We start from the raw sequence: 119,487 nt of genomic DNA, 5'->3' as shown, positions 1-119,487 counted from the left end.
GTTTCAAAAAGTTTGACAAAAGGTTTTTGCTGCATGCCCTACTGAACACGACCCAGCTTCCCTTTGCCCTTGTTGACCCAAAACTGTGGGTGTGGAACTTCCCTGGGAAATTTTGAAGATCTGAGAGAACTGGATAGATGTGAGGAACTATGACAAAATTCTAACTAATTTGGGGGAAAGATGGAGCTAGTACTAAATTGCAATTGCCTATCTATACCTATCAAATTCTTTCAGTTGAACACAATTGCCTAGGGGGAAGTGGTGAGCCTAAGGGTTCTTGACAGGGCTGTACATCAGTGGTTTCAAACCTGTTGTTACTTCAGAATTTTCTGGTGACCTACAGCAGTGTCACAAACTCGGCATTGGGGCCCCCGCTGGGTGCACGTTTATTTTTTTGCCCTAGCACTACACAGATGATTCAAATAATCAACTCATCATCAAGCTTTCATTATGGGGCGGCAGGTATCCTAATGGTTAGAGCATTGGGCCAGTAACCGAAAGGATTGAATCCCCGAGCTGACAAGGTAAAAATCTTTTGTTCTGCCCCTGAACAAGGCAGTTAATCCACTGTTCCCCGGTAGGCTGTCATTGTAAATAAGAACTTAACTGACTTGCCTAGTTAAATAAAAGGTTAATGTTTAAAACATTCACATTTTAATCAGCTGTGGATCGAGTTTGGGAAACCCTGAGCTACAGTATCAGATAAACAAAACCACGTCTCTAGCATTATAGGGAAGAAGAAAAGTTTCTGATGACATCATCTGGTGTGCATCATGTGATTTGTTTAAAATGAGCTTTTTTGTTTAAAATCACATGATGCACACGAGATGTCATCAGTGGTTGTGTTCCCCTGCGTTGCATCATCAACCAATGCCATGTCATTGACAGTGTCATCGGGCACCAGATTCATACCCTTAAACTTATTCCACATTTTGTTTTGCTACGGCCCAAATTCAAAATGGATTTTAAAAAAAATCTCTCTCACCCATCTACACACAATACCCTATAATGAAAAAGTGAAAACATGTTTTTAGACAGTTTTGAAATGCAGATATTTAATTTACATAAGTATTAACACCCCTGAGTCAATACATATTAGAATCACCTATGGCAGATATTACAGCTGTGAGTGTTTCTGGGTAAGCCTCTAAGAGCTTTGCACATCTGGATTGTACAATATTTGCCCATTATTCTTCTCAAAATGATTCAAGCTCTGTCAAAGTTGGTTGTTGATAATTGCTAGACAACCATTTAAATCTTGCCATATATTTTCAAGCAGATTTAAGTAAAAAAAAAAAAAAAATCTGCCATTCATTGTCTTCTTGGTAGGAAACTCCAATGTAGATTTGGCCTTGGGTTTTAGGTTATTGTCCTGCTGAAAGGTGAATTCAGATCCTAGTGTCTGGTGGAAAGCAAACTGAACCAAGTGTTCCTTGAGGATTTTGCTTGTGCTTAGCTCCCTTCAGTTATGTTTTTATCCTGAAAAAAAAACCTGTCCTTAACAATTACAAGCATATCCATAACATGATGCAGCCACCATATGCTTGAAAATATAGACAGTAGTACTCAGTAATGTATTGGATTTGCCCCAAACATAACACTTTGTATTCAGGACAAAAAGTGAATTACTTTGGAGTATTACTTTTGTGCCTTATTGCAAACAGGATGCATGTTTTGGAATCATTTTAAATTTTTACTGTACAGGCTCCCTTCTTTTCACTCTGCCAATTGGGTTAGTATTGTGGGGTGACTACAATGTTATTGATCAAACCTCAGTATTCTCCTATCACAGCTATTAAACTCTAACTGTTTTAAAGTCACCATTGGCCTCATGGTGAAATCCCTGAGTGGTTTCTCAGTTGCCTCTCCGGCAACTGAGTTAGGAAAGACAACTTTATCTTTGTAGTGACTGGGTGTATTGATACACATTCCAAAGTGTAATTAATAACTTCACCATGCTCAAAGGGATATTCAATGTCTGTTTTATTAAATTTTACCCATCTACCAATAGGTGCCCTTCTTTGCGAGGCATTGGGTAACCTCCCTGGTCTTTGTGGTTGAATCTGTTTTTGAAATTCACTTCTCGACTGAGGGATCTTACAGATAATTGTACAGTTGAAGTCGGAAGTTTACATACACTTAGGTTGGAGTCAATAAAAATATTTTTTCAACCACACCACAAATTTATTGTTAACAAAGTTGTGTTTTGGCAAGTCAGTTAGGACATCTACTTTGTGCATGACACAAGTCATTTTCTCCAACAATTGTTTAGACAGATAATTGCACTTATAATTCACTGTATCACAATTCCAGTGGGTCAGAAGTTTACATACACTGAGTTGACTGTGCCTTTAAACAGCCTGGAAATTCCAGAAAATTATGTCATGGATTTAGAGGCTTCTGATAGGCTAATTTGAGTCAATTGGAAGTGTACATGTGAATGTATTTAAAGGCCTACCTTCAAACTCAATGCCTCTTTGCTTGACATCATGGGAAAATCAAAAGGATTCAGCCAAGACCTCAGAAAAAAATGGTAGACCTCCACAATTCAGGAGGAAACAGGTACAAAAGTATCTATATCCACAGTAAAAACAAGTCTTATATCGACATAACCTGAAAGGCCGTTCAGCAAGGAAGAAGCCACTGCTCCAAAACCACAATAAAAAAGCCAGACTACGGTTTGCAACTGTACATGGGGACAAAGACTTTCTGGAGAAATGTCCTCTGAGCTGATGAAACAAAAATAGAACTGTTTGGCCATAATGACAATTGTTATGTTTGGAGGAAAAAGGCGGAGGCTTGCAAGGAAAATAACACCATCCCAACCGTGAAGCACGGGGGTGGCAGCATCATGTTGTGGGGGTGCGTTGCTGCAGGAGGGACTGGTGCACTTCACAAAATAGATGGCATCATGTGGAAGGAAATTTATGTGGATTTATTGACGCAACATCTCAAGACATCAGTCAAGAAGTTAACGCTTGGTCGCAAATGGGTCTTCCAAATGGACAATGTCCCCAAGCATACTTCCAAAGTTGTGGCAAAATGGTTTAAGGACAACAAAGTGAAGTTATTGGAATGGCCATCACAAAGCCCTGACCTCAATCCTATAGAACATTTGTGGGCAGAACTGAAAATGCGTGTGCGAGCGGAGGCCTTACAAACCTGACTCAGATACACCAGCTCTGTCAGGAGGAATGGGCCAAAATTCACCCAACTTATTGTGGGAAGCTTGTGGAAGGCTACCCAAAACTTTTGACCCAAGTTAAACAATTTAACAGCAATGCTACCAAATACTAATTGAGTGTATATAAACTTCTGACCCACTGGGAATGTGATGAAAGAACTAAAAGCTGTAATGAATCATTCTCTCTACTATTATTCTGACATTTCACATTCTTAAAATAAAGTGGTGATCCTAACTGACCTAAGACAGGGAATTTTTAAATGTATTTGGTTAAGGTGTATGAAAACTTCCAACTTCAGCTGTATGTGTGGGGTAAAAAAAAAAGGCTCCACCCCCATACTCATAGAATTGACTCAAAATGAATGTTTACAACCACAAATAACAATAACTGTAGCGACACTGTGTTTATAAACGTAGAATTCGATTTTGCCACTTCAGCATGCTTTTGTGGCACAGTCGATGCCAAGCAGGGCTACAGGCCAGAAGGTTGAGGGTTCGCCGACCACCATGGACAGGATAACGCTCCCTGCCTGCTTCATTAGGCTACATTACAATCAGAGCCGGCTGCAGACAATGCTCAGCTAGGTAGAAATCAGATTCTCATAATTTTTATGCATTATTTATAATTCAATAAAATATATGCTAGAAAGTGTGTGCCCCCAGGCCTGGCGGGAAGCAAAAGTTATTCCGTTATCTAAGAACAGTAAAGCCCCCTTTACTGGCTCAAATAGGCGACCAATCAGCCTGTTACCAACCCTGTTACTAACTTTTTGAAAAAATTGTGTTTGACCAGATACAATGCTTTTTTACAGTAAACAAATTGACAACAGACTTTCAGCACGCTTATAGGGAAGGACATTCAACAAGCACAGCACTTACACAAATGACTAATGATTGGCTGAGAGAAATTGATGATAAAAAGATTGTGGGTGCTGTTTTGTTAGACTCCAGTGTGGCGTTTGACATTATTACCAGTTGTCTGTTGCTGGAAAAACATACACTACCGTTCAAAAGTTTGGGGTCAGAAATGACCTTGTTTTTGAAAAAAATCAAATAAAATGTATCCATTAAAATAACATTAAACTGATCAGAAATACAGTGTAGAGATTGTTGATGTTGTAAATGACTATCGTAGCTGGAAACAGCTGATTTTTTTAAATGGAATATCTACATAGGCGTACAGAGGCCCATTATCAGCAACAATCACTCCTGTGTTTCAATGGCACGTTGTGTTAGCTAATCTAAGTTTATAATTTTAAAAAGGCTAATTGATCATTAGAAAACCCTTTTGCAATTATGTTAGCACAGCTGCAACCTGTTGTCCTGATTAAAGAAGCAATAAAACTGGCCTTCTTTAGACTAGTTGAGTATCTGGAGCATCAGCATTTGTGGGTTCGATTACAAGCTCAAAATGGCCAGAAACGAATGACTTTCTTCTGAAATTCGTCACTCTATTCTTGTTCTGAGAAATTGATGTTTTTCCATGCGAGAAGTTACCAAGAAACTGAAGATCTTGTACAACGCTGTGTACTACTCCCTTCACAGTACAGAGCAAACTGGCTCTAACCAGAATAGAAAGAGGAGTGGGAGGCCGCGGTGCACAACTGAGCAAGAGGACAAGTATATTAGTGTCTAGTTTGAGAAACAGCCTTCTTCATGACTGTGGGCGTGAGTGGGCCATTTTAAGTCCTTAGTGATTTGGACACCAAGGAAGCTCTCGACCCGCTCCACTGTAGCCCCGTTGAGGCCTATCACCGTCGCGTCGTCAATTAATTATTGATTGCATGCTGGTGTTGTAGGCCTAGGTAGGATAATTGTATTGTCCCTGAACAAGATCAATAGGGGAGCTTTTGAGCTGTGTGTTTCATGTCTTCACTGTTCTTTCATGCACAATGATGCACCTGGCCTCTTCGCTTATATAGAAAATATGTGCAGCTTTGAATGATTTTATGTGCGGTATGATTGCTAGTTAGCCTATTGCAGATGTGGACAAATGATCCACCTATCACTATTGTCGCTATGAATGGTGGATAGAGGTCAGGATAGACAGACAGGTAGACTATATTGACCTGTGGTATAGTTACACGGAACCCTAACCGGCTGCGCGCGTGCCCCATCGTGCATACGTTTATTTTGTACCCCCACACCAAACGCGATCACGACACGCAGGTTAAAATATCAAAACAAACTCTGAACCAATTACATTAATTTGGGGACAAGTCGAAAAGCATTAAACATGTATGACAATTTAGCTAGCTAGCTTGCACATGCTAGCTAATTTGTCCTATTTAGCTAGCTTGCTGTTGCTAGCTAATTTGTCCTGATATATATAAACATTGAGTTGTTATTTTACCTGAAATGCACAAAGTCCTCTACTCCGACAATTAATCCACACATGAAAAGGTCAACCGAATCGTTTCTAGTCATCTCTCCTCCTTCCAGGCTTTTTCATCTTTGAACGGCATCTAAAATTTCATAGTAGTACCACGACGACCGGCAAAACAGTTCGTCTTTCAATCACCCACGTGGATATAACCAATGAGGAGATGGGAGAGGCAGGAGTTGCAGCACGATCTGCGTCAGAAATAGGAATGACTATTTAGCCTTTGGCAACGCAGACGCTCGTTGGCGCGCGAGCAGTGTGAGTGCAATAATTGAATAACATGCGTTTCTAATTTTATTTTGCAACGCTCGCGCACTGGTCTGGTCAGCATGTTAGCGCGCGGCAAAGCGTAGTGCATAAGGGAAGTACCAAAACACCTTGATATAGGGGTGCACATGCAAGCAGCTGAGGAAATGCGGCTAGGATGGAATAAATGATATAGTAAAACCCGCAAAAGGCTGAAAAGTAAAGCAGTAAAAAAATAAACACTACCCTCTCTCAATTTTTTGGGGGGACAACCCCCCCACCCCAGTACATTTCCAACTGTCCCTTATCTTCTAGCTTTTTTACTACAATATTAGAAACTTGTCATTTTCACATATGTTGACATACTGTAGCAGTCGAGCTGGAGATGATGAATTTGATGTTGACTGCAACAATCTGACTGCAACTCACCATTTTGTAAATAATTTGGTAACCATCTGTTGAAATATCTAATTTTGAAGAAAAATAACAAATTAGATAAAAAATTAATTTAAAAAAAATGGTACACCAAAAAGGTAAATGAGCTCTAAATTGTAGGTACCACCACAGTTGCAAGTCAAGAACGTGTTTCAGCCGTTCTTATTAAAGTTTTATTTTCATGTTTATAAAAACATAAATTAGATCAGGGGGGTCAGAGGAATACATGTCTATATACTGTTGTTCAGACTTTTACTACCGCTGTTGCACCTTCTGCTTCGGCTTGTGTAAAGAGCACAGCTAACAGGGTTGGTGAAAAGATGGATACGCACGTCGAGCAAGCATTACACAAGACTGCAAACCAACAACAAAAAAAGTCATGAAAATTGAAGGTTTTGGCTCATTCATTCATATGGCCACTTGCTCTCTCCTCTGCTGTCACACTTAAAGTTCGCTCTGTTCCAGGGCATTAGTGTGTGTTCCTCTACTAACGGTTAGTGGAGGAATGCAAACTAATGCCATGGACCAGAGCTAACATAGTATGGAAGGTGAACTTCGTCTTGCAGTCAAACCGTCAACTGCATCTTCGCTCCAGCAGCCGTTACTTTAAAATAATTTGTCCCACACATCATGTCTCATCTGAAACAAATGTCCATTTGAAGCAGTGTTGTCATAGTCTTCTAGAAATGGATGTCAGTTTTTCCATCGGAGTTGCTGCAAGAAAAGAGCCAAAGTCCTGTTAGTGATGATTCAACTCTGACTTTAACCATGTTGAATTATGATTTGATATAAAACAACTATCAAATTGTTCCACAGATTCTGATTGAATAAATCCAGAGGCAGATCTAATTATTTAATGGAGAACTAAAAATGTGATTTCCTCAAAGGTGATTACCCTTGGATGAATTGTTCTGGACTAGAGCTGGGACTAAATACCGTGACTCGAACTTCTTTTGTCTTCGAAGTTTGCCTGCCACGCTCAGACCAGTTTGCTCAGACCAAGGGTTTAGTTCACTTTTCGAAGTGGGTTAACACAGTTTTAGAGGATAATTTGACAAATGAATGCAAAAAGTTCACACAGAGTGCATCTGAGCGACAAACTAGTCCTCCATTGCATCGCCGGGAGTCACTCTGTGACTCAAACTTATTTTTGAAATATATACACTCCCCTACGTATTTATTTGGACAGTGAAGCTTAAACTTTTAAATTTGGCTCTATACTCCAACATTTTGGATTTGAGATCAACATGTTTATATGAGGCGACAGAATGTCACCTTTCATTTGAAGGTAATTTCATACATATCGGTTTTATCATTTAGAAATGAAAACACTTTGAATATAGTTACTTTATTACTACGTAATACATACATCTCTGCAAAATAGCTGATGTGAAAAGATCTGATATGATTGGTCAAAAAACCAATTAGTGGAAACAGATCAGAATTGGGCTGCCTGTCTGAAGTTTGGTCTTGACTATAATGCAGTTTAGAATAGGCTGGAGAATATGGGTGTGTGAAAATGTCCCTTCAACTTGACTAATCTGATTACGTAACTCTGATTTTACAATGCACACGTGTAGTTCTGTTGAGATGTACAAAAGAGAAGTGGAAGTGTTTTTGAAGGTTAAATACAATTGTCTGGTCATGAGTATCAACACAGAAAGGAACCAAGGTTGAAGAGGAACTACTGTCTTTCCATAAAAACACAACCAGACTGAGAAAACAGATTGTGTTAACACAACAGTGAATGCCCCATAAGGAAATAGGGCTGTCAATTTTAGCCTTCCACTTAAAACTGACAATGACCAGCCACTTCAGTTGAAGTAGAGACATCATCACAATATCTTATTATGAGCCATCCTCTTATGATTGTCATATTTATCATTACAAGAGGAACAGGCGAGAGACTAAATGTTCACCTTATCTGATCCTCACCACTTCCTTACACAAGCAAGACTTCCCGTCTTGCTAGAGGAAACGTGACACTTTCAGACAGGTTTGTTTTCATTAGGCACCAAATTGAAGAAAAACAGACTGAAACAGGGAGGGGCTACCTGGACATTTTTGTATTGCAAAACGTTTAAAAAACGTTTCCGTTGTGCGCCACAATGAAAATGACCCAGTTCACATGGGAAACGCAGTCTGTTGCACATACTTAGGCAATCTACTGCACAATATTGTTCTCAAGAAACCCTTTGATACAAAGGAGTCTTGTACTGTTGGGTGTTGAAAGGCGTCATTTTGCTTAATGTCCTCGCGCTTTACAATCAAAGCAACTTTAATTGTTGATTTTCTGTCTCCTTAGGGCCAAATTGTGTTGTATTTGTTTCGTAAAAACGCCTGTAAGTGTTATTCACTTCTGGACCTGGGAGGGTCACTATACGTAAAGGCTGTACTTTCCAGCTTCGCCCTATACCACCTGATACGAACTGCTAATCAAGACTTTAATTAGCCGAATCGGGGGTGTTAGTGCAGGGCTGGAACAAAAGCCGGCACACGTCTGTCCTCCAGTGTACAGGTTAACTCATTGGTCATTGACCCCTGGAGACCTAAAGGGTGTATGGCTTTTTCTTTCAACTCGGATACTTATACCACCGATTGAGTTTTTTTGAGTAACCTATTTGTAAACTCAAGTGTGTTAGTGATGGGCTGGAGCAAAAGCCTACACACACTGAAGCCGACTTGTGGTGACACTATCTTACAGTGTAGGGTGCATTTCCCACACTAGTGGTTAAGGTTAAGATTGGAGGAGGGGAAGCAGATCCTAGATCTGTACCTAGGGGAAACTTTGCCTTACCGAGTTGTTGAGGATTTCCTCGATCTTCCTGTACTCGGATGAGCCTTTCTCCACCTTCCCCCGGTACACAATCAACTGCTGCCGGTCCTTCAGGTCCCTGTACGTCTGATTGGGCAAAAGAACCGCCAATCAATCGTCATGCCACATAATGATAAATCGCATGTGATGCCAGGATAAGAGATTAAATGTTATCTGTACTGTCAATGATATCATTTGCCACAATTGTTCGAGTTCTTGCGCACTAGGCATTGTAGGCATAGTATTAAACTGCAGTACTGTTACCAATGTAAGTTATGTAAAAATACTGTAACAGTAGTGCTAGAGACATAAGATGTAGTTCTACATAAGAATTTGACTTGCCTGGTTAAAAAAATGGTTGAAATAAAAATTAAATAGATAATCAATACTCATTATAGTGCTTTAAAACATGGAAGTTGGTAGAAGTTACCTCTAACCACTGATCCAGGGTCAGACCATTTTTCTATGCCTCTAAGGGTTAAGGTTAGGATTTGGGATTGCATAATCTAATCCAAGATCTGTGGTTAGGGGTGACTCCTACATTGAGCTATAACATGTGTGTCTGTCAGATGTCTCACATTGATGATGACGTCGTGACACTTATACTTCTGCGCCAAACTGATCTTCTGCTCCACGTCTTCAACCAGGTTGACGTAATCCTGCAACACCTAGGAGTAGAAAGGAGAAGAGGGACAGAAAGAGAGGGATGAGCGACTAAAATAAATGTGGCAACATCTGCATGATGTGGCATAACAAGTCAGTGTAATCCCTAAAAATGAAAACACACAGCATCTAACTATGAAATAAAATTCTATTTAGTGCCATTTTATGGTTTAATTTGAGCTATTATGCTTATGGAATTTTGAATTGTCCAATTCAACTGCATTGCATGTAATGTGCCACACCCAATACATCTGCAGAATCCTGAAAACAATGGGAATAGAGAGACCAGCACTCAGGTGATTTTAAAAACACAGTACCACCTGGTGTTCAGACTGGGGAAATGCAGCTGGAGTTGTCCTACCTACCTGTACTGGTGCGTTGTTTTTCTGAAGGATGTCCACTATTCTATGAAAGCCAATGGGAGACCTCTTCTTGGTGTAGCCCAGCCAGTTCTTGGTGGTGAACAGAGCATCCACATCGAACCAGGCTTTCAGCTTCGCCCTCGCACCCAGACATGTGAGGAGAAACTGTTTATCTGAAATCTGGATGATGACAAAACTTGGGAGTTATTACAATCATTGAATGTTGTTTAACCTGGAAACACACATTTTTCCTTAACTCTGTTGGGAAATAGGGTTGAAGGCAAATCGATGTCTTTCTGACAACTTCAACTCAAGCTTTTAAAATAGTTGGACAGATGGATTGGCATGAATAACGAAAATATACATATGGTCTCATTGCAAACGGAGCCAGAATATTGTTGAACGAAAAGATTCACAACAGTGACTCAAGCCAGACACATTTACCTAGTAATAAAGACAAGGCCCAGTTAATTCAATAACAAAATGGACAAACAAATACTCATGTGTAGTCCAAGCTTCTCTCTCTTACCCTGAAGGTCTTCCGTATGTTGGCTGGACTGCTGAACGTGCCCTGTGGGAGAGACTGGGCTAGTTAGTTGATGTTGTGCACACAGTTACAGATACAGACACACACACATACAGGCAAACACGCACAAACAGACCGTAATCAACTCCAACCATAATGTTATTTCAATTAACAACAAGACAAATTATTAAATGTTTGGATATAATGGCAGTATTTATAATATAAAAGATTGATAGATTAATGCACAGATTAATGCATTTTTACATCACACTGATTAACACTAGGTTCCCTACAACAGCCAGGTAACTGACAATCTCTGTCTCCATCTTGTGGTTGCAATAGTGAATTACAGTTAGAAAAAAAACTCCGTAGCACAGTGGTCATCAAACCTGAGAGATACAGGGTGTGCCGGCTCTGGCTCCAGTCCAGCCTTAACAGGACTAACACCACCTTCACCTGATCAACTTATCATCATGCCAAATCTGGAGCACTTGCTCGTACTGGAACAAAAGCCTGCGCACCCTGTGGTTCTCCAGGACCAGGTTTGAGGGCCACTTCAGTTCCAGAACTCACATCAGACTCCCCATAATGGTAGAAGCAGGAGTAGTAGAGAGTAGTGATGATGGGCATGTTGAGGATGGAGGCTTTCCGCGGGTATTTCTTAAAGATGTCCGCCTGGCCGCTACTCTCCACCTGTTTGTCGTTCGCCTGAACGGGGGATGGAATTTTATGGTTTTACAACCTACTTAAGGCTGTCATAAGCATGACTTATGGCTTGATATGACATAGGGTCAGCCTGAAGAACCAGAGAAGGGAAGGTTTGGAATGTTTGGTTTTAAAGCCTACATAAACATGTCAAACATGACATAGGATTTGACATATTATGCAATGATCGAGCTTATGACAAAATATGTCATAGCGTAGGTATCTTTGGCAAAACTGTTCTCCCAAATTACACATCGAAACCTTATGGAGACCATGTTAGTGCGCCATGCTTTTTAACAGATTTCAAACAAGATTTTATTTAAAGCGCAAAATAAAATGTTACTACTGTACCATGAGCGAGATTCAGCCATTGGATTCAGCCAATGTTTCAAAAATAGCAGCGGTTTCTCACCTCGATGATAATCTGCCTTTCCAGGAGTGTGTAGTGGTCTTGAACGTGAGTGGCATCGTCTGGTGAGAAGGGGAAACTGCAACAAAGTCCATGGTGCTAGTTAGTAACGCTGTTCTCCAAAGCTAATAGTGCTGTGTAGTATCTCTGACTCCGGGAGTAGGTAACATTCAAATGTGTTAAATGACCTTACTTCAGGAAAAGGTTTGTACGACCTTGTAGGATTTAAAAACACCTCAGTCAACAATATCAAAATGTGGCAGGAAAATGGGAAAATAAAAAGATGCTGTTCACGAGAGAAAACTTAGGATTCTTTACCTTGGTTCTGTTCCTTAGGGTACGCAACGGAAAACATTTTGCAACAGAAAACGGAAATCAGCACTTCTTTTTGGACGCGTTCATGTGGTGCCTTCCTGTGTCTGTACGATTTCTTCCGTTTTGTGCCTAATGAACACGACCCTGAGACGTGAGGTAATGTGGAGTGGATCTTTACCTGAGGCAGTTCTTCAGAAAGTCCCTCCTCTTGTTCTCGTCTCTGACATTGAGGTGATCTCTGTACTGCATGAGCTGAATATGGACATGGAAACAGAGGAAGGTGCATTGATATTTAAAACCATCAACAACCAATGAGTGCAGAGCATTAAAGGCACAATCTGTAATGTTCATTTCAACTCCACCGTCAGCGGTGTCACAGACAGTTTTCAGGGATACAGTATCTTCAACCGAGCTTCCTTTTCCCCTGAAAACCAGATGTGGAGACCCTGCTCATGCATTTATTTTACACCTGCTACATTAGGTTATTTCAACTCAAAAGTGCTGCCCCTGCACTTGTTTGACACATTTTAGGATGGACTGAAATGTAACTGAATTAGACTTTTGATGTAACTGTCCCCCCCAGAATGGCTTGGCAGTTCATAGGAAGTACATACCGCCATGTCTTCTGTTCTGTCCATGGACCTTGATGACACGAGAGAAAAGAGGACTGATCAGGATGCCTGCATACAAGTAGCAAGTTGACCAGACAGTACCATCATTTGGGTACGCCATGGAAAACATTTAAAATCTTTTACAAAATAATTCTTAAAATGGACAAATCCTGACAGTCCATCCCTGTTTCAGTCTGTTTTATTTCCTTTGGTGCCTTATAAACACAACTCAGATGCTACACTTGAACAGGAGCGGTGAAAACCAGTCCAACAAGATTACATGACAACTCCATTGATACAATCTTATGGCTTAAAGGATACAGTGCATTCGGAAAGTATTCACACCCATTGACTTTTTCCACATTTTGTTACCATTACAGCCTTATTCTAAAATTGATTCAAATAGATTTTTTTCCACTCATGAATCTACACACAATACCCCATAATAACAAAGCAAAAACTGCATTTTGGTTTTTAGAAATGTTTGCAAATGTATATATAATTTATATATTTTCAATAACACATTTACATAACTATTCAGACCCTTTACTTAGTACTTTGTTAAAGCACCTTTGGCAGCGATTACAGCCTTGAGTCGTGGGTATGACGCTACAAACTTGGCACAACTGTATTTGGGGAGTTTCTCCCATTTTTCTCTGTAGATCCTCCCAAGCTCCGTCAGGTTGGATGAGGAGCGTCACTGCACAGCTATTTTCAGTTCTCTCCAAAGATGTTCGATCGGGTTCCAATCCGGGCTTTGAATGGGCCACTCAAGGACATTCAGAGACTTGTCCCGAAGCCACTCCTGCGTTGTCTTGGCCTTTACCACAGTTTGGGGCGCTCTGGAGGAGGTTTTCATCAAGGATCTCTCTATACTTTGCTACGTTCATCTTTGCCTTGATCCTGACTAGTCTCCCAGTCCCTGCCGCTGAAATACATCCCCACAGCATGATGCTGCCACCCCCATGCTTCACCGTAGGGATGGTGTCAGGTTTCCTCTAGATGTGACGCTTGGCATTCAGGCCAAAGAGATCAATCTTGGTTTCATCAGACTAGAGAATCTTGTTTCTCATGGTCTGAAAGTCTTTAGGTGCCTTTTGGCAAACACCAAGCGGGCTGTCATGTGCCTTTTACTGAGGAGTGGCTTCCGTCTGACCACTCTACCAGAAAGGACTCTAGAGCTCTGTCAGACTGACCATCAGGTTCTTGGTCACCTCCCTGACCAAGGCCCTTCTCCCCCAATTGCTCACTATGGCCGGGTGGCCAGCTCTAGGAAGAGTCTTGGTGGTTCCAAACTTCTTCCATTTAAGAATGACGGTGGCCACTGTATTCTTGGGGACCTTCAATGTTGGAGACATTTTTTGGTACTCTTCCCCAGATCTGTGCCTCGACACAATCCTGTCTCGATATTTCTGTTTTTGCTTTTAATACATTTGCAAAAATTTATATTATTATTACTTTCTCATTGTGGGGTATTGTGTGTAGATTGATGAGAAAAAATTAATGAATTCATTTTAGAATAAGGCTGTAACGTAACAAAATGTGGAAAAAGTCAAGGGGTCTGAAGACTTCCCGAATGCACTGTATTTTAGTGAATTGTTACTCACTTGAAAAGCTCCACCAAAAGCTTCTGTTCTCCTATTTCCTTCAGGTAGTGGATATAATGCCTGAGAGCTATTTCTCTTGTTATCAACTCCCGGAAGAGAATCTCTGCACAGAAACACAGTGAACTGTCATTATTTGCAGAATATTTGCCATGTGCACTTAACTTTTGCAACATCCAAAGTTTGCAACTGTTATTGTTCTAAAGGAATAATATATGCCATTTAGCAGATGCTTTTGTCAGCATGCATACATTTTCAACACCTGGGAATAATAAATGAAAAGGGTAGAACTAAATGTAGAAGACGAAGAAAATAGAAAAATAAAAGGTGCAACATTTGCACTGGTGTAAATTCCTGGTAACTCAACCAGAATAGAATAAAGGTTAAAAAAAAAAAACTTCAATCTAATGGACAAAAAAAAAACGGATTAAAAACCTTACCTTTACTTAATGACTTCTTTAAATATATTAAAACCTGCAATGAGAGGTTACAGAACAGTATAAGTATACTGAACAAAAATATAAGCGCAACATGTAAAGTGTTGGTCCCATGTTTCATGAGCTGAAATAAAAGATCCCAGAAATGTTCCACGCGCACAAAAAGCTTATTTCTCTAAAATGTGGTGCACCAATTTATTTACATCCCTGATAGTGAACATTTCTCTTTTGCCAAAATAATCAATCCACCTGACAGGTGTGGCATATCGAGAAGCTGATTAAACAGCATGATCATTACACAGGTGCACCTTGTGCTGGGTACAATAAAAGGCTACTCTAAAATGTGCAGTTTTATCACACAACACAATGCCACATATGTCTCAAGTTGAGGGGGCTTGCAATTGGCATGCTGACTGCAGGAATGTCAATCAGAACTGTTGCCAGAGAATTGAATATTCATTCCTCTACCATAAGCCATTTCCAACATCATTTTAGAGAATATGGCAGTACGTCCAACTGGCCTCACAACTGTCCGTGGGAGAGCAGTTTGCTGATGTCAACGTTGTGATCAGAGTGCCCCATGGTGGTGGTGGGGTTATGGTATGGGCAGGCATAAGCTACGGACAACAAACCCAATTGCATTTTATCAATGGCAATTTGAATGCACGGAGATAACGTGAAAAGATCCTGAGGCCCATTGTCGTGCAATTCATCTGCCGCCATCACCTCATGTTTCAGCATGATAATGCACTGCCCCATGTCGAAAGGATTTGTACACAATTCCTTGAAGCTGAAAATGTCCCAGTTCTTCCATGGCCTACATACTCACCAGACACGTCACCCATTGAGCATGTTTGGGATGCTCTGGATCGATGTGTACAACAGTGTGTTCCAGTTCCCGCCAATATCCAGCAACTTCACACAGCCATTGAAGAGGAGTGGGACAACATTTCACAGTCCACAATCAACAGCCTGATCAACTCTATGCAAAGGAGATGTGTCGCGCTGCATGAGGCAAAAGGTGGTCACTCCAGATACGGACTGGTTTTCTGATCAACACCCATAACTTTTTTTTTAAAAGTATCTGTGACCAACAGATGCATATCTGTGTTCCCAGTCATGTGACATCCATAGATTAGGGCTTAATGAATGTATTTCTATTGACTGATTTCCTTAAATGAACTGTAAGTCGGTAAAATCTTTGAAATTGTTGCATGTTGCGTTTATATTTTTGTTCATTGTGATAAAAATGGTTTTCTTTCAACTAGAGTCAAATCAAATTGTACCGCAGTGATGACGTTTCCATCATGTGCATTCACAGCCTCGTCCAATAGCAGCAGTTTGTCCTGTAAGGAGCGGAACTTCTCCAAAGAGTAGACCTATGAGAAAATACAATCATGGACAGAGTTAGAATAATACAATATTAATATTACATCACAGTCCATAGAATTGTAAAATACATAAAGCAGAGTATTTGCTGGAGCATTAGAAAACAGATGATAATAACAACCTAATAAACGGTATGCCATTTAGCAGACACTTTTATCCAAAGTGACTAACAGTAGGCATAACAACAGTCAGCTTGCAATTTACAGTCAGTTTGAAGACAAATAAAATGTTGATTTTACACCATTGATCCTACCTTTCCCTGCTGCATCCTCTTCACAGTCTCCTCAGGGGTCCAGTCACTGACGTAGTCCTGCCACAACAAGATGACGTCATCATGAACAGACCAACGACAGTCCAGTAAATAAACTATTAGTGATGTTAATAACTTTTCAGAGTGCTCTGAAATATACTGATTATGTGTAACATAAAACATATCTTACCTTGTATTCAGATTTCGGTTTCCGAAGCTCCGGGGCATAATTTCGGATGGATGGATCACCGAAAGCTATAAAATAGTAGAGAAGTTGAGAACCGCACTTTTCAAAATAGCAATTTTCACACACATATGGCAAAAATGGAGTAACATCTCTAACTAAAATGTTACCCACACTCAGAGAAGGACTGGAAGCTCCCAGTTTTGGCCTTTCCTAAAAAAATGAGAGAGTGTGTGTTAATTGATAAGGAAATACTTGTGTTGACATTAGTATTCGCATTGAGAATGTGCAAAACTACGGACAATGGTTAGTGTATAGCTAGAGCTCATTGGTGTTTCTTCAAAACTGTACCGAGGGCAAATTTGTTTGACAGAATGAAGCGAACCCATTTTGATTGGGTCGAATGCAAAGGTCACAAGATCGGTTATACCAAACTCAAATCGTCCCACAACACAAAACTTCCAATCTAAATACACCCAACGAAAATGGCCTTAAAAACCTGTCAAGAGGTGGACTGAGTTGTACCTTTGAATAAGGAGCTTAAGGAGTAGCCAGAACTATTCTTGGGCAACGAAGGGGCAGTGTGGATTTTGGGGAAGCTCTGGTCCCGCACCTCTCCTGTGGAGCGAATGCTGGATTCTGTCTCCTTGACCGACCACGAGATGCCTGGGGGAACACCAACATTTAGGGCCACAACTTACAACATTTAGGCCCAGAACCATTCAAGTTACTAGCAAACGTACTGGTCCTAAGTGAACTTATCACAAAACTTAAAAAGGCACAGTCCATACGTTTTCTGTTTCCCTTGTGGCAACGATCCAAATGATAAATAATCAACCTAAATTATAAACACACATAGTGTCTGTGGCTTCATTTAGGAAAATACATTACGTTCAAAACATTAAGAACGCCTTCAAAACATTGAGTTGCATACACAATCCATGTCTCAATTGTCTCAAGGCTTAAACATCCTTATTTAACGTGTCTCCTCCCCTTCATTGCCACTGATTGAAGTGCATTAATAATGGATCATAGCTTTCACCTGGATTCATCAGGTCAGTCTATATAATGGAAAGAGCAGGTGTTCATAATGTTTTGTATACACTCAATGTATATTTCTATTGTAGCACTTTTCATTGTTCGGTTTACACCAATGACTGCACCAACCTCATCTTCTCATCTTGGCACTTGCAAAGACCCATTAATTGTCAGCACACAACTTTTTTTTTTTTTTTTACAGGAAAGAGAACATACAGACTGCACCTTTTTAAAAGAATAGTTCACTTAAAAAGCTTTTAATATTTGGTTCATTACTCTACGGTTAATACAATCCCCCAAAATGTATGTCACTCAGTAGTCAAGTTTTCATTATAGTGCACTTTCAGTACAGAGAAAAAAACAGATGATGATGCTTTTTGCATCATATGATGGACAGTTCGCTTACTTCCAACAGGCTCTCCACTCCAGCTGACCTTCTCCACATCATCTTCTTCATCCTCTTCCTCTACCAGGCTGCGGATACTGTTCACAGCCCGCTTGGATTCCTTTAGCTTAAATACATTCGAAATAGAAAAAACATGTTTATGTTCACGCTACATTTCTGTACCTTGACAGTCCAATGTGAGCAAGTATGTTTCCAAACTTCAGATGCCACATACCCAGCCGCTGGCCATGTTGACATTTGCTAAACGTTTCCACCATTGTCTTTCTTTGGTGTCCTACCCTTGTGTGATAGGGTAAGCTAGTTAAAAGTATCCAAATGTAACATACATAAGAGGTGGCCAACCCTCCTCTTGAAGATATTTAGGGTATGGAGGCTTCTGCTCAAGCCCTGCTCAAACACACCGGTTTGATGTGCAGCTGATTAATATTAATAGAATCAAGTGTGCTGGAGCAAAAGCCTGCATACTCAGTAGTTTAACAGGAAGAGGATTGGCCAACCGCCTGGCATAAATGTATTGCGTCCCAAATGGCATCGTATTCCCTACATCGGGCCCTCCAACCCTGTTGCTGGAGAGCTAAGTTCTTGTAGGTTCACTCCAACCCTAATCTAGCGCACCCGATTCTAATAATTAGCTGGTTGATCAGCTGAATCAGGTTAGTTACAACTAGGGTTGGAGCGAAATCCTACAGGTTAGCTCTCCAGAAACAGGTTTGGAGAGCCCTTCCCTACATCAGTGTTTCCCAAATCAGGCCCTCGAGTACTCCCAACAGCCCATATTTTTGTTGTCGGCCTGGGGCCACTAAAAAAAAAGGAATGTTGGAGATACTCGAGGACCGGAGATGGGCAACACTGCCCTACATAGTACCACCCCTATGGGCCCTGGTAAAAAGTAATGCATCAAGGTTTATATGGTTTAGTGTTTTATTTCTATGAGTTTTTCCACACAAACAATATGCAATTCAGCTTAGTTTAGCTTAGTTTCAGTTAGTTTTTTGCATTTTTTTTATTTTTTATGTAGTTATATTATTTATATATTTTATTATAGTATTAAAGCGTGCGTGTTCTTGCAACTGGGGGCCAGTAATACATAAGGTAATGGATTTGATTTATTAGGGTCCCCATTAGCCGATGCCAATGGAGAAAGCTAGTCTTACTGGGGTCCGACACAAAACCTAAAAGGCATTACTGACAAAAGACTTCCCAATTGACATACATTTAGAAACATTAACATGTAGTGAGTGTGTGTGTGAGAGAGTTACACATACATGTCAGTACAAATGTCACATGGTGGAGTAGGTCACATGGGGGAGAGGCCTTGTGCCGTGAGGTGTTGCTTTATTCGATTTTGTAAAACCTGATTTGCTGTTCACTTGCGCTATATAACATGGAAGGGAGTTCCATTGCAATCATGTCTCTGTGTAATACTGTACGTTTCCATACATTTTTCCTGGACCTGTGGACTGTGAAAAGACCCCTGGTGGCATGTCTGTTGAGGTAAGTGTGTGTGTGTCAGTGCTGTGTGTAAGTTGACTATGCAAACCATTTGGAATGTCAACACAATGTTTATAATAAAAGCTAGTGACGCAGTCAGTCTTTTCTTAACTATTCGCCAAGAGAGACTGACATGCATAGTATTAATATAGCCCCATCTTTTCAACCATTGAATCTATATGTTTTGACCATGACAGTTTACAATCTAAGGTAACACCAAGTAATTTAGTCTCCTCAACTTGTTCTACAGCCACACCATTCATTACCAGATTCAGCTGAGGTCTAGAACTTGTACCAAATACAATGCTCTTCGATTTAGAGATGTTCAGAATCAGTTTATTACAGGTCACCCATTCCAAAACTGACTGCAAATCTTTGTTAGGGTTTCAGTGACTACATTAGCTGATGTCTATATGGTTTAATCATCAGCATACATGGACATACATGCTTTGTTTAATGCCAGTGGCAAGTCATTGGTAAAAATGTAAAACTGCCCTGCGGCACACCACACTTTACATCAGAGAAGCTTCCATTAAAGAAAACCCTCAGAGTTCTATTTGATAGATAGCTCTGAGTGCCCTTCTCTAGAAGCATACTGAAAGTCTGTTATTCATTTGTTTACAGAGAAATAGCATTGTATTTGGTCAATACATTTCTTCCAACAGTTTGCTAAGAGCTGATAGGTCTGATAGGTCTGCTGTTAGAACTAGTAAAGGCTGCTTTGCTAATCTTGGGTTGCGGAATGACTTTGGCTTCCCTCCAGGCCTGAGGACAAATACTTTCCTCTAGGCTCAGATTAAAGATATGACAGATAGGAGTGGTTATAGTCAGCTACCATCCTCAGTAGCTTTCCATCTAAGTTGTCAATACTTGGAGGTTTGTCATTATTGATCTATAACAATTATATTTTCACCTCTCCTAACTTGACAAAATTCAAACTTATGACAATGCTTTTCTTTCATTATTTGTTTTTTTCATGCAGAGTACGATGGCTCACTGTTCATTGTTGGCATTTCCTGCCTAAGTTTGCCCACTTTGCCAATGAAGTAATCATTAAAATAATTGGTAACATCAAATGGTTTTGTGATGATATAGCATGGTGCCCGAGAAGATGCTCCTAACCAACTGTTTTTTTTTTTTGGCGTTGTTTGTAACTTCTGGACATCAGAACAGCGATTACTCAGCACGAACTGGTAGAAGATTTATTTTCCTTTAATGAGTCCGACGTGAAGGACATACTGCTTTCTCGGGAACAGGCCCAAATCCCCGTCATTCGTGTGAAAAAAAGATGGAGATAAATAGGGCGGATGCTGGGCTGCCTTCTGAGAATATGTAGGCGATCGAATAAACCCCCACTGCCTTCCGATCTACTAGCTAACTTGCAATCATTGGAAAATAAAATCGATGACCTACGAGGAAGATTAAACTACCAACGGGACATTAAAAACAGTAATATCCTATGCTTCACGGAGTCGTGGCTGAACATCAACATACACTGGTTATACACTGTACCGGCAGGATAGAACAGCGGCATCTGGTAAGACAAGGGGTGGTGGACTATCTATATTTGCAAACAACAGCTGGTGCACGATGTCTAAGGAAGTCTCTATGTTTTGCTCGCTTGAGGTAGAGTATCTCATGATAAGCTGTGGACCACACCATCTACCTAGAAAGTTCTCATCTATATTCTTCGTAGCTGTCTACAAAACACCACAGACTGAGGCTGGCACTAAGACCGCACTCAATGAGCTGTATTCCGCCATAAGCAAACAGGAAAACGCTCACCCAGAGGCGCCACTCCTAGTGGCCGGGGACTTTAATGCTTTAATCCGTTTTACCACATTTCTATTAGCATGTTAAATGTGCAACCAGAGGGGGGGGGGGGGGGAGTCTAGAACACCTTTACTCCACACAGAGACGTGTGCAAAGCTCTCCCTTGCCCTCCATTTGGCAAATCTGACCATAATTCTATCCTCCTGATTCCTGCTTACAAGCAAAAAAATGTAAGTAGAATGCACCAGTGACTCGGTCAATATAAAAGTGGTCAGATGAAGCAGATGCTAAGCTACAGGACTGTTTTGCTATCACAGACTGAAATATGTTCAGGGGTTATTCCGATGGCATTAAAGAGTACACCACATCAGTCATTGGCTTCATCAACAAGTGCATCAATGATGTTGTCCCCACAGTGACCATACGTACATACCCCAACCAGAAGCCATGGATTACAGGCAACATCCACACTGAGATCAAGGCGGAGCTGCCGTTTTCAAGGAGTGGGAGTCTTACCCAGAAGCTCATAAGAAATACCGCTATGCCCTTCAAACCATCAAACAGGCAAAGCATCAATACAGGACTAAGATCGAATCGTTCTACACCGGCTCTGACACTCATCGGATGTGGCAGGGCTTGCAAACTATTACAGACTACAAAGGGAAGCACAGCCGAGAGCTGCCCAGTGACACAAGCCTACCAGATGAGCTAAACTACTTCTATGCTCACTTTGAAGCAAATAACACTGAAACATGCATGAGAGCACCAGCTGTTCCGAACGACTATGTGATCACTCACATCGGCTGCAGAGAGCGTAAGACCTTTAAACAGATCAACATTCAGGGCCAGACGGATTACCAGGAAGTGTACTCAGAGCAGGCACTGACCAACTGGAAAGTGTCTTCACTGACAATTTCAACCTCTCCCTGTCCGAGTCTGTAATACCAACATGTTTCAAGCAGTCCCTGTGCCCAAGAACGCGAAGGTAACCCGCCTAAATGACTACCAACCCATAGCACTCATGTCTGTAGCCATGAAGTGCTTTGAAAGGCTGGTCATGACTCACCATTATCCCAGAAACCATAGGCCCACTTCAATTTGCATACCGCCCTAACAGATCCACAGATGATGCGCTCTCTATTGCACTCCACACTGCCCTTTCCCACCTGGACAAAAGGAACACCTATGTGAGAATGCTATTCATTGACTACAGCTCAGTGTTCAACACCATAGTGCCCTCAAAGCTCATCAATAAGCGAAGGACCCTGGGACTAAACACCTCCCTCTGCGACTGGATCCTGGACTTCCTGACGGGCCGCCCCCAGGAGGTAAGGGTAGGTAACAACACATCCGCCACGCTGATTCTCAACACAGGGCCCCTCAGCGGTGCATGCTCAGTCCCCTCCTGTACTCCCTGTTAACTCATGACTGCACGGCCAGGCACGACTTCAACACCATCATTAAGTTTGCCAATGACACAGCAGTGGTAGGCCTAATCACCGACAACATCAAGACAGCCTATAGGAAGGAGGTTAAAGACCTGGCTGCGTGGTGCCAGGACAACAACCTCTCCTTCAACGTGATCAAAACAAAGGATATGATTGTAGACTACAGGAAAAGGAGCATCGAGCACACCCCAATTCTCATTGACGGGGCTGTAGTGGAGCAGGTTGAGAGCTTCAAGTTCCTTGGTGTCCACATCACCAACAAACTAACATGGTCCAAGCACACCAAGACAGCTTCTACCCCCAAGCCATAAGACTCCTGAACATCTAATCAAATGGCTACCCAGACTATTTGCATCCCCCCTTTTACGCCTCTACTACTCTCTGTTATTATCTATGCATAGTCACTTTAATAACTCTACCTACATGTACATATTACCTCGACTAACCAGTGCCCCCGCACATTGACTCTGTACCGGTACCCCTTGTATATAATCTCGCTATTGTTATTTTACTGCTGCTCTTTAATTACTTGTTACTTTTATTTGTATATTTTCAACTGCATTGTTGGTTAGGGGCTTGTAAGTAAGCATTTCACCTGTAGTATTCGGCGCATGTGACAAATACAATTTTATTCGATGAAAGATGGGAGTTGAATTTGTCTTTCTGCCCATAATTTCATTTAAAGTACTTCAAAGTTCTTTATATCATAGATCTTGGATTCATAATATAGTTTCTCATTTTTGTTGAGTTTAGTCACATCACTTCTCAATTTGAAGTAGGTCAGCCAGTCAGATGTGCAGTCAGACTTTTTAGGCACTCCTTTTGCCCCATCTCTTTCAACCATACAGTTTTCCAATTCCTCATCAATTCATGGTGCCTTAACAGTGGGTCAGGTCATAGGTTAGGAAAGCCCTTCTCATGACTAATTCCACATCCCTTTTGATTAGCTGAGGTGATTTGGTAAAGTGTGAAACACTATCTAGAAACAATTGATCTTTGATTGCCATTGGAAACCCTGAACGCAACTTAATTATCATACAAAAATGACTCGACAAATACAAAAGATACACTTACTGTTAGCGGTTTTACCAGAGATTTCCACAGAGTACATGTATCTTTTGTAGTTGTAAAATATATTTGGGGTGATATAAAAGTAGAATTTCGGAGGTTCCATAACTGTATTGCACACAGTGATTATTAAGAGTTAGACAGAGCATCGGGACAGCTGTACACATTGGCCCCGCTGTGGTCGATTGTTAACTTTAGTATGTAAAAAAAAATCAAGTCAGCTACCTTAAAAGTTCAAACCGGTTTGTGAATTATTGTATTTCATGGGTTTTAGTTTCAGTTTACTATAAAAACCTTGTAGGGCATTATATATGGAATAGGGTGCCATTTGGGACACCCCTAAGACTTTCAAGTTATTTACCCTGGTAAAGTCATCATCTTCATCATCAAATGTGAAAGCTTTGAACTTCGAACTGTTCCAGTAGTCATCCTCATCTGGTTTACCCCTCATCATCTGGAACAGAGTTAGTTAAATTTACTGCACATGGTTTATACCACAGAAGGATATATCATATCTCTATTGTTTATACAACCATTGCGGCAGCGTCCTTTGTACAACAACAGCAACATCATCAAGAGGTTTCAGACATAAGGCTGCAGGTTTGAGTCCTCCAGAATTGGCTACATTAGTCTCAGACGTGGGATGGTGCTACAGTGACATCAGTGGAAACATCCTTTGGATCCATGAGGTAGTTAAACATAGAGGCGTGCTTTTACAACTCCAGGAATGTTATCAGAAAGTTGAGACTTCTTGGCATAGCCTAATGGCTATCAAATCAAAGTTCATTTGTCGCATTACACAGATTAGCAGACGTTTATGCAGGTGCAGCGAAATGCTTATGTTTCAAGCTTCAGAAGTGCAATAGGTGTCTAATTAAATATCACATTAACATAAGTATTCAGACCCTTTACTTAGTACTTTATTGAAGCACCTTTGGCAGCAATTACAACCTTGAGTCTTCTTGGGTATGATGTTACAAGCTTGGCACACCTGTATTTGAGGAGTTTCTCCCATTCTTCTCTGCAGATCCTCTCAAACTTTGTCAGGTTGGATAGGGAGCATCGCTGCACAGCTATTTTTAAGTCTCTCCAGAGATGTTCGATAGGGTTCAAGACCAGGCTCTGGCTGGGCCACTCAAGGACATTCAGAGACTTGTCCCGAAGTCACTCCTGTGTTGTCTTGGCTGTGTGCTTAAGGTCGTTGTCCTATTGGAAGGTGAGGTGGAAGGAGCAGGTTTTCATCAAGGATCTCGCTGTACTTTGCTCCGTTCATCTTTGCCTCGATCCTGACTAGTCTCCCAGTCCCTGCCACTGAAAAGCATCTCCACAGCATGATGCTGCCACCACCATGCTTCACCGTAGGGATGGTGCCTGGTTTCCTCCAGATGTGACTCTTGGCATTCAGGCCAAAGAGTTCACTCTTGGTTTCATCAGACAAGAGAATCTTGTATCTCATGGTCTGAGAGTCTTTAGGTGCCTTTTGGCAAACTCCAAGCAGGCTGTCATGTGCCTTTTACTGAGGAGTGGTTTCCGTCTGCCCACTCTACCATAAAGGCCTAATTGGTGGAGTACTGCAGAGATGGTTGTCCTTCAGGACGGTTCTCCCATATCCACAGAGGAACTCTGGAGCTCTGTCAGAGTGATCATCGTGTTCTTGGTCACCTCCCTGACCAAGGCCCTTCTCCCCCGATTGCCCAGTGTGGCCGGGCAGCCAGCTCTAGGAAGAGTCTTCGTGGTTCCAAACTTCTTCCATTTAAAAACTTATGGCGGCTACTGTGTTCTTGGGGTCCTTCAACGCTGCAGAAATGTTTTGGTACCCTTCCTCAGATCTGTGCCTCGACACAATCCTGTCTCGGAGCTATACGGACAATTTCTACAACCTCATGGCTTGGTTTTTCCATAAGTACAAACATTTCTAAAAATCTGTTTTCAATTGTCATTATGTGGTAGTGTGTAGATTGCTGAGGATTTTTTATATTTTAGAATAAGGCAGTAACTTAACAAAACATGGAAAAAGTCAAGGGTTCTGAATACTTTCCAAATGCACTGTATAAGTAGGAAAAGGTATGCCCAGCAGTAGTTATATAGGATGAGCAACTGTATGTTGAGAATACAGTATGTATATATAAAATTAGTAAACATTTAGCTTAATTTCTCAGAGATCAAATTAAAATTTCTACAAAATAATGCTGCAGGAATGCTAATCTTATCGGGGTACATCTAAAAACAATCAGAACCATCTATAGATTATGTATGTAGTTTTGGACACATGCTGCTAGCAGGTACAGTCATTGGACTATTAGTTATCTCGAACGCAGTCGCTATGGAATTCCCTTAGACCTTGTCTTATTAATTCATTAAATAATCAGAGGTCTAATATATTGGGATATATTTTCCCCTGCTACTTTTGCTTCTGACATTATTGTTAGATTTGCACACATGACAAACATGGTAAAATATATATATATATATATATATATATATATTGCAAGCAATTCTGACAACAGATAGCCCAATCATAGACACAAACTACCTTAAGCGTCTATTGATGATAGTATATTCTGGCCAGGAGGATTTGTTACCAGTCCCGAAGCTTGTTCTAAACGTTAAAACGCGTTGTTTGCGGTTTGGTTTTGGAAATAATGAACTTATCTTTCATCTCAGCTAGAAATAATAAAAACAAAAACTAAAGCTAAATTACTACACACCTTTTTAGGGTTAGTGTTCCCACACAGCCATGTCTCAGTGTTTGTTTACGGAAGACCTGTTCTAATTAGCTATCTAGCTTGCGTCGAACACCTGTGTATGTTTCCTGTAAACTTAACTGGGGATGAAATGTAGTTTGTCAACTGGAGGCACACTAGTTATAGTAAGTGTGTCGTTTAAAAAAATAGATTATTTCTCGCTAATATGGAAGACAGGGGCCATATGTTTCTAAAAACAGTTTCACAAGCGAGTATTATTGATTTTTGTAACACAGCGTCGGTTTAGAATTGTAGTTCACATGGCCAGCTGTGTTGAAGCTAACTGCTAAAAACCCTATGGAGAGTAGGGTTTTCGATTGCTAGACAACAAGTAGGTATTCTTCTTGTGAGCCTGTAAGCTAGGCTATGATTATGGTAATTGATGGCAGGTATTTTTGAGGGAGGCAGAGAGTGAAAGGAAAATGTTCTGTCATGACATCACCATCTCTAGAAATATCGACATATTTCAGGGCTGTGGAAGAGTGAAGGATAATTAGTAAATTATGGATCTAAAAGATCACAAACGAATAATTACCTTCAGAAATGTAGCTATACAGCTGGTCGGTAGCAGTAGACGTCTCTTGGTCAATCTGCCCTACCCTTTGATGGGAAATGTAGTGCGCTTGTGATTTACCATATGCGTCAAAGAATTAAGGACAGCCACAAAAAGACTACAAACGTAATATCTTCATGTATCCTCAATTGTTTTACTTCCGTGTCCCCTAAATTGGTTGTTTTTATTCACGAGTAATATTGTTTTTACTGCCAACCTGATATTGTCATTTTAATAATTCACAATAACTAAGTTTAATTAAAACGTCCAAATAGGGACAATGTTATTGTTATGATTTCTTAATAAAATCCTATTGTGGCACCAATGGATCGGAGAGAGACTGACGGGAATCACTTTCCTGTCACAAAATTTTCCAGACAAAGCAATATGTTTAGTATTAAGACGTGTCTGTTAGTACTGTAACATAGGCTGTATTTGTTTTAAATGTAAAAATAAATATCGGGGCTTTTATTTGGTTTCCACTAGTTGCCACAAAGACGTTATATCGTAATAATGAATAAAAAAAAATAATGATTTATTTTGTCTTACTTGAAGGTAAGGCATAATGTTAAAGAAGAGAAATGGGAGAAATAGGCGAGGTGTGTGGCTTTGGGAACTAGTGACGACCATTTCCTTTTGACAGGAACTTCCGCATGTAGCTACATCCGCTTCTTTCCCCTTCCAGTCATTTCTAGTCCGCTTCTAGTAATTTCTACGGCGAGTGCGCAAGCTCCTTGCATTTCAAAACGAGTTTTCGAGAAAAACCAGGGTCCTAAAACCAAGCACACCGGCGCTCAGGTACATTTCTACGGCCATAACGCAGTTTTAGATAGATGAAATACAAAGGATTTACAGTCGGTTTAGCTGAAGTTAATGTTTTGGTTAGCGATTAATTGAATTTGTCAGTTAAAAATACATACATAGTAGCTACACTTTGCCATCTAGGTTGATATTACCAACGTTAGCCTGTGGCTAGCTGTGTAGCTAACGTAGCTTTTCGTCACGTTTCATCCTTTTTGGTTATAGGCATTTGTAATTCATTTAACTAGCTAGTTAGCTGACGTTAGCCAGCTTTAGGAAATCATTTTGAACAGTTTTTTGTTTGGTAGTAGCTAGCAAATAACATTAGCTACTGTAGCTAACCCATTAACTAGACACCGCTGTCATCATGGCGAAATGGGGAGAAGGGGATCCACGCTGGATCGTGGAGGAGAGAGCCGATGCAACAAACGTCAATAACTGGCATTGGTGAGTAACGTTAGTTTGCTTTCTTAAGCTAGATAGGCTGACTCAGATCCAGTTGAGAAGACCTCGGCAAAAGGCCTTTTTCAAATATCGCATGTTTTGTGGGATTCGATTATGCTGTTGTATACATTGCATAACCTGCACCTCCGTTTCTGTTCTTGTGAGGATGCTTATCGGCAGGTCGTTATCAAGTGAGGGGTTGAGAGAGGCTACAGCAGCATCTGAGCTGCACTGTCCCTAAGCCGAGGAACGCTCACCTACGTTCTCTTATGAGAACGAAACGTTCAACTACGTTTTTTTTATGAGATCGGAGTTGAGCGTTCCGTAGCTATCTCTACCCTAGACTATTTCTGCGTTTTAAAGATGCACTATGCAGAAACAGCTCCGCCATTTCTTGGTTGCTAAAATTCTCAAATTTAACCTCATTTCAGTTAATCTGACAAAACAAGCAAGTATAGTGTAGAGAATCATTGTACTTTCTAAACCGCTATGAAATATTTCCCATGACCAAAAATATTGTCTTTTCAGCTGTTTGAAGCTGGTGAACAATAACGTTACCAAAAGTAAAATATACAAAAACGAAATCTAAGGAATGGAAGCAATAGAAATACTGCACATAGAACATATCTACTGCTTCTTAGACTTTCTTTCAATGTGAGTGAAAGATCTGTAACTCATATTTCTGTGTGAATTTGGTGGACGGCCGATTTACCTATAGTCTACGTCAGTATTAGTCGTAATACATATAAAACTTAGCGGACAAACACAGAAATTGTTCCAATCGTTTTTCCGCCGTTCGTTTGAGCCATTGTGGATTTTAGAAACGCTTCAATTAAGGGCTGTGTTTTCATGTAGGTTTACCCTGCCGGTACGTTTTTGATAACTATGCTAATTAGCTGCCAATGCGGATATCATCTAGAACTACAAATGCCTGTCTCAAGCTTAACGACACTCACCAGGGCCTTGAAGATCTGGACGATACTGCCAAATTGAGGCAAAGGTAAGAATCTCTGGATTAGCTATCTAATGTTAGCCTCATTTAGTCAATCAGAAATTGACAACTGTCTTGGGCAAGTTTTAAATTGAAATAGCCTGTTATCTAGTTAGCAACATAAGCCTGGCTAGGTGGCTATATTAACCGTTTGTTTCTCTAGCCATTTAAATTCATGATACATTAATTAAAACAAGTTTAGTTGTCTTTGGCTTTATAAACCAAGTCTAGCTTGCTACTTAACTTAGATGGTGAAGCTAGGGCTAGGCATTCTTTGTGTGTTTGTGGGTGAGGGGTGGGTAGCCTACTTGACTTAGTTACCCTGGCTAGCTGTATTATTTTAGTGTTGCTTTTTGGGAGGTTTCAGAGATGGACTGATTAGCATCCTCTTGAGTCAACAGTGTGCTTAATTTACTGTGGGGAAAACAACATTGTTTGCTGTTATCGTCTGGACAGATCATTTAGTATAGCTAGTATGCAATGTTATGTAACCTTATTTAGTCCTTCCTACTATGGTGGGTTTTAAAGTAATCGGTACTCGCATGTTTATTTGAGGTATAATTACTGTCATGTTATTGATGCAAAATTGCAAACCTTATTTGCACCTTCTCTATTCCAGAACCAGTGGGTGTGCCTGAGTCTTGCCACCTTGCTACCTTTTTCATCTGTGTAATGTTGTCCTCCTGCTGTTTATTCTGGGGTTCAGACTGAATGCAGTGGTAAATAATCTGCTCACAATTGACAGCAGCAACATGGACCTGTTAAATTGACAAGAAGTGTGTTGATATAGCTGCGATTAGGCATTGCTTCCTTGTTTTGAGTGTGTGCTTCTCATTCTCCTGGAGTTGGCTAGGTTTGATAAAAAAAATACTATTTCAATTTGTAACTTGCTTACCAAAATCACAATATTCTGTTTTACACTGTTATTTGTGCTGGTCTAATTCCTAAAATGGAAAAGCAGAATCTGCGCTCTCGGATGATGATGATGATGATGATAATAGTTCATATGGTGCTCTTTGACGTTCCAGGTTTGTGACATTGATGACTAAATCCTTTTAATGTTGGCTTAAATTCAGAGGTTTATATGTTATGCATATGTATGCATTGTTTCCTATTTTGATTTCTTAAACAATGTAATTGTTGGAGTTCAGGTGTTTGATGTGATTTGATGGGTGACTAGGTGCATTGTCAAATACACTTATTCATAATGAATACATTCTGCAATGAGTTAATCTGGGTTTGAATCTGCAACATAACATGTCAAGTTAGTTCTGAATTTATTTTAATACAGCAGTGCATTCTGACACCATGAATTGAAATAGATTTCTTATAGTTAAGGAAAGACTGACACTGGCTGAAGGAAAAGAGGATCTGGTTAGCTGAAGTAAGGTTATTAGGCTAATATCAACTAGATAGCTAGTTCTTTTTGCAGAGAATCTTAGTATTCATGGGCATGTTATAAATACTAGACTGCTACTAGGATAGTGTTCTATACAAAACCAATGCATAAACTAATATTAGTTCAGTAAGATATAGAACAGTAAATACACTTTAAAAAAAAAACTATTTTCATTTTGGATCACGGTAGCTAGCAAGTTGACAGCGACGGTGTCAGCTAGAGATGATGTGCAGGAACTTGCAGTCTTGCATGAAAGCTACTTTGACGGTAATTATCATTTTCAAATCTGAGTAAATAGAGCACGCTATATTGATAAGTCAACTTGTCGGAGAGATCCACACGGTTATCAAAACGTTTTGAGTGTTAGGCTCCCAAGTTTTTTGTTTTTCTTCCCCTATGGTCTGTCGAGAAGCCTCTGGAATGTTCTAGTTGGTGGCACTGACTGAAGGGTTTTAAGAAAAGCTATTTCTGGAGCACCGGGGACAGGGTACAACTGTGGTGCAGATGGGGGATATTTATAACACTTGACACCAAACGGTAGCAATGATCACAACCCTCTGAACCGAAAAGAGCTACGAGTGTGAGAGTGAAATGTTTTCTCTACCTGATCAATACTTTTATTCAGGGGAAATTACATTATGGTCTGCCTCACTGTGATCATGGTGCGAGCTAAGTAAACGCGGTCAACGAATCCCCTTAACTACAACTGAACTATTTTTACAGGAAACAATTCACTTGCGTATGAATGTTATTAAAGGAGCTTGACTTTTGAGTCCCTCTAGAAAAAGCCCTTGTAATGGGGAAATCCTCCAATAACAAATGCTTGATTCTGTTACAGAATGCTTTGTTACAGTGACGGTTTCCCAATGAACGCGACCCAGTTGAATATGTTCATTGTGTGTCCCTACAGGACCGAACGAGATGTGACCGGCTGGTCAACAGACAAGCTGAAGGAGCTTCTATTGGGACTGCGCGTGGAGGGCCCAGAGGGGAGCTGCGAGGTCACTGACATCCCCAATCTGGACGGTGAGGCATCCATCAACAACCGCAAGGGGAAGCTCATCTACTTCTACGAGTGGAACGTCAAGGCGACGTGGACTGGTGAGTGCAGCAGATACTAGTGTTGAACGGTATAACGGCACTAAAACGTCATGATACTGATGCCAACTTTTTAGAATACTGTAGTACCGTTTCATATAATACTACTGAATATTTTGGCCTTACCGATCAAATGAACCTGCTGGCGCCTAGTTTGTTAATAAATTCTAAGGAATTTAAGCAACGGCCACAAGTAAGCTCCGGTTCAATAATATCCACTTCACTTGTATGCACATATCACTTGTGGTAGCTGTAATCAGCCAACCACATCCTCTTCCAGCCCTCACTCACCGCTTCTCTCCGTCCACTCTTCATGCACATCTATTCCTCCATCAGTTTAAAAAATATATAATTCAGACGTGGTGGGGGTGCACAGACCCTGATGAGTCTTCTGTTATGGTTGTAGATTTGTTAGATTGGAGCAGCGTGCAAGATTTGATACATTGTTTCATTTAGTCGGCTGTTACAAGCCATAAGCACAGGCCAGTCTGAGTAGACTGCAAGTTCGCTATCACGCAGCTTCGTGAGTGCCAGAGAGGGGAAATTGACAAGCATGCATGCATCTTTGCAGCAAAGAAAACGCCTTGTCTCTAGCCTAAACGGTTAAAATAAGACCCCTATTACCAGAGATGCCTTTTATTCTTTCTATCGGTATTCGCGTGCATTTTATATTGTTTCACAAACCATGTCGCGGGCCGTTTTAAACTAATCCCGGGTCGCTAATTATTGGTTTGATAACAGTGTTCAGTCATGTACCCTAGCTAGCTAACAACCTTAAGTTGGTTTAGGCAAATTTGATTGGCACAGGAAGAAAGGAAAAGGGTCTGCTACTCATGAGATGTGATTCATATAGGCCTAATGAAGCCTAAAATATATCAAAAACTGATCTCTTTCTGGTGCTCCTTAAGTTCTGTTTGGTGCTTAGTGTTTTGAAAGTTGGGAGCAGTGTTTGTGGGAGAGAGAGGTGTGTTTGAGGGAGACCGTGTGAACGAGGGAGGTGTGTTAACTGAAGCCTGCCACAATGACATGCAGCTCACGCCCGTATATTCCTGCAGCCAAAGGTAGGCCTTTGCAAATATGAGCAAATCAGCCGATCCATGCTGGATTCTATACAAGTAGAAGTGTGAATTGTATTGAGTGGAAGTGTGAATTTAATTGACAGGTTTTTGCGTAGCACATGCTCAGAAGATTAAGAAAACGGGAACAAGCATCCGGGGGACAGGGCAAAGGGGGCGGCTAGGCTATTTTTCTCCTACCGTGGTATCATGATACTTGGCCTCGTGACCACTAGCAGACATACACATCACTCTATATGGAACTCATGTTGAACATAGGTTTTCTGCCAGTGTATTTTCTACCAAATGTATCCTACATTTTGCTTGAAGCAGAGGGTTTTGCCTACTAAAGAGCAGCATAGCCCTTGTTTCCATGGCAATGAGACTGTAATTATATTCTCCAGCACACAAAGCCCCAGGGGTTCAGTGAGAAGTGGGTGGGTTGTCATAGTGTCTCCAATGTAGGCTTCATGACATCTCTTTCTCTCTCGCTCTGTCCCAGGAACATCAAAAACCGGAATCAAGTACAAAGGGAACATCGAAGTTCCCAACCTCTCTGATGAAAATGACATGGACGACCTAGATGTAGGTTATGACAGAATGCTAATTTGCACATCGACCGCTGATGGCTATTGGTTGTAATGTTATTTATTTGCGTTACTTTTGTAATGGTAAAAATAATTAAACCACACCTAACATGACATTGGGTATTATCTTTGCCCCCTCCCTGGGCACAGATCAGTGTGTCACTTTGCAAAGATGAACCCAACACAACCCTCACCGAACTCATGAAGAAGGAGGGAGCGAAGAAAGTGCGCGCTGCCCTGGGGAGCTATGTGGACCACCTCAAATCCGGTGAGGCCTTTATTTATTAAAGTCAATTTAACCCTTGTGCCTGTTTATACAGATATTAATAGTTCAGCTTGATACTGATTGAAATTGAACTTTTCCGATGACTGCAGAGTTCACTCAGGGCATGATCCTCCCAACGGCGAATGGAGTGGCGAGCAAGCCACAGCCAACGCAGACAAAGGTCAAAGTGGACAAAACCCAGGTGGGTGGCAGTTGCCTTCTCACCTTACGTCCCCATTATCTACCTTTCTCCTTTCTATTTCACATCTGTCATGGATTTAACAATGGTGGAAACTCTCCAGCTAATATTTACTTCAATCCCATACACACAAGGAGAAGGGGGAAGAATTGAGACAATCAAAGAACCCCTGTATCAAGGGGCTAATGAGCATGGTTAAAACCCTACTAGCAATAACAAACCGTGTAGGAAATGTTCCATACATGTTGTATGTTGAAGAATGCTTTTTTTATTGACAAGAATTCAGTGTCCATTCAAGTAGAATTCCAACATAGGTAGTGAATTAAGTGATTTCCCCATCCCCCTTATTGATGTAAAGCGCCACATAATGAATCCAATACGTAATCCATCTACTGAACTTCCCACGTTCTGGATTTTAAGTATTCATAATCAGAATTTAGGAATAACAGGATGATCACACTTGTCTATGTCCCCAGATTGGCTCCTCCGTATCAGCCCCCTCTCCTAGCACAGGGGTCAAGATCCCCACCTGCAAGTTTAGTCTCCAGGAGACCTTCCTCACCTCACCTGACGAGCTGTACAGAACCTTCATCAACCAGGACGTGAGTAGTAAAGTAGTCAAATACTAGCTTCCCTTCCTTGTCCTTTCCTCCAACATCACTGATTGGGCCAGATATGACAGGCTGAAGTAATATGCTTGGAAACCAATTCAGGGATGAATTCACTTGGAACCAAACAAATGCGTAAGGGCAGAAACTGGAGGGACTAACCTGAACTTGTCCAATAAACACTTGGAAGAGTTTATTCAAAAAGCTATATCCATTTTCAGAGATGTTGGTAAATTAACATTCATTGTTTCAAGAATGTATGATTTTTTTTCACAATCTAATCATGGCATTGGGTTGTGTAATGACAGACATCTATTTGTTTAAAATCTACCACTTAATGTTTTCATTTCAGAGAGACAAATCAGGATTTTTAGCAAGCCGCTGTATATCCGCCTCAGGTTTTACAGTCAAACATAACAAATACAGCTGTACAAATGATACATTTGTGACATAAAACATAATGAAAAACTGTCATATGAGATCTGTATTTAAAACATTTACATTTCACATTTGTCATTTAGCAGATGCTTTTATCCAGAGCGACTTAGCTTAGTCCATTCATCTTACGATCGCTAGGTGAGACAACCACAGAGTCAAATATACAGGATACAAACATTCCATTCCAGCTAACATAATACAGCGTTTTGCAAAAACAATTGTTTAATTCATATCTAAAATCTATAAATGAGATGTGTAATATTTAACACAGATGAAGGTGTGATAGGCAATCATTTCTGTTGAAAAACACAAGTTTAAAAGCATTTTGGAAATAGACTCTTAATTTGGTTTTCATTGCAAAACATTCCCGTTGCGAAAAGTTTTCCTACGGTGTGCACTAATGAATACACCCCAGTACTTTCCCTAGTCAGTAGAGAATGGTTTAATTCACAAATTTGACATTAAAGTATCAATAGCAACAAAGCTGAATTGACACAATTTTCATAAATACAATTTGCACAGAAAACCAGTAAGTATATATTTGAGTGCATGTGTTTGTTTGCCTTCAATGGAAATTATTCTACCAAGGTTTTGATATAATTAATTTGCTATCGTTTTTCTCCTGTACTTCACTAGTGCAAATAATTTCAGTGCAAATGTTTTTTATTCACTCCAATACCCTTATGTTGGATTTTATCTGTTGATTTTAATAGGGATTGAAGACCAACCTCAGACTAGACTTTAACTCAGTGGATTACTTCCGCTTTAAAAATGTTGCCTATTATAATATAACGCCTACCTACTTTTTAAATTGTTGTCCCATAACTCTTTTGAATCATGACTACAATTGGCTGAGGGCATAAGAATCAGTGCTTATTTGACTAATCTATGGTCTCCTCTCTCGTAATGCAGATGGTCCAGGCGTTCACCCATACTGCAGCAGTGGTCGACGGAGACAAAGGAGGGAAGTTTCAGCTGCTAGAGGGAAGCGTCAACGGAGAGTTTCTGGAGCTGGTGAGGACATGCATCTGCTTGAGCTCATGTTCTGTTGATCATGACCCATTGGTGGAGAAATACCAAATCTAACTGGTTTTGGTTTCTACTTCTTAGGTCCCAGATGAAAAGATAGTCATGAAATGGAGGTTCAAGACCTGGCCATGTGGTAGGTTTCCCCACCTTGCCCAGTGGGGCCCTTGATTGGTGTGTGTTCCTTGGCAACATTTCTCTACTTACGGATTTTTTTTTTTTATACGGGTAATTTCTATAATTCTTAACTGCTTTCTCCACTCTGCTCCTGGGCACCCTCAGGGTATATAGGATTTGGTCCATCCTACAATGAACACACCTGACTCAACTAATTACAGGCATGATGATTAGTTGGATCCAGTGTGTTGCTACTTGGCAGGAACAAAACCGTGCATACCCTGTTGGGTGCCCACAACTGGACTTGAGAAACCTTGGATAGTAACATAACTGGCTCGGATATATTATTGTTTTAGCAACAAGTGATTCTAAAACTGGCTCTGATTTCCCTTTTCCAGAGCACTATGCAACTATTACCCTGAACATGAAGGATCGAGGCAATGAGACTGAGCTGAAGGTAGAATTTAAAGGAGTCCCGACGGTAGAGGAGGATCGGACAAAGGAGGGTTGGAAGAGACACTACTTTGAAGCCATCAAACAGACTTTTGGATTCGGGGCCCGACTCTACTGAATAATGTAAAAATAAAAAAAAAAGAACCTGATTATTTAATGTGGATGAATACTCTTTAGTGCAGTCTCTTGTAGCACCAGCCCTACATCGTGCGTAGACAAACGGTGCCTTTTCCACTTGGAAGACTGGCAGTCCGTGTAAGGGTCATTGGTTCAAGGCTTTCTTTGATGTCTGTGCTTACTTTACTGAGTCTATAGGCAAAATGAGATGTAGAAACAATTACTCGATCGACAGTATATTTGGAATTAACTATTAGCAATCTCCAATTCTGCACATTTGAAGTGTGTCATGCTGAAATAAATTACATTTTTACTGAGTTATGTTTTGGGGGTTTAATGACTACTAACTGCAAGACAAATGATTAAAAGAATGCTTGTTAATACTGTTGCTCGATGGCTACCCTGTCCGGTGATGTTTCTCTGAAAAAAATTGTATGGAAACACGGTTGCTCAAGCCTGAATCTTAGTGATATTAGTCTGAATAAATAAAAAGCATGCATATTTTAACACAATTAAGACGTCAAACAATTTGCATTACACATGAAAAATGGACAGCAAGGGATACATGTACATATAATTACAAAAGGTTTTGGCATCAATAATATAGTTCAGCTAACACATCCAGAAGACAGTCCTTTGAATACGATCGTACAAGATCGAGACGGATGGATGGGGATATATTATCCCACTGGCTATACAAGTAACTGACAAAATAAAGGAAACTCCAACATAAAGTGTCTTAATAGGGTGTTGGGCCGCCACGAGCCAGAACAGCTTCAATGCCTAGATTCTACAAGTGTCTGGAACTCTATTGGAGGGATGCGACAACGTTCTTCTGAGAAATTTTATAAATTGATGTTCTGTCGATGGTGGTGGAAAACACTGGACTACCAAAACAATGGCCTACCAAAAGGCCTCCTGTGGATGGGATTAAAAAAATATATATATAAATATGAGACAAAACGCATCACGACTAGAGACAACACTACATAAGACGACAACATAGCAAGGCAGCAACACATGACAACATGGGACAAACAGTGCACAGAGAACAATACATCACACAATGCAGCCACAACTGTCAGTGTCCATGATTGATTCTTTGAATGAAGAGATTGAGAACTGTCCATTTGAGTGTTTGTTGCAGCTCGTTCCAGTTGCTAGCTGCAGTGAACTGAAAAGACGAGTGACACGGATGTGTGCGCTTTGGGGACCTTTAACAGAATGTGACTGGCAGAACAGCTGTTGTATGTGGAGGATGAAAGCTGCAGTAGGTTTCTCAGGCAGGGAGTGAGGCCTAAGAGGGTTTTATAAATAAGCATCATCCAGTAGGTCTTGCGACTATACAGAGATGACCAGTTTACAGGGCGAGGATAGAGAGCAGTGATGTATCCTATAAGGAGCATTGGTGGCAAATCTGATGGCCGAATGGAAAATAACATCTAGCCTCTCAAGAGCACCATTACCTGCCGATCTATAAATTATGTCTTGGTAATCTAGCATGGGTAGGACGGTCATCGGAATCGGGGTTAATTGGCAGCTGGTGTGAAAGAGGAGCGATTATGATAGATAAAACCAAGTCTACATGTAACTTTAGCCTGCAGCTTTGAAATGTGCTGAGAGAAGGACAGTGTACCGTCTAGCCATACTCCCAAGTACTTGTATGAGGTGACTACCTCAAGCTCTAAACCCTCAAAGGTAGCAATAACACCTGTGGGGAGAGGGGTATTCTTCTTACCAAACCACATGACTTTTGTTTTAGAGGTGTTCAGAACAAGGGCAGAGAAAGCTTGTTGAACACTAAGAAAGCTTTGTTGTAAAGCATTTAACACAAAATCCAGGGAGGGGCCAGCTGAGTATGAGACTTACAGTGCCTTGCGAAAGTATTCGGCCCCCTTGAACTTTGCGACCTTTTGCCACATTTCAGGCTTCAAACATAAAGATATAAAACTGTATTTTTTTGTGAAGAATCAACAACAAGTGGGACACAATCATGAAGTGGAACAACATTTATTGGATATTTCAAACTTTTTTAACAAATCAAAAACTGAAAAATTGGGCGTGTAAAATTATTCAGCCCCCTTAAGTTAATACTTTGTAGCACCACCTTTTGCTGCGATTACAGCTGTAAGTCGCTTGGTGTATGTCTCTATCAGTTTTGCACATTGAGAGACTGAAATGTTTTCCCATTCCTCCTTGCAAAACAGCTCGAGCTCAGTGAGGTTGGATGGAGAGCATTTGTGAACAGCAGTTTTCAGTTCTTTCCACAGATTCTCGATTGGATTCAGGTCTGGACTTTGACTTGGCCATTCTAACACCTGGATATGTTTATTTTTGAACCATTCCATTGTAGATTTTGCTTTATGTTTTGGATCATTGTCTTGTTGGAAGACAAATCTCCGTCCCAGTCTCAGGTCTTTTGCAGACTCCATCAGGTTTTCTTCCAGAATGATCCTGTATTTGGCATCCATCTTCCCATCAATTTTAACCATCTTCCCTGTCCCTGCTGAAGAAAAGCAGGCCCAAACCATGATGCTGCCACCACCATGTTTGACAGTGGGGATGGTGTGTTCAGCTGTGTTGCTTTTACGCCAAACATAACGTTTTGCATTGTTGCCAAAAAGTTCAATTTTGGTTTCATCTGACCAGAGCACCTTCTTCCACATGTTTGGTGTGTCTCCCAGGTGGCTTGTGGCAAACTTTAAACAACACTTTTTATGGATATCTTTAAGAAATGGCTTTCTTCTTGCCACTCTCGGCCTCTTGGCTTTAAGAAATGGCCTCTTGGCTGCATCTCTGATCAGTCTTCTCCTTGTATGAGCTGAAAGTTTAGAGGGACGGCCAGGTCTTGGTAGATTTGCAGTGGTCTGATACTCCTTCCATTTCAATATTATCGCTTGCACAGTGCTCCTTGGGATGTTTAAAGCTTGGGAAATCTTTTTGTATCCAAATCCGGCTTTAAACTTCTTCACAACAGTATCTCGGACCTGCCTGGTGTGTTCCTTGTTCTTCATGATGCTCTCTGCGCTTTTAACGGACCTCTGAAACTATCACAGTGCAGGTGCATTTATATGGAGACTTGATTACACACAGGTGGATTGTATTTATCATCATTAGTCATTTAGGTCAACATTGGATCATTCAGAGATCCTCACTGAACTTCTGGAAAGAGTTTGCTGCACCGAAAGTAAAGGGGCTGAATAATTTTGCACGCCCAATTTTTCAGTTTTTTATTTGTTAAAAAAGTTTGAAATATCCAATAAATGTCGTTCCACTTCATGATTGTGTCCCACTTGTTGTTGATTATTCACAAAAAAATACAGTTTTATATCTTTATGTTTGAAGTCTGAAATGTGGCAAAAGGTCGCAAAGTTCAAGGGGGCCGAATACTTTCGCAAGGCACTGTATCTGCATATAAATGGATGAGAGAGCTTCCTACTGTCTGAGCTATGTTGTTGATGTAAATTGAGAAGAGTGTGGAGCCTAGGATTGAGCCTTGGGATACTCCCTTGGTGACAGGCAGTAGCTGAGACAGCAGATTTTCTGATTTTATACAGTTGAAGTCGCAAGTCTACATAGGTTGGAGTCATTAAAACTTGTTTTTCAACCTCAACAAATTTCTTAACAAACTATAGTATTGGCAAGTCGGTTAGGACATCGACTTTGTGCATGACACAAGTAATTTTTCCAACTGCTGTTTACAGACAGATTATTTCACTGTATTACAATTCCAGGGGGTGAAAAGTTTACAAACACTGCCTTTAAACAGCTTGGAAAATTTCAGAAAATTGTCATGGCTTTAGAAGCTTCTGATAGGCTAATTGACATCATTTGAGTCAATTGGAGGTGTACCTGTGGATGTATTTCAAGGCCTACTTCAAACTCAGTGCCTTTTTGCTTGACATCATGGGAAAATCAAAAGAAAGAAACAAGACTGGTTCATCCTTGGGAGCAATTTCCAAACGCCTGAAGGTACCACGTTCCTCTGTACAAACAATAGTAGGCAAGTATAAACATCATGGGGCTACTCAGCCGTCATACCGCTCAGGAAGGAGAAGCTTTCTGTCTCCTAGAGACGCACGTACTTTGGTGCGAAAAGTGCAAATCAATCCCAGAACAATAGCAAAGGACCTTGTGAAAAATCTGGAGGAAACAGGTACAAAAGTATCTATTTCCACTGTAGAACAAGTCCTATATTGACATAACCTGAAAGGCCACTCAGCAAGGAAGAAGTCACTGCTCCAAAACCACCATAGAAAAGTCAGTCTACGGTTTGCAACTGCACATGGGGACAAAGATTGTAGTTTTTGGAGAATGTCCTCTGGTCTGATGAAACAAAAATAGAACTGTTTGGCCATAATGACCATCGTTATGTTTGGAGGAAAAAGGGGGAGGCTTGCAAGCCGAAGAACACCATCCCAACCATGAAGCACGGGGGTGGCAGCATCATGTTGTGGGGGTGCTTTGCTGGAGGAGGGACTGGTGCACTTCACAAAATAGATGGCATCGTGAGGAAGGACATTATGTGGATATATTGAAGCAATATCTCAAGACGTCAGTCAGGAAGTTAAAGCTTGGTCGCAAATGGGTCTTCCAAATGAACAATGACCCCAAGCATACTTCCAAAGTTGTGGCAAAATGGCTTAAGGACAACAAAGTCAAGGTATTGGAGTGGCAATCACAAAGCCCTGACCTCAATCCCATATAAAATGTGTGGGCAGAACTGAAAAAGCGTGCGCAAGCAAGGAGGCCTACAAACCTGACTCAGTTACACCAGCTCTGTCAGGAAGAATGGGCCAAAATTCACCCAACTTATTGTGGGAAGCTTGTGGAAACCCAAAACGTTTGATCCAAGTTAAACAATTTAACGGCAATGCTACCAAATACTATTTGAGTGTAAGTAAACTTCTGACTCACTGGGAATGTGATGAAAGAAATAAAAGCTGAAAGAAAACATTCTCTCAACTATTATTCGGACATTTCACATTCATAAAATAAAGTGGTGATCCTAACTGACATAAGACAGGGAATTCTTACTAGGATTAAATGTCAGGAATTGTGAAAAACGGAGTTTAAATGTATTTGGCTAAGGTGTATGTAATCTTCTGCCTTCAACTGTACATTGCCTTCTTTGAGAGAGGTAGATAGCAAACCAGGCCAAAGACCCCTCATAGACACCAATAGTCCTTAGCCGGCCCAAAATAATAGAATGGTCTACCATATCAAAAGCTTTGGCCAAGTCAATAAAAATAGCAGCACAGCATTGCTTAGAATCAAGGGCAATGGTGACATCATTGAGGACATTTAAGGTTGCAGTGACACATCCATGACCTAAGCGGATACCAGATTGCATACCAGAGAGAATACTATAGACATCAAGAAAGCCAGTCAGTTGATTATTGACAAGGTTTTCCAACACTTTTGATAAACAGGGCAAAATAGAAATAGGCGTATATCAGTTAAGATCGGCTTGATCTCCCCTTTAACTAAAGGATGAACGATGGCTGCCTTCCAAGCAATGGGAACCTCCACAAAGAGGAGAGACAGGTTAAAAAGGTCAGAGATAGGTTTAAAAGAAAGGGTCTAAAGAAGAAAGGGTCTAAAACATCTGACCCAGATGTTTTTTTGGGGTCATGTTTTAGGAGCTCCTTCATCACCTCGGCCTCAGTGACTCGGACTCAGAGAAACTTTGTATCGGAGCAGGGGAAAAAGAGGGAGAAGCATCAGGGATAGTCACATTAGAAGGGGTGGGAGATGAGGAAATGTTGGACGGGCAAGGAGGCATGGCTGAGTCTAATAAGAATCGTGACTTAATGAAGTGGTGATTAAAGAGCTCAGCCATGTGCTTCTTGTCAGTAACAACCACATCAACTTTAAGGGACATAGGCAGCCTTGAGGAGGAGAGTTTATTCTCCAAGTCTTTAACTGTTTTCCTAAACTTCTTGGGATTAGACCCACAGAGAGAGAACTGCTCCTTAAAAACTTCTTATGGCTTGAATCCCCGCTAACGGGATCGATTTGACAACAGCCAGTGAAAGTGCAAGGCGCCAAATTCAAAACAGAAATCTAATAATTAAAATTCATCAAACATAGAAGTATTTTACATCATTTTAAAGATAAACTTGTTGTTAATCCCACCACAGTGTCCGATTTCAAAAAGGTTTTACGACGAAAGCACACCAAACGATTGTTAGGTCTGCACCTAGTCACAGAATTTTTTTTCTTCCATTTTTCCAGCCAATGTGAGGAGTCACAAAAAGCAGAAAGAGATAAAATTAATCACTAACCTTTGATGATCTTCATCAGATGACACTCATAGGACTTCATGTTACACAATACATGTACAGTGGGGAGAACAAGTATTTGATACACTGCCAATTTTGCAGGTTTTCCTACTTACAAAGCATGTAGAGGTCTGTAATTTGTATCATAGGTACACTTCAACTGTGAGAGACGGAATCTAAAACAAAAATCCAGAAAATCACATTGTATGATTTTTAAGTAATTAATTTGCATTTTATTGCATGACATAAGTATTTGATACATCAGAAAAGCAGAACTTAATATTTGGTACAGAAACCTTTGTTTGCAATTACAGAGATCATACGTTTTCTGTAGTTCGTGACCAGGTTTGCACACACTGCAGCAGGGATTTTGGCCCACTCCTCCATACAGACCTTCTCCAGATCCTTCAGGTTTCGGGGCTGTCGCTGGGCAATACGGACTTTCACCTCCCTCCAAAGATTTTCTGTTTGGTTCAGGTCTGGGGACTGGCTAGGCCACTCCAGGACCTTGAGATGCTTCTTACGGAGCCACTCCTTAGTTGCCCTGGCTGTGTGTTTCGGGTCGTTGACATGCTGGAAGACCCAGCCACGACCCATCTTCAATGCTCTTACTGAGGGAAGGAGGTTGTTGGCCAAGATCTCGCAATACATGGCCCCATCCATCCTCCCCTCAATACGGTGCAGTCGTCCTGTCCCCTTTGCAGAAAAGCATCCCCAAAGAATGATGTTTCCACATCCATGCTTCACGGTTGGGATGGTGTTCTTGGGGTTGTACTCATCCTTCTTCTTCCTCCAAACACGCAAGTGGAGTTTAGACCAAAAAGCTCAATTTTTATGACCTGACCTTCTCCCATTCCTCCTCTGGATCATCCAGATGGTCATTGGCAAACTTCAGACGGGCCTGGACATGAGCTGGCTTGAGCAGGGGGACCTTGCGTGCGCTGCAGGATTATAATCCATGACGGCATAGTGTGCTACTAATGGTTTTCTTTGAGACTGTGGTCCCAGCTCTCTTCAGGTCATTGACCAGGTCCTGCCGTGTAGTTCTGGGCTGATCCCTCACCTTCCTCATGATCATTGATGCCCCACGAGGTGAGATCTTGCATGGAGCCCCAGACCGAGGGTGATTGGCCGTCATCTTGAACTTCTTCCATTTTCTAATAATTGCGCCAACAGTTGTTGCCTTCTCACCAAGCTGCTTGTCTATTGTCCTGTAGCCCATCCCAGCCTTGTGCAGGTCTACAATTCTATCCCTGATGTCCTTACACAGCTCTCTGGTCTTGGCCATTGTGGGGAGGTTGGAGTCTGTTTGATTGAGTGTGTGGACAGGTGTCTTTAATACAGGTAACGAGCTCAAACAGGTGCAGTTAATACAGGTAATGAGTGGAGGAGGGCTTCTTAAAGAAAAACTAACAGGTCTGTGAGTGCCGGAATTCTTACTGGTTGGTAGGAGATCAAATACTCATGTCATGCAATAAAAATGTATGAATTACTTAAAATTCATATAATGGGATTTTCTGGATTTTTGTTTTAGATTTCGTCTCTCACAGTTAAAGTGTACCTATGATAAAAATTACAGACCTCTACATGCTTTGTAAGTAGGAAAACCACTGCAAAATCGGCAGTGTATCAAATACTTGTTCTCCCCACTGTATGTTATCTTCGATAAAGTTCATATTTATATACAAATATCTGAGTTTACATTGGCGTGTTTTGTTTAGTAGTTCCAAAACATCCGGTGATTTTGCAGAGAGCCACATCAATTTACAGAAATATTCATAATAAAAATTGATAAAAGATACAACTATTATACATGGAATTATAGATACACTTCTCCTTAATGCAAACGCTGTGTCAGATTTCAAAAAAGCTTTTCTGAAAAAACACACCATGCAATAATCTGAGTACAGAGCTCAGACAACAAATCAAGCTATACAGATATCCGCCATGTTGTGGTGTCAACAGAAGTCAGAAATAACATTATAAATATTCACTTACTTTTGATGATCTTCATCAGAATGCACTCCCAGGAATCCCAGTTCCACAATAAATGTTTGATTTGTTCAGTAAAGTCCATCATTTATGTCCAAATACCTCTTTTTTGTTCATGCGTTTAGCCCAGTAATCCAAATGCTCAATGCGCGATTGCTTAGTTCAGACAAAAAGTTACAAAATTTATATTACAGTTCGTAGATACATGTCAAACGATGTATAGAATCAATCTTTAGGATGTTTTTATCATAAATCTTCAATAATGTACCAACCGGAGAATTCCTTTGTCTTCAGAAATGCAATGGTACTCAAGCTAACTCTCACGTGAACGCGCGTGGTCAGCTCATGCCTCTCTGGCAGACCTTTGACTCAATCCCCTCTCATTCCCCCCTCCTTCACAGTAGAAGCATCAAACAAGGTTCTAAAGGCTGTTGACATCTAGTGGAAGCCTTAGGAAGTGCAATTTGACCCCATAGACACTGTATTTTCGATAGGCAAAGAGTTGAAAAACTGCAAAACTCAGATTTCCCACTTCCTGGTTGGATTTTTTTCTCAGGTTTTTGCCTGACATATGAGTTCTGTTATACTCACAGACATCATTCAAACAGTTTTAGACACTTCAGAGTGTTTTCTATCCAAATCTACTAATAATATGCATATATTAGCAACTGGGCCTGAGTAGCAGGTAGTTTACTCTGGGCACCTTATTCATCCAAGCTACTCAATACTGCCCCCAGCCATAACAAGTTAAAGTAACTAACTTTGGCCTTCCGGATAGCCTAAGTGCACTTATTTCTCATTTACCTGAACGAGAGCCAGTCAGTCTGAGTATGCGCGTGCCGAGCCTTTCGCCAAATGCAATTATTAAGGTGGAGTAACTCTGCAAGACCATGGTAGAACCAGGGGCTGAACCTGTTTTTAATTCTACTTTTCTTTATGGGGGCATGTTTGTTAACAATACCACTGAAAGTATCAAAAAAGGTCCAATCGTCTTCGACAGAGGGGATCAAGCTGATTCTATAGCATTTTACAGAGGCCAGTTCATGAAGGAAGGCTTGCTCATTAAAGTTTTTTTAGCAAGCGTCTATGACAAATCAGGACAGGTCGTTTCACTGAACAGCCATTACGAACACAGGCTGTAAAACAGTGATCAATAAGGTCATTACAGATAACACCAGACCGATTCCTATCAGGATTATTTGTGAGGATAACATCAAGAAGAGTAAACTTTTCTGGGTGTTTGGAGCCATTCCTTGCGGGATTGGTAATAATCTGAGAAAGATTTAGGGAGTCCCATTGCTTTAGGACTTGGTCAGGTGGTTTAAGCATGTCCCAGTTTAGGTCACCTAGCAGGACAAATTCAGACTTAGTGTAAGGGGCCAGGAGAGAGCTTAGGGCAGGTAGGGTACAGGCCGGTGCTGATGGAGGACGATAGCACCTTGCAACAGGCAACAAAGTGCTATTTGAAAGTTTGATACTTATAAATCAAACCAGCAAATATAATTGTTTGGGGACAAACTTGGTGGAGACAACCGAGCACTGAAGGTGTTGCTTGGTAAAGATTGCCACTCCCCTACCTTTGGAAGATCTGTCTTGCTGAAAAAGTTTATAACCGGAAAGGTTAACATCAGTATTCAAAATACTCTTCCTTAACCACATCTCAGTAATGACCAACACATCTGGATTGGAGCTGTGAACCCACACTTTCAAATGATCCATTTTAGTTAATAATATTCTAGTGTTAACAAATGTGTACATGCACATTTCCAGGACAGTGCATCAAATGGCAACGAGATCCTGTTGTACAGCAATGGCCCTAAGCATGATGGGATGTTAATTGCTTAATTAACCCAGGAACCACACCTGTGTGGATGAAAGCACCTGCTTTAAATATACTTTGTATCCCTCATTTACTTAAGTGTTTCCTTAATTTTGGCAGATAACAGTAGCTTACTATACCCATTATGCTAAAATTTGCTAGTAGTTCTTCAGTATTTGCTCTTTGGGGGCTCCCAAGTGCATTGTATTGCTTGCCACACAAATTTGCATGAGAGAAGATCCCGATATGTGTCAGAAGGCGTTTCGACTGTCGTGGACGAATCTGTCTACTGTACAAGCAAGAAACGTGTGTGTGCACACCCGATTGGATGACATGTCCTCTATCATCAACGATTGGTCAATGTCAGTCATCGTGGTCTAGGATTGGTCTATCGGAGGGATTAGGAAGTGGTGTTCAAGGGTCAGGGGTTGCTAGCTGTTGTCTTAAACTGCGAACGATATTAGCTAAGTACAGCTGATCGTTGCTATTTATTAACAAGCTTCAAAGACCAGGAACACGTACATATAACTAGCTGAAGAAATATTCATTTCAAAGCATAGTGAAGCCTACCGGCGTTAACGTTATAGCTTTTGTTTAGCTAGCATGTTAACTTTAGCTGTTAGAAAGCATTATATATATATTTTTTAAGCTGCACCTTCCTTTCAATTATTATTTATTTTGTGGGCTTTGTCCTCATTTCGTGGGCTTTGTCCTAATTAATGTTAGTTAGCAGCGTATGCACGAGAAGAATAATCCTGTAATTTAATGTTTAACATTAGCCACGGAGCTAATTTGGTTAATTAGCTGGCTAGCAATCGTTAGCTTGTTGTCGAAAGGGTCATTAAATACTACGAGGATGATTTTGCCTATGGTGATTCTCCTAATAGTTTTCTCACACGGAACAACAGCTGGTAAGTAAAAATAAAAAAAGTCAGCCAGGTAGATGTCAACATGAACTATTTGACAGATTGTGTAACGCTAGTGCTGGCTAGCATTGCATTAGCTAGCAAGCTTGTCAATTTCTGAGGCACTAACGTCAGTTATCATTACTGTCAGCAGGAAAGTGCTTTATTCAACGTAGTCTTGCTCTTTAGATGAATATTGTTTGTCAGCTGATGCACAATACCTAATCAATTACTTTTTTCTTTGATGTTGTCTTTCTGCAGATGAAGAGCCAGAGGGGAATAATGATCATGCTCCTGAATTGAAGGTAGCTAGCAGTAACTTAAAAATAAACCGGCTGTGCCCTTTTCCATTGCATTTAGACGTGGAAGTAGGCCTACCTAGGTAAAAGTATAGGTTAGCTTTATAAATGGCAAAAGCAGATTTGCTTTGCGAAGAACCAACCATAAGAAAACACGTGTATATCCTTGGTCTCACTCAAATCCACTAACCTTCAAGCTAATGACAATATAATAAGTTATTACATCATGTAACCCCTCAATCCTCTCATATTGCTTGTTTTCCCCTTCTAGTCTTACCATGAGCCCAACTCTGAGGAGGATGAGGTCCCAGTAGGTGCCAGGATTGTAGCAGGAATGGTGACTGCCCCCAGGGAGGCCGAGGGGGAGAGAAGACTCGATGGTGGGGTCCAGGAAGGTGGGGTCCAGGAAGGTGGGGTCCAGGAAGGTGGGCTGGAGGGGGAAGAGAAGGAGGACTTGCCCACTCAACCTCCTCCCGTCGAGGAAAGGCCTAAAGAGGGTAAGGATCCGTAAGATAGCCTTTATTGGCCAGGTGTCACTAGTGGCCATTGCAGTTTGATTTCTATGACTTGTCTGTTTTGACTAATAAAGTAATTGTGTAATGTTACATGGAGATGTTTCATATCTATGTAGTAATTAATTATATTTGTCTGCAATCCACTGACAGTTTCACTCCATAGATTTCAGCTACCCCACATGTATACCTCTAGAACTGGGAACATGTTTGTAGTGACAACATCTTGGCTGAGAACATTGAGGAAGCATTTTGAGAAACTGGGACAAACTAAGCTTTGCTGACACCTGGCCTTGAGCATGGCAACAATGCGGTGTCTTTTTGAACTTGCACTCAGTGAAACGGTTGGCCCTCGTGGGAAATTAAAACACGCTTGCACCTGTGACATCTCTGAAAGTACTCTGGTGAAGGGTATATGCACCATTTGGCCACTGTACTGTAGGGTTTCTTTCATAATTTAACCAGACTGGTTCAATCTTTAGCTTAACTTAAAACAGATTTGAGCTTCAATTTGTTGTTTGCCACACATGTTAATCACCATCCATCTGCTTCCTGTCAGTGTTTTTGCTTAAACATACCACCCTGCCCTGTGCTTTTTGGTTGATGCAGTTCCTGTGGTGAATGGCGGCACAGCCAATGGTAAGCCCTGTCTCTTCCCCTTCCTCTTCCTGGGGAAGGAGTATGTGGACTGTACCACCGATGGCCGGGGGGACGACCGCCTGTGGTGCGCCACCACCTACGACTATGACAGGGACAAGAGATGGGGCTTCTGTGAGAGTAAGTCTCCCTTAAAGCATATATGTGTAAAAATAAATAATGTTTTTCCTGTTTCTCTGCCTTAGAGGGAATCAGACATGGACACACTACTCATGTGGCTGAAACGAATTGTTCTTGGCGGATGAATAAAGTTGCTTTGTGTTTAGGGTTGCAAAAATACCTGCAATTTACCAAAGTTACTAGTATCTTTGTAAATTTGGTGATTTTATAGTTTAATACCTTTTTAAAATGATGCATTTGTGTGTTCATTTTTTATATCTGTCCATATTGTCTTGAGTTTCTAGTGGAAATACCTTATTCTTAAAGAGTAAATAGCCTAATTATTTTCTATTCACTTTTCAATGAAGCAACTCTTCCAGCTATTGTAATTTTTCATAACTGCCACCAGTTTGGCGCCAAAACATTTACAAAGACATTTGTACATAGTAAAATAAGTGTGTAATTATAAGGGATATTTCATAATGAAGCCTTCATATTCAACACCAATGGTATATTTAGGATGTTTTACAGCTTTGCCATTCTATTTTTTAAGAATAATTGTATTATATATTTTACATGTGATAAGGCCACATAGAGGGCCTGAAATAAGATACTTGTGATAATGTACCAAACAAGGCCACTAGATGCCATTTGATAAAATTCCCCCAAAAACCTTGAAAGTTACACAAAAATCTGGTAGTTTACTGGTAAACTTGGGAAGTTACCAGAAATATACCCTCTCTTTGCAACTCTAGTTGTGTTGTATATTGTAGCGGAAGAGCAGGTGGAGCAGAGGCATCTAGCGGAGGAGACCGAAAAGGAGTACCAGACAGCCCTCCGCATGATCAACGGAACCAACCGGAAGAGCCAGAAGAAAGAGTAAGCTCTCCCTCTTCTCCTCTTCATTGTCTTGTCTACAGTGTTCACCTTTAATGTTCATGAGTGTGCTTTCTGACAGCAAGAACACTCTAGAAATCCCACATAGTCTTATCGTTCTTCCTCTTGCTTTAGAGATTCCCTAAAAACACCCCACTTCAATACAGCTATGACTTTCTTTTTTTTGCAGGTTAGCGTCATTAGATCCTAATCTATGGATTTCATGTGACTGCGAATACAGATATGCATCTGTTGGTCACAGATACCTTTTAAAATAAAGGGTAAGGGCTGTGGATCAGAACCATCTGGTGTGACCACCATTTGCCTCATGCAACGCGACACATCTCCTTCGCAAATAGTTGATCAGGCTGTTGGTTGTGGCCTGTGGGAATGTTGTCCCGCTCTTCAGTGGCTATGCGAAGTTGCTGGATATTGGCGGGAACTGAAACACGCTGTCGTACACGTCGATCCAGAGCATCCCAAACATGCTCAATGGGTGACATGTCGTGTGAGTATGCAGGCCATGGAAGAACTGGGACATTTTCAGCTTCCAGGAATTGTGTACCGATCCAAGCGACGATGGGGCTGTGGATTATCATGCTGAAACATGAGGTGATGGTGGCAGGTGAACGGCACGACAATGGGCCTCAGGATCTCGTCCCGGTATCTCTTTGCATTCAAATTCCCATAAATAAAATGCAATTGTGTTCGTTGTCCATAGCTTATGCCTGCCCATACCATAACCCAACTGCCACCATGGGACACTGTTTACAACGTTGACATCAGCAAACCGCGCGCCCTCACGACACCATACACGCAGTCTGCCCAGCACAGTTGAAATAGCGTGGTCACACATGGTCTGCGGTTGTGAGGCCGATTGGACATACTGCCAAATACTCCAAAATGACGATGGAGGCAGCTTATGGTAGAGAAACTAACATTAAATTATCTGAAAACGGCTCTGTTGGACATCTCTGCAGTCAGCATGCCAATTGCAAGCTCCCCCAGCTTGAGATATATGTGGCCATTGTGTGGTGACAACTGCACATTTGTGTCCTTTTATTGTCCCTAGCACAAGGTGCACCTGTGTAATGATCATGCTGTTTAATCAGCTTCTTGATATCCCACACATGTCAGGTGGATGGATTTATCTTGAAAAAGGAGAAATGCTCACAAACAGGGATGTAAGCAAATTGGTGCCTTTGTGCATGTGAAACATTTCTGGGATCTCTTATTTCAGGTCATGAAACATGGGACCAACATTTTACATGTTTAGTTTATATCTTTGTTCAATATATTTAGGATTGCCATAAACGTGTTGAATATTTACTGACTCTAGACATTTCAGCTTTTCATTTTTAATGTCTAAAAACATAATTCCACTAACATTATGGGGTGTTGTGTCTATCTGTCCAGTGACACAAAATGCCAATTTAATATATTTTAATTTCAGACTAATACAACCTTCCTCCTATTCGTCATCTTATTCCTCACCAGGTTGTATGAGAAGCTATTGAAGGTTGCCGGCAAAGGCCACCACAAGGCCATGGAGAAGGTGGCCTACGCCATGCTGTTTGGGGACTACTTGGCCCAGAACATCCCTAAGGCCAAGGAGCTGTTTGAGAAACTGGCCCTGGAGGGCTCCCCCAAAGCTCAGATGGTAATGGAACATTTCTATTTAAACTTAATGGATCCAGGGTAGTCTCATTGACCACTTTACATGTGCATCGTATTCTGGGTTGTAACTCATATCCCGCTTAATGTCTTATTCGGGAATAAGCTGTTCAAGTATCCATGAATAAACAGAATATTCCTAAATGATGTTCATATGGGTTAAATGGAATAGTTACTGAAAAATGTAGCGTTATATAATATTAACTCCTGCAGAATTATATATTTCTTGCAGTAAAATGATACAACAGAAGATAAATGTCGTGTCCCCCCCCCCCCCCCCCCATTTAGTGTCACTTGAGAAATGCCTGTGTAATGTGTTTTCTTTGACACTGTTATGCAAGCAGACAGTATTTGCGCCCAAGATGAACTGAAGTCTTATCAGAAACGTCTTTCAATGTTTTCTCAGCTTTTAATTTCCTTAACCGTCAACTGATGACATTTGGACATTTTGCACAAGACCCAGCTTTCCATTGTTTTGGACTTATTGCATTTTCTCCCTGGTCCCTAAATGAAAAAGCCAAATTTAGCTGTGTTAAATAGGTTACTAATGCATGCATTCTATCAATGTAAGACATTCTGGTGAGCACTACTTTATTTAGTCTTCTAGGACAACAAGTTATGACAGAAGAGAAGCTGCATGTATCTAACTGTAGTTGACAAACAAATGGCCTTACCAAATATCAGAAAATATAATATGGCCTACCAAATATCAGAAAATATAATATGGCCTACCAAATGTCGGAAATCACAAGTTGTCTAAATTAGGGGTGAAAGTAGGCTGCATGGAGCATGAGCAAAATATATTATGGAATTATGGTGGACCGAACTGCGCAAGAAGCCTACTTTCTTTAGTGATTTGTTTGACAAAGATGAAAACATCATCACAATAAGAGGATATTGGTCTGCATTTAAACGTGGTCATTGAGACAATGGAGTTTCAGGTTGTCTCCAGGAATTGTCTAAGATTTAAACATGCCCCTTTTAAGGGATAGTGCGAGACTGGGGCAATTCTTTTCTACTTATCCACAGTCAGATGAACACTTGAATATACCATTTTTAGTCTCATGCAGTTTGGAGGTAAGTTAAAGGTAATTTCTGTGGTGATTGCTAACTAGCATTGGCACAATGACTGGAAGTCTACGGGATAAGATAGCGTTGACGCAATCAGCTAGCTGATCCCATTGACTTCCAGTCATTGTGTAACGCTAGATCATGCGGCCCTCGTGTGGGGGATCTGATTTGTTGTTTACATCCCACCACCACGTGATTTGGTCGATTGTAGCTCACCACTGCCAACAATTGGTCTGCATGGCTAGCTAATACAGAGTAGATTCTCCATATGACGTTGAGAAATAGTGCATTATGGGTAGTTTAGAAGGTGTCCGGAAATAAATATACACATTTAAAAAAATAAATACAAAAAAAATAGTTATAGGTAACCAGATCGTGACTAAGTTACTGAGTCTTTGACCACAGTGTTACTTTGGTGAGTAAAATCTCATGCTTCCTACCATTTTAATGAATTGCCCAAATCTTGCACTATCCCTACAACTGTAGTCCTATTGGGCCATTTACACATTCTCTGTAAGAATGTGTAAGAATCTGCTTAAGGCTACCGGCATGTAGATTTTTGTTAAAATTACTGATTGACCTTGGTTTTTCAATGGGAGTCATTCGTTGATGAACAACAGGGTTGATTGCCCATCAAATAATGCACAATGACAGTCTTTTTACGTATGCAACTCGCTTAAAAGAAGTTAACTTTTGACGGACAAAAACGGACAATTGATGAATGCATATATGATTTCATCCGTGTTCATGCGTCTCTGTGTGGTTGTAGGTAACCTAACGCTCCACCCTGTACTTCCTATAGGCACTTGGCTTCTTGTACGCTGCTGGGTTAGGCGTGAACTCCAGTCAAGCAAAGGTACCAACACCCAGCCTCTCCACTTTCTCTCCCCAAAACTCTCCTTTTTACACGTAGCCTATATACTGATCAAAAGCTTCTTTTGTTCAGAGGTAGCTTTTGTAGTAGAGCAGGGCGACATGGACACTCATCCATATTACGATAAATTGACTGAATTATAATAAGTACAACTATGAATTTATAACATTACAGTGCACCACTTTTTTTTTTTATATAACTCTTAACTATAACTTAAATGTAACCCTTAACTATTACTACTATTTTAAATCTTGTAGCTATCAATTGTCCCATTTAACAATTACTGATACTAGCAAACTTACTTAATTTCAAACTTCATATTACTCTAGTAGGGCCCTATAGGTTATTTATCGTAATGAACGATATCAGCAGAAAGTCCACAATAAGTTGTCAGTTTGGTCGGTGTTGATTATCTTTGGTTTATCGTCCCAGTGCTATTTCCTAGATAATGTCAAAGTTGGCTGCTAAGCCTGGAATGTAAAGCATAACCCTCCAACTCTGTTTCAGGCATTGGTTTACTATACCTTTGGGGCTTTGGGCGGAAACCTGGTGGCTCATATGATTCTGGTGAGCTACTTCTGCTCTTTGTATCTTTGAGTAGAGAAGCCTTATAATGTCTCTTGTTCTTCCTTCTGGATATAATGATTGACCTTTCCGTCCTATGCTACCGTTCTCTCTTTAGGGATACCGATACTGGGGTGGTGTGGGCGTACCCCAGAGCTGCGAATCAGCACTGACGCACTACAGACTGGTGGCCAATCACGGTAGGAGGCCGCCCCCTCTCAACCAATGAACGTCTTTCACTGTCTCAGATGAGTTTGTCTCAGTAGCTAAGTTTCTATACAATAGGTGACAGATTTTCATGTGAATATTCTAAATTCGGCAAAAAAACAATTTGTTTTCATCATATTGACTTGTTGCGGATAAAACTAAGTGCATAATTCTTTTTTTTTTTTTTTACTGTTGCGGTTAAATTCCCATCGCATTTTCAACACTACTGATGGTTCTGCCACCAAAAATGTTGTGTAATTTAGCAAATGTGCTCACTATGTTCTTGGCACGTGTGCTCTAGCCAACAGCTCATGGATACAGTGCAGATGATGAGATTATGAAAAAAAGAGCAAGATTATTTTTATCAAATTTCAGGCAAGCATTGATCATCATGTCACCAGAATAATAACCTATTTATTGTCTGGGAGCATCAAGCTCATCACGGTGCATTTTCACCACCCTGTGACTTTCTCGTAATTTTATTTCCTCTGTTTGCTTAATAAACTACATGCTTTCCAGAGTCATGGTGGGAGAACCACGCAGCATATCATCGCATGACTCCAAGTTTACTTAGCATAATACATTTTATAGACACAAAAAAAGATCCCGTCTTGTCTAAAGCGTTTTGTCGACATTTGGAGTGTTTACTGACAAATTTGCGGTTTCCATCAGGCCTGTCGTGAAATGTTTTATCCGACATGTACTTGACTCGCATAAAAAGTTTGGATGGAAACCTGGTTAGTGTTTTGAATTGAGGAGACCTGCATTTGAAAAGCCCTACATTGTAGGTGCTGCAAACTGATGAAAGGAAAGGCTGCATTCAAAAAGTAACTTTTTGATTCACAGAGCAAGTTTATGGCAGCAAGATTTGAGTCCTGAGGCTTTCCTTAGGCGTTATGCAAAGAGCAGTGAGTTTTTTTTTGTTTCATTCTTTCTCTCCTTAACCTCCAGTGGCCAGTGACGTGTCCCTGACTGGGGGCAGTGCGGTGCAGAGGGTGCGTCTGCTGGACGAGGTGGAGAACCCGGGCTCTACCAGCGGCATGCTGGAGGAAGACCTGATCCAATACTACCAGTTCCTGGCTGAGAAGGGAGATGTCCAGGCCCAGGTTAGGGTTCAGATGGGGCACACTGCTCTTATGAGGTTTTTTCTTTTTCTGCATAGGAAATTCTTTAGGATTCTTTGCGATGGAAAAGGCATTCCGTGTCAACTTGAATGACTAAAACTAAGTATAAAGTATGTAGAAAAAGTTAATGGACCTATATATTTTTTTTCTTATAATGTGATATTTAAGAACTAACTATATAAAATAAAAGCCAGGACAGGGGTGTCGAATTCAATCGCAGCACGGGCCATATTGGGGAAAAAACAACATGCATATAAATGCCACCAAAACTGGACTTAAAAAAAAAAAATGGTTCTTCATAATGTCCACTTATAAACGTACGTACAATATAAATGTACAATATGAACGTGTACTGGCTGGCTCGTAGGTGGGTGGGTCTGGGAGGAGGGATATGTGTCAATGCACTTCCATTTGGTGCGCAGCATGTTGGCAGTGCTTGCTGGAACTTGTAGTACAGTGTGTTGGTGGCTGTATGTAAGTGGGCCAAAATGAATTGACAACCCAAATCCAGCCTGCGCAATGATATATAAATGTCACTAGCCAGATGGCCCGTGGGCCTTGTCTGACATGTGAGCTAGACAGTCAGGGAGAATGAAAAATTCCGTAAATGATGAGTTCAGGAGTATATTTGGCAGCGAGGCATTATGCCGTTCCTCGTGGGAGTTGATGGAAATATTCTAATTATCTAATTTTAAAGTTTCTCTGGTGATTGCATGAATATAGCATGATAATGAGTTAGCGGGTAATGATTGAAAAGCTGGGCCCTGGTCAAAAGTGGTACACCATGTAGGGTTTAGGGGGCCATTTGGTTCTCCGACGTGGTGTTTTATGCTATGACCCCATGCTTTGCTCCCAACAGGTGGGACTGGGCCAGCTGCATCTGCACGGTGGTCGGGGGGTGGAGCAGAACCACCAGGTAACCTTTCCCTGACCCATTTTCAACCTTGTTCAAACACTACAGGTGTAGGATCTTAATTTGATCACCCTGTGCAGGAAATTTTAAACTTGCAGTGTATTTGAAGTTTAAAAAGGCTTCTGAAGTTTGTCATATCCACTTAGAAATTTCAGACTTGATTTTCCCTAACAAAAAATGTATCGACCCTAAAAAAGCATTATAATTATGTTCCTACATCTGTAGCTCTGTCTTGCTGACTCCTGTATTTAGTGTGAAGTTCATGTGTGGAGATGTTTTTTTTTTTGTCGACAGCGGGCCTACGATTACTTCAACCAGGCCGCCAATGCTGGGAACACGCATGCCATGGCCTTCCTTGGGAAGGTAAGATTATTGCATGATCTTATAGGCCTGTAGCACTGTGGAGAAATAAGCAAGTAACTCTACCTTACTCTGTGACTGTGCTACCGTTCAGTGGTTTCTCTTACTCTGTTTTCATTTGTTCTCTTCACTCTCTTTTTCTCTCACTATCTTTCAGATGTACTCGGAGGGCAGTGAGTACTTGTCTCAGAACAATGAGACGGCCCTGCAGTACTTCAAGAAGGCCTCTGACCTGGTGAGTAACCAAACCTTGACTAGAATTGACATTCTATATCTGTGGTCCAACCATGGATTGTTAGGCATCCATAATAAATAAATAAATATATATATATGTATGTATGTATGTATGTATGTGTGTGTGTGTGTGTGTGTGTGGTTCTTTTTTTACTAATGTCAAACCATTCACTCCTATGGATATCTTGCACATAGCCCACAGTGCCTGTACTGAATGTAACAATCCTCTACTTATCGTGGTCAAACTGTAGGACAGAAACATTCCTATACTGTACATAGATTTTCAATGCACATGCTATTTCAGGATCAATCTGTTATATTAATAGGACATTTTAACAGGTTTATATATATATATGGTTTTTTCAAGAGTGCACTATTATTTTCAATACTTATTGTTGTGTCTTGGGTGGTTTCTGTCTCTTTGTGATGTCGCTACTCGCTGTTCTTGTCCCCTAGGGTAACCCTGTTGGGCAGAGTGGGCTGGGCATGGCGTACCTGTACGGGAGAGGTGTGCCAGTGGTGAGTGACCGCTCTCCCTCTGCAATTCTGCACATTTTGCTATGGGGTGGAGATAAATGTTTGCAGTTTTTAATATATCTGCGTGAGAGTGACTAACAAAATCAATCGTGGCCCCCGGTTGGTATTTCGACTATGATTACTTCAAGTTTATATAGCTGGCCGCTAGACTAACTTATCCAATCTAAAAAAATATTAGCTGTCAGTAGCTATGTTTCCATGAACCTGTCTCCCCCCCACACACACACACACACACACGTTATATATATTTGTTTTTGTAGGCACTTAGAACATTGGCATAGAGAATATAGGCGACAATTGCCTGCTAGGGTGCGTTTCCATTTGAACTATGTTGTGTTGATTAAAAACAACTGGACGTAATAACGTCACACCCAAAAACAAATAAAAATGGAATAGTTGAAGTGTTTGCCATTTACCCGTTTAGTCAAATTGCGTATTAATAAATTGGCGACTGCCTGTGTGCCCTCCCACCGATCTTTCATGTCTCAGGTAACCTGCGAAAGCCAGCATGGATAGAATACTATATTTGACCAATATTTGCCATATTCTAATAATTATCATGTGGCAACGTATCGTAGATCTGTAATAATTGGATGGTGAAACTTTCATTCAGCCAACCAGAAAAGCAAGGCAAAGCAATTCAGGCATTCTTGAAAGTCAGAACAATCCTTGCCCTGCAAAGAAACATTATTTTTATAGTTACATTTTATTTTGCAAGCAGTAGGCATTTAGAATTAAATGTGGAGTGTAGCTTACAGTTAAATGATATCACGTGTCCTGCATACCTTCAAAGGGATTCAGTTAAATGATATCACGTGCCCTGCGTACCTTCAAAGGGATTCAGTTAAATGATATCACGTGCCCTGCGTACCTTAAAGTATTCAGCAAATATTTATTCTGTAAACAGTTTCCATTTGTCGCAAGTTTAACAAAAGAAAAGTACACCCCTGTCGAATGAATAAAAATGCTGTTGATCTTTACAAACTTTCTCCTATGTCTGCTGTTACCATGATGCAATTATTATTTTTGCGACATTGACCCAGGTTTTTTTTGACAAAAGCAATGGAAACCTGCCTACTGACTGACATAGAGAACTGCTGATGCACAACCAAATTTGCACCTTTTTTTTGTATTTTACCATTCTAACTCTCAACAGTAAGTTGAGACCCCCACTTTAATTTGACATTTTTTGGGGGGGTGGAATTGATCGATCCGACAGTTGCCTGTCCCTGCTTTGCACTGTGGTTACATTCCTAAATTGAGCTTTTGTAGACATTGGCATAGGCAATAGAATCCAGCAGCTGTGTGCTTTAGGTTTACAGTGCATTTGGAAAGTATTCAGACCCTTTGCTATGAGACTTGAAATTTTAGCTCAGGTGCATCCTGTTTCCATTGATCATCCTTGAGATGTTTCTACAACTTGATTGGAGTCAACCTGTGGTAAATTCAATTGATTGGATTCAAAGGAGTGGCTTCGGGACAAGTCTCTGAATGTCCTTGAGTGGCCCAGCCAGAGCCTGTACTTGAAACCGATCGAACATCTCTGGAGATAACTGAAAATAGCTGTGCAGCGACGCTCCACATCCAACCTGACAGAGCTTGAGCGGATCTGCAGAGAAGAATGGGAGAAATCCCCAAATAATTGGTGTAATTGGTGCCAAAGGTGCTTCAACAAAGTCCTGAGTAAATGGTCTGAATACTTATGTAAATGTGATATTTCCTTTTTTTTTTATATATACACTTGCTAAAATTTCTGGGCCTGTTTTTGCTTTGTCAATATGGGGTATTTTGTGTATAGATTGAGGGGGGGGGGGGGGGGGGGGGATTTTAATACATTTTCGAATAAGGCTGTAACGTAACAAAATGTGGGAAAAGTGAAGGGGTCAGAATGCACTGTATGTCGGTATTTCCTGTGTGATTTACACAATCTTGTGTGTGTCCATCCTCCAGAATTACGAGTTGGCACTGAAGTACTTCCAGAAAGCAGCAGAGCAGGGCTGGGTGGATGGACAGCTTCAGCTGGGCACCATGTACTACAGTGAGTGTGTGTGTGTGTGTGTATAGACCATCCCTTTATTTCTGTTGTTGTATAAAGCAGCCTTACCCCTTTTGGTTTCCTGGAAGTGCAATGTTAGTTGCCCACCAACGTTCTGCTCCCAACTCTGCACTCTTTGCAGCAGGGGTGTTATCAGCGGGGTGTCAATGGCTACTCATGAAATATGATTGGCCACCCCATTCTCATTGGGTCCGAGTGCTGTCAATCTGGTTCAGAAAAAATTCCCTCACTGGAAAACAATGTCTTGTTTTTCCTCTTCACAAAACTACCACTAACAGGTCCTGATCATCAAAGTGAAAACATTTGAACAAATACGCCTGTCTAACGCAACAATGCTGTAAAGTTAGTAAGAAGGGATATACACCTTTTCAAATATATTTATTTAACCTTTATTTAACCAGGAAGATTTAAAATCCATTTTTCAAGAGCGTCCTGGCCAAGATAGGCAGCACCAAATCATTACAAAAATGACAGACAAACAACATGAAAAACTACAAGTAATCTAGTAAAAACCATAGAGTTCACAAGACTATAACAAAATCAATAACAGCCCATTTAAAAACATTGACAGGTCAGGGAATCAGTCTCAACATCATTCATCAGTGATTTAAAAATGCCAATCGGGACAAGTTCTTCCAGTTTAAAAGTATTTTGTGAGGCGTTCCAAGACGATGGCGCCAGAGTACATAAAAGCCCTTTTACCAAATTCAGTTCGGACATTTGGAACAGTTAGCAGGATGAAGTCCAGCGAACGAAGAGAGTACCCACCACATTTCTGAACAATAAAAATGCCCAAATAAAAAGGTAGTAAACCCAAAATGGCTTTGTAAATAAAAGTATACCAGTGCCTGAGCCTACGAGTGACTAGAGAAGGCCAGCCAACCCTGGTATACAAAGTGCAGTGGTGCGTAAGGGCTTTGCAGTTTAAAATAAATCTCAAAGTGCCATGGTAAAGGGTGTCAATTGATCTCAAACACTGAGTGGAAGCATTCATATATAAAATATCCCCATAGTCTAGTACAGGCATAAATGATTTTCTACGGATATAAAGCGCTCCGCACATCATCGTTAACAGCTGATTACAGAAATGATTGCTGATGATATGCAGTCATTGTCAATTGTCTACTTGAGTTGCGAGGTCATTTTCTAAAAGAAATAATGCGTTCTCCATTATGAGCCGCGACTCGCACTACGGAAACGGATGCCTTTCTCGTCAATACCACTGTTCACCGTTTGCTCCTGTTTCAGCAGGGTGTTATTCCCTTTTCTAATGAGAGTTGAGACATACAGTAGCAACATTAAACAGCCAAGTCTTTCCTTTTTTTAACCAGTACATACCCCCATTTGACATGTTTTCTTTTGCCCTGTATTTGATCTGTGAGCTTAAATTTGGTGGGCAGCCTTTTTGTTAAACATGAAACAAAGTAGGCACCTAGACTATTAAATAAAATGCATTGTAGTTTAAGCCAATTTTCAATGCTATTTGTGATACAAACATAGAAATGCTATTTGTCTTCTCTTGCACACCATTTTTCTTTGTTGGGTATCTCACTCACTTTTGTCTATCCATTCCTCCTCTTCCTCCCCAGATGGCATCGGGGTGAAGCGTGACTACAAGCAGGCCTTCAAGTTCTTCAATCTGGCCTCACAGGCAGGGCACATTCTGGCATTCTACAACCTGGCCCAGATGCACGCCACAGGCACCGGCGTGCTGCGTTCCTGCCACACCGCCGTGGAGGTGAGCTAGCTAGCCATTAGCTAGCTGCTGTACTAACAGTGCATTCAGAAAGTATTCAGACCCCTTGACTTTTTACATTACTGCCTTATTCTAAAATTGATTCAATATATTTTTTCCCCCTAATCAAGCTACACACAATACCCCATAATGACAAAGCAAACATTTGTTTGTTTTTTTTATACATTTTGGCAAATTTGATTTACAGGAATATTTCATTTACATAAGTATTCAGACCCATTACTCAGTACTTTGTTGAAGCACCTTTGGAACCAATTAGACTTGAGTCTTCTTGGGTATGACACTACAAGCTTGTCACCACTATTTGGGGAGTTTCTCCCATTCTTCTCTGCAGATCCTCTCAAGCTCTGTCAGGATGGATGGGGAGTGTTGCTGCACAGCTATTTTCAGGTCTCTCCAGAGATGTTAGATCGGTTTCAAGTATGGGCTCTGGCTGGGACACTCAAGGACATTCAGAGACTTGTCCCGAAGCCACTCCCGCGTTGTCTTGGCCATGTGCCTACGGTCGTTGTCCTGTTGGAAGGTGATTCTTTGCTCCAGTCTGAGGTCCTGAGCAGTTTTTCCATCAAGGATCTCTCTCCGTTCATCGTTTCCTTGATCCTGACTAGTCTCCCAGTCCCTGCCGCTGAAAAACATCCCCACGCTGCCACCACCATGCTTTACCGTAGGGATGGTGCCAGATTTCCTCCAGACGTGATGCTTGGCATTCAATCTTGTTTCTCACGGTCTGAGAGTCTTTAGGTGACTTTTGGCAAACTCCAAGGGAGCTGTCATGTGGCTTTTACTGAGGAGTGGCTTCCGTCACCATAAAGGTCTGATTGGTGGAGTGCTGCAGAGATGGTTGTTTTTCTGGAAGGTTCTCCCATCTCCACAGAGAAACTCTCGAGTTCTGTAAGAGTGGCCATCTGGTTTTTTGTCACCTCCCTGACCAAGGCCATTCTCCCCCAATTGCTCAGTTTGGCCAGGCGGCCAGCTGTAGGAAGAGTCTTGGTGGTTCCAAACTTCTTCCATTTAAGAGTGAAGGAGGCCACTGTGTTCTTGTGGACCTTCAATTACGTTTTTTTGGTACCCTGTGCGTCAACACAATCCTGTCTCGGAGCTCTATGGACAATTCCTTCGTCCTCATGGCTTGGTTTTTACTCTGACATGCACTGTCAACTGTGGGACCTTATTTAGACAAGTGAGTGCCTTTCCAAATCATGTCCAATCAATAGAATTTACCACAGGTGGACTCCACTCAAATTTTATTAACATCTCAAGGATGATCAATGGAAACAGGATGCACCTGAGCTCAATTTCGAGTGTCATAGGAAAGGGTCTGAATAATTATGTAAATAAGGTATTTGTTTTATTTTTAATACATTTGTACACATTGAGGAAAACAATATTTGATACATTTTAGAATAAGGCTGTAACCACAATGTGGCAAAAGTCGAGGGGTCTGAATACTTTCCGAATGCACTGTAATTGGCTAGCTACAGCATTAGCCATTAACTAGCCATTTAGATAGCGCTCTATAATTGGAAAGCTGTAGAATTAGCTAGCTAGTTCAGAGGCTCAGTGCCTAAGTTAATTAGCCAATAAGTATCAAGCAACCCTGCTACACTAGCCACCTTGGAGCTAGCCGTTAGCTAGCCTTTCACAGTTAATTAGCTTTTCGTTAGCTGTGCATTAATCGTCATTATAAACTGGGTGTTTCGAGCCCTAAATGCTGATAGCCATGGTATATCAGACCATATACCATGGGTATGACAGCATTTGTTTTTACTGCTCTAAATACATTGGTAACCAGTTTATAATACTCCTTTAAACTCCTTTCTAGGGAGTTTTTCCTAGCCACCATGCTTCTACACCTGCATTGCTTGCTGTTTGGGGTTTTAGGTTGGGTTTCTGTACAGCACTTTGAGATATCAGCTGATGTACGTAGGGCTATATAAATAAATTTGATTTGATAATAGCAAATAGGCATCCCAGGGTTTGTGGTATATTGCCACAGCTAAGGGCTGTATCCAGGCACTCCGCATTGCATTGTCCCTAAGAACAGCCCTTAGCCGTGGTATATTGGCCATATACCACACCCCCTCGGTCCTTATTGCTTAAATAAGCCATCTGTTAACCTTTATCCATTAGATCAATGCATTAATCCGTCCTCTAGCTAGGCATGAACCAATTAGCCTGTTTAGCTATTTATTGTCCTCCATTAGCCGTCATCCATTAGTTAATTATTTAGCCATTTGCTACTCCGTGTCAGTCATTGTCTATCCAAAACCTACTTACCCATTCTTTAGCCATTGATCCACAACCAGGTTTGGGTTCATTTTTATCCTCCCAATGGTAAAAGTTCAAATCAAGCGTTGTGTAATCAGATCCTAGATCTGTGATTATGGGCAATTTCCACCTCAAATTGCCTGTTCTTGTCTCTCTGTGTTTCTAACTGCATCTGTCTTTGTGTCTTCATATGTATGTCTGCGGGCAGCTCTTCAAGAATGTGTGTGAGCGTGGGCGCTGGTCGGACAGGCTGATGGCAGCCTACGGCAACTTCAAGGACGGCGACATGGACGGGGCGCTGGTGCAGTACCTGCTGCTGGCCGAGCAGGGCTACGAAGTGGCGCAGAGCAACGTGGCCTTCATCCTGGACCAGAGTAAGAACAAATACACAATATTTGTCATAAGAATCCCCTAGATAGCTGACAGGGGAACAGTTTGAGTTCCGTTCTGTTTAGCAGCAACCATCTTAGAACCTCAGCCCAGTTCTGTTTCTCTCCCTGAACTGTGCACTTGTTCACTCCCCCGCAAGGCTTCAAAAGCATTTGGATTGCGGTAAGCATGGGTATAAGGGAGCCATGATCCTTCCTTTTTAAATGAATGAGGAGAGGGGAACAACTACACGCTCCGGGAGGAAATTTGTTTCTATGTACATTGGTCACCAGAGAGCACTGTGACCCTGTAACATGTGAACCAAGCATATGGCCTGTTCAGAACTCTAATCACTGGAAGGCAATGAATCCCCTGTGGTTGTTTAGATATGAAGAAATTGCGACACCAGGCCAAAACAATCCATTTCTTTGTGCAGCCCTTCTGATATCTATTTACAGACATGACCTTTGTGAATGTGTTTTAATAAGCACTTACCATGATGTTAAACCAGTTGGTGCCATTTTGTATTTGAACCGTGTGTGTGTGCGTGTTTCGTTTTAAGTAGAGGAGGCGCAGATCTTCAACGAGAACGAGACATACCCTCGAGCCCTCCTCCATTGGACCAGAGCAGCAGCACAGGGTTGGTTGAGCCTCCTTCATTAATCACCCTTCCATATTTTTGCTGTACTGAGCTGGTCTTTGTGCCCTTCAGTAATTGTAGGGGAGGACAGTTGGATGAAGCTGGGGGAGACTGTATCTTCAACTGTGTTGCCCAGGGCCAAGCTTTTCAAAACATTTCATCCAAATCAAAATTATCCTGAGTTGTGTTAAATTCTGATTCCTCTTCAGATGTGGTCCCTCATTTTTAGATGCAGTTTTAAGACCAAATGGAAGGATCCCATTATATGCTAAAACAAAGAGCATGGTATCTGAGCCCATGATATTTGGTTTGAAAAACTGGGCCCGGCTTATATAGTGGCTAGGATAAAGCTTGGGGACTACCACTTCTACGGTTATGGTGCTAACCAGTGGTGGGAAAAGTACCCAATTGTCTTACTTGAGTAAAAGTATTGATACCTTTTTTAATAGAAAGTTACTCAAGTGACAGTCACCCAGTAAAATACTACTTGATAAGTCTAAGTATTTGGTTCTAAATATACTTAAGTATCAAAAGTAAATGTAATTGCTAAATATACTTCAGTATCAAAAGTAAAATTTATAAATAATTTCAAATTCCTTATATTAAGTAAAGGGTTTAACATAGACAGTGCCCTTCTTTTCAAAAAATGTAAGGATAGCCATGTGCACTCTCAGACATGATTCACAAAATATCAATTTGTGTTTAGTGAGTCTGCCAGAACATAAGCAGTAGGGATGACCAAGTGTTCTCTTGATAAGTGTGTGAATTTCAGTTTTCCTGTTCTGCTAAGCATTCAAAATGGAACGAGTACTTTGGGTTGTCAGGGGAAATTTATGGAGTACAAAGTACAGTATTTTCTTTAGGAATGTAGTAAAGTAAAAGTTGTCAAAATATAAATAGTACAGATACCCCAAAAAACTACTTAAGTAAAACTACTTTAAAGTACTACTTAAGTACTTTACACCACTGGTACTAACGTGTGTACTGTATGTTCAACTTTGTTACCCAGGTTATACAGTGGCTAGGATAAAGCTGGGGGACTACCACTTCTATGGTTATGGTACTGACGTGGACTACGAGACCGCTGTCATCCACTATAGGCTGGCCTCGGAGCAGCAGCACAGCGCTCAGGCCATGTTCAACTTGGGCTACATGCACGAGAAAGGCCTGGGCATCAAACAGGTGGGCACTCGCACATAAACAAACTCATTCATACACACATGCAACCCTATAAGTCTAACCCCTTACTTTGCCCCCTCCTGTAGGATATCCACCTGGCCAAGCGTTTCTACGACATGGCTGCTGAGGCTAGTCCTGAAGCTCAGGTGCCCGTCTTCCTGGCTCTGTGTAAACTGGGCCTGGTCTACACCCTGCAATACCTGCACGACCTCAACGTGAGTGTACAGTACAGAGCACTTCCTGGACCCGGTGCCTCTGGGAGTTTCATTTCCCTGGTCGTTTCCATTTCAACTCATGGGGGCCAGGCTCAATGTTTGAGGCTAACTTAATTTATTACATTTGTACAGGATTCATGGGATTGTACTATGTTTGTTCAATGTAGTCAATGCTATCTCTTTCTGCTCCCTCCGACTGACCTTATCTCTTTCTCCCCTCCCACCCTGTATCATCTCTCTCTCCCCTCCACCAGATGAGTGAGGTGGTCAGTCAGGTGGACCTGGACCAGCTCCTGGGCCCTGAGTGGGACCTCTACCTAATGACGGTAATCGCCCTGCTGCTAGGCACCGTCATCGCCTACCGCCAGAGACAACACCAGGCAATGCCCCCTCCTCCCCCAGCCAGGCCTGCTCAGGAGCAGGCCCAGCCGGAGGCCCAACCTGAGGCCCAGGCCCAGCCTGAGGCCGAAGAGGCGCAGCAGTGAGCGATAGAGATGGAGTGGGAAGAGGGAAAGGGAAGGTGATATCCTGACCCATACCCTCTTCTCTGGTGGGGTGGGTAAAGGCAGACTAACATGCTCCCATCTTGGGCACCACCTTTTCCCTCCTGACTCCGGCATGTTGACCACAGACTGTAGGCTACTGAACAGGCCAGACTCGCCCTACTTAACTCTCTGTCTCTGTCAATGTTCTCAGACCTTCCAAGTTGAAGAATGAAGAAAGGAATCGGTGAGAGGGAGAGTGGAGTAGGTTGATGGACAAGGCCATGGAACAGAGGCTGTAGAAAAGACAATATAGACTCAACCTCTTAGAGTGTGACTCAGGGTACCGGCAGCAGAATCACTTCTCAGAACTAGCCACGTGGGGCGATCGAGGCATCATCTTAATTATCGTCCGATCTGGGAATGAAACTGTCTTGTTTTGTGCGCTCTAGTAGCGATTGGGCTTCGGAAACAAAGGCCAGATTTTTTTTCCTGCTTTTCCTTTTCAGATTTGATGTACGAGTTTAAGGTTACAACTCTACTTATCGGAAAATAAGATTCCAGATGTCTACATAAACCTTGCAATACCAACATATTCGTCAGGTGGCAGCAATCAGAACTGGGCATGTGAAGTCATCTTCATCCCCTTGTCTTTAGCAAAATATTTTTCACAAATAAGTTTTGTTAAGAACACATTTTGTAAGCATGTTCTGTTCATAAACAATGATTCTTTATCAAGCTAGTTTTTTCCAGCATGGATTTGTCAGCACATTTGCTTGATTAGCAAGCGTTAAAGGTTTTTGTGTGCAAATATTTCCTTAGCGAACATGAGTTGTTTCAATGCAGACGTTTTCTTCGGGATCTTATTTTGTTAGCGAATATCCTTAGTTAGCACAAATGTTGAACTAATGAAGTAAACATAAACGTGCTCATTTATTTGACATCCAGTTCAAAATCTTTCAGTACGTAGCTGAACTTTGGTCAACTTACTTGTTTGAGTGGACCAAGTAATGAAAGATATTGTTGTCAGTCATTTCAGCTCTGCTTTGGTATGGTCAAGGATCAGAATGAAGGATAGAGAATCCTTTGCTACCCCTTCACTAGCAACCCCATTTCCTTCCTCATTGCAGCGCATGATTCTGTGTCTCAGATAAAGTTTGATTCTTGATATATTATCCATATAGCCTAATACAGATAATATCCTTGAGATAATATTATAGAATGCTGATCCCCACCATAGATGCTCCCTTACACAAAAAACCTGAGTGAATGCATTGACGCTTGTTCCATCTACTAGTAATTGATAGTTTGTGGAACCATGTTTCATTTTTAATCCTTTTTAAACTGTTTGGTTTGGTAAGTTGAACTGCAACAGGAAGAGATTTCATGCACAGCCTTTTTGTCAAGACTCATTAGGAGAAAGCACTGACTATTTGACTTTGTTATACATGGTTCCACTCAGGGTCATAATCGGGGTGGGACTATTGGCCCGACCCCCTCCCCTATGGAGCAGGTCGTTGCTTCTCCAGCTTCTGGTTCCCTCAGCTCAGGCTTTAATTTGTCAAGATCACAGCAATCGCCTCCCTTATGTAGTGGCGTCACATAAGCTGATTTCCACACTTTAGGAAGATTTCCTGATAAGTGTTACATTTAAAGATGTGGGTTATTGAGCCCACAATGAGGGACGCTGTACACTTGAGCAGACCTGGATCCAAATGGTCGGCCCCTGTATGTTTCTTCATGTGTTATGTCAACAGCACATCAAGGACTTCATTGTCTGTCAGTTGCCGAAAGGAAAAACTCCGATTGGCATTTTTCGAAATGATTCTGTAAAATTCCCCCATTTAACATCTAGTACATTGTCACAGTGAGGGAGTATCCCTGTGGCATGCTTTCAACACCTTTTTAGAGGCCAAGCGAATTGAGGCTGTTCTGAGTGCAAAAGGGAGAGTGCAACTCAATATTAAGGTGTTCTTAATGTTTTGTACACTCAGTGTATGTTATGGTTATAGTGACTTGACTTTTCTGTCATAATAATGACAACAGGTTATAAACACATTGGGCAATTGATAACTGACTATACAGCTGTTACAGAAACCAATTTAGGAAAATGTGTTTGCTTTTGGTATTCCTTCACCATCTACTTAAGTGTAATGACCATGACCAGATTTGGTGGGATACATTTTTTTTTTCTTCCCCCCCCCCCAACAAGGATTTTTAGATTCCTGATTGATTTCCAATCCACCCAACCCTATTAAGGACAATGGTAAAGTCAGCTGTTGGACATGAGACCGTTAAGTTAGAATGGTACACGAGGTGCAAGTTCAAAATGTGGTTGTGCATCAGCAGTTTATTGTGTCAGTCACTCAATTACCCATGTCAGCTAACAATTTTTAGTTTGGTAAATTATTCTAGCCAGTTATTAAAACTTGTACTAAATCATAGCACGTGTTCGGTTGATATTTGGCCATCACAACAACTCCTCCACCACTATCTCTCCCAAGCAAGGCTCCTATTAAAATAATGATGCTCTATGAGATGAGGAATCAGTATCCTTGTTTGGAAAACAATTCAATGAGGCACTTATTTCTGCTGTGAAGGGAGTAAATCCATTTGTATTGGATCTTTTTTTTAATGTATTTTTTACATCCGAGCATTGCTCGGTTGCGTGAAAGAGGGCAAAGAATGGGCCTCTGAGTGTTTTGCGGCCTCCAAATAAATAAATAAATAAATAATAAACTAAATCAGATCTACCATAAATCCCACCCATACTCAACTGGCCGCCCGTGTGGACCCAGAACGGGGTCAATATTGAACTCGGTAGAGCTTCAACCCCTGGTATCAAATCAACACAGATGTGTCGATTACCGGAAATTAGCTTTACAACTGCAAAATGTTTTATTCGCCAACGAGGGGTGTGAAGTTTCGGGTCGCATGAATTGTGAGGTGGGGGGGGTTGTTACTATGCCGATAATTGACACCTTTTTGCAACCTAGGAAATTTGTGTGACCGGACCTTCTTAAATAGTACTTGAGTACCCCTGCCATAAATAATCTGACAGTCACACACAGGCCTTTATCAACAATTTTGAAATTCTCTCACCAGTAAAAGGTTTAGCCAGTGTTTCCTTTCAGAAGCAATTTTCTGTAAAAATAAAAAAAGATATTCAAGAAGCATGGTCTAATAGCCACTAAACAAAACTGAATTATTCAAATAAATGCTTTTCTGTAATTTAGCTCAATATACCGGTAGGCCAAGTGGTGGTGTTTTAGTGCATCTTGGAGTTACACTTCCTAAAAATTCAGTCAATAATGGACTGGATTTACATACGGGTCTTTCACCAGGTGCTCAAAGGGCTTTTACGTCGCATGCAGCATAAACTCTCCGTTTTCACCACCAATGCGTAGCGCCCACCTGGGTAATATGTAATACCATTTAGAGCCAGAGAACTCAGCAGACATCAGTTGGAGAGAAAGAGATCAAATAGATTGTCAAAGTGGCAAAACATAATACAGTGGATAATGTAGCGGTGACCTGGGTGGAGGATGATGCATTCAGTAGAACACGTAGCTACCCTCAGTGCAGCGATGACCCTAACATGGGAATGGATTACATTTGCCAGCTGCTGCCTCTCTCCCTCCCTCCCCTCCTCTCTACAGGGAATCCGAGGGAAGAGAAAGAGAACTAGAGGTGGGGGGGGCAGAAACAGTGGTAAGATAACAGTACAGCATCCTTGTTCAGTACTCTGACAATTCAGGAGGGTTGGTGTGTTTTCTAGTGCTCTGTCAAGGGCGTGAACTCATTCTCTGGGATTAGATTGATCCTGCTCGGGATTAGTGGACATGTCAGCTCTGGCACCAATCTGACAAAGAATTGGCTTCCCTCAGCTATGTCCTAGAAATGTAGCTCTCTTCACATTTGTGCATTGAATATCATTCCTCACTGTTGTAACATCCCTCTTTACGTTAGATTACTTATGCTTATAAGAACTGAGGTCTGACATACTTTAGTTGAAATACTCTGGGTATGCTGGCATTACAATGGTTGTTCACAGGGCTTCCAAGCACAATTATATGTCCCTAGTGAAACATGCAATTTGAGTATTTCTGTACAAATACAAGGACTGGATTACAGTATGTTTACAACATTACAACTGTAATAGTGACCTTTTTGTGGTATGAACAAAAACCAAAGGAAACATCTTACTGCATACATGTTACCTTTTTGTAATAGTACTTCAATGTTTGTTCCAACTTTTTTTACTTTTGCAAACTAACTCCTCAAAAATAACTTGTATCTGTACTATATTTACAGATACAACAACAGAGCTAAAAATTGTCCTGCTTAACAACAAAAGCCAAGGCAAAGAGCTACGGCAAAAGGAAATATCACTTCTGTGGAGATGCATAAATTCCATAGTGGTTTACATTCATTATAAACGTTGTACCATTTGATCTAACTCAGTAAACTTCAAATGTATCCCTTCTAGCAATAACAAGGACTAAATGCAACAATTTAAGACCGTTACATAACAGTTCTGTAAAGGGTGTACGGACAGGAGGCTGGTGATAAACTGATCGACTCCCTTAAAGATAAACGGCATCAATATTTCTTACTTTAGCAACATTCACTTGGCAGACATCTCTGTTCCCCTCCAAGCAGACAAATGACCAAACAAAAACATTATTGTCTGCAGTGTGGGTATATGGGTCAACATAACCACACTGACATAATCAGTGCTGAACTCCTTCATTATTGTAAAATGATGGGTTGAACACCCCATATTTCTTTGTGGAATAACAAATTCATTTTTTATATCCTGTTTCTTTTTAAGATTTCAAAGAAGATCACGCACTACAAGGTTGGAAATGCCAGGATATCTTAGTGACACAACAATGACATTGAGAGTGGCACATCTGTTCGTGTAATCACATGATACAACATATCTTCAAGACATAAGGAAAAACAAGTGTCTTCTCGGTGCGTGATTCCAGAATGGTCGCTGCGAAGACTTCTGCTGTCCGTGATGTTGCTGTTCTGAGGGCAAAGGGGTGTGCAACTCAATATTAGGAAGGTGTCCTTGTTTTGTACACAGTGTATATTATGTTCCTTAGTGCATTTCTCTTCACGTTTCTATTCGACCAAGCATTCACATATTATTCACTCTGCTATTTTTCCCCATCAACAAAACAACAGATGTAGCTACAAGCAAATAACTCCCTCTGCTGTCTGTTTTTGGAACAACATTTCCAGATATTGAAAGACACAGCAACTCCTGCCCAGATTGTCTGTGCCTCTTTCAGGCCTTTCCAAAGGTTGGTGACTGTTGGATACTGAAGGTCATCCACTTCATAAAGTACTCAAAAGTGGCATGCACAGGGAGCCACAACTTTAACGCACATGTGTTGGCGTCTGGGAAGATCCTTTTTTGTTCCTGCAGCACTTTAGTGTAGGAACTCAATGGTTGGCTTGTCATCAAAACCAAACGGTGGGATCTTTGATGCCCCAGTGGCAAAAACCAGTACATCTTCAAGAGTTAGAGGGATAGTTTCTCTCCAGATTTGTGTTTTAATTAAATATACATAATCCCTACCTGGTACTCTGGCCTCACTCAAACCTTGACTGCTCAACGGGACCAGAATAATAATCATAGGCGTGTCATACACCAGCTATCGTGAAGCCCTCGAAATCCAATCATGTCCCTTGTGAGCAAAGTCCCTGCGTAGCTCCCAGTTTGTAGACTGGCTTCTTCCAACCAGCCAAGGTATCTGGACAGGCTGCTATCACTAAACAAATCAATGCACACACCATTTACCACAGGGGCTTAAGCCTTACAGGTAGCTGAGCATTGGGCCAGTAACAGAAAGGTTGTCGGTTCAATTCCCTGAGCCGACAAGGTGGAAAATCAAATTGGTGCCCTTGAGCAAAGCAGTTAAACCTAATTGCTCCTGTAAATCGCTCTGGATAAGAGTGTCTGCTAAATGACAAGAATGTAAGGTTAATATCTACCCAAGTACTATTGCATTTTCCAAACTTTGTTGTTTTGTATATATTACTTATTTTAAACTACATTATATTAAGAGATTCTCTGTCAGATTTGCATACTTCTTTTGCCTGTAGTTCTGAAAGTAGCGCCCAAGAGCCTAAATGAGTCCCCGAAAATGGCGTATTACGCCATATCTGTGCAGATATGTGCAGGACGTCATTGCTCTGGTGTGTGTGCATCTTGCTAACTGTCACTCAAATGGGGTGGGGCTGAAGCCCATTGAAAGGAACTTGAATTGCTAGGGGCCTGGCCCACGATGGGAAAATGTACTGAAAATTGCGCTGCACGTCTTTCAGAAAGTAGTTCCTTTAAAACTTGGGATTTTGTGGCAAACTGAGGTAAAACAGTCATTATGCGCATAGATTATGCATGTATGAACTACACATTTGCACATTCAACCCAAAGCGGGAGTTTAAAAAAAATACTTACGTAGTTGCCAAACTCCCATAGAATCTCTTTACAAGATTTGTGCTAGTGTAGAATTTTACTATTTCGCTATTATCTATGATTGTAAATTGGCGTAGAATTATGTCTGACAGCGAACTTGCCAATTAAACCTACTACTACTACTACTACTACTACTACTACTACTACTACTTCTACTACTTCTACTTCTACTACTACTACTACTACTACTTCTAGGTAAATTCACCTTCGACATCGATCAGCCAGTCCTTCCAGAAGCCCACCACTAACTCCTCTTCGTTCCTCATTGCGGCGGTGCTGGACTGTAACGTATCGAGGACACCAAGGGTCATTAGACCCTCTTTAAACCTTTTTAAAATAGCAAATGTGATCATTAGCATAGATGACAAACAAATTGCAGAATGCAATTCTCCTCAAATACCTGAGACTACACTATGATCCACCACTGAGTCATTTAGTCCGTTTGAACTGTGATTGAGAAGTACAATTAGGAATTTGATATTCAAAATGTGATTCTAAATGGAACTTAGTCACCTCAACCATATTGCATTGTTAACAAAGCAGAATCACTGTTAAGTGTGACATTTTACAATACAAGGACAGCCACTTGCTATCCAAAATCAACAGAATACAAACATTGCTGCCTCGCCACTGCTTGGGCTATGTTGATATGAAACTGACGCTAAGCTTGAAGGTGCCGCTTCTGGGCTTGGTATCTGTCACACAATGCATCACCAATAGAGTTAGAGGCTGCCAATGAAGAGCATGTTTTAGTACAACACTTCAAACAGCAGTGTGCACCGTCATACATACCCATATAGATTGCACGCAACTCCTCATCATCCACCTCTGCCAGTGTGCACGGTGGGGTCAGTTCTTCTGATAACTGGCAGAAGAGTTGATCGGAGAAGGCGCATGGCCCCACCCCTAAAAAAATAAAGGAGAGATGCACACGCTAGGAGCTCAGATGCAAAAATATTTATGTCCAACATTTTGACAGACAAGCTGTCTTCATCAGGGTATAAATGAACATAAATGATGACCATACCTATGGAGTCAAGTGCCAGGCTTTTCTGGTCCTCTGGTCCAACATAAAAAATGGATTCAGAATGGCTTCAATAAGAAGCCTGACAAATTTACTGGATGGCCCACCAGCCTCCATTGCTCCTTCACCCTTTCCACACGTGTCTACAAGAATAACATTTAGCTTCCTGCAGGGGTCGAATGTGCGCCAGTTGAAAGTCCGTTTAGCACTTTCCAACACCATTGCCCTGACCACATTGACAACATTGCCGACAGGTGCCTCTTTGTTGAAATCTACTTTTTACCTCAGGGCCATCAGCAAATCCTTCAGGTCTGGTCTGAAACAAAAGCATCACTGTTCTGTCAACAAGATGACTCGTTTTGTATATTGATAAAGTTACAATCCTTAATCGTAACGTTAAATAACTCCAGTCCCATCATACTAAATTTCTCAAAACCCAAGTTTTGGTACTATCACTCAAATCCATTTACGTAGCTCTGGATGCAAGGACTAACTGACTGCTGAATGCTATTTCTCAACTTGCTAAATAGGGCACAAAAATACATGCAACACCATAAGTGTGATTTATCATCTGACTAACCTAGTATTGTATTTAAATGTAACAAAAATTCCCCCAAAACATACTCTTCCTCAGGGGGAGAGGGCCTGCGTGCTGGAGAGGGCCTGCTGGCAGGGGGAGAGGGCCTTCGTGCTGGAGAGGGCCTGCTGGCAGGTGGATGGCGACTGGGTGCTGGAGGAGAGGGCCTACTGGCAGGGGGAGAGTGACTGCACGTTGAGTGAGATATGCTGCGGGCTGTAGAGTGTCTGTGGGATGGAGCTGACATAGTAGATGCACTAATTTCATGAAACACATAAGACAACAGTACAGGTTTGTGTTAATAACATGACTGTATATGACCTCTGGATGGAAAACACATGATGGAAAGTGTCATTCACTCACCTCTACTCCCCCCCCTGACCACAACACATATATATAGTGCAGGCTTGGGTCAGTCCATTTCAAGCTATACTCCCCTCCTTCGTGCTCCTCAAGGTTGCTTAAAAATTGGCACTGGAGGGAGAACATCTTGCTGGCCATTTCCTTAGTCCCGGCAAAAGCACTCAAAATGAGTGGGACACTAATCCCGACGCTTATAAGAAATCATGCTAAGCCCTCCGACAAAACATCAGACAGGCATAGTGTCAATACAGGACTAAAATCAAATCCTACTACACCAGCTCTGATGCTCATCGGATGTGGCAGGGTTTGCAAACTACCACAGATTACAAATGGAAACCCAGCCGCAAGCTGCCCTGTGATCAGAGCCTACCAGACAAGCTATGCTTACTTTGAGGCAAGCAACACTGTGTGATCACTCACTTCGTAGCCGATGTGAGTAAGACCTTTAAACAGGTTAACCTTCACAAGGCCGAATGCCAGCCAGATTACCAGGACGTGTACTCAGAGCATGTGCTGACCAGCTGGCAAGTGTTTTCATTTTCAACCTCTCCCAGTCTGTAATACCTACATGTTTCAAGCAGACCACCATAGAACACCAAGGTTACCTGTCCAAATGACTATCACCCTGTAGCACTCACATCTCTAGCCATGACATGCTTGAAAGGCTGGTCATGACTCACATCAACACCATCATCCCAGACACCCTGGACCCACTCCAATTCGCATACCGCCCCAACAGATCCACAGATGACTCAATCTCTATTGCATTCCACACTGCTCTCCCACATGGACAAGAGGAAAACTTATGTGGAAATGCTGTTCATTGACTACAGCTCAGCATTCAACACCATAGTGCCCTCCAAGCTCATCACTAAGCTAAGGATCCTGGGACTGAAAACCTTCCTCTGCAACTGGATCCTGGACTTCCAGTTGGGCCGCCCCCAGGTGGTGAGGGCAGGCAACAACACACCCAGCACGCTGACCCTCAACACCCTTCCAGGTCGCAATTGTAAATGAGAACTTGTTCTCAACTTGCCTACCTGGTTAAATAAAGGTAAATAAAATAAAATAAAACACATGTGTGCTTAGTCCCCTCGTGTACTCCCTGTTCCCCCTCAATTGCGTGGCCCTGCACGACTCCAACACCATTATTAAGTTTGCAGACGACACGACGGTGGTAGGCCTGATCACTGACGATGATGAAACACCCTATAGGGAGGAGGTCAAGACTGCCAGGACAACGACCTCACCCTCAACATCAGCAAGACAAAGGAGCTGATCGTGGACTACAGAAAACGGAAGGCCGCACATCGAACACAACACTTGGCATGGCAAATGCTTGGCATCTGACACAAGGCACTACAGAGGGTAGTGCATACGGCTCCCTGCCATCCAGGACCTCTATACAAGGTGGTGTCAGATGAAGGTCGTAAAATATTGTCAAAGACTTGAGCCACGCAAGTCATAGACGGTTCTCTCTGCTATCGCATGGCAAGCGGTAACGATGCACCAAGTCTGGAACTAACATGACCTTTAACATCTTTTACCCCAAGACATGACCGCTAAATAGTTAGTTAAATAGCCACCCAGACTACCTGCATTGACCTTTTTTGCACCAAAAGTGTGTTTATTATCTGTCAATTTATTCCTAGTTATATGTACATGCAGTTGAAGTCAGAAGTTTACATACACCTTAGCCAAATACATGTAAACTCAGTTTTTCACAATTCCTGACATTTAATCAAAGTAAAGATTCCCTGTCTTAGGTCAGTTAGGATCACCACTTTATTTTAAGAATGTGAAATGTCAGAATAATAGTAGAGAGAATGATTTAGTTCAGCTTTTATTTATTTCATCACATTCCCAGTGGGTCAGAAATGTACATACACAATTAGTATTTGGTAGCTTTGCCTTTAAATTGTTTAACTTGGGTCAAACGTTTTGGGTAGCCTTCCACAAGCTTCCCACAATACGTTGGGTGCATTTTGGCCCATTCCTCCTGACAGAGCTGGTGTAACTGAGTCAGGTTTGTAGGCCTCCTTTCTCGCACACGCTTTTTCAGTTCTGCCCACACATTTTCTATGGGATTGAGGTCAGGGCTTTGTGATGGCTACTCCAATACCTTGACTTTGTTGTCCTTAAGCCATTTTGCCACAACTTTGGAAGTATGCTTGGGGTCATTGTTCATTTGGAAGACCCATTTGCGACCAAGCTTTAACTTCCTGACTGACGTCTTGAGATGTTGCTTCAATACATCAACATAATTTTCCTTCCTCATGATGCCATCTATTTTGTGAAGTGCACCAGTCCCTCCTGCAGCAGAGCACCCCCACAACATGATGCTGCCACCCCCATGCTTCACGGTTGGGATGGTGTTCTTTGGCTTGCAAGCCTCCCCCTTTTTCCTCTAAACATAACGATGGTCATTATGGCAAAACAGTTCTATTTTTGTTCCATCAGACCAGAGGACATTTCTCCAAAAAGTACGTCTTTCTCCCTATGTGCAGTTGCAAACCGTAGTCTGGCTTCTTATGTCGGTTTTGGAGCTGTGGCTTCTTCCTTGCTGAGCGGCCTTTCAGTTTATGTCGATATAGGACTTGGTTTACTGTGGATATAGATACTTTTGTATCCGTTTCCTCCAGCATCTTCACAAGGTCCTTTGCTGTTGTCTTGGGATTGATTTGCACTTTTTGCACCAAAGTACGTTCATCTCTAGGAGACAGAACTTGTCTCCTTCCTGAGCGGTATGATGGCTGTGTGGTCCCATGGTTTTATACTTGCATACTATTGTTTATACTGATGAATGTGGTACCTTCTGGCGTTTGGAAATTGCTCCCAAGGATGAACCAGTCTACAATTGTTTTTCTGAGGTCTTGGCTGATTTCGTTTGATTTCCCCATGATGTCAAGCAAAGGGGCACTGAGTTTGAAGTAGGCCTTGAAATACATCCACAGGTACACCTCCAATTGACTCAAATTATGTCAATTAGCCTATCAGAAGCTTCTAAAGACATTATTAATTTTCTGGAATTTTCCAAGCTGTTTAAAGGCACAGTCAACTTAGTGTATGTAAACTTCTGACCCACTGGAATTATGATACAGTGAATTATAAGTGAAACAATCTGTCTGTAAACAATTGGTAGAAAAATGACTTGTGTCATGTACAAAGTAGATGTCCTAAACGACTTGCCAAAACTATAGTTTGTTAACAAGGAATTTGTGGTGTGTTTGAAAAACAAGTTTTAATGACTCCAACCTAAGTGTATGAACACTTCCAACTTAAACTGTATCTACCTCAATTTCACATCAATGTGTATACAGCCAAGTTATTATTACCCATTGTGTATTTATTATTACTTTTATCATTCCTTTTTTAAATGTTCCATTATCTCCTTTATTTGATTTATCTCTGCATTGTTGAGAAGGGCCAGCACGTAAGCATTTCACTGTTAGTCAGCACCTGTTGTTTATGAAGTATGTTACGAGAGACCCCCTCATAATCTGAACACAACTCTACTGAAATAAAAAGAGCATACATTGAAAGATTTCAAAGGTAGCTTTTTAAAGCTAATTTCCTGCACATTGTTCCACGAGGGAGAGAGCAAACTTAGCAGTTTTAAAGCTTAAATCACAGTGATTTTATTTTTTTACTAAATTGTGTTGAGTTGAAATAATTGATAATCAGTGGAGTACTAGGGAATACAATATCCCTGTGAGCCTCCCAGGCCCATGTTGGCCAGGGTTAAGCACATCAATTAGATTGTAGATTAGTAATATTACATTGTTTTGTATTACACCCTCTAAACTTATTCCTCGGATCCCTTGGCAAAAATGTGTTTGATCTGTAATCAGTAATATTCCTTCAAAGAAATGACATACAAAAAACAAGGTATACTATATATTTTGAGATCTGGCCTCAGACCCCCTGCAGTACCTCACACCCTAATTTGAGAACCCCGGGTCTATAGAAACATGGTCTCTTGTTAGGTTAAGTTATGCTACTACATTTACCATCACACGGACGTAGAGCGTGGACCTATTCAGCTGCTGGCTGTCTCTGATCGCCTGTGGGCACATCTGTGGTAATGTCAGGGCATACACCCTGTGATGGCAATCTGCCTGACAAAGCTCGAACGGCTTGCCCTGTATTTGTGGAAATGTTTCTCTTTATATTTTTTTATAGAATCCTCTTCCCCCAAGTTGCACGGTAAAACAACCATGTCACGTACTCCAAAGGAATCTGAAATTTTAGAAATACAGATGAATCACAACAAATAAGGAAATGACATAAGGAAACTATATAATAAGGTAAAACATGTGGAGTAAAGAATTTGCAAAGTAAGCATGGAATGAATTAAAAGGGATCTGTGAAAGAAAGGTTGTGATTGTACATGGCACACACATGACAGTCCAAATTTAGTGACAAGCCACCCTCTGGGACTGTAGCTGAAATATTCTGTTGTCATATTAATCACATTTTCATTCCGTTTCTTTGCTTTGTTTGAAACTCTACATAGTTTTAAAATCATCCATACAACTGAACCTGGCCATTTGATAATTTTGAGAATAGATTTGCTATTACAGAATGTGTTTGTATGTACAGATCGGTAAACAGTCCAATAAAAAAATATTTACCCACTTTTGAAGGACAGATCCTTACAAGCGCTAGTAATATGATATCAATGTGACGTCAATTGTATGAGTAGCCTCATAATGCCAAAAATCTAACTTTTCAGAAATGTTGTAAAAGTGTATTAACTAGTGGAATATCTGACAATTGTATAAAAAAAATATATAAATATGTGGAGTGGGTATGACCTTTATTATGGTCAACCAGTAAGAGGCAGAAATGAATTGATTAAAAAAATAGGTTTTCCTGGGAGAACATTGTCGCACGAGGACAGAAGGCATGTTCTGTGTTGTTTTAAGGGAAAGTTACCTTTTCTTGATGACCCCCTCTGCACATTGGACTCTATGATTCCAATACAGAAAGTTGTGGTGCGTGGGAGAGTCGCCCTTGGCCTTGCTCTCCTCCTCCTTGTTGGCCCAGTTTTGGAGGCCTCATTCCTGAACTTTCTTAGTCTTGTAAGGAAGGGAGTCGAGTTATTGTCAGAGCATTACAAAAAATACTTATTCAGATGACAATGCCATACTAGTCTTTGCTGTGACTCCACATGAGTTAAGTGGTTTTGGCTAACTACAATAAGGGTTAACGAGAATTTAGACTGGCAGCTGCTTGGATTTGTAAAGACACTACTTTGAGTTATATTTTAAATCTATTGTATTTGAACTGTTATTTGCTTTCAGTTGTACTGTATATTGTTAATAACTGAATAAATGACTGGGTGCATGTGATGTATGACCTAATATAATGATTTTCCCAGGGGATGGTAATGTATGTTACGTTGTTTCACTGTATTTACATAGGACTGCAGCAACATAGAACACATGTAATATTTTTTTCGGAATTGCAAGCAGTTTGTCTGCAAGACATTGTGTGATATTCTAGAATATGGTTAAACCCGCATTCCAGACGGTGTCTTTTCCACAAGTTACCACCGGCTAAATCCACAACGTTAAAATGCCTATTTACTCTGTTCCATCTGATATCCACTATAAAAAGCATCTAGACATTATTTCACATTTCTTTTCGATTAACATTTAGTTTTCAACAGCGGAGATTTGTATAAACCTGTCTGTCTCTCTGACATTTTCAACATTGTTTCGATATTCAAATTCGATCTTCAGCTGTACCATAGTTATGAACGTGTCAGGAGTCGGGACAAGACAGACGGGCAGCGTTTCTCAGCCAGTCGAAATCATGAATCAGCTGGCATCATTGAAAAAAGGTCAAACGAAAGGAAGTGCAGCTAGTTTGCAGTCTTCCAGCTTCAGTTTGAAGTGATTGTGTTAGTGTGTTGTTGACTAGCTTCTCTGAACAACAGTGTCCTGACAAGTGAGCACATTTTCTATGCCAGGTGAAATCACGCCTCATTAGGTCATTGTTATGGATGTATCCAAATAAATGTCACTAGAAAACAACTTAAACAAATGCAAATGCGGCTACTTGTTATTCTGACCGTAAGCAAGGGACATGAACGTTGCTGTCACGGATCCCTCTGGAACTTTCATTGCGCACACCTGGCCCCTATTCCCACTGATTGTATTTGTATATATGTGCCCTTGGTTCACCATGGTGCTGTCGATGTATTGTTACTATGTCCTTTAGTGCGTGTGAGTACCTGTGCTGTGTGCCCTTGTGGATTGCGCAGATGATTACGGGTCTCATCCCCTGTGATAATCATTGTGCGCTAGTGTTATTTATTCAAGGTTCTCCTCGCTCTTTTGTTTGGATTTCAACCCTGTGTTTTTGTGTTTGTTTGGTCTATGTCCCCGTGCTTTTACACGGCACGCTGTAATTTTGGGCGTAATAAAAAAAAAAAAAGTTACGGTTTTCCTGCGCCTGTCTCCCGAATCATTTATACCAGTGTGACAGTTGCCAGCCATTATTGCAAAGGAACATTTCAAATGAACAACTGGGTCGCGACCAATGATACAGAACAAAACGACTGAACAACTGGATCGTATCTGGCAACCGAACCGATAGAACGAATGACCAGCCGGCTTGGGTAGCAACCCTAGATTTGTGTCGGGACTATATCTTGTGGAAGGATGAAATAGTATGAATAAATACACGAAAATAAAGTTTTACAGGAAATATGTCAATCATTATTTGAAAATGTTGGTAACCCATTGTATAAAAGTGATAATGCCCTCGAAGACAGTGCTTGGAGGATATCTTGACATGGTTTTCTGGCCCTCGACTTCTTCTCAGGCCTAACAACCCCCATGCCAATACATCTTCCCCGGGCTAACAACACCCATGCCAATACATTATCCAAACACCGGCTTCTCGGGCATTACCACTTAATTGTCTTCTGCCTGCTGATTAGATAAGTATGGTCAAAAATCAAGTGCCACCTGTAATAACATATTAACACATGTAATAAAGCATTCACTGACTGTTGTCTGCCTGTGGCCTAACCATGCAATCATAGCCTGCACTAATAAATGCTCTCTGTCTCATAACCTCCCCTCCCCCTGTTCCCAGCAGATACTAACTACACTGGCATCCCCCACACAGGTGGCTGGCTACGATAACACACACACTGAAACTCTCTAACCACACACACCAGCACAGAGAACAAAGAACTCAGTTCTGCAGCAATGAAGAAGGGACAGCGGGACCAGACCCTGCCCTGCTGTTCCACGCCAACCAGTCCGAAGCAAGAACAAAGACAATTCTACCTACGTCATTCTATGTACAAATTCTCATGCACGACATGTTTCGGGGCGCGTTCCCGCTGTCTCTCTCTGAGTCAAGTGTGAACGAGCCCGTGCACGCTAGAGCAATACTTTTCACTGTTAATAAACAGCCTTACTCTATACTTTACTCCACCGTGTCCTGGTTCATGACCCAGTCAATTCCTCCAATTCTTATCATCAACACACCCCCCCTGAATATATAATTTTCATAGTGATGGCACTCTGTGTAAGAGCTGTTGAAGATTTAAAGCAACAACAAAACATCAAAATATATATAACAAAAAAGAAAGCTGTGGATTTTTGTCCATCCTCCACTAATTCAGAGTATAGTGTCTTCATAGTCATGGCACGCTTTGCGTAAGAGCTATTGAAGATTGAAAACAGAATATCCACCAAATATCCAATATAAAAGTAATATTACCTTGCTATTGTTAGCCAACTTGAGCTAGCTACCAAGCTAGCATACAAACTCGGTAGCAACGAGTAGATAAGGGTTCCTCAACTCGCGCCAGCGGGTGACTTTATTTGCCCCACCCCCCATGTTTTCTGAGAAAAACCCTCCCACTAGTAAATCTGATTTTATTGGAGGAAATCTGTTCCAAAGTATTCCCACGTATAATAGAGAGAGATATGTGACTATATGTCTTTGGGCTTCTTGCAGTCAATTTGCAGTCGACAAATGATTTGTAATAATGTTCCGGCCCCTTGAAAATCCATCAAATCAACATCCATACCCACAGCTTAATCTAGTTGATGATCCCTGGAGTAGATCCTCCATATGAGGTCAAGACCTTTAAACAGGTCAACATTCACAAGACCGCGGGGCCAGACGAGACGTATTACCAGGACGTGTACTCAGAGTATGCAAGGACCAACTGGCAAGTGTCTTCACTGACATTTTCAACCTCTCCCTGACCGAGTCTGTAATACCAACATGTTTCAAGCAGACCACCATAGTCCCTGTGCCCAAGAAAGCAAAGAACCTGCCAAAATGACTACCGCCCCATAGCACTCATGTTGGTAGCCATGAAGTGCTTTAAAAGGCTGGTCATGGCTCACATCAACACCATCATCCTGGAAACCCTAGACCCACTCCAATTTGCATACCGCCCCAACAGATCCACAGATGACGCAATTTCAAGCACACTCTATACTGCCCTTTCCCACCTGGACAAAATGAACACCTATGTGAGAGTGACTTCAGCTCAGCTTTCAACACCATAATGCCCACTAAGCTCATCACTAAGCTAATGACCCTGGGACTAAACACCTCCCTCTGCAACTGGATCCTGAAATTCCTGACGGGCCGCCCATGACTACAATGCTTCACAGAGTTGTGTCAAGGTGGCTGGATGTCCTTTCGGTGGTGGACCATTCTTGATACACACAGGAAACTGTTGAGCTTGAAAAACCCAGCAGCACTGCAGTTCTTGAAACAAACCTGTGCGCCTGGCACCTACTGTCATACCCCGTTGAAAGGCACTTAAATCTTTTGTCTTGCACATTTACCCTCTGAATGGCACATTATACACAATCCTTGTCTCAGTTGGCTCAAGGCTCAAAAAAACTTCTTTAACCCGTCTCATCCCCGTCATCTACACTGATTGAAGTGGATTTAACAAGTGACATCAATAAAGCATCATTGCTTTAACCTGGTCAGTCTGTCATGGAAAGAGCAGGTTTCTTAATGTTTTGTACACTCAGTGTACAGTGGGGAGTTTTGGTATTTATTACGATCCCCATTGTAGTCTTTCGACGACCTGGGCCAATGTTTCATTGCAGACAAGGAAATAGTGTGTGACTTATTATATCGTACCTTGTGTTGATATTCTATTCAAACCAAACTGAGCATGGAGAACATCATTGGTATGTTATGGTGAGTGATCTTACTTGAAAGATCTTCTCATACAAAATCGGAATCATTCTCTTTACATCTTATATAAGTTAATACATTGAATGTTATGTATTGCTAATAAATATGTGTATTTCTCTGTACATTATGCAAAGGGTAGATCCTCCGTAGGCAATAAAATAGTGGTCATATTCCATTGGAAATAGTACATGCATGGTGAAAATGTTCTCTTTCTCTCAGTGGTATTATACCTCATCTTGCTGAAAGTACTCTAATGATTTTTACCTTGGCACACAGCATTTCCCATTTCCACCATATACTCAAATACGAAGATCTGAGGCCATATATGTTAAGATTCTTAGAGTAGGATTGCTGATCTAGGATCAGATCCCTCCTGTTCATAATAGTCTTATTCATTATGATCTAAAAGGCTAAACTGATCCTACTCTGAAAAGTTTGATACAGAGCCCCTGAGCTGATCGAAGCAGAAGCTGGAGAAGCAACGACCTGCTCTATTGGTGAGGGGGTGTGGCCTATAGTCACACCCCGATTATGACCCTGAGTGGAACCATGTATAACAAAGTCAAATGGTCTGAAAAAGTCACTGCTTTCTTCTAATGAGTCTTGACAAAAAGGCCACCATCTGTCTTCCTGTTGCAGTTCAACTTATCAAATCAAACAGTTTAAACAGGAGAAAATTAACCATGGTGCCAGAAACTACCAATTACTAGGAGATGGAGCCACCTGAAAATGTACCTACAATAACATAATAAATTGTCAATGTAGACAGACTACAAACAAATACAGAGAATTGTAAAATAAAATAAAATGCCACAAAGGGTTAAAGCTATACTCAGCAAGTTGACATCATCATACAAAATGGGGAAACTTCCTACTTACAGACAACGGTCGTGTTCCTTATACCCAGACGTTTCTGACACATGCCAGACCTTACAACCCCTGGATAGGCATTACGTATCAGCCAACCACATTATGTTATCGCAATTTGGTGCCCGACGGCACAGTCGACGACGTGGTACGCAAACATTGGTTGATGCATGCAACGTCAGAGCAGGGGAACGTGACCAACATCATCAAGAGAGTACAAATCTGCCAAGAATGAAATTATTGGCTATTCCCAATGTGGGCGTGCTACAAGAGAGGATGCAAATTGTTACATAGGTTTAATAACTGTATTCTTGGCAGATTTGAATTCTGTTGTTGCCATTGTCTAATGTTGTTCTATTGATGATGTCATCTTGCTAAGTGTACCTTTAAGAGTTTAGCAGTGTGCACCACCATCAGGCACATACGGTGTAGAGACTTAAGGGTTTTCTTCAACAGATTTCTTCAACTTAGCATTCACTCAGGATTTTGGTGTAAGGGAGCATCTATGGTGAGGATCAGCATTCTACAATATCCCTATAATATTATCTTAAGGATATTATCTGTATTAGGCTATATGGATAATATCTCAAGAATCAAACTTTATCTGAGACACAGAATCATGCGCTGCAATGAGGAAGGAAATGGAGTAGCTAGTGAAGGGGTAGCAAAGGATTCTCTATCCTTCATTCTGATCCTTGACCATACCAAAGCAGAGCTGAAATGACTGACAATAATATCTTTCATTACTTGGTCCACTCAAACAAGTAAGTTGACCAAAGTTCAGCTACGTACTGAAAGATTTTGAACTGGATGTCAAATAAATGAGCACGTTTATGTTTACTTCATTAGTTCAACATTTGTGCTAACTAAGGATATTCGCTAACAAAATAAGATCCTGAAGAAAACGTCTACATTGAAAGACAAACAATGCATGTTTGCTAAATAAATATTTGCTCAAAAAAAGCTTTAACGCTTGCTAATCAAGCAAATGTGCTGACAAAACCATGTTGGAAAAAAATAGCTTTGTAAATATTCATTGTTTATGAACAGAACATGCTTACAAAACATGTTCCTAACAAAGAGTATTTGTGAAAAATGTTTTGCTAAAAACAAGGAGATGAAGATGACTTCACATGCCCAGTTCTGATTGCTGCCACCTGACGAATATGTTGGTATTTCAAGGTTTATGTAGACATCTGGAATCTTATTTGCCGATAAGTAGAGTTGTAACCTTAAACTCGTACATCAAATCTGAAAAGGAAAAGCGGGGAAAAAATCTGGCTGCTGTTTCCGAAGCCCAATCGCTACTAGAGTGCACAAAACAAGACAGTTTCATTCCCAGATCGGACGATAATTAAGATGATGCCTCGATCGCCCCCCGTGGCTAGTTCTGAGAAGTGATTCTGCTGCCGGTACCCTGAGTCACACACTAAGAGGTTGAGTCTATATTGTCTTTTCTACAGCCTCTGTTCCATGGCCTTGTCCATCAACCTACTCCACTCTCCCTCTCACCGATTCCTTTCTTCATTCTTCAACTTGGAAGGTCTGAGAGCATTGACAGAGACAGAGAGTTAAGTAGGGCGAGTCTGGCCTGTTCAGTAGCCTACAGTCTGTGGTCAACATGCCGGAGTCAGGAGGGAAAAGGTGGTGCCCAAGATGGGAGCATGTTAGTCTGCCTTTACCCACCCCACCAGAGAAGAGGGTATGGGTCAGGATATCACCTTCCCTTTCTCTCTTCCCACTCCATCTCTATCGCTCACTGCTGCGCCTCTTCGGCCTCAGGCTGGGTCTGGGCCTCAGGTTGGGCCTCCGGCTGGGCCTGCTCCTGAGCAGGCCTGGCTGGGGGAGGAGGGGGAGGAGGGGGCATTGCCTGGTGTTGTCTCTGGCGGTAGGCGATGACGGTGCCTAGCAGCAGGGCGATTACCATCATTAGGTAGAGGTCCCACTCAGGGCCCAGGAGCTGGTCCAGGTCCACCTGACTGACCACCTCACTCATCTGGTGGAGGGGGGAGAGAGATGATACAGGGTGGGAGGGGAGAAAGAGAGAGGGTCGGTCGGAGGGATCAAAAAGAGAGAGAGAGCATTGACTACATTGAACAAACATAGTACAATCCCATGAATCCTGTACAAATGTAATAAATTAAGTTAGCCTCAAACATTGAGCCTGGCCCCCATGAGTTGAAATGGAAACGACCAGGGAAATGAAACTCCCAGAGGCACCGGGTCCAGGAAGTGCTCTGTACTGTACACTCACGTTGAGGTCGTGCAGGTATTGCAGGGTGTAGACCAGGCCCAGTTTACACAGAGCCAGGAAGACGGGCACCTGAGCTTCAGGACTAGCCTCAGCAGCCATGTCGTAGAAACGCTTGGCCAGGTGGATATCCTACAGGAGGGGGGAAAGTAAGGGGTTAGACTTATAGGGTTGCATGTGTGTATGAATGAGTTTGTTTATGTGCGTGTGCCCACCTGTTTGATGCCCAGGCCTTTCTCGTGCATTTAGCCCAAGTTGAACATGGCCTGAGCGCTGTGCTGCTGTTCCGAGGCCAGCCTATAGTGGATGACAGCGGTCTCGTAGTCCATGTCAGTACCCGTACCTGTAGAAATGGTACTCCCCCAGCTTTATCCTAGACACTGTATAACCTGGGCCCAGTTTTTCAAACCAAATGTCATGGGATCATATAACATGATCTTTGTTGTAGCATGTGATGGGATATGTTGGAAAATGTGTAGAATTGCATGAAATTTGCTTTAAAACTGCAAAAATGTCTCTGTGCCCCATGGCAAAATTAGTAGAATTCCATGACATTTGTTAAAAAATTCCCAAATTGTCTCTCCGCCCAATGGCAAAATGTGTAGAAAGCAAGCTTTCTGCAGTTTTCTTTTGCAGTTTAATTTTCTTTAAACCCCATGGCAAAAATGTGTAGAATTGCAGGAAATATAAAAAAAATACAAATGTATCCACTTGGTGGGGGGGCCTCGCAACCAAATTGCGCTAAGGGCCCCCAAAAGACTAAAGCCGGACCTGTCTATAATAATGGCTAATTGGCTGTGTGGAGGTCAGTTCCCTTGTGCTACTAGCTCTATGACCGATCCTTTATGCTTTCTGTATAACTGGGCCCGGACTTTGTCACTCAGCTGTTTTGGGTGGGGGAGATAAGGTTGGCCTCATATAATGGCCGTGCCCTCTGGCCGTGCATCACATTGTGCTGTCCCCACACACCACACGCCACTATGGGGTGGCTTTTGATTGCCGTGGCAACCTGTGCGCTAGTCTCCTCTGCCAAAGGTAAGTGCTGGAACCAGCAGGAGAACAGCATGCACAGAGTCCCTATCTGTGCATATTTCACATTTTACACACACACACACACACACACACACACACACACACACACACACACACACACACACACACACACACACACACACACACACACACACACACACACACACACACACACACACACACACAACACACACACACACATTCCACACACATTCCACACACTTGTCAGTTACTGTGGCCACATTGTTGGGGCGAGCAGTTTTTTCTGAAAGAGGGGCCTGGCTTGGGTAGGTCGATGTTGGTTTAGATAATGGAGGACCTGTTTAAAAAGGAACATCAGGGATTTTTGGTTTCAAAAGTTAGACATATAAAAGTTTGGCAGCCCGCAGCAGTGATGATGAAGACTACAGAAGTAGATCGTAATCACAACAGAAAAAATATGCTTTCCTCATAACCTGACTTCAGTTTCTCTTGGTCTTTGTATTGGCTGGGTTATGTAAGCACCAGGACAAACTCAGCAGGCAAAACTGGTTGTAATGACATCATAATGATGTCATTTCAACCAGTTTCTGGTTGTTGTAATGACATCATTCCAACCAGTTTTGCCTGCTGGGAAGACACCCCTTCATGGATACTGTCTCCTTCTAAGGCAACAAGTGGTGGTGGCAGTATGAGGAAGGCATACGACACTACAGCCAGGAGGCTCTCCACAAGGTACTGTCCCATTTGACCCTTTTATCATCTTGGTGTAGGATTGGTCTAGGGTGAAGTTGCCCCTAGATGCTGATGTTGGAGCAGTTGTACATTTACATAACTAATGGTTAAGGTTAGGATTGGGGGCGGGGAAGCTGATCCTAGATTTGTACCTAGGGGAAACTTCTCCCCAGAGCTTTTATTTTCAGTATGCGCCTTCGGTAACCTTTGGTAATGTAAAGGCCTTCATAACATTTGATTGAATGGTTATTTAGTGCTTATAAGTGTGTTATGTCATCTCACATCAAGGAGACCTATGCTAGATATTGATCTATAGTATGTTAATTAAGCATTTGTTACCTGACTTGAATTACCTGAAGATACTTCATTGGTCTTTGTGTACATCACTTACACATTGGTATGTGTAGTTGTACATCATGCTACAGTTAAAGGGATAGTTCACCCAAATTGCAAAATGACATATTGGTTTCCTTTCCCTGTAAGCGGTCTATGGACAAGGTATGACAGCAATCCATTCTTTGGTTTGTTTCCTTGGCACTGTTTCCACATGCTTACATTTTAGCATTTGTGCCACAAATCCCATTTAAGTCATTGGAATGATATTAGCGTGATTTGAACATGATGTGTGAAAACTTGAATGGGATTTTGAATGGGACTTGAATGGGATTTTTGCCACATGCTAAAACATTAGCATTTGGTAACAGTGCCAGCCACTGCCAGGGAAACTACACCAAAGCATGGATTGCTGTAATAACTTGTACATAGACTGCTTACAGGTTAGGAAAACCAATTTTGTAATTTGGGTGAACTATCTCTTTAATGACATGACTGACTGATTCTGCTATGACTACATGACCTTGGTTGTTTGTTATTCAAGTTAATATTCAGTGTCATGTCAGGTTATCTGAATGTTTGTAGATGTTTGTTCGGCATTGATAGCATTTGACACACACACACACACACACACACACACACACACACACACACACACACACACACACACACACACACACACACACACACACACACACACACACACACACACACACACAGTTGTATCTTAGAGGTTGGAACATCTTTCTGGTTTGATGTGGATTCTTGTTCCCTTGCAACTCGTATTGGTACCAGGGGACCATCGTTTCCCCCATTATAATCAGAAATATGTACAGACATATTTACTGCGGTCTAATTTCTATCTGTGTATCTATTCTTTTCTCTCCTTCACTCTCATTCTTTTTTCAGGAGTTTCCAGAGAATACCAGACCGGTGAACTTCACACATTCTCCTTTTCAATGTCCTGACATGAGTCGCTCGCCCACTGTCCCCTCATCAGGTAAGATGGGACCATCCATTAGAGTTGATTTAGAAAGTCAATATGTGAACTGATCCCAGGCCAGTTTTATTCATTGCAAGGCTAGGGTTTTAGGGGCAGATCCTAGACCAGTCCTTAGAGACATCTTCAACTGCCTTCTCTCTGAGTAAATACTGAATGTTAGAGATCATCAACTAGATTTTCTTGAGTGGATGGTCAAGGGCCCGGAACATAATTACAAATCATTTGTAGACTAAATTGATTGCAAAGACGCCCAACAGATATTATATTTGACTAAAATGTAATAATTTCAAACCTTGCTTGCATTTGTATATGATCACGTATAGTGCATTTGGAAAGTATTCAGACCAAATACAGGTGTGCCATGAAGACTCAAGGATGTAATAACTGCCAAAGGTGCTTCAACAAAGTACTGAGTAAAGGATCTGAATACTTAGGTAAATGTGATATTTCATTTTTTGTATTTTTTTTAATACATTTACAAAATGTATAAAAAACAGTTTTTGTTTTGTCATTATGGGGTGTTGTGTGTAGATTGATGAGATGACAAAAACAATTTAATACATTTTAGAATAAGGCTGTAACGTAACAAAATGTGGAAAAATTCAAGGGGTCTGAATACTTTCCGAATGCACTGTATATCTCTCTGCTATGCATGTATACTTGGGAATACTTTGGAACAGATTCCAAAATTTGAATCACTTGGAGGTTATTTGCTGGATTTTTAGTCTTTTGCGTGAAGCAATATTTTAATATATATATTTTATATTATTATTATTGTTTTTGCACAGTAAACTTGGGGGGCCAAATAAAATCATCCGCGGGCCGCCAGTTGGGGAACCCTGTTGTATGTTCTCCTTGTGGGAGTTTAACAATTGAATCAATGTTGTTAGTGTAATGGTGTTGGATTCATAACCTCCCTCCCCAGCTGTAAATCCAATCGCTAGCTTGAAATCGAATCACGCTATTGTATCGCTAGCTTTTCTAGTGTAATAAACAAAGACGTGACCGCTTGTCAAGCATGGTCCCCGGTCCAATCCCAGTGAGGGACAAGAAAGGAGGCAAGCACAGTGACACACCTCTTATATTAGCCCTCTACAACCTAACATGATATGTGGACAGTGTAGGAGGCCACCTGGGTCAGCAATGGTGTGCATTATGGCTGGTCATTATAAATCTCTCTTTCTCTCTCTCAATATCCACCAATGTGTCCTCTCTCTTGACTTTGTCTCTCTTCTTGCTCTTTAGTTGAGTTGGTAAAGGCAGCGGACATTAAAGTCATTGCTGCCCTGGGGGATTCTCTGACGGTGAGTTCAACGTTGAGTTTGTCTAAAACACAAACACTTTACACTCGACTCTTGACCAGAGTTTTTAGGGCTGTGGGTGTTACTTAAAGGGGTACGTGATTGGTACATCCATTTGTGGACTGCAATGAATGATAAATAGCCATTGATTCTTTAAGAATATAATTTACAAATGCTTCATGTTCAACAGTCGTGCCCCATCAAAACCCAAAATATAAGCTCATTTTGCTCCATTGTTTCTAAACAATTCAATTATAAACAAACGTTGTATAGCTTCAAACCATGGTTAAATGTCCAATGCAGACAATTGTATCTCAATATCTAATCATTTCTGGGAACCAATTAAATACCTTACTGTGATGGTTTTGAATGTAATAAAAAAATAACAAATTAAAATATATATAAGAACATTTTAGCAAAGACCAATTTGTCAAGCAAAAATTTTGCTAGGACTGTCTGGGAAGGTCTGAGTGGGGAAGGGAAAACTGAAAATTAGCTGTTATTGGCAGATGTTTGGAAAAACTCCATCTCAACAAAACCATTATTATCTTACACTAGAAGGGCATCATCATCATTTTCACAATTTCACAGTATTATTCCAACCTCACAGTGTGGAAATGTATATGAAATACAGGAAAATCACGTTTTTTGACTGTACTGGGCCTTTAAAACTATAACGTTGATGTCATGGATGGTCAGTCCTCGTGTCCACAGCTCAGTCTATGAATTTAAGAGTTGTTACATTTCTCCATCCCTATCCCTCAGCTGTTTACCAAAAACAAGTGATGGGGTGGCTGCTTTGTTGTTTTTCAAATCCTGTATTTCCCCTTTAAAGCAACTGGTGTGTCACCTTTTCGAAACTAAAACTAGTAAATGCGAAACCATGCCATCTAGCATAATGGAGCAGTTTCACTCAACGCTGCATGGAAATATATGGAAAGTAGTTACTGTAATGAGTTTAACTGAACTGTCTGGACTGGACCAACACAACTAACCAATTCATTTAAAGCTGTTGTGGGCTCAAGACCTCAATGCATTTAAACCATTAAACCACCGCAGGTCAGGGCCATTAGAAATTCTGTTCAGGCCAGTGAGAGAAAAAAAAAGTTAACATTGAACTCAGAATGTTCTAATCGTTCGGGCAGATTGCGTTAATCATAATGGCTGAATTTGCTAATCTTTGGCACGTACAGTGCCTTCGGGAAATAATCCTTGACTCCTTGACTTTTCCAACATTTTTTTCCACATTTTGTTACGTTACAGCCTTATTCTAAAATGGATTTAATCATTTTCCCCTCCTCAATCTACACACAATAACCTAAAATAATGACAACGCAAAAACAGGTTTTTAGAAATTGTTGCTAATTTATGAAAAAATACAATATCACATTTACATAAGTATTCAGACCCTTTACTCAGTACTTTGTTTCAAGCACCTTTGGCAGCGATTACAGCCTCAAGTCTTCTTGGGTATGATGCTACAAGCTTGGCACACCCGTTTTTGAGGAGTTTCTTCCATTCTTCTCTGCAGATCCTCTCAAACTCTGTCAAGTTGGATGGGGAATGTTGCTGCACAGCTATTTTCAGGTATCTCAAGAGATGTTAGATCGGGTTTAAGTCCGGGCTCTGGCTGGGCCACTCAAGGACATTCAAAGACTTGTCCCAAAGCCACTCCTGCGCTGTCTTGGCTGTGTGCTTAGGATTGCTGTGTGGTTGGAAGTTTAACCTTCTCCTCAGTCTGAGATCCTGAGCTCTCTGGAGCAGGGTTTCATCAAGGATCTCTCTGTACTTTGTTCCTTTAATAATTTCCCCATCCTGACTAGTCTCCCAGTCCCTGTCACTGAAAAACATCCCCACAGCATGATACTGCCACCATCATGCTTCACCGTAGGGATGGTGCCAGGTTTCCTCCAGCTTGACATTCAGGCCAAAGAGTTCACTCTTGGTTTCATCAGACAAGAGAATCTTTTTTCTCATGGTCTGAGAGTCTTTAGGTGCCTTTTGGCAAACTCCAAGCAGGCTGTCATGTCCCTTTTACTGAGGAGTGGCTTCTGTCTGGCCACTCTACCATAAAGGCCTGATTGGTGGAGTGCTGCAGAGATGGTTGTCCTTCTGGAAGGTTCTCCCTTCTCCACAGAGGAACTCTAGAGCTCTGTCAGAGTGACCATCGGGTTCTTGACCCTTGTCCCCGATTGCTCAGTTTGGCCGGCTGGCCAGCTCTTGAAAGAGTCTTGGTGGTTCCAAACTTCTTTCATTTAAGAATGATGGAGGCCACTGGGTTCTTGGGGACCTTCAATGCTGGAGACATTTTTTGGTACCCTTCCCCAGATCTGTGCCTCGACACAATCCTGTTTATGCACTCTACAGGCAATTCCCTCGACCTCAGGGTTTGGTTTTTTCTCTGACATGCACTGTCAACTGTGGAACCTTATTTAGACAGTGTGTCCTTTTCCAAATCATGTCCAATCAATTGAATTTACCAGACGTGGACTCCAATGAAGTTGTACTAACATCTCAAGGATGATCAACGGAAACAGGATGCACCTGAGATACATTTTGAGTCTCATAGCAAAGGGTCTGAATACTTACACAAATAAGGTATTTCTGTTTTTTTATTTTTAAAGCAATTCCATTTTTTTTTGTCATTATGGCGTATTGTGTGTAGATTTCAGATTTTTCTTAATCCATTTTAGAATAAGGGTTCTGAGTACTTTCCGAAGGCACTGTATGTCAATGTCATAGTTGAATAACCATTCATTGCAGTCATGGCTGTATCATACTGGAAGTTACTGTTTCGATTAACACACTGTAGTTTGCTATTGACAGTTTTGTGGTTACTGTCTCACTTGAAAGGAAAGTGTTATTAACAGGTATAATCATATGACTCACCTTGTGGTTGATTGTTTGATGAATTGCTACATGGACTGTCTTGCCCTCTCTATTCAGACCGCCATAGGTGCCAATGCCACCAACGTCCTTGGGATTCCTATCGAGTTCCGTCACGTGTCATGGAGGTACCCAATTAATTGTCTTTAGATGAGAATATGACAAGAATGATGAGAATAAGACAACTTTACATAGTAATGTATGCTTTCTTATCCGTTATTTGGGTATTCTGAATGGTAGTTCTCTGTCTAATAATAATCAGTCAATTATTGTCATAATTTGGAAGCAATGCAATTGTTTTGAATGACAACTTAATGACCCTATAGTGGAAAATGTATTGTACCTTGCAGCATCGGGGGCCATGGATCATACCAAGATGTCATTACACTGGCAAGTAAGTGCCTTTCGACTCAAATACCACCTTGAGCTTTGTAGGAACATTAGTCATTCATTGGCACAAATTAATTCTAACCAGACGGAGCTTGGGCAGCCTGGTCCCAGATCTGTTTGTGCTCTTGCCAACTTAATTTCTATAATTGTAAAGCCATAGATAACAAGGAGTGGGTGTAATAGAACAGCAATACTGGCACTCAGGCTTTATCTTGCATAGTTTTTGCCTGGTTATGGTTAGGTTTGAAGTAATAGCAGAACCTTGATCTATGGTTAGAGGCAACATCTACCTTGACGATAGAATGCACAGTGTCCTATCATCCTTCAAGTTCTACCTGTGTGAGCGTAAGGTGTAGGGGGAAGTTGCCCCTAGATGCTGATCTGGGGTCAGTTTTGCATTTCCCACACTAATGGTTAAGGTTAGAATTGGTGAGGGAAAGCTTATTCTAGATCTGTATGGAGGGGAAACTTCACCCCAGAGATGGAGACAAAGGAAGAGAATGTGCTCAGCTCTAAATCCTCTTGTGTAACCCAATAGAAAGGGTACTTGGAACCAAAAATCAATCAAATAAAAAAGGCCAGCACTCACTTATATATACACATATCCTCAATCTACACACAATATATATATATATATATATTTGATTTTCTTTCCCTGTGTGAACCCTCCTTGGCATGTGCTCTAGATATCGTAAGGCTTTTCAATCCCAATGTGCTTGGTGCTGCACCGGCCAAGACTGTCCATGGAACCTCAGCCCCCCTCAGTGAAACAGGATTCAACCTGGCCGTGACCGGACACAACACCTTGTAAGAAACCACTATGGTGAAATATGCAAATATACTGTCTGTCTGCCAGAGATTTAACCAATGAAAGTGATGCATAGAGTTGCGTGCACTAAAAAGCAAGTTTGTGCCATGGTACTGGCACAATGCTTGTATAACACAGTGGTCTGATGTCTCATAGCATATCTAAACTAGCTTTTAAGTGGCTGCAGAATTTAGTTAAATGACACTGCACATTTTAGTTACACTAGTCTCGTGTAGCCATACCTCGAAATCATGTTGTTGTCACACCTCGTTTCTTGATGAGGCCAGAGTTACATACACAATCTGACAATTTCAGCGATATTATGTGTCGCTGCCTGTGCTACACTCATTTATTTATTTCTGTCTGTGGACTTATTGTTCATTTCATTCTGTAACAGCTCAAAATAATCTGATATTTGGGTTGTTCGTTTTAAAGTTTTTCATTTAGACTTTTGAAAATAAGAAAAATATGAATGTGGCAATTCTAGATATGGAAAGATGCCACACCTCCTATCCTTGCAATGGTGTCTTCTGTGACGACATGGACAGAGACAGTGATGTCTATCTCCATTTTAAAGTAGTCAATTGCTTATTTTTCTACTTCCAAGAGTGTATTGGCAGTTTGTAAATAAACTGAAAAGGTGCTGTTGTGCTGGATTGTGATTTACAGCCATTTACAGCTGCAGTTATGGAATGTTTGCTCAGGAGTATAATTCATTGGCTGACTCCTCCTGCTGACCTGATTGGAATCAAGGCAGTGTCCAGGGTTGCTCTCTATCCAACTCTATGGTGATACTAGCCTTGACCAACCCTTCTCTGATAATGTTCTGAAAGAGTCATATTTCCCAGTATTCCTCCTGATAATATTATCTCCCTATTCCATGCTAAGACAGGACATTGTGTCACAGTTTTGACCTTCACTAATATCACAATCTAAATGATTTTATGATTTTATGTTATGCACAACTCACGAAATATCAAAATGCTGCTATTTAAAAAAAAAATTTAAACAACTCATTCTACAAACAAACACATTTGTCTGATTCAGCCACTTGTAAATTCAGTATTTCTGGTATTCAATAAAATGTGCAAATGTTCATTCACGTCATTAATACTATTGGAGACATATTTCACATTTAACATGCTTAAAGCCACAGTCTGGGATGAAAAAAAACAACAACAAACTGACCACTCTGCCCTTTGTTTTGGTTAACAGCTGAGGGATGGGGCTGGAGATATGTCACCACTCTTAAACTCATATATACTATATACTCATAACTCGAGTTGGAGCTATGGATGCCAAGACTGACCAGCCATGAGTTCAAAATAGTTTACCTAGTTTTGAAACTATACAGTGTTTGCTTACAACAACATTAAAACAAGCTTCTATTTGGTGTTTGGGTGGGGTAAGACAGTTGAACTAAGCTCATCAGTGTTTATAAGTTACATTCCCGCAATAATCAATGGCTATCATCAATTTAAAATCCCAAAAGGAATGTACCAATTGCAGACTGTAGCTGGTGCTTTTTGCCTCAGTGTTATGATGTGTATTGTAATGTTGCGTAACTGTCCCTTAGTAATCTACCAGGGCAGACCAGACATCTCATCGACACACTGAGAAACTATGAGGTAAGAACCCCCCTACGTCTCCAACATACTGTATAGGATAAAACCCTGTTATATTCAAACGCGTCTGATAACAACTTGTGCTATTTAGACCTTATCACTGAAAAAAAATGGTAGCATAGGTTACGGTGTGTTTCTGCTTTAGCCAACTAAAGAAGAGCAGAACTCAAAAACGACATCAGGTGTTTAGAAGTGTGTACCACTCCATCTCATCAGTGCTCTATTTGGTTATGAAGATTATGGTAATAATACATTTGGAAATACCATAAACACACGTGAAATTGGTAATAAATACATTTCAATACCAAACCAAACCTTTGGGGAATCATTATCTTGCCAAAATAAAACAGCTAGACAAACAGACTGGCACCCACCCGGGATTTGATTATGATTACATTTGAGATCAGCAACTCTCTTTTCCAACCAATGTCTAAGAATGCTTTATTGATTTGAATAGCAATTTTATTACAGTGGTAAATGAAGTACTGACTGACTAATGTATCCCCTCGTTCATCCCTTTCTTTACACAGGGCCTGAACTTTGATGAGGACTGGAAGCTGCTGACCATTCTCATAGGCATGAACGACATCTGTGATTACTGCAAGGATAAGGTCTGTGTCATTGTAATATGCAGGCTATGCAACTTCATGTGCAATATCATAAAGAAAGAGCAAAGGTGTTTACTTTGGCGCTTGTTTCAACACTCTCCTTCCCAGGTTCTTTTCTCAGTGGACAATTACATTCACTACATGACGAACTCCTTGGAAATGCTAATGAACGAGGTAACATCGGGAGAGCTCACAAATATTATCTATGAATTTTTTTGTATTTTTACAATCCCTTAAAGCGGCAATCGGCAGTTGAAACAACAAAGAAAGCGTACTCCCCGCCCCTGTTTTGGTAAAAAGATGAGGGATGGCAGTGGAGAAATGCCATCACTCTCAAATTCATAGACAGAGCTATGGATGCCAGTTCTGACCGTCTATGATATACAAATGATAGTTTTAACGATGTTTTGAGGCTATAGTGTTTGTTTATATTTACCTTGTTTTTAAACATGGGGAAAAAAACAAGCTCATATTCTGGGTTCTGATGGGGTACGACAGTTGAACTAAGCTCAGGAGGTATTTATACGTTATTTTCTTCAATAATAAGTGGGTACATATCATTAATTGGACGTAGCAACTGCAGATTGCCCATTTAAAGTATACTTCTCAATGGGTCTTCCCTGAATAAATAGGGAAAATACATAGACTACTGTTTTATCACATTATAAATTATGATTTACAACACTTAACACTCACAACGGTAGAGTATAGGTAAGGGATAATCAACGAGGGGCTATGCGTTCTCTGGAAAATAATGAATGACGTGGAAGGTGTGTTCCAAGATGCGCTAGCGGAGTGGAACTAACCTTCAACAGAGTTGCATTATTTTCCAGAGAAAGCATAGAGCCCCGAGTTCATTATCCGTTTTATACCATGGCTATAATTTAGCACATGTACGGCTAGAAATGTGTTGATTTGCAGGTAAAAGTTTGTTCAACATCCACTGAAGTAGCTAGCAAGTTTACTAGATAACTACATTAGTTGCCTTGTTAGCTAAACAAACAAACTTGCTAGTTTAGCTAACCAAACCATCAGTCCTAGCTTGCTATAACCGCAGAGTGCCTGGATACAGCCCTGTTTTCAACAGCGGAGATTTGTATAAACCTTGCAGTCTGTCACTCCGACATTTGCAACATTGTTACAATATTCTAATTCCATCTCCAGTAATGAATCTGTCGGGAGTCAGAATAAGACAGACAGGCAGGCATCTTTTCTCAGTCAATCGAAATCATGAATCAGCTGGCATCATTTTTATGGATACAAAAAAAAAAGATTTGAAAAAAAGTAAAAACGAAACACAGCTAATTTGCAATCTTTCCAGCATCAGTTTGAAGTGATTGTGTTAGTGTGTTGTTGGCTAGGACACTGAGCAACAGTGTCCTGATGAGTGAGCACATTTTCTGTGCCAGGTAAAATTGCACCTCATTAGCTCATTGTTATGGATTTATCCAAATAAATGTCACTAGAAAACAGCTTATGTTATTCTGGCTGCACTATTTGACGTGACTGTAAATTAGTCATAGTTGGCTAGCTAGCAAGCAAGGGATAAAAATATAACATTTTTAGTGAAAATATGTTAATCATTATTTGAATATGTTGGTAAACCATTGTACAAAAGTGCTTTTATACAATGGTTTACCGAGTGGCGCGGTGGTCTAAGGCACTGCATTGCAGTGCTAGCTGTGGCACTAGAGATCCTGGTTCGAGTCCAGGCTCTGTCACAGCTGTCTGCGACTGGGAGATCCATGGGACGGTGCCCAGCGCCGTCCAGGTTAGGGCAAGGTTTGGCCGGCAGAGATGTCCTTGTCCCATCATGCTCTAGCGACTCCTGTGGCGGGCCGGGTGCAATGCACGCTGACACGATCACCAGGTATACAGTGTTTCCTCTGACACATTGGTGTGGAGGACGCACGGCTCTCGACCTTCGCCTGTCCCAAGTCCGTACGGGAGTTGCAGCAATGGAACAAGACTGTAACTACCAATTGGATACCACAAAATAGGGGTATTAAGAACTGATAATGCCCTCAAAGCTGGTTTTTGGAGGAGATATTGCCAAGACTTTGCCAATGTATCCTTCAAACACCGGCTTCTCATGCATTATCATACAACGGGTTATTCAAACAATGATTGACATATTTTAATTAAAAACGTTATTTGGATTAATTTATTCATACTATTTTATCATTCCACAAGAAATGATCCCGACACAAATCTATGGTTGCTACCCAAGCCGGCTGGTCGTTCGTTCTATTGGTTCGGTTGCCAGAGACGCGACCCAGTCGTTCAGTCTTTTTGTTCTGGAACCGGCTGGAATGTGGTTTTAACCAGCCTTCAGCATTCAGGATTAGACCCACCCGTTGTGTAATGTATGTGTGTGTGTGTTAACATGGCAACATTTGCATTTGCATTTCTCTTTGTTGCGGTCATAGAAATAGAATGATTCTAATTCTATGGTTGCGGTCTAGGTTCCCCGTATGATTGTGAATGTAGTTCAAATCCTGCCCATGGAAACCTTGAGGCAGGTCCAGAGGCCCACCCCAGGCTGCCTGCTCCAACGGTGAGTGACCTGGCTTTGACCTTTGACCTTAGAATGCAACCACTATGCACTACGGTGTACATTTTAGGACACCCTCAGCCTACTACGGTGTACATTTAGAGCACCCTCAAGCCTCTCGCCTCACCCCTCCTTGAGCCAATTGTCCAAATCTCCTTGAAATGTAAACCATAATGAACACAGTCACTCTTCCCTTGCACCTACATCATCTTGAAAATATTTTCAACTCTTTCCTTACGAGGTCTGGAGACTACTGGTTTTCTGTTCTACCTGATAATTAACTGCACCCACCTGGTGTCCCAGGTCTAAATCAGTCCCTGATTAGAGGGCAACAACAAAAACAATAGAGTGGGACTGGCTTCGAGGTCCAGAGTTGAGTTTGAGGGCTCTAGGGGCTCCCAATAAGCATCAAAGGTAGACTCTGCAATATGGCATTGTCAGGTTACGGCAGGGCAACTTCTGATGGTATTATTGTCTCTTCCCAATGTTTATGTTCCTTTAAGGAGGGAACAAATTAAGGCGAGCCAATAATGGCAATCGTGGCAGATTTTAAATATTGGTGTGATCAACTCGCTCTATTGTGTATGATGATGTCGCTTATGTGGGACCCCACGTCAATATTTTAAAGATCCGTAGGATGCCCTGAATTGTTATGTAACCGAGTTGGATCCTAGGGTCATTCTCATTAAAACACACCGTAGCAAAATGTTTCACAGCGTTTCTTATTGGTAGAAATTTAGAAGGTACCACATTTTGGGCCTATTGAACATGACCTTGATTCTTGACCCATCATTTGTTCCAGATCATTCTGTTCCTGCCTGATCAAGCCCGGGGCTGGTTCCCCTGAACTGAAGGAGCTAGTGGAGATCAACCTAGAGTTTCAGGTGGGTGGCCTGGAGGTTAATGCCACCATCTACAGCACAGAAACCTATCAGTGTCGGCAGACCTGGGTTTCAAAAACGGAAAAAATCTATTAATTTACTTTATCTGTGCCTGTTTGAACCTGTAGGGTTTAATAAACTAATAGAAAAGACCCAAACCTGCAAAACCCTCCCATCTGGCACTCCAGGCAGACTCTTTAAAAGATCTTTAACAGATTCTTTGAGTATTTGAAATGTAGCCCGAGGGCACTGACCGACGTCCATGGACATTGAAAAGTAGTGTAAATTTGCTTAGTCTCCCCTGGCCTTGATTTCCACCCCATTCACAGACGTGTTTTCAACGTCCCCAGCCGTTCATTTCTGGTCCGGTTCGGACCGGACCAAATCTGATCCAATTTCATTCCACCATCTACAGATGTCTGGGATAGACCCGACTTGATTTGGCCCAAACAGACATCTATAGTTGTTTAAGATTTGGTCCGGACTGGCCTTGATTTGGCCCAAACATTGAAGTCCATAATTGGTTCAGATTTGATCTGGACTGGACTTGATTTTGACCAAACATAAACAAGTTTGGACAGAATAGTATAGGAGTACAAAACAGTAGACCACAGCAGAGTACAGGACAGCAGAGTACAGGACAGTAAAGAAAAGTAGTATAGTTCAGTACAGTAGAGTATAGTACAGTATAATGTAATGTATTGTACCTGACTACACCCTACTGTACCGTACTACACTGCATTCTACTGTACTCTACTGTGCTCTACTGTACTGTGCTATACTGTCCAAACTTGTGAAATGTAGACGTCTATGATTGGTTCAGATAAGACCAAATGTGGTCTTGTTTGGAAATCGGAGCTCATTAAAATAATAACCTGTGTTAATTTTTGCATTTACATTTGTCATTTAGCAGACACTCTTATCCAGAGTGACATTCTACTAAGGTAGATAAACAACCACATATCACAGTCATAACAAGAAAAAAGTTTCTGAAACCGTTACTGAGATTGTTAATGTAGTTGAAGTGTTCTTCTGTGTGTTTCTTTCTGTTGGTCTGGAAACTTTAAACTTGACCACTGCCAGTTCTTAAGCTTTGGAAAAAGCTAACATAAATACATGTGACAGATGGGAGCAAAAATAAATATTCTGTACTGCAATCTTCAGTTGGCTCCATATTCCTATTTAAATTTTAAAGAACATTTTGGAATGTGAAATAATGATTTCTTCATTGACATGTAGTTTTTTTTATCAATGTCAACTTCCGTAAAAATACTTATTTTGAATGTCTGGAAAATACGTCTTTTCAATGTCTGACCTCACAGCAGTGTGCATATTTCTGTTCTAGCCCTACGCTAACACACACCTCATTAACTCTCCAGAAACGTCTGGAGCAGCTCCTCCACAGCGATAGCTTCTTCAGGGAGGACTTTGCCGTTGTTCTCCAGCCCTTCATGAAACAAGCAGACCCTCCTCGCCTCCCGGTAAAGTCTCTTGGCTTTTATCTGGAATTCTTTTGCTGTTTCAAGCCTGTTTCAATATATATATATATATATATATATATATATATATATATATTATATTATATTTATGAGCTATGCGTGATTATCTCACATAGTTTATACATACAGTACCAGTTAATAGTTTGGACACACCTACTATTCCAGGGTTGTTCTTTATTTTTACTATTTTCCACATTGTAGAATAATAGTGAAGACATCAAAACTATGAAATAACACATATGGAATCATTTTGTAACCAAAAAAGTGTTAAACATTTCAAAATATATGTTCTATTTTAGATTCTTCAAAGTAGCAACCCTTTGCCTTGATGACAGCTTTGCACACTCTTGGCATTCTCTCAACCAGCTTCACCTGGAATGCTTTTCTGTCTTGAATGAGCTCCCAAATATGCTGACCACTTTTGACTGTTTTTCATAGGATGCTTTTCCCAAACCTCTCAATTGGGTTGAGGTCGGGTGATTGTGGAGGCCAGGTAATCTGATGCAGCACTCCATCGCTCTCCTTCTTGCTCAAATAGCCCTTACACTGACTGGAGGTGTGATAGGTCATTTTCCTGTTGAAAACAAATTATAGTCCCACTAAGCGCAAACCAGATGGGATGGTGTAACTCTGCAGAATGTTGTGGCAGCCATGCTGGTTAAGTGTGCCTTGAATTCTAAATGAATCACAGACAGTGTCACCAGCAAAACACGACCACATCATCACACCTCCTCCTCCATGCTTCACGGTGGGAACCACACATAAGGAGATCATCCGTTCACCTACTCTGCGTCTCACAAAGACATGGCAGTTGGAACCAAAAATGTCACATTTGGACTAATCAGACCAAAGGACAGATTTCCACCAGTCTAATGTCCATTGCTTGTGTTTCTTGGCCCAAGCAAGTCTCTTCTTCTTATTGCTGTCCTTTAGTAGTGTTTTATTTGCAGCAATTTGACCATGAAGGCCTGATTCACGCAGTCTACTCTGAACAGTTGATGCTGAGATGTGTCTGTTACTTGAACTCTCTGAAGCATTTATTTGGGCTGCAATCTGAGGTGCAGTTAACTGTAATGAATTTATAATCTGCAGCAGAGGTAACACTGGGTCTTCCTTTCCTGTGGCGGTCCTCATGAGAGCCAGTTTCATCATAGAGCTTAATGGATTTTGCTACTACACTTTAAGAAATGTTCAAGTTCTTGAAGTTTTCTGCATTGACTGAACTTCATGTCTTAAATAAATTACAGACTGTAATTTCTCTTAACTTATTTGAGCTGTTTATGCCATAATATGGACTTGGTCTTTTATCAAATAGAGCTATCTTCTGTATACCACCCCTACCTTGTTACAACACAACTAATTTGCTCAAATGCATTAAGAAGGGAAAAAAATCCACAAATTAACTTTTAACAAGGCACACTTGTTAACTGAAATGCATTCCAGGTGACTACCTCATGAAGCTGTTTGAGAGAATGCCAAGAGTGTACAAAGCTGTCATCAAGGCAAAGGGTGGCTACTTTGAAGAAAAATATATTTTGATTTGTTTAACACTTTTTTGGTTACTTCCATATGTGTTATTTCATTGTTTTGATGTCTTCACTATTATTCTACGATGTAGAAAATAGTAAAAATAAAGAAAACCCTGGAATGAGTAGCTGTGTCCAAACTTTTGACTGATACTGTATACAAAAGACTATGTGAGAAAATCATGCATGGTAACACATTCACAGAGACATTTATGTGAGAATAGTTTAAATTATTCCCATGACCTGTCACTGTTGTGATGTTTGTGTCTCTCCGAACAGAATGACAAGATCGACATGACCTTTTTCACCCATGACTGCTTTCACTTCACCATAAAGGGCCATGAGGAGCTAGCTAAGGGGCTGTGGAACAACATGGTGAGCGCTACATAATGCTAACAGGATGCTAACAATATGCTAATATCTAGCTAGCAGGATCAAAGGTCATGAGCATTGCTCATACAATTTCTCCATTCAGTCTGCTACTAATGACTGGTATTAATTATGTCACTTTGGCTGAGTGAAGGCTGGTAATTAGTCCTACTGCAGATGTTTCATTCCTGGAAAGGTCTAAAAATGAAAGATGCCACGATCCCGTTGTCAAACATACTACAATCCAAAACCATGACACATCAACAAAGAAGAGGGACAGTGGCTGATTCTGAATTGAATTGTGTTGATTTATGAGCCTTTCTATTGAAAGGTCAGAATTATCCCAACACCCTTTTAAATACATGCTGATTGTAACTCCATACACTGCATATGTGTAATTGTTCATGGAGTATTTGGAAGGGAGCATGACAAGAAATAACAGAAAGGTACAATAGTTGAAACATTAGCGATGTCACCATCAGATGTTTCTTATCTAATTTCCCCAGTTCCAGCCAGAGGGAGGGAAGTTTATGGTGTCAAGCTTTTCTGACCCCATCGAGCTCATCTGCCCACCGATGGTAAGACCTGAGCTGTGACTGAGTGTCCTTTGTTTGTATTTGATACTATTATATATACATATATATACATACAGTTGAAGTCAGAAGTTTACATACACCTTAGCCAAGTACATTTAAACTCAGTTTTTCACAATTCCTGACATTTAATCCTATTACAAATTCCCCGTTTTAGGCAGTTAGGATCACCACTTTATTTTAAGAATGTGAAATGTCAGAATAATAGTAGAGAGAATGATTTATTTCAGCTTTTATTCCTATCATCACATTCCCAGTGGGTCAGAAGTTTACATACACTCAATTAGTATTTGGTAGCATTGCCTTTAAATTGTTTAACTTGGGTCAAACGTTTCGGGTAGCCTTCCACAAGCTTCCCACAATAAGTTGGGTGAATTTTGTCCCATTCCTTCTGACAGAGCTGATGTAACTGAGTCAGGTTTGTAGGCCTCCTTGCTTCCACACGCTTTTTCAGTTCTGCCCACACATTTTCTATAGGATTGAGTCCATTTGGAAGACCCATTTGCGACCAAGCTTTAACTTCCTGACTGATGTCTTGAGATGTTGCTTCAATATATCCACATAATTTTCCATCCTCGTGATGCCATCTATTTTGTGAAGTGCACCAGTCCCTCCTGCAGCACCCCCGTGCTTCACGGTTGGGATGGTGTTCTTCGACTTGCATGCCTCCCCCTTTAACCTCCAAACACAACGATGGTCATTATGGCCAAACAGTTCTATTTTTGTTTCATCAGACCAGAGGACATTTCTCCAAAAAGTACGATCTTTGTTCCCATGTGCAGTTGCAAACCGTAGTCTGGCTTTTTTTATGGTGGTTTTGGAGCTGTGGCTTCTTCCTTGCAGAGCGGCCTTTCAGGTTATGTCGATATTGGACTCGTTTTACTGTGGATATAGATACTTTTGTACCTGTTTCCTCCAGCATCTTCACAAGGTCCTTTTCTGTTGTTCTGAGATCGATTTGCACTTTCGCACCAAGGTACGTTCATCTCTACGAGTCAGAATGCATCTCCATCCTGTGCGGGTGGACCCATTATGTTTATACTTGTGTACTATTGTTTGTACAGATGAATGTGGTACCTTCAGGTGCTTGGAAATTGCTCCCAAGGATGAACCAGACTTGTGGAGGTCTACAATTTTTTTCTTGGCTGTTTTCTTTTGATTTTCCCATGATGTCAAGTAAAGAGGCACTGAGTTTGAAGGTAGGCCTTGAAATACATCCACAGGTACACCTCCAATTGACTCAAATTATGTCAATGAGCCTATCAGAAGCTTCTAAAGCCATGATATAAATTTCTGGAATTTTCCAAGCTGTTTAAAGGCACAGTCAACTTAGTGTATGTAAACTTCTGACCCACTGGAATTGTGATACAGTGAATTATAAGTGAAATAATCTGTCTGTAAACAATTGTTGAAAAAATGACTTGTGTCATGCACAAAGTAGATGTCCTAACCGACTTGCCAAAACTATAGTTTGTTAACAAGAAATTTGTGGAGTAGTTGAAAAACTAGTTTTAATGACTCCAACCTAAGTGTATGTAAACTTCCGACCTCAACTGTGTGTGTGTGTATACATATATATATGTATATATATATATATATATATATATATATATATAGTGCCTTGCGAAAGTATTCGGCCCCCTTGAACTTTGCGACCTTTTGCCACATTTCAGGCTTCAAACATAAAGATATAAAACTGTATTTTTTTGTGAGGAATCAACAACAAGTGGGACACAATCATGAAGTGGAACGACGTTTATTGGATATTTCAAACTTTTTTAACAAATCAAAAACTGAAAAATTGGGCGTGCAAAATTATTCAGCCCCTTTACTTTCGGTGCAGCAAACTCTCTCCAGAAGTTCAGTGAGGATCTCTGAATGATCCAATGTTGACCTAAATTACTAATGATGATAAATACAATCCACCTGTGTGTAATCAAGTCTCCGTATAAATGCACCTGCACTGTGATAGTCTCAGAGGTTCGTTAAAAGCGCAGAGAGCATCATTAAGAACAAGGAACACACCAGGCAGGTCCGAGATACTGTTGTGAAGAAGTTTAAAGCCGGATTTGGATACAAAAATATTTCCCAAGCTTTAAACATCCCAAGGAGCACTGTGCAAGCGATAATATTGAAATGGAAGGAGTATCAGACCACTGCAAATCTACCAAGACCTGGCCGTCCCTCTAAACTTTCAGCTCATACAAGGAGAAGACTGATCAAAGATGCAGCCAAGAGGCCCATGATCACTCTGGATGAACTGCAGAGATCTACAGCTGAGGTGAGAGACTCTGTCCATAGGACAACAATCAGTCGTATATTGCACAAATCTGGCCTTTATGGAAGAGTGGCAAGAAGAAAGCCATTTCTTAAAGATATCCATAAAAAGTGTCGTTTAAAGTTTGCCAAAAGCCACCTGGGAGACACACCAAACATGTGGAAGAAGGTGCTCTGGTCAGATGAAACCAAAATTGAACTTTTTGGCAACAATGCAAAACGTTATGTTTGGCGTAAAAGCAACACAGCTGAACACACCATCCCCACTGTCAAACATGGTGGTGGCAGCATCATGGTTTGGGCCTGCTTTTCTTCAGCAGGGACAGGGAAGATGGTTAAAATTGATGGGAAGATGGATGGAGCCAAATTCAGGACCATTCTGGAAGAAAACCTGATGGAGTCTGCAAAAGACCTGAGACTGGGACGGAGATTTGTCTTCCAACAAGACAATGATCCAAAACATAAAGCAAAATCTACAATGGAATGGTTCAAAAATAAACATATCCAGGTGTTAGAATGGCCAAGTCAAAGTCCAGACCTGAATCCAATCGAGAATCTGTGGAAAGAACTGAAAACTGCTGTTCACAAATGCTCTCCATCCAACCTCACTGAGCTCGAGCTGTTTTGCAAGGAGGAATGGGAAAAAATGTCAGTCTCTCGATGTGCAAAACTGATAGAGACATACCCCAAGCGACTTACAGCTGTAATCGCAGCAAAAGGTGGCGCTACAAAGTATTAACTTAAGGGGGCTGAATAATTTTGCACGCTCAATTTTTCAGTTTTTGATTTGTTAAAAAAAGTTTGAAATATCCAATAAATGTTGTTCCACTTCATGATTGTGTCTCGCTTGTTGTTGATTCTTCACAAAAAAATACAGTTTTATATCTTTATGTTTGAAGCCTGAAATGTGGCAAAAGGTCGCAAAGTTCAAGGGGGCCGAATACTTTCGCAAGGCACTGTATATATTACAGACTATATTATGTTACGATAAGAGAATGGAAGTAGGAATAGGATACAACTCAAATCAAAGTTTATTGGTCACGTACCCAGTTTAGCGGATGTTACTAGCTCTTAAAAATGCAGTGAAATGTCAAACTACACAAATAATAATGCAAAAAAAACCACACAAAAAATGATTGTGAAATTTCAGAATGAATCCAATTAACCAAAATACTGTAGCACTGTAACAGTAAGCCAAATGCAATCTATATGTATACACAACAGATTAATTTACACAGATATAATATGTACAATAGTAGATATATTAGAGTGAGGTATCCAGTATATAAATGAATACAGTATATACACAAATGCAGTGTGTATAAGCAGGGTAACTGAAATGCAATGTACAGTAGTAGAAATAATAGAAGGAACATGTCGAGAATACAGCATTTAAATACAGTACAAAATCCCATGGCAAAATAGATAGAATTGTAGGGATTTAGCTTCCAGACCAGAGAATACAGTGGCAAGAAAAAGTATGTGAACCCTTTGGAATTACCTGGATTTCTGCATAAATTGGTTATCAAATTTGATCTGATCTTCATCTAAGTCACGACAATAGACAAACATGGTGTGCTTAAACTAATAACACGCAAATTATTGTATTTTTCTTGTCTATATTGAATACATAATTTAAACATTCACAGTGTAGATTGGAAAAAGTATGTGAACCCCTAGACGTCAGCTAACCTGGAGTCCAATCAATGAGACGAGATTGGAGATGTTGGTTAGAGCTGCCTTGCCCTATAAAAAACACTCACAACATTTGAGTTTGCTATTCACAAGAAGTATTGCCTGATGTGAACCATGCCTTGAACAAAAGAGACCTCAGAAGTCCTAAGATTAAGAATTGTTGACTTGCATAACGCTAGAAAGGGTTACAAAAGTATTTCTAAAAGCCTTGATGTTCATCAGTCCACGGTAAGACAAATTGTCTATAAATGGAGAAAGTTCAGCACTATTGCTACTCTCCCTAGGAGTGGCCTTCCTGCAAAGATGACTGTAAGCGCAGAATGCTCAATGAGGTTATGAAGAATCCTAGTGTCAGCTAAAGACTTACAGAAATGCTAACATCTCTGTTGACGAGTCTACGAAACGTAAAATACTAATCAAGAATGGTGTTCATGGGAGGCCACCACGAAAGAAGCTACTGCTGTCCAAAAAAAAACATTGCTGCACATCTGAAGTTTGAAACTACAGTTGAGTTGTTTGGAAGGAACACTCAACACTATGTGTGGAGAAAAAAAGGCACAGCACACCAACATCAAAACCTCATCCCAACTGTAAATTATGGTGGAGGGAGCATCATGGTTTGGGGCTGCTTTGCTGCCTCAGGGCCTGGACAGCTTGCTATCATCGATGGAAAAAGGAATTCCCAAGTTTATCAAGACGTTTTGCAGGAGAAGGCTATCTGTCTGCCAATTGAAGCTCAACAGAAGTTGGGTGATGCAACAGGACAACGACCCAAAACATAGAAGTAAATCAACAACAGAATGGCTTCAACAGAAGAAAATCCACCTTATGGAGTCCTGACCTCAACCTGATTGAGATGCTGTGGCATGACCTCGAGAGCAGTTCACACCAGACATCCCAGGAATGTAGCTGAAATGAAACAGTTTTGTGAAGAGGAATGGTCTAAAATTCCTCCTGACCGTTGTGCAGGTCTGATCCGCAACTACAGAAAACGTTTGGTTGAGGTTATTGCTGCCAAAGGAGGGTCAACCAGTTATTAAATCCAAGGGTTCAGATACTTTTCCCACCTGCACTGTGAATGCTTACACGGTGTGTTCAATAAAGACAAGAAAACGTATAATTGTTTGTGCATTATTAGTTTAAGCAGACTGTGTTTGTCTGTTGTTGTGACCTAGATGAAGATCAGATAAAATTGTATGACCAATTTATGCAGAAATCCTGGTATTTCCAAAGAGTTAACATACATTTTTTTGCCACTGTATGTGTATGTGAATGGTGTGCATAGACAGTATGGACAGTATGTGAATAGAAATGTGTGTACAGTAGTAGTTGCATAGGATGAGCCATGACAAGAATACAGTATATACATACAGTGCATTCAGAAAGTATTCAGACCCCTTGACTTTTTACACGTTGTTACGTTACAGACTTATTCTAAAATGGATTAAAGAGAACATTTACATCATCAATATACACCCAATACGCCATAATTACAAAGCATAAAAAAGGGTTTTAGAACTTGGCACCTGTATTTGGGAGTTTTTCCCCATTTCTTCTCTGCAGATCCTCTCAAACTGTCAGGTTGGATGGGGAGCATTGCAGCACAACTATTTTCAGGTCTCTCCAGAGATGTTCGATGTCCAGGCTCTGGCTGGGCCACTCAAGGACATTCAGAGACTTGCTTAGGGTCGTTGTCCTGTTGGAAGGTGAGCTTTCGCCCCCAGTCTGAGGTCCTGACCACTCTGGAGCAGGTTTTCTTCAACGATCTCTCTGTACTAAGCTCCGTTCATCTTTCTCTCGATCCTGACTAGTCTCCCAGTCCCTGCCGCTGAAATCCATCCCCACAGCATGATGCTGCCACCACCATGCTTCACCGTAGGGAAGGTGACAGGTTCCTCCAGACTCTTGGCATTCAGGTCAAAGAGTTCAATCTTGGTTTCATCAGACAAGATAATCTTGTTTCTCATGCTCTGAGAGTCTTTAGGTGCCTTATGGCAAACTCATAGACGGCTGTCATGTGCATTCTACTGAGGAGTGGCTTCCGTCTGGCCACTCTACCAGAAAGGCCTTATTGGTGGAGTGCTGCAGAGATGGTTGTCCTTCTGGAAGGTTCTCCCATCTCCATAGAGGAACTCTGGAGCTCTGTCAGAGTGACCATTAGATTCTTGGTCACCTCCCTGACCAAGGCCCTTCTCCCCCGATTGCTCAGTTTGGCCGGGCGGCCAGCTCTAGGAAGAGTCTTGATGGTAACAAACTTCTTCCATTTAAGAATGATGGAGGCTACTGTGTTCTTGGGGACCTTCAATGCTGCACACATTTGTTGGTACCCTTCCCCAGATCTGTGCCTTGACACAATCCTGTCTCTGAGATCTATGGACAATTCCTTTGACCTCGTGGCTTGGCTTTTGCTCTGACACGCACTGTCAACTGTGGGACCTTATATAGACAGTTGTGTGCCTTTCCAAATCATGTTCAATCAACTGAATTTACCACAGGTGGACTCCAATCAAGTTGGAGAAACATCTCAAGGATGATCAATGGAAACAGGATGCACCTGAGCTCAATTTCGAGTCTCATAGCAAAGGATCTGAACACTTATATAAATACGGTTTTTATTTTGTATACATTTGCAAAACATTTGCTTTGTCATTATGGGGTATTGTGTGTAAATATACACTACCGTGAAAAAATTGGGGACACTTAGAATTTTCCTTGTTTCTGAAAGAAAAGCGCATTTTTTGTCCATTAAAATAACATTACATTTATCAGGAATACAGTGTAGACATGGTTAATGTCCATAGACTGCTTACAGGGCAAGGAAACCAATATGTTTTTGGAATTTGGGTGAACCATCCCTTTAAAGACGTTACCACAAATCACTAGCTGGCTACCACCCAGTTACTTAACCCAGCACCTTAGAGGCTGCTGCCCTAAATACATAGACATGGAATCACCGGCCACTTTAATAATGTTTACATACTACTTTACTCATTACATATGTATACTACTGTTCAAAAGTTTGGGGTCACTTAGAAATGTCCTTGTTTTTTTTAATAAACATTTTTGTCCATTAAAATAACATCAAATTGATCAGAAATACAGTGTAGACATTGTTAAAACCTCTCTAGGATAGCGTCCCACCTCGTCAACAGCCAGTGAAACTGCAGGGTGCCAAATTCAAAACAACAGATATCCCATAATTAAAATTCCTCAAACATACATGTATTTTACACCATTTTAAATATACACTTATAAATCCAGCCACAGTGTCAGATTTCAAAAAGGCTTTACGACGAAAGCAAACCAAACGATTATGTTAGGTCAGAGCCAAGTCACATAAAAACACAGCCATTTTTCCAGCCAAAGAGAGGAGTCACAAAAAGCAGAAAATAGATAAAATGAATCACTAACCTTTGATGATCTTCATCAGATGACACTCATTGGACTTCATGTTACACAATACATGTATGTTTTGTTCGATAAAGTTCATATTTATATACAAAAATCTGAGTTTACATTGGCACGTTATGTTCAGTAGTTCCAAAACATCCGGTGATTTTGCAGAGAGCCACATCAATTTACAGAATAATAAACATTGCTGAAAGATACAACTGTTATACATGGAATTTTAGATCCACTTCTTCTTAATGCAACCGCTGTGTCAGATTTTTAAAAAACTTTACGGAAAAAGCAAACCATGCAATAATCTGAGTACGGCGCTCAGACGACAAATCAAGCCAAACAGATATCCGCCATGTTGGAGTCAACAGAAGTCAGAAATAGCATTATAAATATTCACTTACCTTTGATGATCATCATCAGAATGCATTCCCAGGAATCCCAGTTCCACAATAAATGATTGTTTTGTTCGATAATGTCCATAATTTATGTCGAAATACCTAATTTTTGTTTTGCGCGTTCAGTACACAATCCAAACTCACGATTTGCGATCACTAGGAGCAGACGAAAAGTCAAAAAGTTCCGTTACAGTCCGTAGAAACATGTCAAACGATGTATAGAATTAATCTTTAGGATGTTTTTATCATAAATCTTCAATAATGTTCCAACCGGAGAATTTCCTGCAGAAATGCAATGGTACTCAAGCTAAATTTCACGTGAACACGTGAGGCTCGTGGCTCTCTGGCAGACCTCTGACTCATTCACCTCTCATTCGCCCCCACTTCCCAGTAGAAGCATCAAACAAGGTTCTAAAGACTGTTGACATCTAGTGGAAGCCTTAGGAATTGCAATATGACCCCGTACACACTGTGTATTTGATAGGGCAAGAGTTGAAAAACTACAAACCTCAGATTTCCCACTTCCTGGTTGGATTTTTTTCTCAGGTTTTTGCCTGCCATATGAGTTCTGTTATACTCACAGACATCATTCAAACAGTTTTAGAAACTTCAGAGTGTTTTCTATCCAAATCGACTAATTATATTGATATTCTATCTTCTATGGCTGAGTAGCAGGCAGTTTAATTTGGGCACACTTTTCATCCAAAATCCCAATACTGCCCCCTACCCTAGAGAAGTTAATGTTGTAAACGACTATTGTAGCTGAATTTTTAATTTTGGAAACGGCTGAATTTTAATGGAATACCTACATAGGCGTACAGAGGCCCATTATCAGCAACCATCACTCCTGTGTTCCAATGGCACATTGTTTTATCTAATCCAAGTTTATCATTTTAAAGGGCTAATTGATCATTAGAAAACCCTTTTGCAATTATGTTAGCACAGCTGCAAACTGTTGTGCTATTAAAGAAGCAGTAAAACTGTCCTTCTTTAGACTAGTTGAGTATCTGGAGCATCAGCATTTGTGCGTTCGATTACAGGCTCAAAATGGCCAGAAACAAAAGACTTCTTCTGAAACTCGTCTGTCTATTCTTGTTCTGAGAAATGAATGCTATTCCATGTGAAGAAACTGAAGATCTCATACAACGCGTTGTACTACTCCCTTCACAGAACAGCGCAAACTGGCCCTAACCAGAATAGAAAGAGGAGTGGGAGGTCCCGGTGCACAACTGAGTAAGAGGACAAGTATATTAGAGTGTCTAGTTTGAGAAACAAGACACTACACAAATCCTCAACTGGCAGCTTCATTCAAAAGTACCCGCAAAACACCAGTCTCAATGTCAACAGTGAAGAGGCGACTCCGGGATGCTGGCCTTCTAGGCAGAGTTCCTCTTCCAGTGTCTGTGTTCTTTTGCCCAACTTAATATTTTATTTTTATTTGCCAGTCTGAAATATGTATTTTTCTTTGCAACTCTTTCAAAAACAAGGAAGTGTCTAAGTGACCCCAAATTTTTGAACGGTTGTGAATATTTAATATATTTTAGAATACGGCTGTAACGCAACACAATTTGGATGAAGTCAAGGGGTTTGAATACTCTTTGAATGCACTGTATAAAGTGGGTAAAATAATATGTAAAGATTTTTAAAGTGACCAGTGTTCAATGACTATATGTACATAGGGCAGCAGTCTCTAAGGTGCAGAGTTGAGTACCGGGTGGTAGCCGGCTAGTGACAGTGTCTACTGGGAGGAGGCCGGCTAGTAATGAATGTTTAACAGTCTGATGGCCTGGAGATAGAAGCTGTTTATCAGTGACCTCAATTTATTTCGTGACTAAAGCTGTTTTGGATGTTTAGGATCACCCCTACATCTACACCCGACCTGCCAAAAGAGGCCAGTCCACCATACCCGTTGTCCCCAGGTCGGCTATTCCAACGCGGGAAACCCTTCTTCTGTCTCACCTTGTGGTCCTGGCTGGTATTCTGTCCTGGGCCATCACTGCTTTAGCCTCTCTATAACACTAATAAACTTATACGTGGGGTGAATATAGGTAACATTATGGTTGCAGTTGTAATGATTGTGGGTGTTTTCTTTGTTGCTGCCATGCCTGCATTGTCAAGTATTGAACACAAGAGGGCCCACTGACCCTGGGCCTCTACCAACCCCTGTGTTCTGTGACCATAGAGAATGATAGAGGCCTCTAGTGACCAAAAGGTCTTATAAGCATGGGCAGCGCCATTGAGGTCTTCTACCATTTTCATGTAGACAACTGGCTGATCCCTCCTGGTGACCCTGTTGGAGTCATGTCCAACCAGGTCATCAGGAGGAATCAGCTAATCGTGAAGAAGAAAATTGACTACTTCAAAATGGATATGCCCATGCTGTCACAGACACTATAATGGCACAGATACAAATATGAGTTCTCTATCTATCTCTATGGCTGTGACTGAGAAGACAAAAAGACCAACAATGGAAATCTGATATTGGAGGTGGACACAATATGTCAGTGCAATCTGTGCGTGTTGGTGACGTCCAATACACACAGAATGACACAAGCTGCTTTAGAAATCTATCTATCTATCTATCATTGAGAGGGGGATGGGACTGTCAATAGGCATTGTGATTTTCCCCTGTGCTGTGGCAGAGCCTGCTCATCATTCATCTAATTGTGAACCCCTTCTACAATAACAAACCACACCAAACAAAAAGGCCAGGTGATGGCTAAATTTAGCTCATCGTGTTGTTTCAATGGGTTTGCTCTGAGGCAAATTATTTGAGCATTTTCTGTTTCCTTTAGACTAGAATAGCAAGAACCGCATAATAAACATTGAGTTGCATTGAGATTATAATGGGCTGGCTCTGAAAATAACATATTTAGGTGAACATGTAAACTGTGAGGTGTCCCATAGGCTATAGGCATGGGATAATTGGTTTTTCAACGGTCAACCTTGTGTATCTGTTTTAAAGGGCAATAAACAGTTTGGCAATTCAACTCATGGAAAGTGTCTTACTGGTCATTTCTATAACATTAGTAGAACAAATACTACATTTTATTTGGTAAAATGAATAAAGGTTGATGTATTTCTCATATTTGCCATGAATATTAGGCCTAATAGTCTTCTTTGTAACTGACCTTTTTGACAATTTATCTTGGTTGGTTCTACGTAACTGTCATTGCCATCAGCGTAAGTGTTTCAGTGGATTTAATAATGACTTGCGTTCATTGTAAACCCTGTTTTTGTGCAAACAAAACCATACAATCATTTGATACAGGACAAACACAGGTCCACCTCTGACGCAAAACTGCCTTTATTAGTTCTAAGAAAGCACTCTGATTGAGCTCTCGGAGAGCTGTGCAATAGGAAATTTGAGCCTGCAAACACTGCTGAATGTCCGTACGTCTATTTCTCGCTTTTCATTAAATTGTCCTTCTTTTCTGGTGAAAGAGGTGGAAAGAGTAACAGGATTCACAATCTGAGCCCCCAATTCATCAAAGATTTTAGTCATGCAGCAGGAACGGTGAAGAGGTCGAAACAGTGCAAAATATTTGTAATTGATGTACGGACTTGTATACTGTATGTTGGAGGCCTATATAAAATGCACTTCATTATCCCCTTTCCACTCTTAAAAATTCTGCCACTGAGCCCAACCTGGTCTCAGAGCATTTAGCATTATTCTGTATGCAGATCCAAGACACTCCATATGTTACTTTCGTATGGTATGTAGTCATTTGCGGATGTCCATCACCTATTTCCTATGATATGTTACGAATCACAATTTGCATTATATGTTGCGAAACTGCAAAACGTACGATATGTTATGAATTTGCTAAATGTATGATATGTTAGAAATTATTGCTTGGTGGCAAACGTTAGCTAGCTGGCTAACTTTAGCAAGTCTAGGAGTTAGGGTTAGGAGTTAGGGGTTAGGGTTAAGTTTAGGAGTAAGGTTAAAGGGTTTAGGTTAGGGTTAGGGTTAGGGAAGGGTTAGCTAAAAGGGTTAAGATTAGGGTAAGGGTTAGCTAACATGCTAAGTAGTTTCAAAGTAGCTAAAAAGTAGTATTTTGTTGAAAAGTTGCTAATTAGCTAAAATTGTGTGTGATGAGATTTGAACTCGCAACCTCTGGGTTGCTATACATTTACGTTATACACCTACCCATCCACCCTGACCAACCAACCTACTTTCAATTTTGCATTATGTAACCATCTGTCTGATGTTACCATACCATACCAAGCATAACATATTATATTAATTTGAGTGTCCGTATTTACTTTACTATGCGACTATGCTGTGTCTAGTCTATGAGACCAAGTAGACCTACTTCATTCAGAACATAACATGCATTACAGGCCTCGGGCTGATGTACCATGCACAGATAATAGTTTCCGGTAAAAACAGATAGTATTACTATCTGTATAGTATTGCACCATAAGTAAAGCAAGGCTAAAAAGGTGCATCTTAAGATCTTTCTTAAAAATGTCTACAGTTACCTAGACCCTCATGTCCACCGGCAGGCTTTTCCAAAGGCCAGGACCACCATCGTGGCTGAATACAGCCTCACCAAACATTTTGGTTCTGACCTTTGGAACAACTAAAAGGTCAGTGCCAGAGGATCTGACGGACCGACCAGGCACATATTTAGGTGCAAGGCCAGGAACTGCTTTAAAAATCATTAAAGCAAATGTAAAATCCATTATAAGATTGAAAGAAGACGGGAGAAAAGTTGCTGTTTCATCAGGTTTGTTCTTCCTTCAAATGATATAGTGTATTGTACCTACCTAACACAGCAGCCATCAACAATACATTCAAATACACATCCATAAAAAGGGATTGTTCTGAAGATAGCTGCTGTCACTAAATAAAGGGTTTTTAACAACTTCCCCTCCCATTATAATATGGAACATTATTGAAATAATATAATTAAGTGTATCTTTAAGTAAGGAACAAAAAGATGATTAAGTAAGGAACAAAAATATTATTATACTTACTAAACAGGATGAAAACATAATCATGCATTTATACTCCAGAAGGATGCATCAGATTTTTGATGATATACCATGGAGATTGGAGAATGACCTTTGACCTCCTGTTTATTGTTGTAGTAAATCTAGTACACCCAGTGTGTTGTATTACAGACTACTGATTGTAAATTGCTCTGGATAAGAGTGTCTGCTACTAAATTACCAACATGTAAATGATTGTATATACATCCTATGACAGTGCCATCTCCTAACACAATGAGATGTCTGTGCAGAAACAGTCAAACTCTAAAGTGTGACGAGCGCTGGATGTACAATCATTTGAAAATAGACACAACTTTCGTGAATCATGTATCTAAGGTAAGGGCTCTATTCAATCTGTAAAGCTGAAGCTAAAAGATTCTGGGATAGAAATGTAAAGGGAATTTCAGATTGAACCTACATATGCAGCGTTTACCGTGAATGCAGTCTCCGCTGAAGCAGGAACATTAGCTTTAAAGCTGCAATCTGTAACTTTTTGGGTGACCCCACCAAATTCACATAGAAATGTGAGTTATAGATCTGTCATTCTCATTGACAGCAAGTCTAAGAAGCTGTAGATATATTCTATGTGTGCTATTTCTATGCTTCCTATTCTTAAGTTTTATTTTTGTATCTTTTACTTTTGGTTTTGTAGGGGAGAACCAGCAGGAAAGTACACTTTGTTTTTTTTTTACTAATTACTCAGAGATACTGTAGATAGAGATAGAGACACCATATTTCATGACAAACAATTTATACATGTCCTCTACCATTAGCAAATGTAATTTCATTTCTAGGGTAAATGAGTTGAAATCAAATAGACCGAGAACAGAACGAGCGCAACCTTACTTTTGTACCTGCAGGCAGGGTGGGAGTAACACAGCCTTGGGATGGAAGTAACAGCTGATGAGAAGTGCACAATATCTTATCTCCACGTTTCTGGTTTGTAATGCTCATTACTTTCAACAAATGTACTATCAGCCATAATTTCATGTTTGTGTCGATTTGAAAAATGAATGCTGGTTAATTAATGGTTAACAATTTATGAAAATGAACCATGCGTCAACATTGCAATGTTGCACAACCACAATATTTTGCCTTAAAATATTAATCTGACTAAATTGGATCACATAATAGCTGTATTAAAGATGCACTATGCAGAAATCACTCCTCCATTTCCTGTTGCTAAAAATCAAATAGTTTGCCTAATTTCAGTTTATGC

General features: G+C 40.9%; 5 protein-coding genes and 2 long non-coding RNA genes across 13 annotated transcripts; 3 read left to right on the top strand and 4 right to left on the bottom strand.

Annotated features, from left to right (window-relative positions):
• Positions 1 to 6,380: 6,380 nt before the first annotated feature.
• On the bottom strand, positions 6,381 to 27,608 carry vipas39 (VPS33B interacting protein, apical-basolateral polarity regulator, spe-39 homolog). Of its 4 annotated transcripts, XM_090243110.1 has the most exons (20): positions 27,589 to 27,608; positions 27,022 to 27,086; positions 24,104 to 24,196; positions 17,963 to 18,068; positions 17,044 to 17,184; positions 16,693 to 16,731; positions 16,525 to 16,589; positions 16,338 to 16,394; positions 15,982 to 16,074; positions 14,699 to 14,732; positions 14,262 to 14,364; positions 12,658 to 12,685; positions 12,222 to 12,295; positions 11,732 to 11,807; positions 11,188 to 11,322; positions 10,618 to 10,659; positions 10,092 to 10,268; positions 9,642 to 9,731; positions 9,046 to 9,150; positions 6,381 to 6,962 (listed from the first exon to the last, which is right to left on the bottom strand). In XM_090243110.1, the coding sequence occupies exons 3-20, from the start codon at positions 24,194 to 24,196 to the stop codon at positions 6,942 to 6,944; spliced, it is 1,479 nt and encodes a 492-aa protein (XP_090099236.1). In that variant the 5' UTR covers positions 27,022 to 27,086; positions 27,589 to 27,608; the 3' UTR covers positions 6,381 to 6,941. The 4 variants fall into 4 exon arrangements, with proteins under 4 accessions (XP_090099236.1, XP_021467906.3, XP_021467908.3 ...); XM_021612231.3 differs by lacking the exon at positions 27,589 to 27,608 and having other exon boundaries at positions 27,022 to 27,111; XM_021612233.3 differs by lacking the exons at positions 27,022 to 27,086; positions 27,589 to 27,608 and adding an exon at positions 26,451 to 26,684.
• An 86-nt stretch (positions 27,609 to 27,694) lies between these two features.
• On the top strand, positions 27,695 to 36,954 carry ahsa1a (activator of HSP90 ATPase activity 1a). Of its 2 annotated transcripts, XM_090243113.1 has the most exons (10): positions 27,721 to 27,837; positions 28,178 to 28,287; positions 31,585 to 31,775; positions 33,330 to 33,412; positions 33,565 to 33,682; positions 33,790 to 33,881; positions 34,355 to 34,480; positions 35,837 to 35,938; positions 36,035 to 36,086; positions 36,466 to 36,954. In XM_090243113.1, the coding sequence occupies exons 2-10, from the start codon at positions 28,208 to 28,210 to the stop codon at positions 36,636 to 36,638; spliced, it is 1,017 nt and encodes a 338-aa protein (XP_090099239.1). In that variant the 5' UTR covers positions 27,721 to 27,837; positions 28,178 to 28,207; the 3' UTR covers positions 36,639 to 36,954. The 2 variants fall into 2 exon arrangements, with proteins under 2 accessions (XP_021467909.1, XP_090099239.1); XM_021612234.3 differs by having other exon boundaries at positions 27,695 to 29,284.
• A 10,169-nt stretch (positions 36,955 to 47,123) lies between these two features.
• On the top strand, positions 47,124 to 69,140 carry LOC110529750 (protein sel-1 homolog 1). 2 transcript variants are annotated; one of them, XM_021612230.3, is made up of 21 exons: positions 47,124 to 47,643; positions 47,899 to 47,942; positions 48,208 to 48,433; positions 49,058 to 49,225; positions 49,978 to 50,083; positions 51,578 to 51,740; positions 53,628 to 53,681; positions 54,207 to 54,266; positions 54,382 to 54,463; positions 55,422 to 55,576; positions 56,454 to 56,510; positions 56,802 to 56,870; positions 57,025 to 57,102; positions 57,558 to 57,620; positions 59,589 to 59,676; positions 61,284 to 61,432; positions 63,927 to 64,092; positions 64,653 to 64,727; positions 65,737 to 65,909; positions 65,993 to 66,121; positions 66,376 to 69,140. In XM_021612230.3, the coding sequence occupies exons 1-21, from the start codon at positions 47,589 to 47,591 to the stop codon at positions 66,604 to 66,606; spliced, it is 2,391 nt and encodes a 796-aa protein (XP_021467905.3). In that variant the 5' UTR covers positions 47,124 to 47,588; the 3' UTR covers positions 66,607 to 69,140. The 2 variants fall into 2 exon arrangements, with proteins under 2 accessions (XP_021467905.3, XP_021467904.3); XM_021612229.3 differs by having other exon boundaries at positions 64,650 to 64,727.
• Positions 69,141 to 70,802: 1,662 nt separating this feature from the next.
• Positions 70,803 to 75,852, bottom strand: LOC110529751 (uncharacterized). Its single transcript, XR_016497719.1, has 3 exons — positions 73,889 to 75,852; positions 73,302 to 73,423; positions 70,803 to 71,640 (listed from the first exon to the last, which is right to left on the bottom strand). It is a non-coding gene; the product is annotated as an uncharacterized LOC110529751 (long non-coding RNA).
• An 803-nt stretch (positions 75,853 to 76,655) lies between these two features.
• On the bottom strand, positions 76,656 to 85,352 carry LOC110529749 (uncharacterized). Of its 2 annotated transcripts, none has more exons than XR_016497718.1 (3): positions 85,138 to 85,352; positions 79,999 to 80,141; positions 76,656 to 79,299 (listed from the first exon to the last, which is right to left on the bottom strand). It is a non-coding gene; the product is annotated as an uncharacterized LOC110529749 (long non-coding RNA). The 2 variants fall into 2 exon arrangements; XR_005052849.2 differs by lacking the exon at positions 85,138 to 85,352 and adding an exon at positions 82,807 to 82,960 and having other exon boundaries at positions 78,365 to 79,299.
• Positions 85,353 to 86,571: 1,219 nt separating this feature from the next.
• LOC110531084 (protein sel-1 homolog 1-like) lies at positions 86,572 to 87,710 on the bottom strand. Its single transcript, XM_036986863.2, has 3 exons — positions 87,592 to 87,710; positions 87,380 to 87,508; positions 86,572 to 87,121 (listed from the first exon to the last, which is right to left on the bottom strand). Exons 1-3 carry the CDS (start codon positions 87,619 to 87,621, stop codon positions 86,882 to 86,884), a joined length of 399 nt encoding a protein of 132 aa, XP_036842758.2. The 5' UTR covers positions 87,622 to 87,710; the 3' UTR covers positions 86,572 to 86,881.
• Positions 87,711 to 88,288: 578 nt separating this feature from the next.
• Positions 88,289 to 116,261, top strand: si:dkey-177p2.18 (phospholipase B1, membrane-associated). The gene is made up of 16 exons (XM_021611343.3): positions 88,289 to 88,411; positions 89,058 to 89,122; positions 90,365 to 90,455; positions 91,704 to 91,762; positions 94,706 to 94,773; positions 94,996 to 95,039; positions 95,722 to 95,842; positions 97,420 to 97,471; positions 97,999 to 98,079; positions 98,185 to 98,250; positions 100,542 to 100,633; positions 101,433 to 101,514; positions 102,891 to 102,992; positions 104,816 to 104,911; positions 105,412 to 105,483; positions 115,122 to 116,261. The coding sequence occupies exons 1-16, from the start codon at positions 88,357 to 88,359 to the stop codon at positions 115,281 to 115,283; spliced, it is 1,308 nt and encodes a 435-aa protein (XP_021467018.2). The 5' UTR covers positions 88,289 to 88,356; the 3' UTR covers positions 115,284 to 116,261.
• Positions 116,262 to 119,487: the final 3,226 nt, after the last annotated feature.

This window comes from Oncorhynchus mykiss, chromosome 8 (assembly GCF_057628025.1).
Source record: "Oncorhynchus mykiss isolate SJ-2025 chromosome 8, ASM5762802v1, whole genome shotgun sequence".
NCBI classification, from domain to species: Eukaryota; Metazoa; Chordata; class Actinopteri; order Salmoniformes; family Salmonidae; genus Oncorhynchus; species Oncorhynchus mykiss.
Note: the sequence above shows the minus strand (reverse complement) of the source record. Positions and strands in the feature narration are given on the sequence as shown.

Excerpts from the sequence above, each read along its gene's own strand:
- vipas39 (XM_090243110.1), bottom strand. The coding sequence starts at position 24,196 with ATGATGAGGGGTAAACCAGATGAGGATGACTACTGGAACAGTTCGAAG. Across the intron at positions 14,733-15,981 it reads ATGGAAACGTCATCACTGCG|GTTTTAATATATTTAAAGAA; the intron begins GTACAATTTGAT and ends CTCTCATTGCAG. Across the intron at positions 9,151-9,641 it reads GTCACGACGTCATCATCAAT|ACGTACAGGGACCTGAAGGA; the intron begins GTGAGACATCTG and ends TTGCCCAATCAG.
- ahsa1a (XM_021612234.3), top strand. The coding sequence starts at position 29,187 with ATGCGGATATCATCTAGAACTACAAATGCCTGTCTCAAGCTTAACGAC. Across the intron at positions 33,882-34,354 it reads TCAAAGTGGACAAAACCCAG|ATTGGCTCCTCCGTATCAGC; the intron begins GTGGGTGGCAGT and ends CTATGTCCCCAG. Across the intron at positions 36,087-36,465 it reads GTTCAAGACCTGGCCATGTG|AGCACTATGCAACTATTACC; the intron begins GTAGGTTTCCCC and ends TCCCTTTTCCAG.
- LOC110529750 (XM_021612229.3), top strand. The coding sequence starts at position 47,589 with ATGATTTTGCCTATGGTGATTCTCCTAATAGTTTTCTCACACGGAACA. Across the intron at positions 49,226-49,977 it reads GAGATGGGGCTTCTGTGAGA|CGGAAGAGCAGGTGGAGCAG; the intron begins GTAAGTCTCCCT and ends TGTATATTGTAG. Across the intron at positions 59,677-61,283 it reads GCTGGGCACCATGTACTACA|ATGGCATCGGGGTGAAGCGT; the intron begins GTGAGTGTGTGT and ends CTTCCTCCCCAG.
- LOC110531084 (XM_036986863.2), bottom strand. The coding sequence starts at position 87,621 with ATGCACGAGAAAGGCCTGGGCATCAAACAG. Across the intron at positions 87,509-87,591 it reads AAGGCCTGGGCATCAAACAG|GATATCCACCTGGCCAAGCG; the intron begins GTGGGCACACGC and ends CCCCTCCTGTAG. Across the intron at positions 87,122-87,379 it reads AATACCTGCACGACCTCAAC|ATGAGTGAGGTGGTCAGTCA; the intron begins GTGAGTGTACAG and ends CCCCTCCACCAG.
- si:dkey-177p2.18 (XM_021611343.3), top strand. The coding sequence starts at position 88,357 with ATGGGGTGGCTTTTGATTGCCGTGGCAACCTGTGCGCTAGTCTCCTCT. Across the intron at positions 90,456-91,703 it reads GCCCACTGTCCCCTCATCAG|TTGAGTTGGTAAAGGCAGCG; the intron begins GTAAGATGGGAC and ends CTTGCTCTTTAG. Across the intron at positions 95,040-95,721 it reads AGATGTCATTACACTGGCAA|ATATCGTAAGGCTTTTCAAT; the intron begins GTAAGTGCCTTT and ends CATGTGCTCTAG.